Source organism: Salmo salar, chromosome ssa10, assembly GCF_905237065.1.
Source record: "Salmo salar chromosome ssa10, Ssal_v3.1, whole genome shotgun sequence".
Lineage (NCBI taxonomy): Eukaryota > Metazoa > Chordata > Actinopteri > Salmoniformes > Salmonidae > Salmo > Salmo salar.
Genome location: NC_059451.1, coordinates 84,700,583 through 84,844,761, shown reverse-complemented (window position 1 = coordinate 84,844,761; position 144,179 = coordinate 84,700,583). Strand labels below are relative to the sequence as shown.

At 43.1% G+C, this 144,179-nt stretch overlaps 1 protein-coding gene across 3 annotated transcripts; it reads right to left on the bottom strand.

The window, feature by feature from the left end:
* Positions 1-50,415: 50,415 nt before the first annotated feature.
* zfpm1 (zinc finger protein, FOG family member 1) lies at positions 50,416-133,060 on the bottom strand. Of its 3 annotated transcripts, XM_045688165.1 has the most exons (10): positions 132,608-133,060; positions 108,565-108,635; positions 93,905-94,042; positions 88,901-89,035; positions 69,851-69,984; positions 58,724-58,826; positions 58,233-58,457; positions 56,529-56,759; positions 55,104-55,346; positions 50,416-54,047 (listed from the first exon to the last, which is right to left on the bottom strand). In XM_045688165.1, the coding sequence occupies exons 4-10, from the start codon at positions 88,938-88,940 to the stop codon at positions 51,667-51,669; spliced, it is 3,357 nt and encodes a 1,118-aa protein (XP_045544121.1). In that variant the 5' UTR covers positions 88,941-89,035; positions 93,905-94,042; positions 108,565-108,635; positions 132,608-133,060; the 3' UTR covers positions 50,416-51,666. The 3 variants fall into 3 exon arrangements, with proteins under 3 accessions (XP_045544121.1, XP_013979750.2, XP_045544120.1); XM_014124275.2 differs by lacking the exon at positions 108,565-108,635; XM_045688164.1 differs by lacking the exons at positions 88,901-89,035; positions 93,905-94,042; positions 108,565-108,635; positions 132,608-133,060 and adding an exon at positions 85,899-86,034.
* Between the last annotated feature and the right edge of the window lie 11,119 nt (positions 133,061-144,179).

The window sequence follows — 144,179 nt, the reverse complement described above, 5'->3', positions numbered from 1 at the left end:
TTAGAATATTGCAAAATGTGCTTTCACCAAAAAGCTATTTTAAAATCGGACATATCGAGTGCATAGAGGAGTTCTGTATCTATAATTCTTAAAATAATTGTTATGCTTTTTGTGAACGTTTATCGTGAGTAATTTAGTAAATTGTTAGTAAATTCCCCGGAAGTTTGCGGGGGATATGCTAGTTCTGAACGTCACATGCTAATGTAAAAAGCTGTTTTTTGATATAAATATGAACTTGATTGAACAAAACATGCATGTATTGTATAACATAATGTCCTAGGTGTGTCATCTGATGAAGATCATCAAAGGTTAGTGCTGCATTTAGCTGTCTTCTGGGTTTTTGTGACATTATATGCTAGCTTGAAAAATGGGTGTCTGATTATTTCTGGCTGGGTACTCTGCTGACATAATCGAATGTTTTGCTTTCGTTGTAAAGCCTTTTTGAAATCGGACAGTGTGGTTAGATTAACGAGAGTCTTGTCTTTAAAATGCTGTAAAATAGTCATATGTTTGAGAAATTGAAGTAATAGCATTTCTAAGGTATTTGAAAATCGCGCCACAGGATTCAACTGGCTGTTACGTAGGTGGGACGATTTGGTGCCACCTAGCCCAGAGAGGTTAACTGTTTTAAAGTCACCAAAGTCACCATTTGCCTCATGGTGAAATCCTTGAACTGTTTCCTTCCTCTCCGGCAACTAAGTTAGGAAGGCTACCTGTATCTTTGTAGTGACTGGTTGTATTGATACACTATCCAAAGTGTAATTAATAACTTCACCAAGCTCAAACGAATATTGAATGCCTGCTTTATTTTTTACCCATCTACCAGTAGGTGCCCTTCATTGCGAAGCATTGGAAAACCTCCATGGTCTTTGTGGTTGAATCTGTGTTTGAAATTCACTGCTCGACTGAGAGACCTTACAGATAATTGTATGTGTGGGTTACAGAGATGAGTTAGTAATTCAAAATGTATGTTAAACACTTTTATTGAACACAAGAGTGAGTCCATGCAACTTATTATGTGACTTGCCAATGGGGTTGAATATTTATTGACTCAAGACATTTCAGCTTTTCATTTTTTATTCATTTGTAAAAAAAAATCTACAAACATAATTCCACTTTGACACTATGTTGTATTGTGTGTAGGCCAGTTAAAACTAAATCGAAATGTAATATATTTCAAATTCAAGCTTTAACACAACAAAATGTGTAAAAAATCAAGTGGTGTGAATACTTTCTGAAGGCACTGTACGTCCTATAATTCACATGATATTGTACGACCTCTATTCCATTCATAACCGGAATATATCATACTAAATGTATTGTCACAGATTTACTTACAGAATAATATAAATTGCCTTGAGACCACATTTGTATCTTTTAAGGGATGATGATGCGTTCCTATGCTGATGTGAGTGTTCAGAAAAGGAAACATCAGTCTCCTCTTTTCCTCTCGCATCAATATTTCAGAGAGGCTGAAACCATGTTGACTAGGCGAGAAAAGGTGTCTGTTTCTCTAAAACCAGGCCACTCTGCATTTCTAAAGAGGAAAGTGTATAAACGTAATTACTAATGTGCAAAATTCAGCACACTGTTAAATTAACATCAGTTTACATTCTATTTGCAGAGGGATATTCTGAAACCCTTTGATTAATAACGTACAGTAATCCTAATCCAAACGGTGCTCTGAGATGTAATAATTATAATTCCTCTCTCAGAAGAGTGGGACTAAAGGAGCTAGAGGAGCTAGCCTACTGTTTTTTTTTCATGATTAATTCATTAGATTGTTTTCAGCAGTTTAGTCGCTGCTGGCTGCTGCCCACCACAAATCACAGCACTGAAGCAATGGATAGAGACAGAGACAGCAGCTGTCTAAGCAGAGGAGATGTATTTACAGACATGCTGACTGACGTTGCCGCTTGTGTCATGGAAACCACAGTCACCTCCACGTCAGCCACTGACCTGGCTGGTTTTAATGGCCAGTGGACAATAAATAATCTAAAATGTTCAGTGCACAACTCAACGCTGGACAAATGACTTAATCACATTCTGGTTAGGGTTGAGATAATGAGGGAAAGGTGGGTTCATAAGCCACACTGTGTTTAATATCTGGGTTTTTGAAATGTCCTTTTTCAGGTTTCCTTTACTTCCTCCGACATCCTTCTCCTCCTTCTCTTCTTAACCAAAAGTCCAGCTGTCTACAGTCTAATTAGCAGACTACAGCCTACAGGAGTGATCATATATAACAAACAGTGAAGAGCCCATTGCACCACTAATATGTAACATTGACATGTAGCAGACTTGTGTTTCTTGAGAACATGCAAGGTGCTATTTGTGGCACAGCTCAACATGTACTCAACACAAACAAGGGCAAAGAATCAAACACTTTTGCCATACAACACTGTCAGCCTTGATGGTAATAACCATGGAAACAGTTCATCATCTTGCATACATCCACCTCTTATATCACAATTTGAATCAACATACCATATCTGGATTGCCATATGAGATTGGATCTGAACTGAATAACTGGAATTACATGAATAAATGGACTGGGCACCAGAATGTAAATAAACTCAGCAAAAAAAGAAACGTCCCCTTTTCAGGACCCTGTCTTTCAAAGATCATTCGTAAAAATCAAATTAACTTAACAGATCATCATTGTAAAGGGTTTAAACACTGTTTCCCATGTTTGTTTAATGAACCATAAACAATTAATGAACATGCACCTGTGGAACGAACGTTAAGACACTAACAGCTTACAGACGGTAGGCAATTAAGGTCACAGTTATGAAAACTTAGGACACTAAAGAGGCCTTTTTACTGACTCTGAAAAACACCAAAAGAAAGATGTTTAGGGTTCCTGCTCATCTGCGTGAACGTGCCTTAGGCATGCTGCAAGGAGGCATGAGGACTGCAGATGTGGCCAGGGCAATAAATTGCAATGTTCATACTGTGAGACGCCTAAGACAGCGCTACAGGGAGACAGCTGATCGTCCTCGCAGTGGCAGACCACGTGTAACAACACCTGCACAGGATCAGTACATCCGAACATCACACCTGTGGGACAGGTACAGGATGGCAACAACAATTGCCCGAGTTACACCAGGAATACACAATCCCTCCATCAGTGCTCAGACTGTCCGCAATAGGTTGAGAGAGGCTGGACTGAGGGCTTGTAGGCCTGTTGTAAGGCAGGTCCTTACCAGACATCACCGGCAACATCGTCGCCTATGGGCACAAACCCACCGTTGCTGGACCAGACAGGACTGGCAAAAAGTGCTCTTCACTGACGAGTCATGGTTTTGTCTCACCAGGGGTGATGGTCAGATTTGCGTTTATCGTCGAAGGAATGAGCGTTACACCGAGGGCTGTGCTCTGGAGCGGGATCGATTTGGAGGTGGAGGGTCCGTCATGGTCTGGGGCGGTGTGTCACAGTATCATCGGATTGAGCTTGTTGTCATTGCAGGCAATCTCAACGCTCTGCATTACAGGGAAGACATCCTCCTCCCTCATGTGGTACCCTTCCTGCAGGCTCATCCTGACATGACCCTCTAGCATGACAATGCCACCAGCCATACTGCTCGTTCTGTGCGTGGTTTCCTGCAAGACAGGAATGTCAGTGTTCTGCCATGGCCAGCGAAGAACCCGGATCTCAATCCCATTGAGTACGTCTGGGACCTGTTGGATCGGAGGGTGAGGGCTAGGGCCATTCCCCCCAGAAATGTCTGGGAACTTGCAGGTGCCTTGGTGGAAGAGTGGGGTAACATCTCACAGCAAGAAGGGGTAAATCTGGTGCAGTCCATGAGGAGGAGTACTTAATGCAGCTGGTGGCCACACCAGATACTGACTGTTACTTTTGATTTTGACCCCCCTTTGTTCAAGGACACATTATTCAATTTCTGTTAGTCACATGTCTGTGGAACTTGTTCAGTTTATGTCTCAGTTTTTGAGTCTTGTTATGTTCATACAAATATTTACACATGTTAAGTTTGCTGAAAATAAACGCAGTTGACAGTGAGAGGACGTTTCTTTTTTTGCTGAGTTTACAATCGAAGTAAACACTGTGTTTTGACAGTGACATTGAATAGAGTGTAGTCCTCCAGAGCTCTGGGCATATAAAGTAGGCCACTGTTGCGTGCAACAATGGTAATGGGCAGGCATACCATGGCACCTCCATGAATTATATACAGGTGCCGTATCTGCACAAAGAGAGCTTCACACCCGCTGTGAGGAGATAGATAACCGCCCTACTGCCTGGGGTAGAGGGAGACCCTGTGACTCTACCTTTATGGCCACACTGGAGACACAGAGCCATCTATCAATCTGTCCTCTGGAAACACAATAGGGCAGCCCACCCCAGAAACGTACGGCACATCAAGGCAAATCCCGGCCCCACACACAATTGCATAGCTCCAATAGCCAAAGGCCTGTCATCAAACAAGAGTCAAAGATACACAGAGACATGACTAAGGTAATCATAGGGTAAAACCACAGCCTATTCACCAGTCTGAACCATGACTGTCTGAGTGTGCTTAAGATTAATGGCTTGACCAATTCTACTTTCAAGTTCTTGGATTCGGTTGCATTAAATTGAATGTAGCTATTCAGGTTTATTTTGAGAGGCGAGTAGTGGGAGCAATGGGATCATTCTCCTTAAGTGTTATTAGGCTGTAACTTGAAATCACAAGAACAGGGGCTTTTGTGCTGTTTGGACAAACTAAGGTGAATTGTTCCAAATCTGAAGTGGTGTTGAATTTGTGGAATTAATGGCTACACAAGGGGGGTAGGGATCTGCCTGTCACCCATTTCCATTTTGATTGAGTGGGTAATGCTTTTCTGGCTCCGAAAATGCTGCTTTAAAATATGAGACTGACTGAAAGTGTGCCTTTAGGCCAAAGAGATGACCAAAGTAACTCATTGCTAATCATGGAACAATGATCACCTGTCATTTTCTTTCATTATATTCAGTAGGCTTAGTGTGTGTGTGTGTGTGTGTGTGTGTGTGTGTGTGTGTGTGTGTGTGTGTGTGTGTGTGTGTGTGTGTGTGTGTGTCTGTGTGTGAGTCCTTCAGTCTACCAGAGAACTGCTTCCTGGTGAGCATTTTTCTATTCCGTGGGACAATGATAAGTGATTGAACTCAAAGGGTAACTTGGTACTGTACCACTTTCTCAAAAAAAACACAACTCAGTGTAATGATAAGGTTGGCACACCACCAACCAGGCACATGCCAGGCAGCAGCCAGATTGCAGGGGGAGGTCGTCTGCGCTGCGGAGGGTCAAAACTCGCGCTGACTCACAGATTAATGTTTAATTGGCCTGTAATTGCATTACTCCCTAAAAAACTCTGTGTGAATTATCTGGGCCAGACACCGTTTTCGCTCTTCCCTTTTCATTGCATATGGCGTGACACTGAACGCATTGAAGGATGGATAAATATGATAACTGCTCACTTCACGCAAATGCGGCGGTTCACATTCTTGCCTCTTTCTAATGGAGTCGTCATGCTCTGAGCAGGTTCAAATGAGGCGTGAAAGAGACTTCGTGAAAGGCCTAGTAGCACAGAGAAGAGGGAGAGAGAGAGTGAGGTAAAGATACCCTTCAGGTATTACAGGCAGTCTGGGGGACGGATGAACTTGACAGGAGTCTGTCTGTCTGCATGTCTGTCTGTCTACCTCAATCAAACTTTCAATCAAATGTATTTATTAAGCCCTTTTTATCCTGACCAGCCCTGTTGAACTGTAATGTACAAATAGGGCTGTGCTGTGTAGAGCAGTTACGACAAAGAAAGATTGAATTCTTAATTATAGTGTCACCTGACCTCTTGAGCACGTCTCTCCAGAGGTGGCACCACTGGTCCCAGAGTGGCGGGCCGATTATTTTCCTTCTGATGATAGACCTAACCAGGTAAAACTCCGGAACCTAGTTATAGCAGTTGTAAGGATTGTCCTTTTGTCTCAGAATAGTTGAGCGTGCCCCAAAGTTGCCCCATTTTGTCTTTTACTGAAAACAACAAAACTGTAAAGAAATTCCAGTAGGCCTAGCCTAAAACAATTTTTTTTCTTCATCCCCATCGTTTTTTAAAGTAAAAGACGGGCAATGTATGGCATTTATGGCAGCCGGGCAAGTTGGGGCTGCTCTGTGGTTGTACCTTGGATAGCGGAGAGCGTGCTTTGCATTTTTTTGCACAACCTGTGATATCCATGAGTCTGATTGGTCAAAACACACACACACACACACACACACACACACACACACACACACACACACACACACACACACACACACACACACACACACACACACACACACACACACACACACACACACACACACACACACTCACACGAGGATATGAAAATGTCGACAAATCATAAGGCATGGCAAGTCAGTCTAAAATAACTATGCTTTGTCCTTCTTTTCAACACTTTTGCATCACCATTTTTTATTAAAGCCAATCAAGTGGTGCATCTCTCTGTCCTTAAACAAGCTCATAACAAAGCAACATGACACAGGACTGTTTCAATTGACCTTTGACCCCAGAGCCCTCTTTTCTAAAACAGCAAACATACTTGAGACACGGTTGTTCTCCACGCCCTCCACATCATACATCGACCCAAAACCCATTAGTTAACACTGTAGCTCGAGGGGGATGTTCCTATATTATTGATTATGGACTGAAAAGACAAGAGACAAAGACTACAATGTATCAGAGGTTACTTTACTTTCAGCTCTGTCGATGCCTATTGGAAAATCCCAGGGTTGTCAGAACACTCAGGCATTATAGAACAATGTCTCTGTTCTCTATCTGTTCTCTGTCGGCACAACTACGCCACAGCATATAGCGCTGTCTCTCTGAACCTGCCTCTGAGTGGGCTTGAACCAGGGTCCTCTACATCGCCAACACACAAGACCGACCGCTTGACAACATGCGAACCGTTTGAGCAATACAAAACTTACCAATTGGATAGCTCCATCGGCAACATTTCAAGCTAGCTGTGGAGTGAGGTTATGGTATGTTCTTAACTCCGTTACACTCACCCTCTTTAAACTTCCTCCAATAGTAAAACTGCAACCATGGCATCCGTGACAGAGAGGGAGAAGCGTCCATCCATGTATACGGGTAAGAGAGTCTAGCTAGCTATATTTCAGATATTACACATTTCTAATTTTGTTAGAAAGTCGTTTTCAATTCAAGTTAAGTGTACTGTTAGCTAGCTAGCTAAAGTTAGCTGGCTGGCTAGCTAGCTAACGTTACGTGTATGATCTGTGTAGTAATATTATTTGTATCTCAGAGCTATTTGCATTGCTAGTTATAGACTAATGTTAGCTAGCTAACATTGAACCTGGTTGGTTAGCTACATGCAGATTCATGCAGGGTAGTAACGTTATGAGTTGGGATTATGGTTCATTGTTTAGCTAGCTAGCTACATGTCTAAACAAAAGAGAATAGTTTATGATGTCACTGCAACAAATGTCGAGAGACGTAGCTGGTAAATTTGCTTTGGCTATCTAATCCGATTTCATAGCACTCTTGTCTGAGTGTGGCAGAGTGCAGAATAACTGACAAATTTACAAACGCTCAACACCTATTGAATATGGCAGATGTCAGTAAACGTTGGCAAAAAAAACGTAATTAAATTGTTGCCAGCAGCACAGTTGCCGTCACAGACGCTCTGGATCACATAGAAACAGCCTAACCAGCTCTGCTAGGGCAAGTAAAATTGTTAGAGTGAGCCGTTCTCTCATTTTGTGTCTGGAAGTAACTAGCAAGCTAGCCATTTATGCCGGAGGACCTGTTTTCCTGTTCCCTCGTGTCGTAGCTCCTGTGGTCTTGGATGTAGATGTGGACATTCGCCAGGCTCTGGAGAGGGAACCTGCTCCTACTACCTGTTTCCTTAGCGCATCTATGTTCCCACGAGGATAAAGGAGCAACTGTTGACCTGGGCACACACGGCTGTCATCGCTGGACATCCTGGGATCACCCGTACTATACAATCACTCTCCAAAAAGTATTGGTGGCCCACCTTAGCGCAGGAAGTTACACGCTAGGTCAACTCCTGTTCTGTGTGTGCCCAAACTAAGTCTCCTCGGCACGCTCCAATAGGGAAACTCCTCCCCCTTCCCGTGCCTCAGCGTCCCTGGTCTCATCTGATCCAATGGAACAAGCTCCCTCACGACGCCAGGACAGCGGAGTCAATCACCACCTTCCGGAGACACCTGAAACCCCACCTCTTTAAGGAATACCTGGGATAGGATAAAGTAATCCTTCTAACCCCCCCCCCCAAAAAAAGATATAGATGTACTATTGTAAAGTGGTTGTTCCACTGGATATCATAAGGTGAATGCACCAATTTGTAAGTCGCTCTGGATAAGAGCGTCTGCTAAATGACGTAAATGTAAAATGTAAATGTAAATCTGTCCATTGACTTTGTTACTGATCTCCCCTCCTCTGACAGTTTCATCACCACTCTAGTGGTTGTGGACAGATTTTCTAAATCATGCCGGTTTATTCCTCTCTCTGGTCTCCCTACCTCTCTCCAGATCACTGAGGCACTGTCCCGGCAGGTCTTCCGGCACTATGGACTCCTGGAGAACATCGTCTCCGACTGTGGCCCCCAATTCACTTCATGGGTAAAGAGGGCTTTCATGGAGAAACTGGGGATCACAGTCAGCCTCACTTCCGGGTATGGGCCTCAGTCCAACGGGCAGGTGGATTCTTCATTTGGGCTGATCTGTGACCCCCCCAACGGGCAGGTTCCTGAGGAGTTACTGCCAGGACCGGCAGGGGAGTGGGCACGATTGCTTCCATGGGCGGAATTCACCTAGAATTTATTATGTCACTCCTCCACTGGGCTTACTTCCTTCCAGTGTGTCCTGGGTTATCAGCCGGCCCTGGCTCCGTGGACTCCGAGCCGAGGCCCCTGCGGTGGACGAATGATTCCGACTCGCAGAGGAGGTTTGAAGTGAGGCTACAGTGTGCCGTCTGTCGCCAGAAGTTAACATAGATAACATAGAGCAAAAAGCTGAGCCCCGGGTTTGTGGGGCCATTCAAGGTTCTCTGGAGGGTCAACAACGGTAACGTATAGGTTACAGCTTCCCAGTGACTACCGTATCTCACCTTCGTTTCATGTCTCCCTTCTCAGGACAGTGGTTTTTGGTCCCGTAGCTGATGCTGCCCCCCACCGACACCCCTCCACCCCCCCTTGGATGTTGAGGGAGGTCCCGCATATGCTGTCAGATCCCTACTGGACTCCCGATGTCGTGGGGGTTGGCTCCAGTACCTGGTGGACTGGGAGGGGTACGGCCCAGAGGAGCAGTTTTGGGTTCCGGGGGAGGACATTCTGGACCCCAACATCATCCGTGATTTCCATCTTTGCCGACCAGCCCGCTCCTAGTCCTCGGGGCCATACCTCTGGCCGGCGTCGTACTGCGGCTGCTTCCCAACTCCCAGTGACCACGTTACATTCCCATTGTTCCTCAACTGTAGTGTATGATATACCATTTCCAAGCTCTGAGTCTATTTTGATCCAATGTAAAAAACACAATTTAAAAATGTTGCTGCATAAGACCAAATCGAGCCAGTCGATCACAAATATGCATATGTTTTCATGGCTATCTTTCCATTTTCTGAATGCATTCTCCATAGTCTACATTCTAGTCTTGAACTAATCAAATTTAAGGTACACAGTATTTAAAGGGATTGCTTGTAACGCCCTGGCCATAGAGAGGGGTTTTTGTTCTTTATTTTGATTAGGCCAGGGTGTTACATTGGGTGGGCGTTCTATGTTCTTTTTCTAGGTTTTTTGTATTTCTTTGTTTTGGGCCGTGTGTGACTCCCAGTCAGGCACAGCTGAAGTTCGTTGTTGTTGATTGGGAGTCACACATAAGGAGCAGGTTTTTCCTTTGGGTTTTGTGGGGGATTGTTTTCTGTCTCGTTCGTTTTGACCAGACAGGACTGTTAGCTTTCGTTGCTGTTTGATGTTTTGTTATTAGTGGTTCATTTTATTAAATATTTATAATGAATCCACAACCTCCGCTGCATCTTGGTTTTCTTGCGACGACAGCCGTTACAGAATCCCCCACCAAGAAACGGACCAAGCAGCGGAGGAAGGAGAAGAGCTATCGGGACTCATGGACATTGAAAGAAGTGGAGAGAAGCTATCTGGAGTCGTGGACTTGGGAGGAAATCCTGGACGGTAAAGGACCATGGGCTCAGGCTGGGGATTATCGCCGCCCGCAGTGGGAGATCGAGGCGGCGAGAGCTGAGAGGCGCTGGTACGAAGAGAGGGAGCGCAACGGACACGGGAGGCAGCTCCCAACATTTTTTTTGGGGGGGGCACACGGGGAGATTGGCGGAGTCAGGCGGTAGACCTGAGCCAACTCCCCGTGCTTACAGGAGGCAGCGCAGTACTGGTCAGGCACCGTGTTATGCAGTAAAGCGCACGGTGTCCCCAGTACGCGTTGATAGCCCGGAGCGCTACATGCCAGCCCCCCGCAAGTGCCATGCGAGAGCAGGCATCGAGCCAGGACGGGTTGTGCCAGCTCAGCGCATCTGATCTCCAGTGTGCCTCCTCGGTCCAGGTTATCCTGCACCGGCGTGGCGCACTGGGTCTCCAGGGCGCTGGGAGGGTACAGTTCGCCCAATGCCTGCTCTCCGCCCGTGCCAGGCCAAAGTGGGCATTCAGCCTGGAGTAAGCATGTTGAGCATCCGTACCAGAACTCCAGTGATCCCCCACAGCCCGGTTTATCCTGTGCCTCCTCCTCGGACCAGGCCTCCAGTGGGTCTTCCCATCCTGGTCCGTCCTGTGCCTCCTCCCAGGACTAGGCCTCCAGAGTGGCCCGCTTGTCAGGAGCTGCCAGAGTGGCCCGCTTGTCAGGAGCTGCCAGAGTGGCCCGCTTGTCAGGAGCTGCCAGAGTGGCCCGCTTGTCAGGAGCTGCCAGAGTGGTCCGCTTGTCAGGAACTGCCAGAGTGGCCCGCCTGTCCGGATCTGCCATCGCCACCCGCCAGCCGGGCGCAGCCATTGCCGCCCGCCAGCCGGGCGCAGCAAGGGACACCCGCCAGCCGGGCGCAGCCATCGCCGCCTGCCAGCCGGGCGCAGCCAGGGTCGTCCGCCAGCCGGGCACAACAAGGGTCGCCCGCCAGCCGGGCGAGGTCAGGGTCGCCCACCAGACCTCCGGCGCGGCCAGGTGCGCCACCTAAGAGGGCGATGCCAAGGGTGGGGCAGAGGCCACGTCCCGCACCTGAGCCGCCGCCGTAAGAAGGCCCACCCGGACCCTCCCCTTCAGTGTCAGGTTTTGCGGCCGGAGTCCGCACCTTGGGGGGGGGTACTGTAACGCCCTGGCCATAGAGAGGGGTTTTTGTTCTTTATTTTGGTTAGGCCAGGGTGTTACATTGGGTGGGCGTTCTATGTTCTTTTTCTAGGTTTTTTTGTATTTCTTTGTTTTGGGCCGTGTGTGACTCCCAGTCAGGCACAGCTGAAGTGCGTTGTTGTTGATTGGGAGTCACACATAAGGAGCAGGTTTTTCCTTTGGGTTTTGTGGGGGATTGTTTTCTGTCTCGTTCGTTTTGACCAGACAGGACTGTTAGCTTTCGTTGCTGTTTGATGTTTTGTTATTAGTGGTTCATTTTATTAAATATTTATAATGAATCCACAACCTCCGCTGCATCTTGGTTTTCTTGCGACGACAGCCGTTACATTGCTTTAGATAAATGAACAGAAAAACAAATTGAATAAAAACTCCCTGATCAAATTGGTAGGCGAGGTTTGTTTTCTGGGATTTAATTAAATATATTCACTGCATGCAAGGGAGCCACACTCGCAAACCTTGTTATGCACCGCCATAAGGTAAGTCTGAATACCAACTACTTAGAAGTGCATAGAAAAAGCAGGTATAGGAAAGGTGTAACTTTATTAAGTCTGAATCGGCCCCAAAGAGTATAGAAAAACTAAAATGTGTGCCTCATTAAACTCCCAAACCCAACTGAAACAGAGAAATCCTTCCTCCTACTCAATCCTTTTGTGTGTGGGGAAACAAAGTAATACCTACCATAGGAGCTGAACAATACATACAGACTCAGATACATTAATGAAACTACAACACTTCCTCACCTCCTGGCTTGTTCATTTACATGAGACAACCTCTTCCATATCATTCTCAATAAACATGTGTAGCAGCCAGGGCTAATGTGGCTAATCATGAATTCCAGTGAATCAGAAAATATGCAACATTGTTTCCAAAACACCTATCATTTTCATCCCATTTCATTCTTATATTTAGTCATTCAATTACACTTCTCATCGATCATGTCCCTGCCAAGATTGTTTCAGCTAGAGACATTACAATGTGGTCGAAATACATCACATCCTGAACTTACACGCAACAGAGGATCTCTGGATCAATAAGTCTGCCACCCTAAGCCTGCTATATATACACAGTACTCAACTCACTTGTAAACCATTGTTTGTCCAATATCCCCAGATCATTTGACATACAGTATTCATGCTCTATACAGTATTAGGAATACGAGACACTTGATGGCCAGAAATGGAACGGATTGTTAAAAAGTCTCCCCTAAGCACCTCAGATGACACCCCTTGAAAGAGAGGGATTCTTCATTTGGGCTGATCTGCGACCCCCTAGCACCTCCCCCAGTTAGAGTAGAATAAGGCAACCTCAGAGTTACACACAAGGAAACTTTATTGATACACACAGGAATGAAATGGACATGGAAAGGTAATGGAATGGTAGTGTTTTTTTTAACACACACACTGTTTCACTAGTCCATAGATATGTCCAGATATTTCTGTGCAGGACAGAGGTGAGCTTGCTGATTGCTCTGTCACTGCTTGGAGAAGTCTGTGAAAATGTGTGACCTGCAGAGTCAGGAGGATGGGCAGATGTTCGGCGCCCTAACAACCAGCCCAGTAAGTGCCCTGGCAACCGCCATAGCAACCAACCAGTGGTCAGGGCCCTAGGTCTGACGTGCCAGTTTATGGTCCCTGGCTTGCCTGCAAGGCTTCAGTGGGTGAAGGAAGCCTACTGCAAGAGTTGGAAAGTTACGTAGTTTGTGTCCCTGAGAGAGGCCTGTGAGAATGATAAAACATTACTTTAGATTAGGGGTGGGCAATAATGTTGGCTCGAGGGCCACGTAAGTTTTTTTTTTCACACCGATTTGTTTATGGAAAGCAATTTGCAGGCCGGAAAAATGTCATTTATTTTAATATATACTGTATACAGTCAAGACCAAAATGATTGGCACCTTTCCTGCAATTCTACACATTTTCATATGGCAAGACAAACATGTTATAGCTATTCCACATATTTTGCAGTGAGGGTGAGATCATTTAGAATTTTTAAAGCCAATCTGCTGCTATTCCATACATTTTTGTTTTACATAAGAGAAAACGTTCCAGTTTTACAGCGAATTTCCTAGAATAAAATGTTTTTTATGACGTGTTCATATGCTATCAAATCAAATGTTATTTGTCACATGCTTTATAGACAGCAGGTGTAGACTAACAGTGAAATGCTTACTCACGGGTCCATTTCCAGCAATGCAGAGTTAAATATAAGAAAAACATTTATAAATAGAAATAGTGACATGAGGAATAAATACACAGTGGATAATGAATAATAATAACAAGTAAAAATAACATGGCTATATATAGGGAGTAGAAAATAACATGGCTATATACAAGGAGTACCAGTACCAAGTTGATGTGCAGGGGTACAATGTAATTGAGGTAGCTACTGTATGTCTGTATATATAGGTAGGTGTAAAGTGACTAAACAACAGGATAGATAATAGACAGTAGCAGCAGAGTAAGTGGTGAGTGTGTGGCTTCAGTATGCATGTGTGTGCATGTTATGTGTGTGTGGGCGTATGCAGTGTGTGTGTGTGTTGGGGTGTTGGAGTGTCAGTGCAAATATGTGTGCGTGTGTGGGTATTGTTTTTATATAACCTTTATTTAACTAGGCAAGTTAAGAACAATTCTTATTTACAATGACGGCCTACCCCGGCCAAACCCGAACGATGCTGGGCCAATTGTGCGCCACCCTATGGGACTCCCAATCACGGTCGGTTGTGATACAGCCTGGAATCGAACCAGGGTGTCTGTAGTGACGCCTCTAGCACTGAGATGCAGTGCCTTAGACTGCTGCGCCACTCAGGAGACCCGAGTGTACATGGAGTCAGTGCAAGAGAGTTAGTGCAAAAAAGCGTCAATGCGGGTAGTCCAGGTAGCCATTTGATTAGCTATTTAGCAGTCTTGTTTAGAGGTCAAATGGCTTGGTGGTAGAAGCTCTTCAGGGTCCGGTTGGTTCCAGACCTGGTGCATTGGTACCACTTGCAGTGCGGTAGCAGAAATAACAGTCTGTGGCTTGGGTGGCTGGAGTCTTTGACAATGTTTTGCACCTTCCTCTGACACTGCCTGGTATAGAGGTCTTGGATGGCAGGGAGCTCGGCCCCAGTGTTGTACTGGGCCGTACGCACTACCTTCTGTAGCGCCTTGTTGTGGGTGAACAGGGAGTCCAAGAGGGAACTAAGCAACATCCCTAAGGGTCCCCCGTTTTGAGAATGGTGGATGTGTTGTTTGTGGTCAATTAACCATTTCTGTGAACTTGGGGTCATTGTCTAGCTGAATGATCCACTTGGAGCCAAGTTTCAGCCTCTTAGCAGAGGCAACCAGATTTTTGGCTAAAATGTCCTAAGACTTGGTAGAGTTCATGATACCATTGACATCTTTTGAGGCCAAACCTACCATTGGTGTGCATGGCCAGAGAGCTCTATTTTAATCTAATCTGCCTATAGCACCCAGTTCCAATCAAGTGCCAATGCCGTTTAGCAAACTACTGGGTCATCATTTATCAACCATGCGTAAATGTCTTATTTAATTCTGCCATATGTTGAGATTCTAGGAGTTTGGTGTGCAACAAATTATTTGGATTTATCAAACTGTTGCACGCACCATTTGCAAGTTTTCATTGATAAATCAAAGCCATACCATATTTCTGTGCTCGTGAACAACAGTAGCAGCAGCATATGAAGTCGATAACCCTGATGTACCAACTTTGTCTTTAGAGTCCGAACCGTTTGGGCTACAAATTAATTTGACCCAGTGGCAACGTGTCATTCAGGGCAAGTGTTTCAGCCTAGCTCAGTGCTTTCTGTGGTGGTGGGGCAGCCAGCGGAAAATATTAGAATATAGGGGTTGGTAATGTTCTCTAGTTACACAGTGATTGGCTCAGTGTTACGTCACCACAAAAACAACGGGTAGAGCTCGAAAATTCAATCCCCTTGGATGCTGCCATATACTTACATTAGAAGTGTCCATCCAAGAAGGCTCAAGGTCATAGGCCACAGATAAAATGACATCAAATCACTTTATATCTACAGTAGCTTTGATTGGACTGATCATGTCAACATCATACTTTCAAAATCTTAGTTAGCAAGCTAAACAAGCAGTCATCGTCATGCATCAAGTCGGCAGATCTACTGGCAAATCCTTTTCAATCCTTGTCATATGAAGAGAAATTATAGATTTGCTCATCGGCCATTGGACAAACATTACACAGCAAGTTGGAAATCGCAAATTCAACAATGAGGGCTAAGGAACCACAGCAGCCCCAGTTTCGATCCCAGGTGTTACAGCCGGCCGTGACCGGGAGACCCACGAGATGGTGCACCATTGGCCCAGCGTCGTCCGGTTTAGGGGTGGGTTTGGCCGGCTGGAATGTCCTTATCTTATCGTGGCTCTCAACCTTCTACGAGTCCATTAGGGAGATGCAGCGATGAGACAAGATTGCAACTACCAATTGGATTTCACAAAAAAGGGGGTAACGCCATGGGCCAGAAAAGTTTGAATACATTGGCCATGCTGTCAATCCAGCATGACTTCTGCCGTGTTCAAAACAACTGGGAAATCTCAGACTTCAGTGAGTTCGGATAAAACTATCTCCGACTAGGGAAATTACGGAAAATTATTTTGAACGGTCATCCAACTCGGATTTACAAGTCGGGATTTCGGGCCTCTTTCTAGAGACCACAAGAAGGACCGCCGTGCCACCTTCCTGTTCAAGTGAGCACAGCACAACAAGGTGAGTCCAAAATTGTCTTGTATGCTGACACATATATGATGTAATATGCCAGGGACATACAGTCAGAAGTTTACATACACTTAGGTTGAAGTCTGTAAAACTCGTTTTTCAACCACGCCACAAATTTCTTGCTAACAAACTATAGTTCTGGCAAGTCGGTTAGGACATCTACTTTGTGCATGACACAAGTAATGTTTACAACAATTGTTAACAGATAGATGATTTCACTTATAATTCACTGTATCACAATTCCAGTGGGTCAGACGTTTACATACACTCAATTGACTGTGCCTTTAAACAGCTTGGGAAATGATGTCATGGCTTTAGAAGCTTCTGATAGGCTTATTGACATGATTTGAGTCAATTGGAGGTGTACCTGGATGTATTTCAAGGCCTACCTTCAAACTCAGTGCCTCTTTGTTTGACATCATGGGATAATCCAAAGAAATCAGCCAAGACCTCAGAAAAAAATGGTAGACCTCCACAAGTCTGGTTCATCCTTGGGAGCAATTTCCAAACACCTGAAGGTACCACGTTCATCTGTACAAACAATAGTACGCAAGTATAAACACCAAGGAACCACACAGCCGTCATAGCGCTCAGGAAGGAGACGCATCTCCTATAGATGAACATACTTTGGTACGAAAATTGCAAATCAATCCCAGAACAACAGCAGGGACCTTCAGTGAAGATGCTGGAGGAAACAGGTGCAAAAGTTTCTATATCCATAGTAAAACGAGTCCTATATTGACATAACCTGAAAGGCTGCTCAGCAAGGAAGAAGCCACTGCTCCAAAACCGCCATAAAAAAGTCAGACTACGGTTTGCAACTGCACTTGGGGACAAAGATCGTACTTTTTGGAGAAATGTCCTCTGGTTTGATGAAACAAAAATAGAACTGTTTGGCAATAATGACCATCGTTATGCTTGGAGGAAAAAGGGGGAGGCTTGCAAGCCGAAGAACACCATCCCAACCGTGAAGCACGGGGGTGGCAGCATCATGTTGTGGGGGTGCTTTGCTGCAGGAAGGACTGGTGCACTTCACAAAATAGATGGCTTCATGAGGGAGGAAAATTCTGTGAATATATTGAAGCAACATCTCAAGACATCATTCAGGAAGTTAAAGCTTGTTCGCAAATGGGTCTTCCAAATGGACAATGACCCCAAGCATACTTCCAAAGTTGTGGCAAAACGGCTCAAGGACAACAAAGTCAAGGTATTGGGGTGGCCATCACAAAGCCCTGACCTCAATCCCATAGAAAATGTGTGGGCAGAACTGAAAAAGCATGTGTGAGCAAGGAGGCCTACAAACCTGACTCAGTTACAGCAGCTCTGTCAGAAGGAATGGGCCAGAATTCACCCAACTTATTCTGGGAAGCTTGTGGAAGGCTACCCAAAACGTTTGACCCAAGTTAAACAATTTAAAGGCAGTGCTACCAAATACTAATTGAGTGTATGTAAACTTCTGACCACTGGGAATGTGATGAAAGATATAACAGCTGAAATAAATCCCTCTCTCTACTATTATTCTGACATTTCACATTCTTAAAATAAAGTGGTGATCATAACTGACCTAAGACAGGGAATTTTTACTAGGATTAAATGTCAGGAATTGTGAAAAACTGAGTTTAAATGTATTTGGCTAAGGTGTATGTTAACTTCCGACTTCAACTGTATGTATACTGTAGCTATGAAAGTAATACTAAGTGTGTTGTGTAGTAAGTTGTTAGTAGCCCATGTGCCTCACCCTAATAATTTGCTCCCTTTCCCCCCATAACTTAGCCTACTGTTCTGACATGGTGGTGCACATTTAGCCTATAGCCTGTTTTAGAGAAATGTCATCATCAAATATAGTAAGAGCTTTCATTATCTGCTTATATGCCCCCATTATTTATCAAAGGTTCTGACTTGGGGTACTGGGAGAATACTGTCAGAACGGCCCATGTTCTGAATTCTGTCGCTGTACATTTCAAAAGTGCTGAACAAATAGTTATATTGTCTACGTCCGTCCTAGCTCACTCTTAATCAAAATACAGATTGCCTCTTATCTGCTCGTCGTCCCCTTATGTCTTAGTTTGTACATATCAATTGTTACTAGATTCAACATTTGTTTAAGTAAGTCAGCCATATAAGCAATGTTTTTTAAAGGCAGAAAATGAGGCTGAATGAACTGTTTCGCTGCCAGACAAGGCTCCGCTGAGGTATATCAGTGATAAGGTGTTGGGACTGCTGTTGGGACTCTGCTGTTGAGACAGCTTTATGTAGGCCCTAACAGTTTGTGGGCACCATGTATCACCATTATAGTGCAGTTCATGTATTGTTTAGTGTTGTGTTGTGTATTGGCTTTGCTGGCATGAATCTATAACATTTTTCAGGGGCTTTGCCCCACAAAGATTTACATGTTAAAATCACCACTGATATGACCCCACTGTAGAAAGGGGAGACTCTCACGAACATGATGTTCTCCGTTTTGCTCTACAACCCCCAGAAGTGTCATGGGACTTGTCTAAAGGTAACCCATACAAATTAATAGAAGTATGGCGGTAGTTTTGTGCCAACAAAAATAAAGGGTTAAATATGTGTAAAAAAAACTAAAACATTTCCTGAGCTTTCTTATACAGTGGGGCAAAAAAGTATTTAGTCAGCCACCAATTGTGCAAGTTCTCCCACTTAAAAAGATGAGAGAGGCCTGTAATTTTCATCATAGGTACACGTCAACTATGACAGACAAAATTAGAAAAAAAATCCAGAAAATCACATTGTAGGATTTTTAATGAATTTATTTGCAAATTATGGTGGAAAATAAGTATTTGGTCACCTACAAACAAGCAAGATTTCTGGCTCTTACAGACCTGTAATTTCTTCTTTAAGAGGCTCCTCTGTCCTCCACTCATTACCTGTATTAATGGCACCTGTTTGAACTTGTTATCAGTATAAAAGACACCTGTCCACAACCTCAAACAGTCACACTCCAAACTTCACTATGGCCAAGACCAAAGAGCTGTCAAAGGACACCAGAAACAAAATTGTAGACCTGCACCAGGCTGGGAAGACTGAATCTGCAATAGGTAAGCAGCTTGGTTTGAAGAAATCAACTGTGGGAGCAATTATTAGGAAATGGAAGACATACAAGACCACTGATAATCTCCCTCGATCTGGGGCTCCACAAAAGATCTCACCCCGTGGGGTCAAAATGATCACAAGAACGGTGAGCAAAAATCCCAGAACCACACGGGGGGACCTAGTGAATGACCTGCAGAGACCTGGGACCAAAGTAACAAAGCCTACCATCAGTAACACACTACGCCGCCAGGGACTCTAATCCTGCAGTGCCAGACGTGTCCCCCTGCTTAAGCCAGTACATGTCCAGGCCTGTCTGAAGTTTGCTAGAGAGCATTTGGATGATCCAGAAGAGGATTGGGAGAATGTCATATGGTCAGATGAAACCAAAATAGAACTTTTTGGTAAAAACTCAACTCGTCGTGTTTGGAGGACAAAGAATGCTGAGTTGCATCCAAAGAACACCATACCTACTGTGAAGCATGGGGGTGGAAACATCATTCTTTGGGGCTGTTTTTCTGCAAAGGGCCCAGGACGACTGATCCGTGTAAAGGAAAGAATGAATGGGGCCATGTATCGTGAGATTTTGAGTGAAAACCTCCTTCCAACAGCAAGGGCATTGAAGATGAAACATGGCTGGGTCTTTCAGCATGACAATGATCCCAAACACACCGCCCGGGCAACGAATGAGTGGCTTCGTAAGAAGCATTTCAAGGTCCTGGAGTGGCCTAGCCAGTCTCCAGATCTCAACCCCATAGAAAATCTTTGGAGGGAGTTGAAAGTCCGTGTTGCCCAGCGACAGCCCCAAAACATCACTGCTCTAGAGGAAATCTGCATGGAGGAATGGGCCAAAAAACCAGCAACAGTGTGTGAAACCCTTGTGAAGACTTACAGAAAATGTTTGACCTGTGTCATTGCCAACAAAGGGTATATAACAAAGTATTGAGATAAACTTTTGTTATTGACCAAATACTTATTTTCCACCATAATTTGCAAATAAATTCATAAAAAATCCTACAATGTGATTTTCTGGATTTTTTTTCTAATTTTGTCTCTCATAGTTGAAGTGTACCTATGATGAAAATTACAGGCCTCTCTCATCTTTTTAAGTGGGAGAACTTGCACAATTGGTGGCTGACTAAATACTTTTTTGCCCCACTGTATCTCCTAGATATAGGACAAATACTTCAAAACCGTATTCCTTATGATTATTTTTTTGACTGTCTTGTTTTGACATTTATGAATATGTTATTCGTTTCTATAGACTATATTAGTAAAGGGAAAACCCATTATTTTGTCAAATAATTTTTGTATATATATATTTTTAAACCTTAAGGGGTCCTAAAATTCCAAATCAAATAACTAAATTATCCATTGTGTGACCTTCATAAAACAATTCCATATGTCAGCTTCCTCCACCCTCCAACGGGTTAGACTTTTAAGAATTAATTGACATGGAGGTGGCAAGAAAAAGATCAGACATTCTGAACATTTATTTAAGCGTTTTACCATTGTTGTTCTACTATAGTTTAACCACAGTTCCAAAAAATGCTGGTATGCGATAGAGAAAAACTGTAACTTAAAAAAGTAGAATGTCAATGCAGATTGAATTTTGCTTTATTTTATTTATAAGAATCGTTAGTAGTGCCAATCATTTTGACACGTATCTTTTTTAGATTTTTTAAATTATTGTTAAACTAAATATTCTTTCTCTGAGAAATTGTATTAGTATAAAATAATATTGCTTTCCTATTTTTTTTGGCATACAATATAGGTCATTATTTGTATTATTTATTTGAATGTCTTTTTTACTCATCTTTATCAAGGGTGCCAATAATTTGGGTTGTGACTGTATGTCCATTATAATTTCTACATACATTTTATCTAGTTTAAGATGTTCAAGAGTGGTCTGAGTTTTTTTTTGTCCGAATAATAATTAACCCAAAAAATGTCAAACCTCCAGCGGGCTGGATTGAAGGGCCTTAGTTTGCCCACCCCTGCTGTAGATGAAGACTGAATACTGATATCAGCAAACCTGGCTGGCTGTGCAATTAAACTGACAGTCATATCACAATTAGACGTTATAATGTGCTGGTCTCATTAGCCTTTTATTAAGGCTCAGTGCAGTCAAAAATGTGATTTCCAGTGTTATGTACATATTTCCACATGATGAAGTTGGAATAATACTGTGAAAATTATCATAATGCCCTTTTAGTGTAAGAGTTGTTTTAAAAGACAGCTTGAAATTTCTGCCTGTTTTTGTGGGATGGAGTTTTGGCTTTCCGTGGTGACATCACCATGCGGTAAATTAGACCAATAAGAAAGAGAGTTTAAAACCTCTCTGCCAATAAGAGTAACATTTTCAGTTTTCCCTTCCCAACTCAGACCATTCCTAGACAGTCTTAGCAAAATTCTTGCTTGAGAAATTGCCCTTTGCTAAAAAGCTATTCTTGTTTATTTTTGACTATTTTAATTGAAAACAATCACAATAATGTACTTCATTCTTACTCAGAAATGATTTGATATTGAGATAAAATGGCTGCATTGGACCCTTAAAAAAAAAAACTAAACTAGAGGGAAAAAAACATCCAAATTAAAATGTGTCCCCATGACAGTGCACAAGTGCTATAAGAATTCAATATTAAATTAAAGAAACATTTGATTTGTTTAGAAGCCTCGACCTCAAATGACATATTTCTATATCGAATTCCGTTAACTGAAAAGTGGTCCTTGTAAAAATATATTAATGTCTTGTCTAATGATGTTAACTGAGAGCTGTATGAATTTATCCAATAAACAAGCCACATAACAGACAAGACTAATGCTCTCTATCCCAGGGGACATTCAAAGTATCTCTGGCCTGTGCGAGCTTGTCTTGCTTTAGGCAGAGAAACTATTGTAAGACAGGAAAACTTTGAGGCTGGTGGGGGTGAACCACCGAAAACTTGGCCTCCTCTGACACACTCACCCTTCTGTAGACAGAGCAAGACAAGAGCCCAGGGACTGAATTCTCTCTAGGCAACAATATGTAAGAGAACAGACAGAGGCTCACAAGAGGAACAGAATACTCACTCACACACACTCTTACACAAAAACACAAATGCATTCACACGTGAATGCACGCACACACAAGGTTCCCTGCCAATGGCGCTGCCTAAAGAGGCTATGAGGCATAACAGGCTTGAATGCTTGAAGCCGAGGAAAAAACGAATTCCATGCTACAAAAAACAGCAGTTATCCACAGAGGAGTCTTGAGTTGACAGATTGGACCTTTCAGATTAGTTTTGGACATTTTAGGAACATTGTGACAGGCAGCTGTTGTCTGACCTAAAAGCAGGTTAGATAGTTTTCCACCTCAAACATTTGATAAGTATTGCATCGCATAAAACAAGTGGTGGAGAGGGATGGGGAGATATACCTGCATTAGTACCATATTCCTGTGGATTAAAGCTATTCAGTGACTGGATAAATGAGAGAAAAAGAAGCACATGGGTGTCATCCTGTAATTATGAGCAACATCATAATCCCTTATATTTCACAGGGATCAGGCATTTTACTTACAAATCTCTGGGGAACGGCAGTTGGTTTGAATTTGAGAAAGGAATGGCTAGAAGAGTTGAGGTAAACGTCTGTATTTCGCTCCTGCATTCCCTCAATAGCCCTCACATACCAGTTAATGAAAAAGGGTTTTATCTGCTATGTGGCTCTCTTCATTCTTCTTTTTCCCCCTCTACAACCTTAATTAGACATTCCGAAGACAGGCTGCTGCCGCAATGTCTTTCCTAATTTTCTGTGTAAAATGCGGGTGAGATATTACCCATGATTGTGGCCTAATTAATACAACCTCACTAAAAGTTTGTGGAATGGAATGAAAAGGAGAGCGAGATAATCTCCGTCACTGTCTGATATGGCCTTGTAATGAGAAATATATTCAATAAGAATCTCAGCAATGTTCCAAAGTGCTTTTCACATTATCTGGTTTCAGGGAGAAAAAGTGGGCTTGATTCTTGGAAAGATGTCCTTGCCCCTTTTGCACTGAATGAAAAGGCTTTAGTCTCATCATGACGAAATAAGGAACAAAGAATAAAGTATGAGTAATGCAAGTTTTTCACCTCGGAAAAAGTCAATTGAAAGTTGTGTGACTGTATTGCGAGGACTTGGCAGACCTAAGTCAATAACTGATATCCAACTCAAAGGGACACTCCCTGTGAATGGATCGCTCCACTGACCACAATAGACTGCTGCGCACACATCCTAAGAGCATGATCACTGCAGGAGAGATAAAAAACGGGTGATCCTCAGCAATTTCTGCTGCCATACAATTGCTGATGCTCAGCCTTCCAATTTAACAGCCACACGATTTTTTAGCATCACTCCAATACACACATTTCACTTGTGAGTTAGATAGATTATTATATATATTTTCGAGGAAGTGTGGATCATCATTATTTGTACAGTATAGATTACAGTGCCTTGCAAAAGTATTCATCCCCCTTGGCATTTTTTCTATTTTGTTGCTTAACAGCCTGTAATTGAAATAGATTTTTATTTGGATTTCATGTAATGGACATACACAAAATAGTCCAAATTGGTGAAGTGAAATTAAAAAAGTAACTTTAAAAACATTCTAAAAAATAAAAAACTGAAAAGTGGTGCGTCCATATGTATTCACCCCCTTTACTATGAAGCCCCTAAATAAGATCTGGTGCAACCAATTACCTCCAGAAGTCACATAATTAGTTAAATAAAGTCCACCTGTGTGCAATCTAAGTGTCACATGATCTGTCACATGATCTCAGTATATATACACCTGTTCTGAAAGGCCCCAGAGTCTGCAACACCACTAAGCAAGGGGCACCACCAAGCAAGACCAAGGAGCTCTCCAAACAGGTCAGGGGAATGGTTGTGGAGAAGTACAGATCAGGGTTGGGCTATAAAAAAAGATCCGTAACTTTGAATATCCCACGGAGCACCATTAAATCCATGATTAAAACATTTAAAGAATATGGCACCACAACAAACCTGCCAAGAGAGGGCCGCCCACCAAAACTCACAAACACATGAAATATGATTTTCATGTCTTTGTATTACTAGCCTGTTCAACCTCTCTTTTGTATTGTTTGAGATCCCCAAAGATTGGAAAGCTGCCGCGGTCATCCCCCTCTTCAAAGGGGGAGACACTCTAGACTCAAACTGCTACAGACCTATATCTATCCTACCCTGCCTTTCTAAGGTCTTCAAAAGCCAAGTTAACAAACAGATCACTGACCATTTCGAATCCCACCGTACCTTCTCCGCTATGCAATCTGGCTTCCGAGCTGGTCATGGGTGCACCTCAGCCACGCTCAAGGTCCTAAACAATATCATAACTGCCATTGATAAGAGGCAATACTGTGCAGCCGTATTCATCAACCTGGCCAAGGCTTGACTCTGTCAATCACCACATTCTTATCGGCAGACTCAACAGCCTTGGTTTCTCAAATGACTGCCTCGCCTGGTTCACCAACTACTTCTCTGATAGAGTTCAGTGTGTCAAATCGGAGGGCCTGTTGTCTGGACCTCTGGCAGTCTCTATGGGGGTGCCACAGGGTTCAATAGTCGGGCCAACTCTCTTCCCTGTATACATCAATGATGTCGCTCTTGCTGCTGGTGATTCTCTTATCCACCTCTACGCAGACGACACTTCTGCCCCTTCTTTGGACACTGTGCTAACTAACCTCCAGACGAGCTTCAATGCCATACAACTCTCCTCCTGTGGCCTCCAACTGCTCTTAAATGCAAGTAAAACTAAATGCATGCTCTTCAACCAATCGCTGCCCGCACCTGCCCGCCCGTCCAGCATCACTACTCTGGACGGTTCGGACCTAGAATATGTGGACAACTACAAGTACCTAGGTGTCTCGTTACACTGTAAACTCTCATTCCAGACTCACATTAAACATCTCCAATCCAAATTTAAATCTAGAATTGGCTTCCTTTTTCGCAACAAAGCATCCTTCACTCATGCTGCCAAACATACCCTCGTAAAACTGACTATCCTACCGATCCTCGACTTCGTCGATGTCATTTACAATATAGCCTCCAACACTCTACTCAACAAATTGGATGCAGTCTATCACAGTACCATCCGTTTCGTCACCAAAGCCCCATATACTACCCACCACTGCGACCTGTACGCTCTCGTTGGCTGGCCCTTGCTTCATATTTGTCGCCAAACCCACTGGCTCCAGGTCATCTACAAGTCTTTGCTAGGTAAAGCCCTGCCTTATCTCAGCTCACTGGTCACCATAGCAACACTCACCCGTAGCACGCGCTCCAGCAGGTATATTGCACTGGTCATTCCCAAAGCCAACACTTCCTTTGGCCGCCTTTCCTTCCAGTTCTCTGCTGCCATTGACTGGAACGAATTGCAAAAATCTCTGAAGCTGGAGTCTTATATCTCCCTCTCTAACTTTAACAGCTGTCAGCTGTAAATAGCACACCCGACTACCTCATCCCCATATTATTACTTGCCCTCTTGCTCTTTTTTGCACCCCGGGAATCTCTACTTGCACATCATCCGCACATATCACTCCAGTATTAATGCTACATTTTAATTATTTTTGCCTCTATGGCCTATTTATTGCCTACATCCATACTCTTCTACATTTGCACAAACTGTACATAGATCTTTCTATTTTTATTTTCTTTGGTGTTATTGACTGTATGTTTGTTCATGTGTAACTCTGTGTTGTTGTTTTTGTCGCACTGCTATGCTTTATCTTGGCCAGGTCGCAGTTGTAAATGAGAACTTGTTCTCAACTGGCCTACCTGGTTATATAAAGGTGACATAAATAAATACAAATAAATTAAACTTGGCTGCTTAAAAGCTGCTTGTTGAACGGTTAAACTGTCCCATTTTCCTTCCACCACTTAAGAAATACCACCACGGCCACACCTGTGTCCCCCCTCCCCATGCGCCAACTGTAGCGGGCATAACACGTCTCTGTATCAGAACAGTGGCCTTTATGGCAACTATACCACCATATGGTCAAGCAAACCACCAAACAACCATTTTTTACAGCAGTGTTAGTCAGTGCTGAGTTAGACAGAAGCTGGTAATTTGACTTTTAGATTACCTCTTCTCTTACAAACTGTCCAGCCTCAGCACCACTTGTCAGTTTCCAAGAAATTGGCAGCACTTCTTTAACTGCTGGGGTAAATTGAATGGGAGAGTGCATTCAGCTGCCAATACGACAGTGATTCAGAACAACGAGCTAGCTTGGTTCTCATATGTAACCAATCTTCTGGGATGTGCTTTTTACTGCACATCTTGTCTCGAAATGACTCCTCTCATTGACTCACAGATTCAACATGAAGGCCACCCACTTCATTTTCTTAACTGTTTCATTCGATTTATATATCATTTTCTGAACAAACACAGGAGACATTTATTGCAGATACATAAGAAATCTATAGTTAATACAGAAATGAGAAAAAATATCAAGGATATGAGGTGTTACGAGACGTCACCAAGCCAATAGACGGCGCTGCTGTTATGTGTATCTGAGTGCGATACTATATAGTACTAGCGAGCCAATTTAAGCATTACTTACTATGCACTGAATGGAGCTGTATGCATGCTACCGAGTGATGCTTAAGTAATGACTTTCTAATCAACATGACCTTGGTCTTGTATAGAACAAACAGCACACAAAACATGGGGGAACATCTCTCCATCTCCACTTAGAGAAGGCTACAGTAGGCTACAGATTGATGTCGGTTGATGATGGCGAAGGCTGGAGAGCACACTGGGAATTGTGTTCCAGCCAGACCTCTCAGAGCCCAGAGAGAGAGCCTAGCAGTATGGTTAATAGCGATAATTTTCCAATCAAAGGGTTCATAGTAGGGGAGACCGGGTTGGTTGTCTCACGGGTAGTTTGTTACAGTGCTAATTACTACCAATCTAAACAGTGCTGTGTAATAATTTTAAAGTTAAAATGTGTGAATTCTTTGAAATAATGATTTATTTCAGGTTTTATTTCTTTCATCACATTCCCAGCGGGTCAGAAGTTTACATACACTCAATTAGTATTTGGTAGCATTGCCTTTAAATTGTTTAACTTGGGTCTAACGTTTTGGTTAGCCTTCCACAAGCTTCCCACAATAAGTTGGGTGAATTTTGGCCCATTCCTCCTGACAGAGCTGGTGTAACCGAGTCAGGTTTGTAGGCCTCCTTGCTCACACACGCTTTTTCAGTTCTGCCCACACATTTTCTATAGGATTGAGGTCAGGGCTTTGTGATGGCCACTCCAATACCTTGACTTTGTTGTCATTTTGCCACAACTTTGAAAGTATGCTTGTGGTCATTGTCCATTTGGAAGACCCATTTGCAACCAAGCTTTAACTCCCTGACTGATGTCTTGAGATGTTGCTTCTCTCTATCCACATAATATTCCTTCCTTATGATACCATCTATTTTGTGAAGTGCACCAGTCCCTCCTGCAGCAAAGCACCCCCACAACATGATGCTGCCACCCCCGTGGTTCACGGTTGGGATGGTGTTCTTCGGCTTGCAAGCCTCCCCCTTTTTCCTCCAAACAGTTTTTTTTCATCAGACCAGAGGACATTTCTCCAAAATGTACAATCTTTGCCCCCATGTGCAGTTGCAAACCGTAGTCTGGCTTTTTTATGGCGGTTTTGGAGCAGTGGCTTCTTCCTTGCTGAGCGGCCTTTCAGGTTGTGTCGATATAGGACTCGTTTTACTGTGGATATAGATACTTTTGTACCTGTTTCCTCCAGCATCTTCACAAGGTCCTTTGCTGTTGTTCTGGGATTGATTTGCACTTTTCGCACCAAAGTACGTTCATCTCTTGGAGACAGAACGCGTCTTCTTCCTGAGCGGTATGATGGCTGCGTGGTCCCATGGTGTTTATACTATTGTTTGTACAGATGAACGTGGTACCTTCAGGCGTTTGGAAATTGCTCCCAAGGATGAACCAGACTTGTGGAGGTCTACAATTGTTTTTCTGAGGTCTTGGCTGACTTCTTTCGATTTTCCCATGATGTCAATCAAAGAGGCACTGAGTTTGAAGGTAGGCCTTGAAATACATTCACAAGTACACCTCCAATTGACTCACATTATGTCAATTAGCCTATCAGAAGCTTCTAAAGCCATGACATAATTTTCTGGAATTTTCCAAGCTGTTTAAAGGCACAGTCAACTTAGTGTATGTAAACTTCTGACCCACTGGAATTGTGATACAGTGAATTATAAGTGAAATAATCTGCCTGTAAACAATTGTTGGAAAAATTACTTGTGTTATGCACAAAGTGATGTCCTAACCGGCTTGCCAAAACTTTAGTTTATTATTAACAAGAAATTTGTGGAGTGGTTGAAAAACCAGTTTTAATGACTCCAACCTAAGTGGATGTAAACTTCTGACTTCTGACCCACTGGGAATGTGATGTGAAATAAATGCTGAAATAAATCACTCTACTATTATTGTGACATTTCACATTGTTAAAATAAAGTGGTGATCCTAACTGACTTAAGACAGGGAATTTTTACTAGGATTAAATGTCAGGAATAGTGAAAAACTGACTTTAAACGTATTTGGCTAAGGTGTATGTAAACTTCCGACTTCAACTGTACATATGAGATGAGTAATGACAGATATGTAAACATTATTAAAGTGACTAGTGTTCCATTCCTTAAAGTGGCCAGTGATTTTTAGTGTATGTCTATAGGCAGCAGCCTGTAATATGCCAGTGATGGTCTTGATATAGAAGATGTTTTTCAGTCTCTAGGTCCCAGCTTTGATGCACCTGTACCGACCTCGCCTTCTGGATGATAGCAGGGTGAACAGGCAGTGGCTCGGGTGGTTGATGTCCTTGATGATCTTTTTGGCGTTCCTGTGATATCGGGTGCTGTAGGTGTCCTGGAGGGCGGGTAGTTTGACCCCGGTAATGCGTTGGGCAGACTGCACCACCCTCTGGTGAGCCTTGCTGTTCCGGGCAACTTGGTTGCGGGCGGTACAGTTTCCGTACCAGGCGATGATACAGCCCGACAGGATGCACCACCCTCTGGAGAGCCTTGCGGTTGTGGGCAACTTTGTTGCAGTCGGTACAGTTGCCGTACCAGGCGATGATACAGCCCGACAGGATGCTTTCAATTGTGCTTCTGTAAAAGTTTGTGAGGGTTATAGGTGACAAGCCAAATTTCTTTGGCCTCCTGAGGTTGAAGAGGCTCTGCTGAGGTTGAAGAGGCTCTGTTGAGCCTTCTTCAACACACTGTCTGTGTGGGTGGTTCATTTCAGTTTGTCAGTGATGTGTACACCAAGTAACTAGAAGCTTTCCACCCTCTCCACTGTGGTCCTGTCGATGTAGATAGGGTGGTGGACCCTCTGCTGTTTCCTGAAGTCCACGATCAGTTAGCCATTCTCTGGCGACGACCCATTTTTAATTACTCCATCATTTGTGAGGCTCATCCATGGAGCATAATGAGGTCTTGCTTAACGAGGCCTTGCCAAATGAGCCGTTCACTTTATTCCCCTGCCCTGTGATCATTGTCTGATCTCTGGGTGGGTAGGGTACACTGTTGCACTGATCCCCTGAGCTCACCTCCCTTCTCTGCTCCAGTCTCAGCAATCCACAGGATTCACTGCTATTACTCTGCTTACTTCACAACTGTACTCTGCTGTGAATGCCAATTTCTAACACAAACCCACGATAAGAATAAGCCTTGTTTTCATGTTTCAATGTGCCACACAAATATGTATGCTCACTTCCTCTCACACACACAGATGAAAAGACAGACTCCTATTCCCTAGTTGGGTGTATTTTATTCTAAGGAGCTACATACTCCCTAAAGAGCTTTCACAATACACACACACTCCACTACCAACACATTTTACCTTCATAAAAGCACACAAGACACAATGTGAGTCCTCAGTCATCCCCTCCCCTGTTGGTCTGGGCTAGAGCTATATCAGTCTGCAATTATGTTTCATTATGCATGCATGTTCCCTTTGCATTCCACCAGCACTCTTTCATTACATGTGTGGAGAACCTTTCGGATACCATGCTATCATTCATTAGGGGTGTGTCACATGTCACATGGGCCAAGAGGGCCATAGCATGTCCAGACATGCCCTTCCTCTCTGTCTGCCTGGAAGGGGGGTCAAAGATCAGTGAACACAGGTAGAAGAGCTCATAATTTTTTCAGGAGACACTCTTTATTCCTCTGCCCTGTGATCTTGCTGATTTCTCTCACTCCTCATCGCTCAAATCTCTCTCTCATTCGCTAGCTCTAATGACTTTCTGTTCAGGGCCAAAAGTACAGTATGACGATGCACAAGGCTACACAAACAAGGAAGACTATGAATCACAGCTGCCTGGAGGGGAAGTCAAAGGTCAGTGAACACAGGTAGAAGAGCACATTTATTTGGCAGAAAACCCTCTCGCTCCTCATCACTCTCTCTCTCTCTTGTGCTGATTTCTCTCTCTCCTCATCTCTCGAATCTCTCTCTCACTCACGCTCTAATGACTTTCTGTTCAGGGCCAAAACGACTATGACACAAACAAGGAAGACTATGAATCACAGCTGTACACACATGCAAATGGACTAACTTCACCTGCACAAAGTAAAATGTTTTTACAATATATAGAAATGTCTCTTCTTCTTGTCCTTGGAGACTAATGAAGATGTCTAGCACTGTCGAGACAGAGAAAATGATTCAAACCATAAATGCGTCACAGTGGGTTACTCACACAGGGGGGCGATGAGTTCTGTGAAGGTTACAGATATATGTGAATGTGTTCTCAGTGCATTTCATTCTGTTACCCCACTCTTACTGTTTCAGGGCCATCTACTGAATCAACCTAAACTCAGCAAAAAAAGAAACATCCCTTTTTCAGGACACTGTCTTTCAAATATAATTCGTAAAAATCCAAATAACTTCACAGATCTTCATTGTAAAGGGTTTTAACACCGTTTCCCATGCTCGTTCAATGAACCATAAACAATTAATGAACATGCACCTGTGGAACAGTCATTAAGACAGGAACAGCTTACAGACGGTAGGCAATTACGGTCACAGTTATGAAAACTTAGGACACTAAAGAGGCCTTTCTACTGACTCTGAAAAACATCAAAATAAATATGCCCAGGGTTCCTGCTCATAAATTGCGATGTCAGTACTGTGAGACACCTAAGACAGCACTATAGGGAGACAGGACGGACAGCTGATCATCCTCGCAGTGGCAGACCACGTGTAACAACACCTGCACAGTATCAGTACATCTGAACATCACACCAGGGGGACAGGTACAGGATGGCAACAACTGCCCGAGTTACACCAGGAATGCACAATCCCTCTATCAGTGCTCAGACTGTCCGCAATAGGCTGAGAGAGGCTGGACTGAGGGCTTGTAGGCCTGTTGTAAGGCAGGTCCTCACCAGATATCACCGGCAACAACGTCGCCTATGGGCACAAACCCACCGTTGCTGGACCAGACAGGACTGGCAAAAAGTGCTCTTCACTGACGAGTCGCGGTTTTGTCTCACCTCGGGTGATGGTCGGATTCACGTTTATCGTCGAAGGAATGAGCGTTACACCGAGGCCTGTAGTCTGGAGTGGGATCGATTTGGAGGTGGAGGGTCCGTCATGGTCTGGGGCGGTGTGTCACAGAATCATCGGACTGAGCTTGTTGTCATTGCAGGCAATCTCAACGCTGTGCGTTACAGGGAAGACATCCTCCTCCCTCATGTGGTACCCTTACTGCAGGCTCACCCTGACATGACCCTTCAGCATGACAATGCCACCAGCCATACTGCTCATTCTGTGTGTGATTTCCTGCAAGACAGGAATGTTAGTGTTCTGCCATGGCCAGCGAAGAGCCCGGATCTCAATCCCATTGAGTACGTCTGGGACCTGTTGGATCGGAGGGTGAGGGCTAGGGCCATTCCCCCCAGAAATGTCTGGGAACTTGCAGGTGCCTTGGTGGAAGAATGGGGTAACATCTCACAGCAAGAACTTGCAAATCCAGTGCAGTCCATGAGGAGGAGATGCACTGCAGTACTTAACCTGTTGGGGTAGGGGGCAGTATTTACACGGCCGGATAAAAAACTTACCCGATTTAATCTGGTTATTACTACTGCCCAGAAACTAGAATATGCATATAATTATTGGCTTTGGATAGAAAACACCCTAAAGTTTCTAAAAATGTTTGAATGGTGTCTGTGAGTATAACAGAACTCATATGGCAGGCAAAAACCTGAGAAGATTCCTTACAGGAAGTGCCCTCTCTGACCATTCCTTGAGCTTCTTGTCTCTGTTTATTGAAGACTGAGGATCTTTGCTGTAACGTGACACTTCCTACGGCTCCCATAGGCTCTCAGAACCCGGGAAAAAGCTGAATGATATCGAGGCAGCCCCTGGCTGAAACACATTATCGCCTTTGGCAAGTGGCCGATCAGAGGACAATGGGCTTAGGCGCGTGCACGAGTCGACCCCATGCTTTATTTTCTTTCGTCTTTTTATTAAACGCAGATTCCCGGTCGGAATATTATCGCTTTTTTATGAGAAAAATGGCATAAAAATTGATTTTAAACAGCGGTTGACATGCTTCGAAGTACGGTAATGGAATATTTAGAATTTTTTTGTCACGAAATGCGTCGTGCTCGTCACCCTTCTTTACCATTCGGATAGTGTCTTGAACGCACGAACAAAACGCTGCTATTTGGATATAACTATGGATTATTTTGAACCAAACCAACATTTGTTATTGAAGTAGAAGTCCTGGGAGTGCATTCTGACGAAGAACACCAAAGGTAATACAATTTTTCTTATAGTAAATCGGACTTTGGTGAGTGCTAAACTTGCTGGGTGTCTAAATAGCTAGCCCTGTGATGCCGGGCTATCTACTGAGAATATTGCAAAATGTGCTTTCACCGAAAAGCTATTTTAAAATCGGACATATCGAGTGCATAGAGGAGTTCTGTATCTATAATTCTTAAAATAATTGTTATGCTTTTTGTGAACGTTTATCGTGAGTAATTTAGTAAATTTTTTGTAAATTCACCGGAAGTTTGCGGGGGGTATGCTAGTTCTGAATGTCACATGCTAATGTAAAAAGCTGTTTTTTGATATAAATATGAACTTGATTGAACAAAACATGCATGTATTGTATAACATAATGTCCTAGGGTTGTCATCTGATGAAGATCATCAAAGGTTAGTGCTGCATTTAGCTGTCTTCTGGGTTTATGTGACATTATATGCTAGCTTGAAAAATGGGTGTCTGATTGTTTCTGGCTGGGTACTCTGCTGACATAATCGAATGTTTTGCTTTCGTTGTAAAGCCTTTTTGAAATCGGACAGTGTGGTTAGATTAACGAGAGTCTTGTCTTTAAAATGGTGTAAAATAGTCATATGTTTGAGAAATTGAAGTAATAGCATTTCTAAGGTATTTGAATAACGCGCCACAGGATTCCACTGGCTGTTACGTAGGTGGGACGATTTCGTCCCGCCGACCCTAGAGAGGTTAATGCAGCTGGTGGCCACACCAGATACTGACTGTTACTTTTGATTTTGACCCCATCCCCCTTTGTTCAGGGACACAATCAATTTCTGTTAGTTACATGTCTGTGGAACTTGTTCAGTTTATGTCTCAGTTGTTGAATGTTGTTATGTTCATACAAATATTTACACATGTTAAGTTTGCTGAAAATAAACGCAGTTGACAGTGAGAGGACGTTTCTTTTTTTCTGAGTATAGTTACTATTCACTTCAGTTCTAAAAAGGGCTCTACCCATCAACTTTGCTAAGCCACACAGGAGGAGCACTTACTGGAGTGCAAAGCATCATCATTATAAATAACATCGGTCCGATTCTGACGCAAGCTTGTGTAAATTAATTGTAATTCCCTTTTACTGCGCTTTTCTTTCTATGCATATTCTGACCTTGAACTTAGGCATGAGAATAGCATGCTATTCACCCACTATTCGTTTGAGGTGGTGCTCGAAAAAAATGAAGGTGTGTCTACAGATACGCCGTATTATGACCTTGACTTAATTTTCTCACAATTCCACCACCTTTACCAGCGAGGAAACCATGTATAAGGTCAAGCAAACCTTCCCGTTCAAATGGAAAAAGGATCTACTTAATTTTTTCCTGATACACAGCAGCATTCACATTGCACTGTAATTTTATAAATTGATAAGATCAATTGAGCTAGGTAAATGAGTAATCCGTTTGGAGAAGGGGATTGTAAATACACATAGCAATTGTTTAAAATTATTTTTCCTTTTGACCCCTGGAGAGGAACGTGAAACCAACCATATGGATGCAAACTGAAATCATATCAACATTACATATATTGTGGCCCCTTTTCCACAGTGAAATAGGATATAAATAGCTGTGCCATTATTCAGAATGCCAATTGTGTGCCATCATAATTTGCATGAACGAAATTTGGAGACCCAAGCTATAGGCTTCTGTCGGGCTAAACCTGCCGAGTTGATGTATACGTTTTAAAATGTTTTGATTATATGCCCAGGCTTTTTTCTGTTTTATTTTACAATTTGTATAGTATTAAATATTAACAACTATCAGGAGTAGTGGAGGCTCCTCAGAGGAGGAAGGGGAGGACCATCCTCCTCAGTGAAAAAAAATAAATAATAATAATTGCGAAACATTAAAAAAGTTATAATTTTTAGATAGAACTATACTAAATATATTGTCACACAAAAATGTATTAAAACACACTGTTTTGCAATAAAGGTCTACAGTAGCCTCAATAGCACTCTTTAGGGTAGAAACATTGTGTAGCCCGAGGACAGCTAGTTTCCCTCCTCCTCTGGGTACATTGACTTCAATCCAAAACCTAGGAGGCTCATAGTAATTATGACAACTTCCGCAGGACATCCTCCAACCTACCAGAACTCTTGCAGCGTGAACTGACATTTTGCCCACCTACGCTACAGCTAGCTAGCACTGCAGCGCATAAAATGTGGTGAGTAGTTGACTCAAATAGAGAGAAACATCAGTTGAACAGTTTGGAACAAATACATTTCTTCAAAAATGAAAGAGGAGAGAGAGAGAGGTAGCTATATTTCATATTTTTTCCACTTTCACTTACTTAGCTCGGGAATGAAGCTAGCTAGTTTAGCCTACTCAAACACCCAGCTCAAATAGAGGGGTACTATGTTACCTAGCTGGCTATTCAACACTGGAACTCTTCCAAGTCAAGGTAAGCTTTTGGTTTTATTAATTTATTACCACCGAGGCCGGCGGGTGTGTCTGCTAAACTGCTTGCTAACTGTACACTGTGCTGCTAAGTTTACTAATGCGTTAGTTCTGGTAGATATGTTGACTTGACATTAGCTAATATGGTGACAACGATATAAGCTGTGTGTAGTGGTTAACGGTTATGATATGAAGGTTTGGCTTGGAAAGGTTATTTCACCTTATCACAGACAGCTAATGTGTTGTGCACTGAAGTCCAGAAGTGAAGGGAAAAGGTGAGAGGAGTGTGTGTAGATGCGAGAAGGAATTATACAGCGGTCAAAGCGATCATGCTGTTTGTTTGTGGCTGCTATGAAAGTGAACTGTGTTTGTTTGTGATTAGGGATGTATGCATTCTGCCGATTCTATTGAAAAGGTTTCTTAAACAGAAGAAAAAAATAACAAAACGGGGATAAACATACCTGAATTTGTCCAATAGAAACAATTTTTTGCAACTGTGGGACTACTGATTAATCCCTAGATCAGCTCGATGCAGATAAGATTGTGCAAGGCAATATTAAATGTGTCAATGTCTGTCACCTTGATTAATCAAATTTCTCTCGACCAATTACCTGTTTACATTGTAAACTTTCAATCACAGGCTAGGTTGTAGCAACCTCATGATGGGTATGGGGGACATTTTTTTATCATGTAGTAGCCTAAACCTATTGATGTTACACTGAGCTGGGTGAATGGAATATGAATGACAGTCATCCAATATGATGTAATAGAAATAAGGCCATGCTCATAAAAAAATGATCGTCCTCCTCCATCTTAAAAGGCATAGAACGCCAATGATCAGGAGCCACCGTCAGTAATACCCACATACATTGATTTTTGCATCATTCCATTCCATTTACCTTTCTTTCCTCTGTCACGTTCATGTAAGTTGTTCCTGAGGGTAGCTAGCATTATTGGATCATATTAGGCAAATTTTGTGCAATATTTTGGGACAAATACCCAATTTGAATCATTATGGAACTCAGACCACGCGTAGCAGCTTAAACCTGGAGCAAGGCGCATGGTTCACGACCACTGGAACGTTGTCATACAGTTCCACGATTAGTGAGAATTAGGGTAGATTTATAGCATTATTGTTCAACCCCTATTGTAATCTTTTTTCCACCTTCTAATATTTTATCGATTGAACTTGAATATGACAACTTTCAGGATGAATCAAAGCACTATTTTCTGCATAAAGGCTGTCCAAACCGTTTTTTTTATCATTCATACATACTTTACAAGAGCATAGTAAATCAAACAGTTGGTGCTGAAACAGAGACGAAGATGAATAAATACTGAAGCATTCTTTAATTGATTCATATAATCTGAACCCATTCTCTTGATGTGTTCTGTTGAGTCTGTCAACACAAATTATAAGTAGACCGTATTTAAAGGGAAGGCTTAAGATAAATGTACTTTAAACTCCATTGCATGAAAACTCCACGAAAAAAATCTATTGGCCAGCAGGTAGAATGGTTTTCAACTGTTGAATGACATTTATTCAGTGCGCGCAAGGTAGCCATACCTGCAGAGTGCGTTGCGCGATTGAAAAAGATATGTCTGAATACCAAATCTTGAGAAGTGCATAGGAAAGGCGTGTCACAATAGCATACATTCCTAAATAGAGATCGGGCCCATAGTGAGAAGGCATATTGAATAATGCAAGTTTCAACCCCTTCAGCCTCCTCCTCTCCTCTGCATCCCCACCTCTTCACCCTAACAGCAGCAGTCATGATTTTAAATTAGAGTTTTCTTCTCAGTGACCCCATATGTGAACCAAATGATCTCTCCATGGCTTTTAATGTAACGTTCCACTGCTCTCATGTCTCCGTCTCTCAGTCTCTCCCCACTGGGCACACACTGGTTGAAACAACGTTGTTTCCATGTAATTTTGATGAAATGACATTGAACCAACGTGGAACAACGTTGAATTGACGTCTGTTACCAGTGGGTCTGCTCTGCCCCCTCCAGCAGCGAGGAAAATGCTGTAATCTAGTCTGGTTATTACTGGGGATGTTCAGAGGTGGCACCAGAGGGTCACTGTGTTTATACTTTCACTCAGATTGGATTGCAAGACGCTCAGTTATATAACGAGTTGTTCAATGGCCATGACCTCAGAAAGGGTTTTCTTTACATCCTGACTTTAGAGATATATACACAGAACATTATGTCCACTGCTTGTCACATGGGAGATAACAGGAGCCAAACATAGCAATGAGAGAAAGGACTTTATAGAGTCAATGTGCAAATCCTCCCATCAGACACAGGTTCATAATTTTCCTCTAGAGCTCAGTCTTTCCACTGGGCTTTCATTCACCCTCCATCCTTTCCTGGGACTGAAAGCGCAGTGGGAACATCCTTGGGAAATGATAAAGTCCAGATACAGCCCATCTCTCTATGTGTTTAATGATGAACTATAGCTACAGGCTGAATGATGAGAAACCTCAGTTACAGCAAGAGCCAAAAGCAGAGGTAGCTAGTAGGTACATTCCTCATGAGTCATGACACCATTTCTCCACATTAACACAACATTCTGTCATGAAATGTAAAACAGATTTAGCATGATTGAGCTTGTGGGTCTATCAAACATGCAAAAGCAGATATTGACCAAATAATTTCACTTGGACTCCACTTTGACGCCTACATAACTTTGTCCCCAGGCTCAATTGCTACCGCATATAGACAGAGAGAGGGGACCGACAGAGAGAAAGCTGGCTAGAGACGAGGTGAACTATCCATCGACAGAAACCTCCACCATGGGTGTCTAATATCTGTCATCTATCCCCAGAAGGGGGCAGTATAGAACTTGTGAGTCACATACCAGACCCAACCAAGCAGTTTTTCTTTTATGTGTCCTAACTTGATGTGGAGCTAGTCAGACAGCGAGGTGAGGATGTAGAACAGGGCTGTGGGGAGGTGACCTGTAAACACTGGTTGAAACACTGGCTGAGGGGCATTGAGGTGTGTACTGTGGGGTGTTCTGGGAAATAGAGGTCAGTAACCCCATCACCAAACCACTCACCCAGGATGATAAAAGCCAACGGGGAGGAGAAGAGGGCAATTGTCCTCCATTGAGTTCCAAAACACAGACACACACACAATCACCTTCCACAAACAACAACACGCATACAGTAATGGACAGGTATTCACAAAAGCACATGCACATGTATAGACACACAAAGCATTTGTTCCTGATAATGAACAATGTCATCTATCATCACCATGCAAACAAACATAGAACAAGTCGTCCAAATGCAGAAATTACCATGGCAATAGTCATGACAGTGTGTTAACAACTTTCAAAGGATTGAGCACAATGTAACCATTCAGTCTAAGTGCTTGATTATAGACCAGGGCCGATTTTATTTGGCTACCCCAAAAACGTTTTTATATATAACACACAGTGCATTCGGGAAGTATTCAGAGCCCTTCACTTTTCCCACATTCTGTTACATTACAGCTTTATTCTAAAATGGATTACATTTAAACATTTCCTCATCAATGTACACACAATACCCTATAATGACAAAGCAGAAACAGGTTTTTAGAAATGCTTGCTAATTTATAAAAAACAGAAATACCTTATGTACTTTAAGTATTCAGACCCGTTGCTATGAGACTTGAAATTGAGCTCAGGTGTATCCTGTTTCCATTGATCATCCTTGAGATGTTTCTACAACTTGATAGAAGTCCACCAGTGGTAAATTCAATTGATTGGACATGATTTGGAAATGCACACACCTGTCTGTATAAAGGTCCCACATTTGACAGTGCATGTCAGAGCAAAAACCAAGTCAAGAGGTTGAAGGAATTGTCCGTAGAGCTACGAGACAGGATTGCGTCGAGGCACAGATCTGGGGAAGGGTAACAAAAAATGTCTACAGCATTAAAGGTCCCCAAGAACATAGTGGCCTCCATCATTCTTAAATGGAGAAGTTTGGAACAACCAAGACTCTTCCTAGAGCTGCCGCCCGGCCAAACTCAGCAATCGGGAGAGAAGTGAATTGGTCAGGGAGGTGACCCAATGGTCACTCTGACAGAGCTCCAGAGTTCCTATGTGGAGATGGGAAAACCTTCCAGAAGGACAACCATCTCCGCAGTGCTCCACCAATCAGGCCTTTATGGTTCAGGGGCCAGATGGAAGCCACTCCAAGCGCACATGACGGTCCGCTTGGAGTTTGCCAAAAGGCACCTAAAGGACTCTCAGACCATGAGAAACAAGATTCTCTGGTTTTATGAAATCAAGATTGAACTCTTTGGCCTGAATGCCAAGCGTCACGTCTGGAGGAAACCTGGCACCATCCCTACGGTGAAGCATGGTGGTGAAGCATCATGCTGTGGGGATGTTTTTCAGCGGCAGGGACTGGGAGACTGGTCAGGATAGAGGGAAAGATGAACGGAGCAAAGTACAGAGAGATCCTTGATGAAAACCTGCTCCAGAGCACTCAGGACCTAAGAATGGGGCGAAGGTTCACCTTCCAACAGGACAACGACCCTAAGCACACAGCCAAGACAACGCAGGAGTGGCTTCGGGACAAGTCTCAATGTCCTTGAGAGGCCCAGCCAGAGACCGGACTTGAACACAATCGAACATCTCTGGAGAGACCTGAAAGTAGCTGTGCAGCGACGCTCCCCATCCAACCTGACAGAGCTCGAGAGGATCTGCAGAGAAAAATGGGAGAAACTCCCCAAATACACGCGTGCCAAGCTTGTTGCGTCATACCCAAGAAGACTCGAGGCTGTAATCGCTGCCAAAGGTGCTTCAACAAAGTAGAGTAAAGGGTCTGAATACTTATGTAAATCTGATATATTTTTTGCAAAAAAATCTAAAGCTGTTTTTCTTTGTCATCATTGCTTTGTCTAAGAGCCTGATTATAGACCAGGGCCGATATTGTGTGTAGATGGATTAAATTATAGTTTTTTTATCAACTTTAGAATAAGGCTGTAACGTAACAACATTTTGAAAAAGTGAAGGGGTCTGAATTACTTTCCGAAGGCACTGTATACACACACACACACACACACACACACACACACACAATATTTTCTACATTGTAGAATAAGACATCAAAACACATATGTTTCCGGTCACAACTTGCAGACTTGTTTACGCTGCTGTGCGTTTTTGTTGCCGATCTTACTTTGATACCTGACGGTTTTTTACTTTTTCATTACCGTATATTTTTACTTTTTCCCTCACTCAACTTTTTTCCTCACTCAACTTTTTTCATTCATCCCCGGAGGTTTTATCTGGACATGGTTCGTCAGGACTTCAAACAGCCGAAGCTAAGTAACATTAACATGATGCCTTCTAATTGCAGTCGTTGTACTTATAATATACAGGAGAACGATCGCCTTACGGCAAGGATAGCTGTGCTGCAAGCCCAGCTTCAGACGCGATCGTTAGGCAAGGGTAATTTCAGTGTAGGAAAGGATGAAACAGCGTCTGTGCCACCAGTAAGTACAGATAGTAACGTTAGTATAAACCCCCTCGCACGGTCCCCGCAGCCGGACATCTTTCTCATGGCTTCTGGAGGGAAACGCTGTAGGAATGCTCAACCGGTGTCGCTTATTCAGCCGACAGAAACTTTCAACCGGTTCTCCCCATTAAGCGAGTCGGAGTCGGAGGCCGAGACTTCTCTGGTCTCTACTCCTCCCGTTGTGGGGTCTGAGACGCCGACGGCTCCCACCATTAGCTCTGACAAATTGAAAACCCTAGTCATTGGCGACTCCATTACCCGCAGTATTAGACTTAAAACTAATCATCCAGCGATCATACACTGTTTACCAGGGGGCAGGGCTACCGACGTTAAGGCTAATCTAAAGACGGTGCTGGCCAAAGCTAAAACTGGCGAGTGTAGAGAGTATAGAGATATTGTTATCCACGTCGGCACCAACGATGTTAGGATGAAACAGTCAGAGGTCACCAAGCGCAACATAGCTTCAGCGTGTAAATCAGCTAGAAAGATGTGTCGGCATCGATTAATTGTCTCTGGCCCCCTCCCAGTTAGGGGGAGTGATGAGCTCTACAGCAGAGTCTCACAACTCAATCGCTGGTTGAAAACTGTTTTCTGCCCCTCCCAAAAGATAGAATTTGTAGATAATTGGCCCTCTTTCTGGGACTCACCCACAAACAGGACCAAGCCTGGCCTGTTGAGGAGTGACGGACTCCATCCTAGCTGGAGGGGTGCTCTCATCTTATCTACGAACATAGACAGGGCTCTAACTCCTCTAGCTCCACAATGAAATAGGGTGCAGGCCAGGCAGCAGGCTGTTAGCCAGCCTGCCAGCTTAGTGGAGTCTGCCACTAGCACAGTCAGTGTAGTCAGCTCAGCTTCCCCCCATTGAGACCGTGTCTGTGCCTCGATCTAGGTTGGGCAAAATTAAAAATGGCGGTGTTCGCTTTAGCAATCTCACTAGTATAAAGACCTCCTCCATTCCTGCCATTATTGAAAGAGATTGTGATACCTCACATCTCAAAATTGGGTTACTTAATGTTAGATCCCTCACTTCCAAGGCAGTTATAGTCAATGAACTAATCACTGATAATAATCTTGATGTGATTGGCCTGACTGAAACATGGCTTAAGCCTGATGAATTTACTGTGTTAAATGAGGCCTCACCCCCAGGTTACATTAGTGACCATACCCCCGTGCATCCGGCAAAGGCGGAGGTGTTGCTAACATTTACGATAGCAAATTTCAATTTACAAAAAAAAAACAACAATGACGTTTTCGTCTTTTGAGCTTCTAGTCATGAAATCTATGCAGCCTACTCACTCACTTTTTATAGCTACTGTTTATAGGCCTCCTGGGCCATATGCAGTGTTCCTCACTGAGTTCCCTGAATTCCTATCGGATCTTGTAGTCATAGCAGATAATATTCTAATTTTTGGTGACTTTAACATTCACATGGAAAAGTCCACAGACCCACTCCAAAAGGCTTTCGGAGCCATCATCGACTCAGTGGGTTTTGTCCAACATGTCTCTGGACCTACTCACTGCCACAGTCATACTCTGGACCTAGTTTTGTCCCATGGAATAAATGTTGTGGATCTAAATGTTTTTCCTCATAATCCTGGACTATCGGACCACCATTTTATTACGTTTGCAATTGCAACAAATAATCTGCTCAGACCCCAACCAAGGAGCATTAAAAGTCGTGCTATAAATTCTCAGACAACCCAAAGATTCCTTGATGCCCTTCCAGACTGCCTCTGCCTACCCAAGGACGTCAGAGGACAAAAATCAGTTAACCACCTAACCGAGGAACTCAATTTAACCTTGCGCAATACCCTAGATGCAGTTGCACCCCTAAAAACTAAAAACATCTGTCATAAGAAACTAGCTCCCTGGTATACAGAAAATACACGAGCTCTGAAGCAAGCTTCCAGAAAATTGGAACGGAAATGGCGCCACACCAAACTGGAAGTCTTCCGACTAGCTTGGAAAGACAGTACCGTGCAGTATCGAAGAGCCCTTACTGCTGCTCGATCATCCTATTTTTCCAACTTAATTGAGGAAAATAAGAACAATCCGAAATTTCTTTTTGATACTGTCGCAAAGCTAACTAAAAAGCAGCCTTCGCAAATGGAGGATGGCTTTCACTTCAGCAGTAATAAATTTATGAACTTCTTTGAGGAAAAGATCATGATCATTAGAAAGCAAATTACAGACTCCTCTTTAAATCTGGGTATTCCTCCAAAGCTCCATTGTCCTGAGTCTGCACAACTCTGCCAGGACCTAGGATCAAGGGAGATACTAAAGTGTTTTAGTACTATATCTCTTGACGCAATGATGAAAATAATCATGGCCTCCAAACCCTCAAGCTGCATACTGGACCCTATTCCAACTAAACTACTGAAAGAGCTGCTTCCTGTGCTTGGCCCTCCTATGTTGAACATAATAAACGGCTCTCTATCCACCGGATGTGTACCAAGCTCACTAAAAGTGGCAGTAATAAAGCCTCTCTTGAAAAAGCCGAATCTTGATCCAGAAATTATAAAAAACTATCGGCCTATATCGAATCTTCCATTCCTCTCCAAAATTTTAGAAAAAGCTGTTGCACAGCAACTGACTGCCTTCCTGAAGACAAACAATGTATACGGAAACGCTTCAGTCTGGTTTTAGACCCCATCATAGCACTGAGACTGCACTTGTGAAGGTGGTAAATGACCTTTTAATGACGTCAGACCGAGGCTCTGCATCTGTCCTCGTGCTCCTAGATCTTAGTGCCGCTTTTGATACCATCGATCACCACATTCTTTTGGAGAGATTGGAAACCCAAATTGGTCTACATGGACAAGTTCTGGCCTGGTTTAGATCTTATCTGTCGGAAAGATATCAGTTTGTCTCTGTGAATGGTTTGTCCTCTGACAAATCAATTGTAAATTTCGGTGTTCCTCAAGGTTCCGTTTTAGGACCACTATTGTTTTCACTATATATTTTACCTCTTGGGGATGTCATTCGAAAACATAATGTTAAATTTCACTGCTATGCAGACGACACACAGCTGTACATTTCAATGAAACATGGTGAAGCCCCAAAATTGCCCTCGCTAGAAGCCTGTGTTTCAGACATAAAGAAGTGGATGGCTGCAAACTTTCTACTTTTAAACTCGGACAAAACAGAGATGCTTGTTCTAGGTCCCAAGAAACAAAGAGATCTTCTGTTGAATCTGACAATTAATCTGGATGGTTGTACAGTCGTCTCAAATAAAACTGTGAAGGACCTCGGCGTTACTCTGGACCCTGATCTCTCTTTTGAAGAACATATCAAGACTGTTTCAAGGATAGCTTTTTTTCCATCTACGTAACATTGCAAAAATCAGAAATTTTCTGTCCAAAAATGACGCAGAAAAATTAATCCATGCTTTTGTTACTTCTAGGCTGGACTACTGCAATGCTCTACTTTCCGGCTACCCGGATAAAGCACTAAATAAACTTCAGTTAGTGCTAAATACGGCTGCTAGAATCCTGACTAGAACCAAAAAATTTGATCATATTACTCCAGTGTTAGCCTCCCTACACTGGCTTCCTGTTAAGGCAAGGGCTGATTTCAAGGTTTTACTGCTAACCTACAAAGCATTACATGGGCTTGCTCCTACCTATCTTTCCGATTTGGTCCTGCCGTACATACCTACACGTGCGCTACGGTCACAAGACGCAGGCCTCCTAATTGTCCCTAGAATTTCTAAGCAAACGGCTGGAGGTAGGGCTTTCTCCTATAGAGCTCCATTTTTATGGAATGGTCTGCCTACCAATGTGAGAGACGCAGACTCAGTCTCAACCTTTAAGTCTTTACTGAAGACTTATCTCTTCAGTAGGTCCTATGATTAAGTATAGTCTGGCCCAGGAGTGTGAAGGTGAACGGAAAGGCTGGAGCAACGAACCGCCCTTGCTGTCTCTGCCTTGCCGGTTCCCCTCTTTCCACTGGGATTCTCTGCCTCTAACCCTTTTACAGAGGCTGAGTCACTGGCCTACTGGTGTTCTTCCATGCCGTCCATGGGAGGGGTGCGTCACTTGAGTGGGTTGAGTCACTGACGTGGTCTTCCTGTCTGGGTTGGCGCCCCCCCCTTGGGTTGTGCCATGGCGGAGATCGTTGTGGGCTATACTCGGCCTTGTCTTAGGACGGTAAGTTGGTGGTTGGAGACATCCCTCTAGTGGTGTGGGGGGCTGTGCTTTGGCAAAGTGGGTGGGGTTATATCCTGCCTGTTTGGCCCTGTCCGGGGTATCATCGGATGGGGCCACAGTGTCTTCTGATCCCTCCTGTCTCAGCCTCCAGTATTTATGCTGCAGTAGTTTATGTGTCGGGGGCTAGGGTCAGTCTGTTACATCTGGAGTATTTCTCTTGTCTTATCCGGTGTCCTGTGTGTATTTAAATATGCTCTCTCTAATTCTCTCTTTCTCTCTTTCTGTCTTTCTCTCGGAGGACCTGAGCCCTAGGACCATGCCTCAGGACTACCTGGTATGATGACTCCTTGCTGTCCCCAGTCCACCTGGCCGTGCTGCTGCTCCAGTTTCAACTGTTCTGCCTGCGGCTATGGAACCCTGACCTGTTCACCGGACGTGCTTGTTGCACCCTCGACAACTACTATGATTATTATTATTTGACCATGCTGGTCATTTATGAACATTTTAACATTTTAACATTTTGACCATGTTCTGTTATAATATCCACCCTGCACAGCCAGAAGAGGACTGGCCACCCCTCATAGCCTGGTTCCTCTCTAGGTTTCTTCCTAGGTTTTTGGCCTTTCTAGGGAGTTTTTCCTAGGGAGTTTTTCCTAGCCACCGTGCTTCTTTCACATGCTTTGCTTGCTGTTTGGGGTTTTAGGCTGGGTTTCTGTACAGCACTTTGAGAATATCAGCTGATGTACGAAGGGCTATATAAAAATAAATTTGATTTGATTTTGATTTGATGTAGTAATCAAATTAACAGGTGTGCCTTGTTAAAAGTTAATTTGTGGAATTTCTTTCCTTCTTAATGCTTTTGAGCCAATCAATTGTGTTGTGACAAGGTAGGGGTGGTATACAGAAGATAGCCCTATTTGGTAAAAGACCAAATCCATATTATGGCAAAAACAGCTCAAATAAGCAAAGAAAATGACAGTCCATCATTACTTTAAGACATGAAGGTCAGTCAATACAGAAAATGTCAAGAACTTCTTCAAGTGCAGTCACAACACCATCAAGCGCTATGATGAAACTGTCTCTCATGAGGACCGCCACAGGAAAGTAAGACCCAGAGTTACCTCTGCTGCAGAGGATAAGTTCATTAGAGTTAACTGCACCTCAGATTGCAGCCCAAATAAATGCTTCAAAGAGTTCAAGTAACAGACACATCTCAACATCAACTTTTCAGAAGAAACTGTATAAATCAGGCCTTCATGGCCAAATTGCTGCAAAGAAACCACTAGTAAAGGACACAAATAATAAGAAGAGACTTGCTTGAGCCAAGAAATACAAGCAATGGACAATAGACCGGTGGAAATCTGTCCTTTGGTCTAATGAGTCCAAACTTGAGATTTTTGGTTCCAATGACCGTGTCTTTGTGAGACGCAGAGTAGGTGAACGGATCATCTCTGCATGTGGTTCCCACCGTGAAGCATAGAGGAGGAGGTGTGATGGTGCTTTGCTGGTGACACTGTCAGTGATTTATTTAGTATTCAAAGCACACTTAACCAGCATGGCTACTACATTGCAGCGATACGCATTCCCATCTGGTTTGCATCTGGTTGGACTATCATGTTTTTCAACAGGACAATGACCCAACACACACCCAGGCTGTGTAAGGGCTATTTGACCAAGAAGGAGAGTGATGGAGTGCTGCATTAGATGACCTGGCCTCCAAAATCACCCGACCTCAACCCAATTGTGATGGTTTGGGATGAGTTGGACTGCAACGTGAAGGAGAAGCAGCCAACAAGTGCTCAGCATATGTGGGAACTACTTCAAGACTGTTGGAAAAGCATTCCAGGTGAAGCTGGTTGAGAGAACGCCAAGAGTGCGCAAAGCTGTCATCAAGGCAAAGGGTGGCTACTTTGAAGAATCTAAAATCTTATTCTACAATGTAGAAAATAGTAAAAATAAAGAAAAACCCTGTAATAAGTAGTTGTGTCCAAACTTTTGACTGGCACTACTGTATATGTTCCGGCCCCCGACCATCCGCTCAAGAACAAAATCAGCCACAAGCTGAATCTAGTTGGGGACCATAGTTATAGACCATTTCAGAGAAATAGAACCACTTGATGCTCTGCTTGATAGCAATACAATTGCTTTGAATCAGTCAACAATATGATGTGCTGTGATAAGTACTTTTTTCTTCACTCCATGCTATTGGGAACTGTCAAACAAGAGTTTCCATGATAACACAGGCTCTGAATGTAGAATTTGGCTTTAAAGTCATTAAGACAGCATTGAATTTATACAAAGAGTACCACTCATCTAATAACAATGGTTTATTCATGCTGCTAACAATTGAATTGCATAATCTATACATCTGATTTGACTATGTTTAGAAAAAAATAGTCCATCTTGATGCTTTGGAGCTTGTTGATTGGCTATAAAATACTGACTAGTACTCCCGAGTCCTGACCATAAGAATCGACAAGCTGGCTCTCTGAAAAATTATATGGATGCCGCTCAGGATGTTAATATATTTTTTTCCCTAATTAGCTATGCTAAGCAGTGGTCAACACAATTCAAACTTGCTGTATTATGGGAAATGATGAGGTAACTGAAATGAAAGAATTCAGTATGTCCACAACATCCATCATATTGGTTATAAAATAAGAAGTGTAGGACTGACTGTACTGTTAGTACTAAATCAGCATAGGCTTGAGACTTTGGGGTTAATGCTTTTCTTTAACAGGAAATATTTTTAAAAAGCATGTTGGCACTGTGGAGATGACTCCTTCAGTTCTCTTACGTATGGAGGCTCATACATTCACTGAAATAAGTTATATGAAATGAGAAATGATGTGTGACCTGAAATCTATTGAGGCAAGCATCATAAAAGCCAAGAGAGATACAATTAGGAGAAGAGGTAAAATAGCAGGTCTAGTGTGTGGGTGGACCAGGTCAATCAAATGTGAAAGAAGATAGACGTTTGACACTCTTTAATGTCTCTCAGGACGTTTATTTCCCATGCATAGTTTGGACAAGTGTGTAGTGGAATTTGAGATTGAAATTAAAAAAAGAAAAGATCTGACATTCATTATTACTTTCCATTAGGAATCATTCACAAAATGTTTTCAATTAATGTGAAAAGGTTGAAATTGATCAGCAACTCTTTCAAGGGATGAGTTTGGACGAGGAAAAGTGCTGTAAAAACATAAATACATTACAAAAAAGCCTCTAAAACTAAAACATTCAGCACATTTGTACAACACAGTGCAATATAAAGGGGAAATTCAAAATGGTTCTTTTAGAAAAGAGAAAGCAATGCAATTGTAAACATTATTGAGTAAGATATGACTGATACAGCACTGTTCAAAACCACGACGGAGCAAAAATCCTCAACTTTTCACTGCCATTTTGTTTTCCAGTTTTTAGAGCAGAGAAACATCTGCCTGTGTAACACAGAGAAGAGAAGAGAACAGCACAAGTAACAAACCAATCCATGTAGATCACCATGAGAGATAAGGATAGTGGAGCACAGGACCAGTTAACTCAACTCTACGGTAAGGCTGTGCCAGTATAGCCAGTTCTGATTGAGGAAAGATTGCATTTCGCAGGTCTATTCAACAACACTCCGTAAACCAGGGATGTACAGTTGAAGTCGGAAGTTTACATACACCTTAGCCAAATACATTTAAACTCCCTGTCGTAGGTCAGTTAGGATCACCACTTTATTTTAAGAATGTGAAATGTCAGAATAATACTAGAGAATTATTTATTTCAGCTTTTATTTCTTTCATCGCATTCCCAGTGGGTCAGAAGTTTACATGCACTCAATTAGTATTTGGTAGCATTGCCTTTAAATTGTTTAACTTGGGTCAAACGTTTTGGGTAGCCTTCCACAAGCTTCCCACAATAAGTTGGGTGAATTCTGGCCCATTTCTCCTGACAGAGCTGGTGTAACTGAGTCAGGTTTGTAGGCCTCCTTGCTCGCACATGCTTTTTCAGTTCTGCCCACAAATGTTCTATAGGATTGAGGTCAGGGCTTTGTGATGGCCACTCCAATACCTTGACTTTGTTGTCTTTTTTGCCACAACTTTGGAAGTATGCTTGGGGTCATTGTCCATTTGGAAGACCCATTTGCGACCAAGCTTTAACTTCCTGACTGATGTCTTGAGATGTTGCTTCAATATATATCTACATGGCATCATGAGGAAGGAAAACTATCTATTTTGTGAAGTCCCTCCTGCAGCAAAGCACCCCCACAACATGATGCTGCCACCCCCGTGCTTCACGGTTGGGATGGTGTTCTTCGGCTTGCAAGCATCCCCCTTTTTCCTCCAAACATTTTTGTTTCATCAGACCAGAGGACATTTCTCCAAAATGTACAATCTTTGCCCCCATGTGCAGTTGCAAACCGTAGTCTGGCTTTTTTATGGCGGTTTTGCAGCGGCTTCTTCCTTGCTGAGCGGCCTTTCAGGTTATGTTGATATAGGACTCGTTTTACTGTGGATATAGATACTTTTGTACCTGTTTCCTCCAGCATCTTCACAAGGTCCTTTGCTGTTGTTCTGGGATTGATTTGCACATTTATTTGCACTAAAGTACGTTCATCTCTACGAGATAGAACGCGTCTCCTTCCTGAGCGGTATGACGGCTGCGTGGTCCCATGGTGTTTATACTTGCGTACTATTGTTTGTACAGATGAACGTGGTACCTTCAGGCATTTGGAAATTGCTCCCAAGGATGAACCAGACTTGTGGAGGTCTACAATTGTTTTTCTGAGGTCTTGGCTGACTTCTTTTGATTTTCCCATGATGTCAATCAAAGAGGCACTGAGTTAGAAGGTAGGCCTTGAAATACATCCACAGGTACACCTCCAATTGACTCAAATGATGTCAATTAGCCTATCAGAAGCTTCTAAAGCCATTATATAATTTTCAGGAATTTTCCAAGCTGTTTAAAGGCACAGTCAACTTAGTGTATGTAAACTTCTGACCCACTGGGATTGTGATACAGTGAATTATACATGAAATAATCTGTCTGTAAACAATTGTTGGAAAAATTACAAGTGTCATGCACAAATTAGATGTCCTAACCGACTTGCCAAAACTATAGTTTGTTAACAAGAAATTTGTGGAGTGGTTGAAAAAACAGTTTTAATGACTCCAACCTAAGTGTATGTGAACTTCCGACTTCAACTGTATGTGTTTTAAACATGACAGTTTTAGGAGCTACAGTATCTACCGTGTGTGTCTCTACAATCTGTGAAATACATCTGCTGTCCTTGCCTGTCTCTTACACCTTCTCACATTTTTTCTTCTTCTTTTACTTCATTACCGGAAAAACACAATAGAACAAGCACACACTAACAGGTGTCAATTAATCAACATCGATTTAAACGGATCCCATGTCTAATTCAAGCATCACATAGCAAGATGGTGGTGTATCAGCAGCTGCAGATTGGCGGATGTAATATGGTGATACAGTAGGTGGTTTGTGGGTTAAAGGTCAGGTTTAATGGGGAGATGGGTGGTGTTGTGAAGGGCATTATAGGAACAGGAAGTGAAGTGTCTTCATCCTGATACTCAAGTCCAGTCATCTTCGTTCTACCCAAATTTAAAGCACCAGCAGTAAAGAAAAATGCTGACAATAATGAAAATAAGATTCAGTGTCATCCCAGTGATTACTGTGAAAGATATTATATATCTACACTTACAAAAATACCTTTACACACCAAGATTGAAACAGTTCCTTCGAACAATATGAAAACAATACAAATAAAAAATACAAATATTTTCAGACGCTAGGTAGTTTTCTGTTGACATGAAATCAGAGATAAATATTTCCCATGCTTTCCCCCTTGCATTAAGAGAAAATACAATTGTGGTTTTGGAAAAACGAATCTATCCATTTGCAAATATTTAATCTGTAATTGATAACCTTGTGACACCCATTCCTGTAATTCAGCTAAAATGCTTTCTAGTTAACAAAAGAGCCAGTGTTCAAACAAACCATATAATTATTTTAAAACATTATACACTATGCACAGGTAGGTAGAAATAAAAAGGTGGAGATGGTCAGCTCCATAAGAGGGCCCTGAGGGACAACAGGTCACTCACTGACAGGTCATGAGCATCAACGGCTCAGGAAAAGCAAGTTGTCATGAGCAAGAAATGCTTCAAACAATCACAATCAAATCAAGATAACTGTAATATAAACAGTTAAATTAAGCTTGCTCAGGAGATTAAATGTTGGATCTAAAAGTCCCATTATCAACATCCTGTGAACCCTGGAGGTGAGAGGGGAGGGAGAGGGCTAGGGGACAGGTATTGAGGTGGTGGGGAAGGGAAGGTGGGCACAACTGTGTGTGCAGGTAGCGTATCTCCGCTCTTAGTGTAATACGAATTTTGACCCATAAGAAGAAATAAGTTACCATAGTAACAATACCGGGAGCGTCAGCGTCCGAGCAGCTAACCAGTGCCTGGCGAGTAACAGTCACATTTACTTCAGACAGTCCAGAAGTGGTGCTATGCCATGGTGGCACTGACACAGGTGAATAGCTGGGGCTGGGCTTTGAGGGGACACTGTGAGGGGACACTGTGCAGAGACAGGCATGCTCACTTGACGTGCTCAGCGCTGTGGGAGGAACAGTAGTACTTTTTGTGGGCTATGAACGTGGACAGGCTGCTGAACTTGATATTGCACAGCCGGCAGAAGCGGATGTTACCGTTTTGCAAAGGGGAGACCAGGAGGGTCTTGGGTGTGGTAGGTGCCGGGACAGCAACATGGAGTGGGAGACCCAGGGTGAGGGCTGCCCTGTCTGGAAGCAGAGCAACAGCAGCCTGGTGGTTCATAACACCAACCTCCCTCAGGACCTCAGGCACAGGGGACACAGTCAGGGGGAGGGACATTGTGGGAGACACAGCAGGAGGGGCTGCTTTGGGGGAGCTGCCACCCCCAGCACCCAGGGGGCTAATGTTCACCAGGGGAGAGGAGGGGGAGACAGTGTCCATTCTGACCCGAATGTTAATGCTGTCCCTGCGGGTCTGGAGGCCCAGTTTGGGCGGGGTGGCGGGGGTCTCGTCCCTGGGGCTCAGGCTGGGGCTGATGACAGCTGGCTGGCCCTCCAGGTTCAAGACCAGGCCATGCATGGATCTGAAGTGCTCCACCAGGTCACAGGTCACCGCCCTATTGGGAGGGCAGTAGGGGCAGACCACAGGAGGAGAGCCTGGGCATTTGGCTGCAGGGCCGCTGTGAAGGGATGTAGCCTCAGAGCCAGGCAAAGCTGAGGGGTGAGGGCTGGGCGAGGCCCCCTGAGGAGCCTTCTCTGTGGGGAGCCCATTGGCCTCGGGGGAAGTGGAGGCTGGTCTCTTCAGCCTGTGGAGCGTCTTCAGGGTGTGGGGCTGCAGGGTGGTGGCTGGGCAGTAGTAGGTCTTGTGGGCCAGGTAGTTTTCAATGCTGTTGAAGCTGATGCTGCAGGCGGTGCACTTGTGGTAGTCAGTGAGGGGCAGAGCAGAGATGCTGCTGCCCCGTGGGGTGTCCCTCAGACGGGGCCTCTTACTCAGGTCGATTGGGCCGTCTCCATCAGGGCTGGTGCTACTGGAAGTGGCGGGACACAGGCCCAAGGCTATGGCTGGAACAGGGGCCTCCAGGACCTTCCCCACTGAGGCAGCAGCCTCCTGCTTCACAGCCAGGCCTAGCCCTGGAGCAGAGGGAAAGGCAATAGCAGCAGCGTTGGCTAGGGCCTCAGTCCGAGCCATGTGGATCTCATACATCTTCTTCCTCTTGCGTGTGCGAATGGGCTGAGGCAGGAAGGTGGCTTTGCCAGCGCTTGATCGCTGGTTGGACGGATCGTGGCGCGAGGCACAATAGAAGCGCTTGTGGACCGTGTAGTTCTCATGGCGACTGAAGTGAATGTTGCAGGCCTGACAGAAGGTCCTGGTGGGGTCTTCTTCCTGGTCCTCTGCTGAGCCGCTGGGGCTCTGGCTGCCCTCACTGGCCAGGCCTCGTCCTCCTCCACCCCCTTCCCCCTCAGAGGAAGAGGAGGACACAGCCTCCTTCACCCCAGGGTTCTCACTTTTCACCTCCACCAGCTTGCCCTCGGTGCCGGTGCTGCCTGGAACAGGGTCTGAGTCACTGTGGGAGGCTGTGGCAGCCTGAGGGGATGAACCGTGCCCGACAGAGGGGACGGTGACCCCCGAGGCCCCCTCCTTCACTGGGCCAGCCGCGTCTCCCTGCTGGTGCCTGCTGGAGCAGTAGAGCTTCTTGTGAACGTAGAAGTTGTTGATGTTGTTGAAGGTGATGTCACACTCTAAGCAGGTGGCCCCCTTGTGGACAGCGGCGGTAGTGCCTGCTGGATAGAAGGCTGGTGCTGCCCCAGGGGACCCCTGGCCCTGCTTCAGCCGGCTGTGGACCATCTCAGACATCTTGGCCAGGATCTCTGAAGCCTGGGGCAGGATGGCTGCCTCTGGGCTGAACATGTACTGTGGCAGGAACACAGCTCCTCCAGGCAGCACTGAGCCAGCTCCTCCCAAGTGGGCAGGGCTGGAGCCAGGGGTGGGGCTTGTTGGCTCTGCCTTCACGGCCACAGCAAAGGGACTCCTGGGGGAGGTGGAGGTCTGAGAGCACCCTACCCCTGTGTGTCCACGGCTCTTCCTCTCCCGGTCCTCCTCCTCCTTCCCCTCATTCTCAGAGTCCGAGCGCAGCTCCTCTTTGATCCTCATGTCTGTGGGGAGGTGGTCAGGTGGGCTGCAGCCTCGCGGGGTGGCTGAGCTCCCATTGGCCCCAGGGCTGGAGGAGTCAGGGTGGGGTACGCAGGCAGGGGGCTCAGGGTGGTCAGCTGAGGAGGGGGTGCTCTGGCGGGGTGAGGGGCTCCTCTCTGCCGGGACCCTCACCTCCAGGTGTGTGCGAACATGCTGCTGGAGCTGGCTGGGTGAGTCTGTGATGTGGCCACATATCTGACATTTCAACACAACACCAGAGTCTCCTGGACTTAGACCTGCCACAGAGAGACAGAGACACACGCTATTAGAAATTGGTTTCTTACTATTAAACATAACATTAGATCACTGTGGTTATGCTTCATAGCCTATAGGACCGAATCATCATCATCATATATACCCATAATCTCTCATGGACAGACCCTCCAAAAAACACACGTTATATTGTCACATACCCTGAATAAGTGCAGTGAAATGTGTTGTTTTACAGTTTCAGCCATAGTAGAACAGCACCCCTGGAGCAAAGTATGGTTAAGTGTCTTGCTCAATGGCACATTGACAGATTTTTCATCTTGTCGGCTCTTGGAACCAGCGAGCTTTCGGTTGCTGGACCAACGCTCCAACCGCAAGGCTACCTGCCCCCCTTACACTATGTAAACATAAAGGGTACTGTAGAATCTGTCTCGAGACAATGGGAAACATCGAATAGCAGCAGCAGTAGTTCCGGGGCTTGAGTTTCTCGTCACTGGTTATTTGGGTGTACCAGGGTGAGAGCGGTGCTTAAACTTGGGGCGGGGACACGCTGCGAGGTTATTCCTCCGATTGCAGACTACGAGAACCTGGCCATGCTTGATAGATCACATTTTTGCCGGAGCCAGATGGCAAGTATGCAAAAACGTCTCTTTTCCCTGTTAGCATTTTTAAGCACAACTGTTGCAGTGGCTTAAAACGAAGGGATGAAATGGACACTGCTAATTCAAAATAGTGTTGAAAACAGCCTCACATATCCATGGTGAGTCTTACACTGCTTTTGTATGTCAACATGGATGCTAAATACGAAAGGAGGGGGGGGGCTTTGGCTGAGCGTTTTAGTTTCAGTTTGCGAGGGTGGAGACTTTACAAATCAAAAGATCACAATTTCTAACACGTCTCCCCCAGAACTTAATCAAGCATCAGACCAAATTTCACAATATTTCAGTTCTGGGTTAACATATATTAATATACCCATAGAAAACATGGTATCTCTGCATAGTTGCTGTTCTGAAGTAGAACCAGTGATGTTATCCTCTCACTGCAATTGTAAACAAAAAATGTCAGTCTGTTCATGTATTTACCTGTGGACAGAGGCAGTTTGGGCAGGCCAGGACCTGGGGAGTACACTTCACTGCGCGAGCCGGGCTGACAAACCATGTGACTGGTAACCAGGTGGCTATAGAGGATGTCCCTCGTGGTGGAGATGAAGCCACAGCCGTGACACACTCCGTTTTGCGTGTCCGTGTGCACCTTCAGGTGACGCTCACAGTTGGCTTTAGTGGTGAAGGCCGACAGGCAGATCAGACACACAAAGGGACGCTCACCTACAGACACACAGGATACAACACAAGAGAGACAGATCAACAAAAGTGTCTGACGCTAACATACACTGAGTGTACAAAACATTAGGAACACCTTCCTAATATGGAGTTGAACCCCCCTTTGCCCTCAGGACAGCCTCAATTCGTCAGGGCATGCTCTGCAAGGTGTCGAAAGCATTCCACAGGGATGCTGGCCCGTGTTGACTCCAATACTTCCCACAGTTGTGTCAAGTCGGCTGGATGTCCTTTGGGTGGTGGACCATTCTTGATACACACGGGAAACTGTTAGGCGTGAAAAACCCAGCAGCACAGTCAAACCTGTGCGGCTGGCACCTACTACCATACCCTGTTCAAAGGCGCTTAAAGAGTTTGTCTTGCCTATTCACCCTCTGAATGCCACACATACACAATCCATGTCTCAATTGTCTCAAGGCTTAAAAATCCTTCTTTAACTTGTCTCCTCCCCTTCATCTACAGTGACTGAAATGGATTTAACAAGTGACATCAATAAATCAAATAACATTTTTCTGTCACGTACAAATGGTTAGCAGATGTTAATGCGAGTGTAGCGAAATGCTTGTGCTTCTAGTTCCGACAGTGCAGTAATGTCTAACAAGTAATCTTACAATTCCCCAACAGCTACCTAATACACACAAATCTAAAGGGGTGAATGAGAATATGTAGATGTAAGTGTATGGATGAGCGATGGCCGAGCGGCATAGACAAGGTGCAATAGATGGTAGAAAATACAGTATATACATGTGATATGAATAATGTAAGATATGCAAACATTCTTAAAGTGGCATTATTTAGAGTGGCATTGTATAAAGTGACGAGTGATCCATTTATTAAAGCGGCCTGTGATTGGGTGTCAATGTAGGCAGCAGCCTCTCTGAGTTAGTGATTCCTGTTTAGCGGTCTGATGGGATCATAGCTTTCACCTGGATTCACCTGATCAGTCTATGCCATGGAAAGAGCATGTTTTGAACATTCAGTGTAGGTCTTTTAACACACAATGACCACCAGTAGACTTGCTTACCCAAATAATACAAAAAGAGAGAAACGGTCCTACTGTTATAACTGGCTATTAAAAGTGCAATACTTACACAAATATTCACACTTATGGAATCTGCTTTGAGAGAGAGCGCTGAAGCAATGTTTTGTAAGAGAGGTGACAGTTCTCACCACTGTGCGTCCGCATGTGGATCTCCAGGGAGCTGGCGCTGGGGCAGCTCTTGTTACATTGTGGGAAGGGGCAGACACGCTCATTGGGGTAGGAGTCCTTGGGCTTGTCCTGGGGAGGGGAGCAGGAGGACTGCTGCTTCTGCCGGCTGGCACAGTAGTACATGAGGTGGGCCTGGAGGTTCCTCTCACTGCGGTACCAGATCCCACAGTCCTTACACGGAAAGATGTCCTCTGGACCAAGCAAACAAACAACTGTTAACTCTATCCCTGTAATAACCAATCACTTATCAAATGAGTAGTACATAAACAATGCACTTGTGCAGTGCATGTTCAATCATAAAAATAAAAATAAACTGATTCCATGTGATCTGCTTACACATTAAAACGTTACATAAACACTTTCATGTATACATCATGTTCATTGATGTGTACACACATCACCACACACGCATTCAGCTGCGTCACATGATCGATTCAATTGCGGAGCGAGAAAACACACTTGATATTGCTCCGGGGTCTCCAAGGCAACAAGAGCACAGAGGTTGTGGGAGCGAGCGCCCGCCCGCCCGCGCGGGGTAATCGTACTGATCTGGTGTCAGGGCTCATGTTAAACAGGCTATTTTTGATAACGTCCGTAATTACCCACAGTCCTCAGCACAGAGCTTCTACAGCAGGAACCGGGGATACGGCTGATCATGTTTTACCCTTTAGCTTGATTTGTGGTGATTAATCATGCACTCATCACAGCATGTCCATTCCTGCTCCCGCTGCTGACTACACTGCCAATAGGGGACTTTATGAAAAAGCGTGAAGGCAATTACAACGCAGTCTACCTCTGAGACCAGGCAGTATAGAGGAGTTACACTGCCACCTTGTGGTGTACTGGGTGAATGAGAAAATATGGCATGGTGAACTGTTGCACTTGCATTTATCTAGGTTCCAACATTGAGTCCCTCAGCATCTGTTGTTCACATTGACAGTATATACACAGTACAGTAACTGCAAATGCTTTGTGCTATGCATGTAATGATTAAATAGCACTGCAGACATTAAAACCAGTAGATGGTGTTGGCGCTGACATTCCTATGGAAAACTCCCGATGGCGCATGAAGTATTTGAATTTTGAGGCGCCATATTGCTGAATGGGGCTGAATAGCACCAGAAAATAACTAAGGATCATAATGAAAGTGGCCGTAACTAGCAAAGGATCATGGTCAATGTAAATAAGAATTTGTTCTTAACTGACTTGCCTAGTTAATTAAAGGTTACAATGTACTTGTTTTCATCCTGCCTGAGAGAGTCAACCTGCCTGAGAGAGTCAACCTTAATGTCAATGGTGTGAGGGCGCGAGCCTCCTTGTAGCATGCCGGCCCGTGATTGGTCTGTGTCGGGAACGTGGTCCTGTGTCAGGACAAATGTAGTAGTCAGAATGGGTCACTATTTCATTAAATGTCTCAATTTGTAGCGAACTTTCAAATAATGTTTGGCCGTTCTGTCGATTGTAATTGACATAGACTTTTTAGGGCAGAACAGGCCTTTTGGCACCACTAGGTTTCTACGCAGTAGCCGACCAGCAGAGCTCGTGACTTCATGCTCCAGACCGGACACTGGGGGCTTGGGTGCTTACACAGACACATGTACGAAAACACACAAGACACACATATAAAAAGAACACATTATTATCCTGAGCAATCTGAAACTCACTGTTGACAACTGCCGTGGCCAAGATGGCTGCCATCCCAGCCTGCTGGGGGAGGAGCTGTATCTCAGAGTGGAGGGATGCTGGGTAGACACCTGTAGGCTCCTCCTTCACCACTACACCCTGGGTCTTAGAGGGGGACCGCTGCTCCATAGAGGGTGTAGACAGCGTAGCCAGCAGACCGTCCCCTGTGGAGATGTCCTGGGTTACCTTACAATACAGCTCCTCACCTAGGGAGAAGAGATAGAGTCATACACACAACAACACATGTCACACCTGGGGCATGTACCGAAACACAGATGGTATTGTACAGTATATTATCTATGGAATGTATAGTAATCTATAGTAGGTCAAAAGATCTCCATTCTGGTCTCACTCTAATAAGAGATCTCTGATTGTAAATTTGGATAAGAGAACCAGAACTAAAAATGTAACGATGCAAATGGTGCATTATCTGCATGAGTGCTGTGTTGATTGTTTGGGCAGTTTGTAGAACCTTGGCTGTAGATGGTACAGTTGGTATCTGTTGCATCAGAGGTTAACAGGACTCTACGGAGCCAGCAGTCTGTGTCCTCACACACCAGACTCAACTTGGAGATCTGTAGACACAAATAAACAAACAAACAGAGACCGTCAGACTTGCTCTGGAAACACAGTGTCACGGTTTTAATAAAGAATGAGGTACGGCAAATAATTATCTTAAGCCATCATCACGTATCCTCTGATTCTCACACACTTTTCCAAGTCTTTTCTGACAAACCTATTTTGATACAGAACATTATACAGACAAAGACCTACTGAAAAGTGAGGTTTAACAATGAATTAATCCTGACAATGTCCTCTGAATAAACTGTTCAATAATTAAAGCACATCGAATATACACTACAGTAAAGGGACTAATCTTTTCCAGCAGTAAGGGGCAGGCCCGTAACATGGGCAATCAGAAGCATAGAGGGAGAGGAAGGGGGCACGGGCTGAACAAAGACTCACAGAAAAGAGCTATAGACAGGGCATGGAGAAAGAGAGGGAAGGAACAGAGAGACCCCAGGAGAGAGGAGAAGAAAAGGTAAGAAAGGAGATCCGATGACGTTGTAGTGCTCCTGTAGTGCTCCTTTTCTCAATACACGATGGGACAAAAGGTGTGTGAGTGGAGGGGAGTCATAATCTAGCTGTGTGTGTTGAAGAATGTGTGTCAGTGTCAGCACATGTGTGAGTGCTGCTGAAGCCAGGGTAGGGCAGACCAGAGAGAAACACACACCTGTGCCGTCCTCAGCACAATCTTGTCTTTGTTCAGTGGAGGCTCACAGAGCATTCCACCTGACAATCACTCCCACAGGCTTATCGTGTGTCTGCATGAGACACACACTCATCTACGTACCTCTGTGTGTTACGGCACAGTTAAGCAGAGTGTGTTCGTAACCAAATATCTTATAGCAGTCCCAGTAAAATGTTGTCTTCTTTGTGAGGTTCAATGATACATTCATGAGAGTGTGTAGTAAAACCATAAACACAGTAGCATTAGGTTGAGCTCCACAACTACCGTATAGTATAGTTGCACAATGCCTATAGCAGCCCTACTCCTGTATGGAGGCCTGAGGACATATAGATTCTAGAACACTGTCTCCACTAGGTGGCAGCAGTCATTCAGCAGCAACAGCCCTGACACACGCCGCTTCAGGAGAACCACAGTCAGTCAGTCAGTCAGTCTGCTTGCTACAGAGGATACCTTGGTACACATATTCCAACATGGCACCACATGGACTGAAACTTTTTGAGAGAATATGAGGTATGAGTTTAAACTGACGTGTGTACAAGGACTGGGGGTATATGGGGTGAGTTGGGAGGCAAGGGAGGACAGTGGAAGGATTTATTTCTGAATCGGTCTGTTCTAGCCTGAAGACGCTGCGTATTGTATTTCATGGGGAACTTGCGCTGATGTAGAGATATGGCTTCTTTTGTTTTAGTTTGTAACCCAATGCTGGAGCCGTCTGAGCTATAAGTGCTGCTAATTTGTTTCAGACTAATTTATCATAAATCTATCACAATGCTTTGGTATTCACTGAAGAAAAGGCCAGTGTGGTCCAACTTGAGGAAATTTCACAGGAACATTTCACACTGTATATAGGACAGAAAAATAAAAGCTTACAACAGAATCAGTTGGGAGTTTTGGACAGTTTGAACAAATGCAAAATGCTCTCTGAGAGACTCTCTGAGACTAGCAGAGAGAAGATGAGGTGGATATGGTGGTTTAGCTGGCTCTGATCTGGCTTCGGGCCCTGACTGCACTGGGGCTTGAATGATGGCTGGAACCAACACACAGTGAGATAATATGAACTAAAAAGACATGGGGCAAGATTGCAGTTTGATAGGATGTGTAATTAACAAAGCCAACAGAGGCTGTGGCCGCCAAAGATGGTTGAGTTAAGAGGAGCAGAGAAGCCTCTAGTATCTCCCTAGCCTGGAGGACATAATCAACAATCACAGTATCAAATTAAACATATAATCAAATGGCAAGTCCCTACCACTGAACACACACACACACACACAACCAGCTAACAAGCACACTCCACCACTAGTGCTGTAAACTATCCCACAATGCAGTGTACAACATCCCTAACTGAAACACTTTCTAAGGAGGAGGGAGAGAACAAGGGAGGGGGAGCCAGAGGAGGACTAAAAGACTAAGAGGAGAAGAGAATGTTGCTCAGCGCTGCCTGCGTTCACCCTGGTGGTCTCCCTAGGATCCAGGCACTTTGAGAGCGCTTCAAGTCCCTCAGTGAGGGAGTCTTTGAGGTGCAGTCTAAGCCCCCTCTTCCGGACCCTCGTCTCTCATGAATATTAATCAGCTCAGCCGGGCTTTAATCTGCCTGATCCCCGCACTGCTGCCGCCGTGACGATAGCAAATCTAATTATTTGGTCTGATATTAACCACCACCAGCCCCCTCCCCACACCATACAGGCTCACCATAGCCACCTTCAACTCCCAAACACGCACACACACAGCCTCAGTCGCACGCACCTCACCGCAGCCCACGACGCCCTCTCCTTATCACTCCCAAAAACGCCCTCTTCTCACACCGATAAAACTTGAATGCAAATGATGCTCGGCTGATTTCATTTCTCTATTCGTTCATTCTGTAGCACTGTAGTTGCGGAGTATAAAAAGGAATATAGAATTCTCCCCAGATGCTCTTGTCTGGGGGTTGGAAATGAAGGGAGAAACCTTTCCCTGAACTAACTCCAAGTCTAACCTCGACTCAGATCAATTCAGCTTAATATACGGTTCAATTAAAGCAGAGGAAATAAGAAAACGCCTCCCCCATCCTCCAGTAGATTAGAAGATTAAGCCTTCATACCACTGTCAACTCTCCACATAGATTTTCATTTGCATACACATCATTGCTACCATAATTTGCTGAATATTCCCTGGTGATTAAAGCAATTATAGAATCCTGTTCTCTGTGGAACCATGAGAAACCCAATGGAATGATTGGTCAATAATGAACTTCTATTTCAATGTGTGCATCCTGGATAATGATATCATCCAAGTGTGTTTGAATGTACTCTATGAAGCGGACACAGCTGGACAGACGGAGAAGAAAAGAACAGGAAGGTAGAATAGTCTCTCCTTTCCTGGCCAGTTCAGCTGACTTCCACTGAATTCCACCATAGACCTCCTGACTATTGGGGCTGGCCTGGTCTTTACTCATACTCGTTATCCCTCTCGCTCTCTCTTTCACCCCCTCCTACCATTTACCTCTTCCCCTTCGCTTAATCTTCCCATCCCTCCCACTCTACAGTACTGTATGGCTAATCACAGCCTCTCTCATCCCTCTCTCTTTCCCATTCCTCGACCTCCCTCTCTCATTCCTACCCCTCTGTCTGCCCCTCTATCTCCCCTTCAGGAAATGGTTTCTTTCCCAAAAGGGGAATGAAGGGGGTACTCACTGTCCCAAACAAAGAGGTCACTGTGTGAATCCTCCAAAAATACAGAGAAGAAAAGGAAGGAAGATAAACATCAGAAACCTACTCAACATCCGCCTCTCACACACACACACACACACACATTCTCTCTCTCAACACACACACACACACACACACACACACACACACACACACACACACACACACACACACACACACACACACACACACACACACACACACATTTCTTTAACACAAATAAACACGCTCATTAATACACTAACACATGTGCTTACTGTACAAACACACTGAATCACATTCCCTTATACTGGTCTGCTCATGCACAACCACACATCTGCATATACACTATATATACAAAAGTATGTAGACACTCCTTCAAAATAGTGGATTTTGCTACTTCAGCCCCGTTGCTGACAGGTGTATACAATCAAGTACACAGCCATGCAATCTCCATAGACAAACATGGCAGTAGAATGGCCTTACTGAAGAGCTCTGTGACTTTCAACGTGGCACCATCATTGGACGCCACCTTTCCAACAACTCAGTTCATCAAATTTCTGCCCTGCTAGAGCTGTCCTGGTCAACTGTAAGTGCTGTTATTGTGAAGTGGAAACGTCTAAGATCAGATGTGAAGTGGTAGGCCACACACGCTCACAGAACGGGACTGCCGAGTACTGAAGCTCGTAAAAATCGCCTGTCTTCGGTTGCAACACTCACTACCTAGTTCCAAACTTCCTCTGGAAGCAACGTCAACACAATAACTGTTTCCATGGCCGAGCAGCCACACACAAGCCTAAGATCACCATGTGCAATGCCAAGCGTTGGCTGGAGTGGTGTAAAGCTCGCCGCCATTGGACTCTGGATCAGTGGAAACGCGTTCTCTGGAGTGATGAATCACTCTTCACCAAATGGCAGTCCAAAGGACAAATCTGGGTTTGTCTGGGATGTCAGGAGAACGCTACCTGCCGAATGCATAGTGCCAACTGCAAAGTTTGGTGGAGGATGAATAATGGTCTGGGACTGTTTTTCATGGTTCGGGCTAGGCCCCTTAGTTCCAGTGAAGGGAAATCTTAATGCTACAGCATACAGCGCATTCGGGAAGTATTAAGACCCCTTGACTTTTTCCACATTTTGTTACGTTACAGCCTTATTCTAAATTTGATTAAATAAAAAAAAATCCTGAATATACACAATACCCCATAACGACAAAGCAAAAGCAGGTTTTTAATTTGTTTTTGCACATTTATTGAAAATAAACAGAAATAACTCATTTAGATAAGTATTCAGACCCTTTGTGATGAGATTTGAAATTGAGCTAAGGCACATCCTGTTTCCATTGATCATCCTTGAGATGTTTCTACAACAGGCCAGATGGAAGCCACTCCTCAGTAAAAGGCACATGACAGTCCGCTTGGAGTTTGCCAAAATTCACCTGAAGACACTCAGACCATGAGAAACATGATTCTCTGGCACCCTCCCTACGGTGAAGCATGGTGGTGGCAGCATCCTGCTGTGGGGATATTTTTCAACGGCAGGGACTGGGAGACGGTCAGGATTGAGGGAAAGATGAACGGAGCAAAGTACAGAGAGATCCTTGATGAAAACCTGCTCCAGAGCACTCAGGACCTCAGACTGGGGCAAAGGTTCACCTTCCAACAAGTCAACAACTCTAAGCACACAGCCAAGACAACGCAGGAGTGGCTTCGGTCAAGTCTCTGAATGTCCTTGAGTGGCCCAGCCAGAGCCCGGACTTGAACTCGATCAAACATATCTGGAGAGACCTGAAAAAGAGCTTGAGAGGATCTGCAGCGAGGAATGTGAAAAACTCCCCAAATACAGCTGTGCCAAGCTTGTAGCGTCATACCCAAGAAGACTTGAGGCTGTAATCTATGCCAAAGGTGCTTCAACAAAGTACTGAGTAAAGGGTCTGAATACTTATGTAAATGTTATAGTTCAGTACATTTTTTATAAATGTGCAAACATTTAGAAAAACTGTTTACTTTTTCATTATGGGGTATTGTGTGTAGATTGATGTGGAAAAAAACAATTGAATCCATTTTAGAATAAGGCTGTAATGTAACAAAATGTGGAAAAAGTAAAAGGGTCTGAATATTTTTAGAATGCACTGTACAAATGACATTCTAAACGATTATGTGCAACAGTTTCGGAAAGGCCCTTTTCTTGTTTCAGCATGACAATGCATCCGTGCACAAACCGAGGTTCAGACAGAAATGGTTTGTCGAGATCAGTGTGGAAGAACTTGACTGGCCTGCACAGAGCCCTGACCTCAACCCCATCGAACACCTTTGGGATTAATTGGAACGCTGACTGTGAGCCAGGCCTAATCGCCCAACATCAGCACCTGACCTCACTAATGCTCGTGGCTGAATGGAAGCAAGTCCACGCAGCAATGTTCCAACATCTAGTGGAAAGCCTTCCTAGAAGAGTAGAGGCTGTTATAGCAGCAAAGGGGGACCAACTCCATATTAATGCCCATGATTTTGAAATGAGATGTTCGACGAGCAGGTGTCCACATACTTTTGGTCATGTAGTGTGCCTCCAAGAAAAAATAATCCAGGTTTGATGAGCTGCATGCAAATGACATGTAAAAATATAAAACTGCGATACTTAAAACAGGCAAGATAAGAGATTTGAAAATGAGGCACTCTTGGAAAGCGGGCTCCAGAACTGCCGGAGATGAGCCTCGGAGATAGGTTTTCCCTCTCTCCTTTACTCTCCGCCCCGCAGAAGCCAGCGCAGATGACAGCGAGCTGCAGATACCAGCCCAGTCACAGGGACTGAGTGATGAGAATAAGCACCCCCTCCCCATCAACTCCATCTCTCCATTCCCACCTCTTTCCATTCCATCTCCCTTCCTCTCTAGCACTGCCTTCATCCTTTTGCTGGCTTTTGCCATTGCTCTTTCCTATAATTTCTCTTTTTCTCCCTTTTGCCTCTCTACTTGCCCCTACCATAGTCCACCTCTTTGGTCCATTCCCTTCGCTACTCAACACCTTCTCAGTGTCTGGCAGGGGCAGGAAGAGGGAGAGATGCCATAGTGGAAGTGTCTGAGGAAGAATTCAGGCCTCTGGTCGTCCTGTGAGCTCTAGCTCTGTAGCACAAACTCAGGTCCTTGTTGCCAATGAACGTATACATGGACGTGCTCTCAACATATCTGCCATCAAGATTAAGCTAGTTCAGTGCACTTTATTATCATAGACATTCAGGAGCGATCAAGAGGGTGACAAGTGCTAAATTACAGATTTGGGGTCTTCTGGAGCGACTGTTTAAATTAAGATCTAATTTGAGAGGGCAGGGTGCAGAAGGCTGCCAAAGACCGTCTCTGTTGATAATTTGAGATCAACTGGAGAGATTTACCAGGAGGTAAACAAACACTGCTAGATAGAGAATGAGAGAGAGTGAAGGTTCTCACCTTCACTCGTCCTTCGTAAGGAACGACAGAGCAGTGAGGGGGAGAGACTCCCCAAAAGTGTGTTCGCAAGCCGTGGGTGGCGGGCCTTATCATTTGAGTTCTCCTGGAGAGATTATTGGGGGATTAGCGCTAACGCTTGTTTCTAAAACATGATGAAAAGACGTTTTGCACGTGATAAGGCTTTGAACTCCACACTCCGCTCCTTCTAGGATCATGCCTCTAGGCTTTGTTTCCGCGAAAGACAGGAGGGTGAAGAGAGGGGAACAAAAGTGATGCGGAAGTTGATTTGCTTTTACAGTGGTGTGTGCTCGGCAGAAGATGGTTTGGAGGAGTATCACTCAAACTAAGGTGAAACTGTAAAGCATGATGTTCTTTTATTTGTTGAAGCATTGTCATTATGAAATTATTCTAATTTGTTTGTTACCACCAAATCATCACTACATATCAGGTGTAACCTACTAATCTTAAGACTCTTGACTGAGAAATATAATCATCATCATTTGATCAATTTGTGATACAATCAAAACGAGGGGAACTATATCAGATGTGTCTGATCCAATCAGAAAATACACACCTCAGTTGCCATGAGACGAGGACATGTTCACTGAATGACAAACTCCCAGAAATCGAAGGAAACCTGATCAGCTCATCAGTAAACATTATTACGCTGTGTACCAAAGTCCAACATCCATATCAGACAGAATCTATTTAAATAGATTTTAATGCCTCTTTCTCAAGAGATGCAAATTACAGGATTTCCATATGACACACACACACACAGCCCAGTGACATTGATAATCTAATGAGTGAGATCTCTTTAAGAGAGACCTGTCATGGATATCAACTCACTATCCACCCCGTTTCCTTAGAACTGACTGTCGCTCATGATCCCCACCCACACAAAGCAACAAACATATGCGCGAGCGAACACACACATTTCTCGTAGAAGAATGGTGTCAATCCCTCCAATAGAGTTCCAGACACTTGTAGGTTCTATGCAAAGGTGCATTGAATCTGTTCTGACCTGTGGTGGCCTAACGCCCTAGTAAAACACTTTATGTTGGTGTTTCCTTTATTTCGGCAGTTACCTGTATATCAGATCAAAAAAGAACAGGTCTTATATTAGCTAGGATCTTTGTTTGTTGTGTGAGAGTGCACTAGTGTGCAGTGTGTGTGGGTGTTCAAAGTGAACGCTTGTCTTGTTGTGTTACAGGGTAGGCCCGTATTAAACTGATAGCTTATCTGGCAAGATCAAATAAGAAGCACATTTGCTCAGAGAAGGCAGAGCACAGCAGGCAGGTTTGGCATGGATCTGCAGGTCTGCCAAGCGAGGCCAGGCGGGTGGTGCCAAGTCACCATGTGATGTGATGAGGGGCAGAACCCCAGGGCTCCAGACGCCACTGCAGGCTGCATGACACCACCAGCGGGACAGGTCTGAGGTGGAAAGGGACAGGGAGGAGGTCACACTAACAGGACAGCTAATGGCATACTGCCATGAAACCAACACATCAACACTGAATGTCTCTTTTCTGTTACAAAAACATAATCTTGTAGCTGAATCAGGTAACCCTTTGTCCAATCCCCTACACATAATATTCCCTACTGAGGCCAATCAAGCAGAAAGGTTGGTAATAAGTGTAACTCAATCACAGCAAAATAAACAAAAGTTAGCTGTGTAAATTGGGCATTTGGAATTGTTTAGGCTGTCAATGTTGAATCTTTACACAGTACACGATGGCAACAATCACGCAAAGCCAAATAAATTGCACATCCATTGTAAGCACCAGTAGTTTATTAATAATAATTGGTCTCTTTATAGTGGGAGAGAACGCAGCAGAAAGCAATCTTGGCTAAGCAGAGATAGAGATGAAGGGCTGAGTAGTGGTGGATCTACTCTATTGAGGGTAACCCTGACCCCTGCTGTCCCCTGGGCTGGCGGCCTGGCGGGCGGGGAACTGTGGGAGGAGGATGCGGAGTGACAGTGGGAGACACAGGAGGAATGTGAGATTAAACCCACTATCTCCTCCTGACTGAGGGTCAGTCTTCACTCTTTCAGCCCGCAGATAGAGAGAGAGAGGGAGCGAGAGACAGAGAGAGAGAGATGGAGAGGGTGAGGTTAGAGAGAAGGTGAGAATTCAAAAGAGATGGTCAACTCCGAAAATCTAATAAAAACTGCATTGAGACGTAGTCTTCTTGAACATGATAGAAAGGGAAGAGTGAGAAAAGGAGATGAGCAGCGGAAGGGAGGAAACGAAAGATGGGTGATGGGTGTGTGGACTCAGAAATTCTGATAATAAACTAAATCTTAGAAATGAGAGCCTATCAACCAGAAATCAATCATTGGGATTTGTTGTCCAGGAGGATGGCGCCACGCAGAGATAAAATACAGGCGGACGTCTGGGGAGCAGAGGGTAGAGGAGAGGGGTGGGCTGGTCTGGGTTTGCTGGGCTGCAGCTGGGAGAGGAAAGGCTGCAGGACCAGTGAGTCAGTCAAGCTCATGGATGCATCAGCATGAGACAAAAAGTAGAGGAGCAGTCTCTCAGAGAAAGATTCATGGTCATTCAAGTATAATGTCTTCATATATTTATTAACCCTTTGGGGAATACATACGGCATATACCGTCATGTAATAACAACATCGCAAAGGGCCGCTACACATTTTGGATTATAAACTGGGTGGTTTGAGCCCTGAATGCTGATTGGCTGAATGCTGATTGGTTGAAAGCTGTGGTAAAGTATATCAGACCGTATACCACAGGTATGACAAAAAAGTACTTTTTACTGTTCTAATTCCGTTGGTAACCAGTTTATAATAGCAATAAGGCACCTCGGGGGTTTGGGTTATATGGCCAATATACCATGGCTGATGGCTGTATCCAGGCACTTCGCGTTGCGTCGTGCAAAGAACAGCCCTTAGCCGTGGTATAGTGCCTTCGGAAAGTATTCAGACCCTTTGACTTTTTCCACATTTTGTAACGTTACAGCCTTACTCTAAATTGTATTACAGATTTTTTCCCCTCAGCAATCTACACACAATATCCCATAATGACGAAGTGAAAACAGGTTTTTAGAAATGTTTGAAAATGTATTAAAAAAAATATTTAAAAAATACCTTATAAGTATTCAGACCCTTTGCTATGAGATGCGAAATTGAGCTCAGGTGCATCCTGTTTCCATTGAACATCCTTGAGATGTTTCTACAACTTGATTGGAGTCCACCTGTGGTAAATTCAATTGATTGGACATGATTTGGAAAAATATACACCTGTCTACATAAGGTCCCACAGTTGACAGTGCATGTCAGAGCAAAAACCAAGCCATGAGGTCGAAGGAATTGTCCATAGAGCTCTGAGACAGTATTAAGCATGGAGTTGAACCGATCGAACATCTCTAGAGAGACCTGAAAATAGCTGTGCAGCGATGCTCCCCATCCAACCTGACAGAGCTTGAGAGGATCTACAAAGAAGAATGGGAGCAACTCCCCAAATATAGATGTGCCAAGCTTGTATGGTGATACACAAGAAGACTCAATGCTGTAATCGCTTCCAAAAGTGCTTCAACAAAGTATTGAGTAAAGGGTCTGAATACTTATGTAAATGTATTATTTCAACAACAAAGAAATTTAATAGAAATTAGCAAAAATTTCTTAAAGCCTGTGTTTTCTTTGTCATCATGGATGTGGTATTGTGTGTGGATTGATGAGGGAAAAACCCAATTTAACCAATTTTAGAATAAGACTGTAACATAACAAAATGTGGAAAAAGTCAAGGGGTCTGAATACTTTCCGAAGGCCATATACCACACCCCCTCAAGCCTTATTGCTTAAATAGAGCATGGATTACAAATCTTTAAAAAGTATTTGATCCAGTCCAGAGAAAGTGTGTGTATGTGTGTGTGTGTGTTTTTGTGTATGAGAGTGTGCAATGTTCTGGTATCTGTATCTGGTCAGTGCCAGGAAAACTCCAGCTCAGAATCACATGATTAGATGGACTTTCAGCACATGATGAATAAGAGACAACTCCAGCGAGAGGAACATCCTGTCTCTAACATTTCCCAAGGAAATGTACATAGCGATTGGCCATGGGGTAATAGGAGCGTGTGCACATGCACACAAAGATATTTCCATTTCCCACCACTGACAGATCAATGGGTGATAAGTAATTGTTTTTATTATCCTGTCCTATTGACAGAACCCAACCCGCTACTTGACCTCTAATATCTCAATCCATGCACTTTGAACCTTCACCTCTGACTCCTGGTCATCTCCTGCATCTTCTGTTTGGACGATCCCAGCGTATGGCCCCCATAGTGTGTCGGTGGTGAGGTCTCTGCAGGCCAGGACCTTGGGGTAAGCAGCATCATCACTCAGCTCCAGATCATCTATAGATAGAAAGGGAGAGAAGAGAAAGGGAAGAGAGAGATTAAGTCACTAAGGTCCCACAAGCAAACAAGATACACAGCCAAACAAAATCAAACTAAATCCAGGTAAAAATACAGTCTCAAACAAAACACAACTACAATGATCTATGTCATGTAATGGCCAGAGCGCTGGAGATAACTGAGGAACAGACATGGGAGTCGAGGATTTTCGTAAACAACCGGTGTAGACTAACAATGAAATGCTTACTTACAGGTCCTTCTCCAACAATGCAGAGTTAAAAAATATAAAACATCTAACAAAAATGTAATTAGTGAAATGAGGAATAAATGCACAGTGAATAACAATAACGAGTAAAAGTAACATGGCTATATACAGGGAGTACCAGTACCGAGTTGATGGGTAATGGAGGTAGCTATGTACATATACTGTAGGTAGGGGTAAAGAGACTATGCAACAGGATAGATAAAACAGTAGCAGCAGCGTATGTGATGAGTGTGAAAGTGTGTGTCGTCAGTATGCATGTGTATGCGTGGGGTGTCCGTGTAAATATGTGTGAGTGTGTGGGTAGAGTCCAGTGTGTGTGCATGGAGTCAGTGCAAGAGAGTTAGTGCAAAAAAAGGCCAATGCAGGTAGTCCAGGTAGCCATTTGATTAGCTATTTAGCAGTCTTGTTTAGAGGTATTATGGCTTGGTGGTAGAAGCTCTTCGGGGTCTTGTTGGTTCTAGACTTACTGCACTTGTACTGCTTGCCGTGCAATAGGAGAAAGAACATTCTATGGCTTGGGTGGCTGGAGTCTGAAAATTGTTTGGGCCTTCCTCTGACACCGCCTGGTATAGAGGTCCTGGATAGCAGGACCCTCTATAGCGACTTACGGTCGGGGGCCTTGCGGTTGCCGAACCAAGTGGTTATGCAGCCAGTCAAGACGCTCTCAATGGTGCAGCTGTATAACTCTGAGAATCTGAGGGCCCATGCCAAATCTATTCAGCCTCCTGAGGGGGAAGAGGCACTGTCGTGCCCTCTTCACAACTGTGTGGGTGTGTGTGGACCATGTTAATTCCTTAGCTATGTGGACAATGAGGAACTTGAAGCTCTCGACCCGCTACACTATTTCTCCTTTGACGTGGATGGGAGTATGCTCGCCCCTCCGTTTCCTGGAGTCCACAATCAGCTCCTTTGTCTTACTGACATTGAGGGAGAAGTTGTTGTCCTGGCACCACACTGCACCTCCTCCCTATAAGCTGCCTCATCGCGTCGATGATCACTGCTAGCATTGGTTTGTGGTGGTAAACAGACAGCTATGAAAATAGTAAATAGTATGGTCTGCAGCTTATCACGAGGTATTCTAACTCAGCAAATACTCGAGACTTCATTAACATTACAGATTGCGCACCAGCTGACACACCCTACCTTTGTCTTACTTGAGTCGGTCTTGACAATGTATAGAAAAAACAGATATGTATATTATCCATATCCTTGTTCAGCCACGACTCTGAGAATAGAACATTCAAGTTTTTCAGGTTCCGTTGATAGGATAGTCTCGAACGGAGCTCGTACAGAGCTCATCCAGTTTGTTCTCCAGGGAGTGCACTCCAATACAACAGAGGGCAATGGTGGTTCACCAACGTAGTCGCGTCAGTATGCGCCCTTGCTTGCATCTCTTTTGCCGCCGCTTCCTCTTTCGAGACCTGGGTGTTTAAGGCCTGGTCCGGAGTAAGCAGAATGTCCAGAGCTGCCAACTTGTTGAAATAGAAATTTCCCTCCAAATCAAGGTTAGTGATCACTGTTAAGATGTCCAGAAGCTGTTTTTCAGTCATAGGAAATTATGGCGGAGACATTATGTACAATAAAAAAAACATGAGCTGCGCACATGCTGACAAACGACGAATATAAACTATAAAAATACATAATACAGAGAGTCGCACACTATTGGGTTAATCACCCAATAAATTACTGGAAGTTGATATATGGAATGTGCGGGGGGGTTACTAGACTACTAGAACAGGAGGAGACAGGCCATTGAGGAGGAGAACGCTTCACTAACAAACTGACACCCCTTACAACAACACAGAGGATCAACCAAGTAGGATCTCAACAAAAATACACATCTCTCACAAAGGGATGATTGAGAAAGACATGTAGAAATTCACTGAGTCCAGTACATACAGTAAGTCGTCATATGACACAGCCCCCGTAGAAATGGTGCTCTACAGTGCAGTCCCATTGGAAACCTGCTGTGTACCAACCAGTGGTGCTCCACACACAGCGTCCGCCTGTCCCTCTCCCTCCATGTTGATTCTGTTGCACTGTGCCCCCCCCCCATGGTTCAGCTTCACTTTCGGGGCTCGGGCTAAAGTGCCGAGGCGATAAGAGTGTTTGTCTAACACTCTCCATGTCAAAACACTCATCTATCTTCTCTGTATCTATCCCCACCAGAGAACAACAGACAGACGCTGATAAAATGTCTTTCCCACAAGCCTAGAGTGGGAGAGAGAGGGATGGAGAAAGAGGGGGTGGCAGGGAGAGAGAGTGAAGGAAAGGAAGAAAAAGATTCAGACGCAGTAGTGAGAAGGAGATGGGAACGAATCAAGCTTGTGAATGTGTTTTTGAGTGTGTTACTGTGTTAATGTGACCACCGTTTAACTCTGGTTGTCATAAATGGAGCTCATACCACAATATGTGAACACACTGTAAGCTACTGTATGAAACTGCACTGGGCTAACAAACTCATGATTAAACAAACTCCATTGTAAATCTCTAAAGCTAAAATGTATTTGATTCTCATGAAATGTTGAAGACTATACAGGCAATATGCCCATGTCTCTATTAGCTATTAGTCCGTGTTAGTCTTCTGTCCACATCAGTGAGGCTGAAGTCCAGTGTCCAGGCTTGGCCTATTACCCATCACCCCTGGTCAGATCACACTGTAACCGCCTAATCTCAACACTCCATCAATGTCCAGTCTGCTGCCCTGTCCCTGGCTGGCCTCGGTCACATGACGCCTTATCAACGTGAGCACCACTATTAACCTAATTGTGAAATTGTCTGCTGAGATTTTACCTTTGTGAGGAAATACAAAGAGAGCACACAGAGTCAGTGTTTAGAATGCCTATTCCCCCTCAGGAGACTGAAGAGATTTGGCATGGGTCGCCAGATATTCAAAAAGTTCTACAGCTGCACCATCGAGAGCATCCAGACTGGTTGCATCACCGCCTGGTATGGCAACTGCTCGGCCTCCGACCGCAAGGCACTACATCACTGGGGCCAAGCTTCCTGCTATCCAGGAACTCTATACCAGGCGGTGTTAGGAGAAGGCCCTAAAATTTGCCAAAGACTCCAGCCACCCTAGTCATAGACTGTTCTCTCTGCTACCGCACGGCAAGCGGTACTGGAGGGCCAAGTCTAGGTCCAAAAGGCTTCTTAACAGCTTCTACCCCCAAGCCATTAGACTCCTGAACAGCTAATCAAATGGCTACCTGGACTATTTGCATTGACTCCCCCCTCCCACACATATTTTTCCGCTGCTGCTACTCTCTGTTTATTATCTATGCATAGACACTTTACCTCTTCCTACATGTACATATTAATTACCTCGACTAACCTGTGCCCCCGCACATTGACTCTGTACCAGTACATCCTGTATAGAACCTCGTTACTGTTATTTTATTGTTGCTCTTAATTATTTGTTATTTCTCAAAAAAAAGATGTTTATGTATTTTTTTTAACTTCAGTTTGAGTAAATACTTAACACTTATTTTTCTTAAAACTGCATTGCTGGTGAAGGGCTTGTAAGTAAGCATTTCACTCTAAGGTCTACACCTGCTGTATTCGGCTCATGTGACAAATAACATTTGATTTGATTTAGAAGGTACAAATATTTGATCCTGCTGCCCAGTTTTCGCCCTCTCTATCATCTGTAGCACAGGAAGGCGGCGTCACCTCCTGGATGGCAGGGTCCAGCTCTGAGGTGCCCACGGCCAGCCGCCCGGGCACACCATCCAACCGGCGGCTTTAAATTAGAGATCAGTTTCATCCTCCCACTGAGGCGGAGGGAGTGATCATGAGGCCCATTTTAATCACTGCACATCTGTAATCTCTGCAGGTTAGCATGTCGCTACTCTACGCAGGGCCTCCTCCAATCCTAATCACTGCTAATTACCACTACCGCCCACCACAAAACCTCATAATGACCTGGGGCTCTTATCAATACTGAGGTACACAGCCCTGTTCAAAGCCCTGCCACTTGCCCACTCCGCCTGATACCCTGGCCCCTCTCCTCGCCTCTACACCATATCTATACCCTCACAGCCCTCAACAATATCCCCGGCCTGGACCACAGACATCATCTACGCTGCTGCGTGACCAGTGGCCACAAAAACACAGGCCTTATCAATAGGGATCTTTTACGACAGTGTCCACGCAGACCGAGTGGCCAGCCTTATCAATATAGCTCCAGTCTGGCAGTGTCCACACAAAGCCTCATCAATACGGCTGCTTCACCAGCCACTGGGGCGCCCTGTCCGTTTACAACAGCAGACAATAAAACAAATAATCACTCTATCATTAATGAAATGACTAATGCAATTACCCGATGAGTAGACAGATGGGGATAGAGGTAGGGTAGGACGGAGAGGAAGGACAGGAGGGTGAATAATGCAACATTGAGGTCATAAATTAGTAACAAAAATAATTTGTGATATACATGTACAGTATTTCAAATGCATCATTGACCTGGATGTAACCAACAATCACATTACCAGTTTTATTTTATAGAGACCTTGTACGTTTGTGACCTGTTGTGGCACGTATCCACAGACAGACTCACGCAAATTCCCTTCCTCTCTGAACCCTTCAAGAGGAACAAAGGAAACATCACATCTAAGCTGAGAAAAAAAACATACTTGGTAACAGACACCTGAAAGTAGTTTGACGAGTCTGTCAAATTGTCATGAGCGCAGTGAACATTGATGTTCTGCCTTTACATGGCCCTATGAGTAACCCAACACCACCAAATGGGTTATAAATTATATCATGTTAACGTACTACCTATGACTGTAGTTTATGGTATAGTACTGTAGGGGGGCCGGAGTTCAGACTAGATTACCCAAACAATGTTTTGAGACAGACATACAGTAGCACTTCCTGGTACAGGTCAAATACATAGCGTACATTTACGTAGTTATTCTCAACAATTCATGGGACTCTTGGACAGCAATTCATGGTCTAATGGACAAGAACTTTGAGTTATTGAGCAATGAATGACAACATCACCAGCATTACTCAACGACAATGACCAACATTACATCAGCCAACCTAACCTAGCGTTCTGTTGGTTGTCCCATATGCAAAACAAAATGCATGACCATCTGCACCGTCCAATGGGAGTCGAGCAGGCTCACAGGGACTCACCTGATTGGATCTCAATGACTAACAAAAAGCAGTTACACAACCCTAAGTAACAGGTGCTCCCCATTCCCCAACGCCATAGTCTCCTCTATCAAGGCTAATTGATTTTAAAAAACAATTGTTGATATCAAATGAGCACATCGCTGCGGAGCCATTGATTTTTTTGACACAGTACAACAGGAAATCTTTAATCGGGGCCGTACTACGACCCCGCGCTAATAGGTGAGGTTTAACCTCTGCTGAATGACAAATCCCTGAGCTTTCTTCCCCACTCACTCAGCATGGGGACTCCATCTCTGCTCTGCCCGGTAAATCAAATCAAATGTTATTTGTCACATGCTTTGCAAACAACAGGTGTAGACTAACAGTGAAATGCTTACTTACGGGCTCTTTTCCAACAATGCAGAGTTAAAGATTAAAATTAAAAGATAAAATAAAAATAGATGGTGACATGAGGAATAAATACACAGTGAATAACAAATAACAATAAGGAGTAAAAAATAACATGGTTATCTATATACAGGGAGTAGCAGTTCTGGGTCGATGTACAGGGGTACGAGGTAATTGTATAGGTAGGTATAAAGTGACTAGGCAACACGATAGATAATAGACTGAGGAACAAAGGAATGCCAAATCATTTCAGCCTCCTGAGGGGGAAGAGGCGCTGTGCCATCTTCATAACTGTGTGGGTGTGTCTGGACCATGTTAATTCCTTAGTGATGTGAACACAGAGGAAGTTGAAGTTCTCGACCCGCTCCAATACAGCCCTCATAGATGTGGATGGGGACATGCTCGCCGCTCCGTTTCCTGTAGTCCACAAACAGTTTCTTGGTCTTGCCGACGTTGAGGGAGAGGCTGTTTTCCTGACACCACATAGCCAGGTCACTGACCTCCTCCTTACAGGCTGGCTCATCGTTGTCGGTGATCAATCCTATCACCGCCTGGCCATCAGCAAACTTAAAGATGGTGTTGGAGTTGTGCGCAGCCATAAAGGGTTAGGGATAGGGTGAAAATGTCAGTGAAGACACTTGCCAGCTGGTCAGCACATGCTCTGAGTACGCCGCATGTCCTAGCCCCGCGGCCTTGTGAATGTTAACTCTTACTCATATCGGCTACGGAGAGCGAGATCACACAGGTGTCCGGAACAGCTGTTGCTCTCATGCACGGTTCTATGTTTCTTATCTGGAAGTGAGCATAGAAGGCATTTATCTCATCTGTTAGGCTCGTGTCGCTGGGCAGCTCGCAGCTGGGTTTCCCTTTGTAATCCGTGGTAGTTTGCAAGTCCTGTATTGACGCTTTGCCTGTTTGATAGCACGAAGGTCGAAGCGGGATTTCTTATAAGCGTCCGGATTAGTGTCCCACTCCTTGAAAGCGGCAGCACTAGCCTTTAGCTCAGCGCAGATGTTGCCTGTAATCCATGACTTCTGGTTGGGGTATAAACATACGGTCATTGTGGGGACGACGTCATTGATGCACTTAGTGAAGCCAGTGACTGATGTGGTAAACTCCTCAATCAGATGTGTCCCGGAACATATTCCAATCTGTGCTAGTCCTGTAGTTTAGCATCCACTTCAATGGATCATTTCCGTATTGAGCGCGTCACTGGTACTTCCTGTTTGAGTTATTGCTTGTAAGCAGGAAGCAGGAGGATAGAGTTATGGTCTGATTTGCCAAATGGAGGGTGAGGAAGAGCATTGTATGTGTTTCTGTGTGTGAAATAAAGGTGATCTAGAGTTGCCACCTCCAGTTGCACAGGTGACACGCAGGTAAAAATGTTTAAAAAAAACAGATTTTAGTTTCCCTGCATTAATAACATCTTGACGGTCTTGACGATGTATATCCATGTCCTTGTTCAGCCACGACTCTGAAAAACATAATATATTACAGTTTTTCAGTTGATAGGATAGTCTCGAACGGAGCTCATCCAGTTTGTTCTCCAGTGATTGCACTTTCGCCAGCTGCTATCCACTGCAGTGCCACAGGAGGCCTACGTTGCAGGCTTGGAGAGACCACTAGAATTAATAGTATCAATACCTGCCTGTGTGTATGAGACAGACAGACACAGAGAGACAGAGAGAGACGGGAGAGAGGGGGGGGAGAGAGAGAGAGAGAGACGGGAGAGAGAGAGATGAGAGAGAGATGGGGGGAGAGAGAGAGAGACAAGAGACGGGAGACACAGGAGAGAGAGACGAGAGAGAGAAAGCCCACTCCTCCAGTCTGGGTAGAGAAAAGGCGTGGTTTTCCACCTACACTCTCTAACAAGAAACATTTCCATGATCATCCAAGCAGAACCAGAGTCCCTTCGGGTCCAGTAGCGGTTCAGTTGAAAATATACACATTTTTGGGATATGCATCTCATGCTCAGGACGCAATCATTTCCATTTTACCCTCTGTTGCACAGCAAAGATAAGACACCTGCATCGCCACGCTAATCAGATGAGCTTCAACAGAACTTTATCATTGACATTTACGACTGTTTACCCAACTAATTTCTTTTAACTGCACTGCTGAACTTTTATCAGCAAAATACATACCCTAGGAAAGAGCAGATGCCAAACATGCAAATTCCAAATATGTGAAATAAGATAAAATAACTTAAAACAAAATGGGGAACATTACTGTAAGCCAGGGTGGCAAGACAGTGTTGACAAAATGTACTCCTGGGAATACAGACAGAAATGAAGAATGCTGACATTCACATGCAAAACTTCATTTTGAGTTCAAAGCCCAGTGGTTGAATGTGTTTACCTGCAATAAGAGCCTGTGATTGAGATACATGACTAGTAACACCCTTGTCTGAGTTTATGCTTCAAGTATACTTTATCACTCTAAAAACACAGCCAGCTGGGAGTCCAAGGTTATGTAAAAAAGAAACATACAAAAAGGACAAGCACTGAATGTCATCATTAATAGTGGCTATGTGCAATGTACTCCCTGTGTCTCCAGGAAGCTGTACCAACAGAGGGCACTGTAAAACAGAGAGCAGCTTTATTAGGGTCAAGGGCAGCAGCAGTAGGACTGGAGGGTCACAGACAGGGGAGAATGGTTAGATCTGATCAAGACACCAATACTACCCCTGATCTCCCCCCCCACACACACACACACACACACACACACACACAGAGAGAGAGACAGAGTGTGTGTGCGTGCGTTTGTGTGTATATATGTGCGCGTGAGCTCAATCTCTATTCATTCTTTGCCTCAATCTCTTACAGCCTCCCCTTCCTCCACTGCTACCCTTTTAGAAATTGAAAGTAGAGACCTTCCAGAAACTCTCCCTGATAATCACACATAAATTAATTAGAAAATGTTTCTTGACATTCTCTCCGCATAGAGAGGGAAAAAAAAAAGACTCGGGCAAAGCCACAAAATTAATTGTACGGTATGTGACTTCGATAATTAATTCAATCATTAATTCATGTCTTCTTTAACAACTCCTTCTGGCTTCATGAAGGACATTTCAATCATAGCTGTATCAGGATGTAGAGTGTTCTAGAATGAAGCTACTGTAAACGGTCAGGGCCATGCACAGATTCACTAGCTAGAAGTTAGAAGAAGGCCTAAGGCGCTATAATAATAGCGCACAAGGATGTGAAACAACATGCCATAAAATACGAGTCCTTTCCTTACACTCTGGTTTGTGTCTGTACTTTAAAAGAGCAAACAATTTTTAAACATAATGCTGCTTCCTGTAATAAATCTAGACAGAAATCACAGGCAGTGGTGTAGTGGAGGGTAAATGCAAGTAAACGCCGTTTACCCACCTTTTGCAGAAAAATGCATTAAAACAATAGGAAGCGTTCTTTTTGTCACTGCGACCGGTGAGCAGAGTTACCCACCTATTTGTTGACCACTACATTACTGATCACGGGTAAGAAAAGGGAAGTATTAATGGGCTAACGGAGGAGAGACAATTGAGTCTGCTCTTGTTCCACTTCCAAAAATGGCTACTTTGTTCCTACAGTATTAACGGCAGCTTTTGTTAGAGGAGTGTGTCAGAAAAAGTGTCAGAAATTCCCATTTCCTGGTGTTAATTCATTGAATCAGGCTGGAGGAGGTAACTACTGTATTGACATCCAATCATTCCAGAGATATTTCCATTTGGGCACACCAAGCCAATGATGCGTTTCATAAAATGCATCACCCTCTCCAAGTTCACCACAGTACAGTACATGTGACAATGCTCTTTCCCCTGCATGAAATCTCATCACACACATCAGATCTAAACCATATAAAAACATTCAGTATAGTGGAGCAGTGAGCTGGAGTGGGAAGTTGGTGTGAGTCTGGCAGTGGAGAGATAGAGGACAGGAGGGGGAAAGAACGAACTGAAACGCAGGGTAGGAAGGACAGGATGTGGGCTAGCACTGCTGAGAAGCCAGGCATCTGATAGGGTTGTAATCACCATGGCTCTGTCCCGGCAGCAGGCGCTAACACATCGGCGATGGGAGCAGCTGGGCTGATAGGGCCTGGACAGCACTGAGAAATGTTCCTTTAGATTATACCCCTCGCCTATCAATCATCACGAGGGGAGCAGAGTGACACAGAGACAGGGCCAGTTGAGAGAGAGCGAGAGTGAGAGAACAGGGGTGGGGTTCAAGAGGAACGGAGATAGAGGGGGTAGTTAAGGATGAACTACAGTTGCTCCTTCATTCTAGATAAATACACCAAGCAGGTCCATCATTAAATAGTGAGCCTATTATTTTACCACAGTGAAACAGACATGTAATGGCTACCATATTTATTCACAGGAACAGATTTGCTTATGATGGCAGAGTGACAGTCAGCCACACACAAACAGTAGAATTGTTCATGTGACACACATTGGGTTGCTGTTGCAGTTTCTTCTCAACCACAGCGGTCCCACAGCCCATCGCACCACCCTGAGGTTACAGTAGAGCGAGAGCAGGTGTGGAACCGCTACTGTATGTACTGAACACAGGCCTCTAGAAGGCCCACTAACCAATCAAAGTTACTATAGGGCAATTCCACAGTAACAGAATGATGCTTTGACACCGTTTTTTTTTCAACTTTCAAATGTATGCCAAACAAAAACCATTGCTTTCAAAGGTAAACAAAACCTTACAACTCTATACATATGAACTACTTTTGACCTGTTCTACTGAAAATTTTACAAAACATTTTTTTGTGGAAGAACTGTGTAGTCACCCTTAGATTTTTATGCGACCACTTTCTCTAAAAAAGATTCAAACATGTCTGCAGAAAGAACGGGGTGTCAGCTATGACATGGCACCTTGAGTTTACAAAATATATATTTTGGTTATTGAACTAAAGTAAGTGAAGTTGATTTAAACAGAATTACAGCAACGGAATTACAACATGGGTCCCTGATATGTACTACACAAGAAACGCATAATTATGGATATGAATGTCAATCTCCTCATGTTTCACAAGTAGTTTGGACATCCCAATGCAGCATAGTAGAGTACAGTAGAGTGCAGTACAATATAGCACAGCGGAGTAGGGTAGAGTAGAGTTCAGTACAGTAGAGTTCAGCACACTACTTTTATTTACTGTACTATACTCAGTACTTTACTGTGCTATGCAAACTTGTGAAACATACATCTACAATAGGTTCAGATTTGGTCCAGTCCAGTCCAGTCAGGCCAAGGTGGACTGACCAAATTACAAATACATTTCAATGTCCATGGACGTCCGGTGCTCAATGTGTGAGGATGCTGGTTACAGTAAATGGAAAGAGAGGAGGCTAATGGGTAGGTGTCAGTAAGAGCTGGGAGTGGTCACATTAACTGGAGTGAGTGAGAGAGAGAGTGAGAGAGAGAGTGAGAGAGAGAGTGAGAGAGAAAGAGGAGTTGTCCACTCAGACTGTTCTATAACTCTTGGTTTGACCACCTGACGACAGAAAGAAAACAGTTATGAGCTGAACATAACATTATGTCAATTCAGTTGGCAACGAATTACAAGTTTTAATCACTTAATAAATCATTTTAAAAAATGATATTAGTAAAATCACTATAACTAATTGGTAGGTCTACCTGTTACTTTTGTGAACTTTCATTATCCTGCTTCCTCATGAGGGAGATAAATTTCAAAATATCTTAAAGACATGTGGGTTTTTGGTAACAGAATTACAAGGCACAATGCAATATTTCTTAAACTTACAGAAGGTAAACAATTTCTCCAAAATGAAATATACGTATTGATATTAGTTGGCAGGGGTCTTTACGTCAACATTATTATGTTCTGATGTATTTCTGATACCTTTTCTGGCAGATGTTTTCTAAGACCCCTTTTCCATCTGTTCATACAGAAATCAAAGCCTTTACTTATGGCAAATTTTTTAATTGGAAAATGGTTGAAAATTGAATCTATGCCTTAATTTCCCAAAAATATAGGCTCTTAGCTTTCATTTGACACCCAATTTGATATTCTCCTATGACCTTCACATGTAGGCAGTGGCGTGTATTCATGGATGCCAAGGGAAGCCAGGCTTCAACAAATATTTGACCAATAAATAAAATAATTTATATTTCGTCTCTCTGTGTTTTCATAATTTTCTGTCAATTTGCAAGTGGCTGAATCTCACTGGAGAAATCATCCGAGCGAGGGAAACAATACCCCTCTGTCTCCGCATGTCTAGTGCATGTATCTGATTCTCTCTGGACCAAAAGAGTATAACATGTTGCCGACGTAGCATTTAATTGATTGACTGATGCCAGCAAGAATTTGGCCTCCCTTGATACATTTTTTTTTGCCAATCAGCATTGAGCTGAGCTCATCTGTGGGATGTTCCGGTGCAGCAAAACACCCCCCAAGGGAGGCCAGTTTGGATTTGGCTTCAGACCAATCAAATCACGTATCTGTTTCTGGTCTGCTTGTGTTGATGTCCTGTAGTAGCTAGCTTCTAAATCGGCCCTTTCCTAAGCCATGGATGGAGATGGGGATTTGGACTTGTGGTTTTGACGTAATTCTCTGTACAGGCCAATGATTATGACAGCGATTCTGATCTAACCATAAATTAATATGTTGTGCCACTGGCCTGAGACAAGTTCAATATGCAGCCTAGATGTAGCTTAGTAGGCTCACATTAACTAGATAACTAGCTAGCTTAGCTGGTTAATTGTTGCCCATACGAGAAAGTCAGGCTAGCAAGCATTTTAACCTGTTGGGGCTAGGGGGCAGTATTTTCACGGCTGGATAAAAAAACTTACCCGATTTAATCTGGTTACTAATCCTACCCAGTAACTAGAATATGCATATACTTATTATATATGGATAGAAAACACCCTAAAGTTTCTAAAACTGTTTGAATGGTGTCTGTGAGTATAACAGAACTCATTTGGCAGGCAAAACCCTGAGACATTTTCTGACAGGAAGTGGATACCTGATGTGTTGAATGACCTTTAAGCCTATGCCATTGAAACACACAGGGGTTGATTAATGTTTTGGCACTTCCTATTGCTTCCACTAGATGTCACCAGCGTTTACAAAGTGTTTTGAGTCTTTTACTGTGAGATCTGACCGAACAAGAGCCATGGAACGGTGATGGCCGATTAGACTCTGGCGCGCGAGTTCATGTTGGGTACCCTCGTTCCAATACGTTATAAAAGAGAATGCATTCGTCCACCTTGAATATTATTCATGTTCTGGTTAAAAAAGGCACTAATGATTTATGCTATACAACGTTTGACATGTTTGAACGAACGTAAATATATTTTTTCCCCTCGTTCATGACGAGAAGTCCGGCTGGCTTAGATCATGTGCTAACAACACGGAGCTTTTTGGATATAAATGATGAGCTTTTTTTGAACAAAACTACATTCGTTATGGACCTGGGATTCCTGGAAGTGACATCTGATGAAGAGAATCAAAGGTAATGGATTATTTACATAGTATTTTCGATTTTAGATCTCTCCAACATGGCCGTTTGTCTGTATAGCAAAGCATATTTTTCTGGGCGCAGTGCTCAGATTATTGCAAACGTGTGATTTCCCAGTAAGGTTATTTTTAAATCTGGCAAGTTGATTGCGTTCAAGAGATGTAAATCTATAATTCTTTAAATGACAATATAATATTTTACCAATGTTTTCTAATTTTAATTATTTAATTTGTGGTGCTGACTTGACTGCCGGTTATTGGAGGGAAACGATTTCCTCAACATCAATGCCATAGTAAAACGCTGTTTTTGGATATAAATATGAACTTGATAGAACTAAAAATGCATGCATTGTCTAACATAATGTCCTAGGAGTGTCATCTGATGGAGATTGTAAAAGGTTAGTGCATCATTTTAGCTGGTTTTATGGTTTTGGTGACCCTGTCTTTGAATTGACAAAACATTACACACAGCTATTGTCAATGTACTCTCCTAACATAATCTAACTTTATGCTTTCGCCGTAAAACCTTTTTGAAATCGGACAACGTGGTTAGATTAAGGAGATGTTTATCTTTCAAAGGGTGTAAGATAGTTGTATGTTTGAAAAATTTGAATTTTGACATTTATTTGGTTTCAAATTTGCCGCTCTTGAAATGCACCTGCTGTTGATAGGGTGCACCACGGGTGGCACGCTAGCGTCCCACATAGCCCCAAGAAGTTAACTAGGCAGCCTATGACAACAAAAAACTAAAAGTGTACTGTATGACAGAGCCATAGACCGGTTTGCCAACATGAAAAAAAGGAGGATGCCATTGGCATTCAACTAGTCTACAAGTAGGGTGAGTCAACATTTTTGTTTAAGCGCGCACACACACACACACACAGAAATCAGTACCATGGACAGCCACATGATATTTAGCAACATTGATTGGACTAAATCGTTTTTGGTATATTTAAGTTTGTTTTCAGTGTATTACACTATGCATATACAGCCTTGTTGATTTGATGTTGAAATGTTTAAGTTGAAATGGCGCTGGAATAGCAGAGGCAGTGCTCTTGTTGTCTTTATGCTGACGTGCAGTAACTCTGTGGTTCTAAATCACTAGTTGTTTAGTAAACTGTCGAAAACATTAACTTGCTTGACCATGCTGCAGGTGATAACTGTTTGTATGAAACATTTGCTTTGTGGACTTCACCGGACAGATGTTGCTTTCCTTTTTTTTAATGAAACAAACGTATGTGTAGTTGAATTTATTCTGCCACTGTGCGACTGTTGTCTTTCTGTTGTCGTGGCCTTATTGTATATCACAGTGGGGTATGAACGAATGCGTTATCGAGCAAACAACGCAATTATCACAACATAGGTGGCTTTTTTTTACTGGCTTGGCATGCTCAGTGATTTTACCCATGCACCGCTACTGCATGTAGGTGCTCATGGGTCCTTTTCGATGGAAATGCCCCGAATCAACATGTCCAATGGGCATAGAGTATCAAAAAGGCAAACAAACCTCCAGGAATGAGTAAGAAATAGCTTCTGAATGATAAATATAATCTGTGGTAATAGACAGGTTACGGAGAAGCCATGAGTAAAAGGTCTAGTAATGAGTGGTTGGCTTTCTATACACCAGTCTGCTGTGTGCTCAATATAAGAACATATCAAGAGACCAATATTTCCCTTAGACACACATTCTCGGCCTCACCCCAGAGGGCGAAACACACTCACTCATCCTATCCCCGCACTCCTACTCCTCAATCCCAATCCCTCAAAATTGATGTCATAAATGTCAATAGACCAACCGTAAACCAGCCTTAACGCTGGACACCGCACCCCCCCAGATAACAGGCTGTCTTCACACAACCACAGTCGCTGCCAACCGGATCACAAATGAGCTGCTTTACCTTAGCATTGCCATTATAGAAAAATGTCTCTTCTTTCGCCAAGACATGCTGTAGATATACACCCACACCTTTGCAGAGATTCATAGAAATGCAAACTGTACCACAACAATCAGTACACTTCATCCATGAAAGAATCACTAATTGGTGGTCACAGCAAACAAGTGTTCTTGTCCTTAGAATCATCGTCTAGGTCAGTACAAACTGATACTTTCGGTAACAAAGTATTGTCCTAAAAAAATAACAGATTTTGTGATGGGTATTTTTGTTGATTTCTAATACTAATAGAGAAAATAGCTACAAAACATTATGCAAATGTCTTATTACTGCACTTGATACCTCCACTGCCTTCTGCCTTTCGTGACACAAGGAATAAGCTGAAATAAAACCTCAAAAGTAAAAACTGCTATATCGCAACCTGATACACACAACTAAACTTGAATAATTTCTAATTTGATGGATATCTTTACAGAGAAATAAAGCAACTTGCAAAATAATAAAAAAGCAAAGCACACAAAGAACATTTTCCAGATAACATTACTGCCTTTAATATTATGTCACAGGAGATTACGGTCTCCAAAACTGCTAAATATAAGGCATGTTCAAAACCTTGCTGTTAGGTACATGAATTTGCTTTATAAATTCACATAAAACCATGTATCATATGCAGATTTAGAAACAGACTTCATAATAATCATAATTTTTAATAGTCATGATTAAAACTACTTGTATTTAATACTTTAATCTTGGTATACCTGTAAGGAGCCATGTCAGTTCTACCTCTGCCTTTTCCACTTTAGTTCTGCTCATCCCTCATCCCCCTGCTCCCTTCTCGCCCTCTAATTCCCTCTACGGAGCTCTCCTATAGAGGGACATGCAGATTCAGTCATTCTCTGCTGACAGAGAGACAACCTAACCCACTATACACACCTTCATATCAGGACCACTCCCTCCCTGCCTCTCACCCACCACCACCGCTGCCCAAAATAAATTATCATAATTTATATGCCATTGATAATATGCATATTACTATGTCACTCCATGGTCCTTCATAATTAAATATTATAAAAAATCCACCACAACTGGTAAATAATAATTATTATTATTATTACGTTGCCATAATAATTTATTATTGCGGGTCATTTGAATAACTCAGGAGGATAAGGATAGAGGAAAATGCTAGCAAGGCAGGTCTGCTGGGTTTCTCCAGGTCCGATTGCACAGCTCAGTGACACTCAGTCTGTTCTGTTCTGTATGTGGAGGAGAGAGAGCCAGGAGCGACAGTCCGTGAGCCACGAGGGATTACTATGACGGCTATTTGCATATCAAGAATTTTAAGCAGAGAGGAAAATATCAAACCCTCCAGCCAGCAAGGTCATTCAAGAGACACATTTTTTTCTCTTCATAATTTATTTTGCATATCATGCAGCAGGACACATCCTAGATTAAAAAGCCGCTTTACCGTATCATACTATCCCTGCCAGACACTTGGTCCCAGCCACCGCCTTCCATTCTACAACACCACACCCTCATCAAACTCTATATTACACACACCAACTCCATTACAGAGACATACAACCCCAGACACACACCTCCTCTTCCAGGTTGCCTGAAAAATATAGCAAGAATATCATTTGTTAAATAATTATTTGAGCTAGAGTAAGCCTTTTCCTACAGCATCCAACTTCTTTAAATATTGCTTATAATCAAAGCACATGTTTAATGTTCATGGTTTTCACTATCAATTAATATCACAAAGGCAATGTATTGATAGTTATTGACAGTAAACAGGATCATTTTATTTTTTATACTGCTTGATAACTATCGTCTATAGTCATATCACTCAGTTGGATGAAAGTGTAGGCTACAACCATATGATAACCAATTATCATATGGTCCTACCAGGGAAAATAACACACTAATCACACTTAACAGGAAGATAATATAATGGCTTTCTGATGGGAAGTGTCACATTTTATTTTCTAATAACAGGAAACGAATGTGGTCGACAAATATAGGCATGGGAAGAATTAAAATCCTTATTTTCAGCAATTACAATATGAGTCTTCCTTCTGTTCGTGTGAAATGTAATGTCTGAGCAGTGGTAATGACACAGACACAACGCAATATAATTTACATGAATGAAATAGATTAAAAAAATATTTAAATCCTTTCTATAAAGAATTGCTAACGTAATGATCATTACCATTATATTGTAAAAATTGGATTTTTGGACAGAATTGGAAATTACATGAAAAATATTTCTACACTGTAAATGAACAACAAATATTCATGATTGTGTTCATCATTGACTCATTATGGCATAGAGAGAGAGCGAGAAGACTGCGAGGGCCTGAAGACATCAGTCATGGAGACAGAATATATCAAATTTCTCACATGAAGCGTGGCTGCCATGACATGAACATCTAGAAAGCACAGAAATTGAGGGCAAGCACCAATCTCTGGCAGACAGGAGCATGACAGTCTGCATTTGTGAGGAGGAAAATAGTTAAGTTGGACAGCTTGTGAGAGCGACAGAGAGAGACGGAGAGAGGGAGGGGGAAAGAGAGAGTAAGAAGGAGAGGGAGAGGTCTGTGGTGAGGACCCGACCAGACCCTGCTCTCTAGTGTAAACCACCCCAAATCCCTGTACCCAGACAGACAGCCAGATGGCCAGCCAGGAGGTAGAGACAAAAACAGATATGCTGCTAGAAAGTTCTGTATCTTCAGTCTGATCCGAAAACAGGGGTAAACTAAGTGACAGTGAGAAATGAGCAGAACGCTAACACAAAGAAGAATGAGATTAAAGCCTTTTCCATATGAGAAAATGTTCTTCTCCCAGAGACTTGTGAGAAATCGCTGATGGAGACTAAACGAATGTATGAACAAGACTACGTTCACCATGTCTCCATTCCTGACATTCAGAAGAAGAAAAAACAAGAGGGAAGTGCATGTCTGGGTTTGGGGGGTTGTTAGTGGTGATGGGGGATTGTGGGGGGGGGGCTTGACGATAAGGGAAAAATTCAGACCGGTCAAAGTTTCCCTTTTGCCAATCGTGCTCCTGATAAAGACAGCGCCTGCTCCAGTACTGATAGAAGGGCTATCTCTCGCTCGTTCCCCCTCTCTCTTGCTCTCCCGGCAGTTAGTTTGTGAGGAAAAAAGCCTATCACACTAACATCACTGTGCTGCCATCAACCAGCAACCACACAGCAATTAATATCGCTCCAATTACTGTTAAAGGGACAGGCTGGGACATGACGATAATGAAAACATCCTCAACTAAAATAATTAAAAAAACACTGACATACTCACTGATGGGCACACACACACTCACGCACACAGTTTGAAAATAAATATGAAAGATAGATCCTATAGTAATCTCCTTACATTATTTAACTGAACAGAAGAAAAATAAAACAGCTATGACAAGAGGGAGGGAAAAAAATATGATGGCAATCGCTTGTTAAATCCTCTGTGCCATGTTTGTGCTCTCAGACGGGTTTTTGTTACAAGTTGAATAAATTCCCATTGGTCACATTAATGGTCGCCTCTCCCAAACAACAGCCTGGGAACGTCACACCATCTACACAAAGGACAGCAACTTAAACACACTCACACTTACTTTACAAAACAAATACACAGCCCTCAGTCAAGACTGCTATGACACAAAAACAAACACATTACACACGCACCACACAATAAACAAGACATGGATTCACAGTCTCTGACTAATCGGACAGACAGACAAACTGACTCACCTGGTCCCCTCCAATGTAGACAGTCTTCCTCCTCTTCCATCTCCTCCTTAGTGTGTGTTGGACCTTTCCCCTCCTCCTCCTCATCATCATCATCATCATCATCAGGTGCACAAAGGGATTCATGTGTCCTTGGCTCTGTTGAAAGAAGAGGGCATCAGAACAATGAGACATCTATATCAGGGTTGGTGCATTATACATTATATATTTACATTTAAGTCATTTAGCAGACGCTCTTATCCAGAGCGACTTACAAATTGGTGCATTCACCTTATGATATCCAGTGGAACAACCACTTTACAATAGTGCATCTAAATCTTTTGGGGGGGGGGGGGGATTAGAAGGATTACTTTATCCTATCCCAGGTATTCCTTAAAGAGGTGGGGTTTCAGGTGTCTACGGAAGGTGGTGATTGACTCCGCTGTCCTGGCGTCGTGAGGGAGCTTGTTCCACCATAGGGGTGCCAGAGCAGCGAACAGTTTTGACTGGGCTGAGCGGGAGCTGTGCTTCCTCAGAGGTAGGGGGGCCAGCAGGCCAGCGGTGGATGAGCGCACCTGTGGTGTGTGTGTGTACCTGTACCTGTGGTGTGTGTGTGTGTGTGTGTATCTGTGGTGTGTGTGTACCTGTGGTGTGTGTGTTCCTGTGGTGTGTGTGTGCGTACCTGTGGTGTGTGTGTGTGTGTACCTGTACTGTGTGTGTGTGTGTGTGTGTGTGTGTGTGTGTGTGTGTGTGTGTGTGTGTGTGTGTGTGTGTGTGTGTGTGTGTGTGTGTGTGTGTGTGTGTGTGTGTGTGGGGCGCTCGCAATTCGTCACACTTGAGTGTGTATGTGTGTGTACAATGAGTCTACTCCACACATACTTTCCTCATCATTGGCGGTTCCTGTCTGTTGATCAAAGCCCTCAGAATAAAGCCTCCATAGCTGTGTAACACAACACCTCAGCACGGAGATGGACCCTTTGATTCTCCAAGCGACACCACAGACAGAAAACCTCATTAGAGACGATGTCTAGTGATCTCTCCCTCTCTGCCTCTGTCGCATAAAGGCAAACCACCTCCAACAAAGACACAGACGGAGTATACACTCTAATCACTGTCATCAATATCCCTGTCTGTCTTTGATGAAGGTGATTACTGAATCTCTCTCTCTGATCAGTGTTCACTGTGTAGGGAGAACTCTGAACCTCCTTTTTGACTTTGGTATCATACACTTTACCTCAACTGTGTTCCTACCTAGCAGAATGGGCTGATTATTAGCCATTAGCTTAATCAGAGGGACTCTCCCGCCCCTGCCCCCCTCACCTTCTCCCCTTCCCCAAATCCCTCCCCATCAACCCACCCCGATAACACCTCGGCCTTGTGCACAAAGGGCATGTTTACCATTGCATTCTTGCTCAGATAAACAGCGATAGCTCTCGATCGATACCCAGCCATAAACGTCTGCCCACGTGACGCCCTCAGAGAGGTGCTGTTATTAATGTAACAGTTGAAGATTAGATCTGTATCGTTAAAAAAAAAAAAAAAAAACATTGCCCGCCCCCTCCTCCCTAAAACCCACCCACCCCGTCCAACTCTCAATCCCACCCCACACACACACTCAGCCTGTCCCAGCACATCAGCCCGACACTACTAACCCTCCCTCCCTGCCTAAACAGTCCCATTATTTTCAGCTATAAATCACATTGAATGGCATATTGATTTTATCATGCAGCGCTCAGCTGGGGGAGTGGAGCTGGAACCACAGTTATTGCGTTTAATATTATCAATATTATCTCCCATATCATCTGAGCCGAGGAGGCAGGTATCAGGAGTCGACGACAGAGACTTTTCTGCCGCCCCCTCCTCCCCCCTCTCTACCTCCTCCCCTCCTTCTCTGCCCCCCCCCAAACCGAGACAGCCTCTATCAATCTGATAAGCAGAGCTTCCCCTGTCACACCTGCAGGGCAAAGTCACCCAACAACCAGAACTTCTAAACCCTCTTTCTCATCCCCAACTCACTGTGTGTCCTCCCCCCTACTGCATTGTTGACCTCTGCTCTTAACTCATGTTAAGTCACTGGTGAACTCCACTGGTTCCCACAGAAACAAAAATAGGGATGCTACTTGAGCACAAACGCCCTGTGAAGAGAAAGAGTTATTTGGACCAGCAGTGGGCTCTCTTACTCACTACCATATTTTTTATTATCCTAATAAGGTCTCAGACAAGGGTCCTTGTTTCAGTAAGAGTTCCTGTATCACCTGTAGACCATAGATCTCATCAAACACTGAGAATAAAGGAACATTGAAAGGAAGCAGTCATACCACGACAGAGACAGATGGATTGAGCAGATGAGTAGCGTATGTGTGTGTGCATGTGCAAAGGTGCCTTCTTTGTTCATTGCAAATTAATATATTTGTTTTTCTGTCTAGAAGATGAACACAGAGCGGGTCCTGTTACTGGTAGAATGTGTTTTTCTCTCTAAGTTATCAGGAGCTTATCGCCTGTGTCTCTCTCTCCCAGATGGTGGATAAGGGACCTTGCCTTTATTAGCCAGCGCTGGCCCGATAAAGACCTGGTATTGATCCCAGGTTGAAAGAGCAGGTCCGTCAAACACGGCTGATTTACAGAGAGCTGATAATGGCAGGACCGGGCAACCGAGGAACCAGAGAGAGAGCTAAATCAACAAGGTGACGTGTCGCTTTTCTCCATTCAGTTTGGGGGGGGGGGGGGACAAAGACACAAGAGAAAACACAAAAATACAAGCTTTATTTGTCTCTGAAATGTAATCGACGTTCTATTCTTCTCCATCACACGCACGCACGCACGCACACACACACACTTCATTCTCTCATCCTCACCTGCAGCACACAAGCTGAAACCAACAAACAACCCTGGGTAATCTTTAATCTAGTCTCGATTAACACCTGACAGAATTTCCATGGGTTTATCAAACCAAGCCAACCAGCAGACGCTTATCACTCCAGCCTAAAATTTCACAAGAGCAGGAATTTGTCTTTTTAAAAAAGAAATACAGAACTCTGTAATAACTCAAAAGAATATGATTCGAAGATAGCCCTATTTGGTAAAAGACAAAGTCCATATTATGGCAAGAACAGCTCAAATAAGCAAAGAGAAACAACAGTCCATCATTTAAGACATGAAGCTCAGTCAATTCGGAACATTTCAAAAACTTTGAAAGTTTCTTCAAGTGCAGTTGCAAAAACCATGATGAAACTGGCTCTCATGAGGACCGCCACAGGAAAGGAAGACCCAGAGATACCTCTGCTGCAGAGTTTATTCAAGTTTATTAAAAGTTACCAACCTCAGAAATTACAGCCCAAAAAAATGCTTCACAGAGTTCAAGTAACAGACACATCTCAACATCAACTGTTCAGAGGAGACGGTGTAAATCAGGCCTTCATGGTCAAATTGCTGCAAAGAAACCACTATTAAAGGACACCAATAATAAGAAGAGACTGGCTTGGGCCAAGAAACATGAGCAATGGACATTAGACTGGTGGAAATCTGTCCTTTGGTCTGTCTGATGTGTTCAGATTTTAGATTTTTGGTTCCAACCGCTGTGTCTTTGTGAGAAGGCAAATAAGTTGAACAAATGATCTCCGCATGTGTGGTCCCACCGTGAAGTATGGCGGAGGTGGTTTGATGGTGCTTTGCTGGTGACAATGTCTGTGATTTATTTTGAATTCAAGGCACACTTAACCAGCATGGCTACAGCATTCTGTGCGATATGCGATCCCATCTGGTTTGCGCTTAGTGCGACTGTCCTGTTGAAAAACAAATGATAATGACCCAACACACCTCCAGGCTGTATAAGGGCTATTTGACCAAGAAGGAGAGTGATGGAGTGCTGCATCAGATGACCTGGCCTCCACAATCACCTGACCTCAACCCAATTGAGATGGTTTTGGATGAGTTGGACCGCAGAGTGAAGGAAAAGTAGCCAACAAGTGCTAGGCATATCTGGGAACTCCTTCAAGACTGTTGGAAAAGCATTTCAAGGGAAGCTGCTTGAGAGTGTGCAAAGCTGTCATCAAAGCAAAGGGTGGATACTTTGAAGAATCTAAAATATATTTTGATTTGTTTAACACTTCATTGGTTATTACATGATTCCATATGTGTTATTTCATAGTTTGTCTCCACTATTATTCTACAATGCAGAAAATAGTAGAAGAAAGAAAAACCCTTGAATGAGTAGGTGTCCAAACTTTTGGCTGGTACTGTATGTACATGTAAAAGTATCTTTTCAACATTCATTGATGGTGTGCCCCTATTCTGTATAGTTTTGGTTAAGAATTAACAAGTAGTGGGATATTGGGATATGATGAGTTTATGGGTATTAGTGGTTACATAGCACTGGCAGTAGATTTGAGAGAGTATAGAACTTATTACCCAGGAACCACATAACGTATATTTTAACGTACAACTAATAAAGAAATCAGAATGAGTAGGGGGAATCAATCAAATCATCAATGCAAATACTACATAAGAGTGTCAACATAACAGCCGCAGTCATACCTACAGTAGTGAAGACAGCCGAATAGATAAATAATTACTACAAAAAATATGACTGAGACCGAGACAGAAGACTGAGGACTGAGACGATGCTATCAATATATCTCCAAGATCCTGGTGCCATCACAGAAGACAACTGTTGTATAAATCAACTGAAATGATGAGCTCACCACAGATAGTTCCACAGAATGAAACAGGGCACTTGCCAAGAAGTGGTCATACCCTGGGGCAGAATCAAAAGCAATGGTTCAGTGAGAAAATCCAGGGGACTGCCGCTGGCAGTAGTATTTGAGTGGCATATGAGCCGTTTGGCAATAGTGGCAGAGAGCCAGGTCATTCACAGCATCTCAGCAAGCTACAGTACCAGCCATGAGCTAAGACATTGTGAGAAGCAGTGGATCTGCTCAGATGCCACCAGGTATTCACTGAGTTGTGTTGCATGGTTATAAGAGGATAGCTGTATGTTTCTCAGTGCTGCCCCGGGCTGAGAGAGCTCACCTTCATTGCACAGGGGGGTATATGGTGGTGTACTGGTGCTGTCACATTCTGCTGAGTCTGAGGCTCCGCCCTCATCGTCCGATAGGCTGACGTCGTCAGGTGTGTTGTCCTCACCACCCTCCAGGTCACCAATAGAACCTTACAGAAGAAACAAGAGGGAACATTTAATTGAATTGAAAATCTTTACTCATTTATATGAAGGCATTAACCACTAACCCACAGCACAATAACATCAGGTGAAGGAATCCATACCCCAATTCATGACTATATATTTAGCCATTTGAATTGAATACAGTGAAACTAGAATATTGTGCTGTCACAACCTCAGTAGAGATTACTGAACAGAAAGCTCTGAAGTGATTACATTTTTCATTTCATGTCCCTTGTAAAATTGATCTCATGGAATTAGGAGTGCCCCAAAAAATTAAGGATATCAAATTCTGCACAACAGATTCAGTAATGTGTGAAAAAAATAAGTGCTATTCCCTGAATGCAACATTTTTAATACATTTTATATTTGGTACACTAAAGCGGTTTTACTAATGTCATAAGATAATTAACTCACACCTGATATTGTATTTCTATAATCCCTGCTGACTACCTGCCGATTATGTTGCTGAGCTCTTTTAGACCAGTGAGGATAGCCTAAATTAAAGCATAATAATATCATGCTTTAATAATAATGCTAATAATGCTTTAAAATAATAAAATGAATTGATATGCATTCTTCTAATAATTATAATCCAGACTAAGTAAAACCAAGGATGAGAACACAAAACCTCTCCTTGTTTTCATCAGACCCAATCCCCATCATCACTGTGCTGCTCTTCATAGTCTCATTCTATTGGTGCAGGTCGGGAACAGCTCTCTCCTCACATGCTTTCACTCTACTGTCACACACAGAAAAGGTTCTACATGAGACCACTCTAATTATGAAAGCCCACCAGTATTTCAAATCGGATTGGATGCCACAACTCTCTGTAGACATAACGTTACAGCCTATTCCCAGGAGAGCACAGAGATTATTAATTCATCTCCGGCCCTATTCCATAAAGACGATTAGGAACCGTCAAATCGGTGTAAATGGTTATTCTACTGATTACCATGGGAGAAAATAAACAACAAATGCAAACAAAGGCATTGCAATTAAGTCTTGGGGCACAACACAATTTTTAACAAGTACATTTTTGTCAAATTAATACTGGATATTAAAATGGGATTTTACCCCATAGTTTGTCAATTAATTCCCATGAGGTTGTGATGAGCGAAGTGGGATTGTTCCAAGCTAAAGCCATGACTGGGGGCGTATATATTTACACTCCTAGAACAAAAAGGCCTATAATCTAGACAAAGCACACAACAATACCCGTGAATAAAGAGTCTTGTAGAAAAAGAGAAAGGCAATTTTTCTAATTCTGTTAATTTCACTTCCAAGCAATTAAAACGAGGCAGAGATAATGCTTGGAAACAATCGCTGCCTGACAAAGTGTTTCTGTCTTTGTAAATGAAACATCTTTAGGCTAATTTTGACTTCCACGCCTGCATGGTTCACTGTTTCAGATAAATTGAACAGTTAGATTTGGACCTTAATACTAAATAAAAAAAAGATGAAAGAAAAAAGATCGATCCCGAACACAATATTTTAGAATTATGTGGCTTGAGCTTTGGTAGATCAAATTTTCAGTATCTGTGAGGACATTTTCATACAATTAATTTTCCTTTAATAATAATTGTACAAAGGGACTTCTCTGTATAAAATTCCAATTATATTTCTTGTTAAAGATGTAAGTTTGAATTATGATTTCTTTCCTCATTACTGTTCTGGTTTAATGAACCAATCGCCGCATCACATTGTGGGGAATAAGTTTAAACTTTTGCCTCATTTATCAACAAAAAAATATAATATTTATCCCTCTTCAAGATAGTTGGAAGAAAGGACAGTACAGGTTACTTGATAAGCATTGTACCATCCTACATCATCTGAACTTCTCAAAAGTTATAACCACAAATTGTTTAAAACTCACAGAATAAATGGACTGTTAAACAATTCAGAATTAGACTTAACAAATAAAAAATTAATGAATTTGTTAACCAATCATATTAGGTATATTAAGTAACTGAAAACAACACAGAAATATGTCACACAATGGAGAGATGTAGCCTAGTATAATTTCAGGAGCAAATGTCTGGACTGTCAATCAAGTATTGAAACATGTAGTATATAACCTGAACTGATACCATTAGCCAAATTCTGAGATAAGTCTCAAGTCATTCATGTGCGTGCACTCACACGCACACTAACCTGCATGCATCTGTGACACAGAATTTTCATCATAAAGACAGTGAAAAAGAAAGAGAGAGCGGGGAGGGGTGGGGGGGGGGAACTCAGAGCAGCCAGCAAACTCCATCTGCCACTCTAATACAGCACAGAACAAAGTGTTGAGCTGATGAAGGCAGAGGAGATACTGCTTTATTAACTTGCCGTCCACATCAAACCTGTGTGCTCAGCAGCGGTGATTAAACACAGAGACAACACATCAAACCTGTGTGCTCAGCAGCGGTGATTAAACACAGAGACAACACATCAAACCTGCATGCTCAACAAGCCTGATTAAACAGTCGCCGCGCCAGCTCTTACACTAATAATCATCTTACAAAACAGCAGAACAAGAAGAGAAGCGCTACTTGTATCAGACAATCAGACACTTGTGAGAAAGAAGAAAACCTTAAAGGAGGATATTTAGAGTGAGTGAGAGAGCCCCCTTAGTATGTACTCTTGAAGTGGGAACTAGGCTACCTGACATAGAGTCACATGCTGAAGAGGAGCCTCTTATTGATTAGAGTAAAGGGAATGGCAAAGGGTTGAGTAAATATTATTTTAACTTCAGTTCTATCAGGTCTTTCAAGCTTGAACCCCCAAGAGGGTTTAAAGCCCACTTCAATTATCAGAATTCAGCTTTTGTTATACTTTGCAAAAAATGTAGTCATTGCGATCGGATTGATTTCTCTAATTTGATATCTAAGTGAAATAAAAAATAGATTTCCTTTGATCCGAGGCAAGTAATGATGAATGACTTCATTGATTACACCGTAAATGTAAAAAATCTAGCAAAATGTATAGAAATTGACGGTGATACCAAGTAACAGCGCCTGTACCGTATTTAAAGGACCAAGATGGTGCCGGAGAAGAACGCTGATGTTTTACGTGTTCCTAACCAATTGTGTTTTTTTCTTTGTAACAATTTTTTTTAAACTTATTTTGTACATAATATTGCTGCTACCGTCTCTTATGGCCGGAAATAACCTGTGGACATCAGAACAGCGATTGCTCACCACGAACTGGCAGAATACAATTTCTCTTTTAACGAGTCTGACAAGCCCGACGTGAATGGCATACTGCTTTCCCGGGAACAGGTCAAGATCCCCGTCATTTGCGTGAAGAGAAGGCGGAGAAAAAGGGTCCGGAGTCAGGCTGCCTTCTGAGAATTCGTAGGCGATCGAATAAACCCCCACTGCCTTCCGTTCTGCTTGCAAACGTACAATCTTTGGAAATCGATGACCTACAGGGAAGACTAAACTACCAACGGGACATTAAAAACTGTAATATCTTATGCTTCACGGAGTCGTGGCTGAACGACGACAGCTGGCTGGTTATACGCTGTATCGGTGGGATAGAACAGCGGCGTCTGGTAAGACAAGGGGTGGCGAACTATGTATTTTTGTAAATAACAGCTGGTGCACGATATCTAAGGAAGTCTCAAGGTTTTGCTCGCCTGAGGTAGAGTATCTCATGATAAGCTGTAGACCACACTACACACCTAGAGAGTTTTCACCTGTATTTTTCATAGCAGTCTACATACCACCATAGGCAAATGCTGTCACTCAATGAGCTGTATTCCGCCATAAGCAAACAGGAAAACGCTCAGCCAGAGGCAGCGCTCCTAGTGGCCGGGGACTTTAATACAGGGAAACTTAAATCCGTCTAACCAAATTTCTATCAGCATATTAAATGTGCAACCGGAGAAAAAAAAAAAAAAAAACTCTGGACCACATTTACTCCAAACACAGAGATACATACAAAACTCTCCCTCGCCCCCCATTTGGCAAATCTGACCATAATTCTATCCTGATTCCTGCTTACAAGCAAAAATTAAAGCAGGAAGCACCAGTGAGTCGGTCAATAAAAAAGTGGTCAGATGAAGCAGATGCTAAGCTACAGGACTGTTTTGCTAGCACAGACTGGAATATGTTCCAGGATTCTTCCAATGGCATTGAGGAGTACACCACAGTCATTGGCTTCATCAATAAGTGCATCGATGACGTCATCCCCACAGTGACCGAACGTACATTCCCCAACCAGAAGCCATGGATTACAGACAACATCCTCACTGAGCTAAATGCTAGAGCTGCAGCTTTCAGGGAGCAGGACTCTAACCCGGAAGCTTAAAAGAAATCCTGCTATGCTCTCCGATGAACCATCAAACAGGCAAAGCATCAATACAGGACTAAGATTGAATCTTACTACACCGGCTCTGACGCTAGTCGGATGTGGCAGGGTTTGCAAACCATTACAGACTAAAGGGAAGCACAGCCACAAGCTGCCCATTGACACAAGCCTACCAGATGAGCTAAACTACTTCTATGCTAGCTTCGAGGCAATAACACTGAAACATGCATGAGAGCACCAGCTGTTCCGGAAGACTGTGTTATCACGCTTTCCGCAGCCCGTGTGAGTAAGACCTTAAACAGGTCAAAATTCACAAGGCCGCAGGGCCAGACGGATTACCAGGACGTGTACTGCGGGCATGTGCTGACCAACTGGCAAGTGTCTTCATTGACATTTTCAACCTCTCCCTGTCCGAGTCTGTAATACCAGCATGTTTTAAACAGACCACCATAGTGCCTGTGCCCAAGAACACTAAGGTAACCTGCCTAAATGACTACCGACCCGTAGCACTCATGTCTATAACCATGAAGTACTTTGAAATGCTGGTCATGGCTCACATCAACACCATTATCCCAGAAACCCTAGATCAACCCCAATTTGCATACCGCCCTGACAGATCCACAGATGATGCAATCTCTATTGCAGTCCACACTACCCTTTCCCACCTGGACAAAAGGAACACCTATGTGAGAATGCTATTCATTGACTACAGCTCAGCGTTCAACACCATAGTTCCCTCAAAGCTCATCACTAAGCTAAGGACCCTGGGACTAAACACCTCCCTCTGCAACTGGAACCTGGACTTCCTGACGGGCCGCCCCCAGGTGGTAAGGGTAGGTAACAACACATCCGCCACGCTGATCCTCAACACAGGGGCCCCTCAGGGATGCATGCTCAGTCCCCTCCTGTACTCCCTGTTCACTCATGACTGCACGGTCAGGCACGACTACAATACAATCATTACGTTTGCCGATGACAACAGTGGTAGGCCTGATTACCGACAACAGCCTAGAGGGAGGAGTTCAGAGGCCTGGCCGTGTGGTGCCAGGACAACAACCTCCCTCAACGTGATCAAGACAAAGGAGATGATTGTGGTCTACAGGAAAAAAAGGACCGAGCACGCCCCCATTCTCATCGACAGGGCTGTAGTGGAGCAAGTTGTGAGTTTCAAGTTCCTTGCTGTCCACATGACCAACAAACTAACATGGTCCAAGCACACCAAGACAGTCATGAAGAGGGCACGACAAAACCTATTCCCCCTCAGGAGACTGAAAAGATTTGGCATGGGTCCTCAGATCCTCAAAAGGTTCTACAGCTGCACCATCGAGAGTATCCTGACTGGTTGCATCACTTCCTGGTATGGCAACTGCTCGGCCTCCGACCACAAGGCACTACAGAGGGTAGTGCGTACGGCCCAGTACATCACTGGGGCCAAGCTTCCTGCCATCCAGGACCTCTATACCAGGCGGTGTCAGAGGAAGGCCCTAAAAATTGTCAAAGACTCCAGCCATCCTAGTCATAGATTGTTCTCTCTGCTACCGCACGGCAAGCAGTACCGGAGCGCCAAGTCTAGGTCCAAGAGGCTTCTAAACAGCTTCTACCCCCAAGCCGTAAGACTCCTGAACATGTAATGGCTACCCAGACTATTTGCATTGCCCCGACCCACCCTTCTTTTACACTGCTGCTACTCTCTGTTGTTATCATCTATGCAAAGTCACTTTAATAACTCTACCTACACAACTGTTCAAACGTTTGGGGTCACATAGAAATGTACTTGTTTTTGAAAGAAAAGCAAATTTTTGGGCCACTAAAATAACATTAAATTGATCAGAAAAACAGTGTAGAAATTGTTAATGTTGTAAATGACTATTGTAGCTGGAAACGTCTGACTTTTAATGGAATATCTACATAGGCGTACAGAGGCCCATTATCAGCAACCATCACTCATGTGTTCCAATGGCACTTTGTGTTAGCTAATCCAAGTTTATCATTTTAAAAGGCTAATTGATCATTAGAAAACCCTTTTGCAATGATGATAGCACAGTTGAAAACTGTTGTTCTGATTAAAGAAGCAATAAAACTGGCCTTCTTTTGACTAGTTGAGTATCTGGAGCATCAGCATTTGTGGGTTCGATTACAGGCTCAAAATATCCAGAAACAAAGAACTTCCTTCTGAAACTCATCAGTCTATTCTTGTTCTGAGAAATGAAGGCTATTCCATGCGATAAATATCAAGAAAGTGAAGATCTGGTACAACACTCTGTACTACTCCCTTCACAGAACAGCGCAAACTGGCTCGAACCAGAATAGAAAGAGGAGTGGGAGGCCCCGGTGCACAACTGAGCAAGAGGACAAGTACATTAGAGTGTCTAGTTTGAGAAACAGATGCCTCACAAGTTCTCAACTGGCAGCTTCATTAAATAGTACCCGCAAAACACCAGTCTCAACGTTAACAGTGAAGAAGCGACTCCGGGATGCTGGCCTTCTAGGCAGAGTTCCTCTGTCCAGTGACTGTGTTCTTTTGCCCATCTTAATCTTTTCTTTTTATTGGCCAGTCTGAGATATGGCTTTTTCTGCCTAGAAGGCCAGCATCCCGAAGTCGCCTCTTCACTGTTGACGTTGAGACTGGTGTTTTGCTGATAATGGGCCTCTGTACGCCTATGTAGATATTCCATAAAACATGTTTTTTTATTTAAAACAGACGTTTCTAGCTACAATAGTAATTTACAACATTAACAATGTCTACACTGTATTTCTGATAAATTTGATGTTATTTTAATGGACAAAATAAATGTGCTTTTCTTTCAAAAACAAGGAAATGTCTAAGTGACCCCAAACTTTTGAACGGTAGTGTACATGTACATATTACCTCAATTACTGACTAACCAGTGCCCCCGCACATTGACTCTATACCAGTAACCCCCTGTATAGTCTCGCTATTGTTATTTTACTGCAGCTTTTTAATTACTTGTTACTTTTTATTTATTATTTATTTTTTAAACTGCATTGTTGGTTAAGGGCTCATAAGTAAGCATTTCACTGTAAGGTCTACACCTGTTGTATTCGGCGCATGTGACTAAAAACATTTGATTTGATATGAAATCCTGGTGACATTGATCGTTCTGAAGATCTCCAAATCTCCTGCGATGATGATTGAGTACTCTGCAGACAGATGAAGGACCAGAGTGCAGTAGGGTGATGGGCGCCACAGGTGACCACAATCCCTGACGTCGCAGATAAGCCCGAGGGCCTCTGGGCTACACTGCTCTGCGCTCTCACTGCCCTGACAGCAGACGAGTGGCAGGGACTCACTCTGGACCGACTGCAGACAGACAGGTGTAGAGAGTCAGGGAGATGGAGGCTCTGAAACAGGCTGGGGCCCGGCACACCCCTCTATCTGGGTTTAGAATTACCATACCACTCCCTAGCTGTCTCACCAGCCCTCAGTGAAGACCCAGACCCACATAGAGGCTATAGAGAGGATCCACAGCCCAGTGGGCAGTCACACACTCTATAATGCCTGTATATGGGGATGAATGGGAAATGAGTATGGTTGGTACACTACTTACTTTTCTTCCCATAAAACACAGGTTGTATGAAGAATGTTGGGGTTGTGGAAGAGAAAATAAGTCTTCCATATTTTATTGGCTGCATCTCATGTCATTCCATCACTTTATAAATAAGTAGCATTCCTGTGAGCTGAACTGTCTGTCAAACCACAGCCAGACTAAACACAGTCAGAAAAGATATGAGAGCTATAGCCTGCAACTAAATAGAAAAATATATCTGCATAAAATGTCTGTCAACGCCATCAGTGAATTCATATGAATGACTGATTATAATACTTATGATAATGAGTGTGATTATAATATGATGATAATGCGTGGCAATGATATTCATGTGCACAGGGCATTGGAGCACTTCAAACAGGGCCCGCCTGATCCCAAACGTGGACCACGTGACAGCAGGACGTCAAACATCAAACAGTTAAATCCCCGGACAGAGCACTGAGGTACAGAAGCTTTGACAAACACCCCCCCCCCCCTTTCCTTTACATCTCCCCAAATGAAATCTCTTTTCCCTTTACTACATCCCTCACTCCATCCTACAGTATATAATCATCCCCCCCATTTCTTCCCTTTCCACCCTGCCATCTCTCTTTTATATTCTTGCTCTCCCGCTTTCTTCCTCTCCCTCCCTCTCTCTACCCCCCCACCACCCCTCCCTCGCTCTCAGAAAAAAACACTGTGACTGGGAGCGTCACTCTGTGCGGATAGCTGGGAGCCGTTCTCGGTTATCGGCTCCTGCAGACTCTCTCTGCTGGTCTGATCTGTCTCCTCTTCATTAAGCAAATACGCCGACGTGGAAATGAAAACATAATAGCTATTTGATTTCCAGCGAGATATTTTGCATATTGGTTCGGAGCTGATAGTGGAATTTCATCAAGTCGTTCTATTTTTTTTTTCTTCATTGCTTTAAAAACTGAATTACTGAGCTGGGCGGCTTCAGCAGGATTTCTTTACATTGCTGGGAAGAGAGAAAAAAAAAGCATAGTTCCCCAGGAAGACTACTTAAACGATTAAATATCCCCCATTTCCCCTTTTTCTCCTTTTGATAACATGAAATACATTTAAAGAATTCACAGTGCTTTAGGTTCACTATACAAATCAGAGATAGGAAGGAGAAAATTAACTCCTTAATGAGCAGGAGCTCTCTCCCTGATAATGGTCCAGGGGAGACAACGGGGTGAATGAATCCACAGAAAGAGAACGGGACTAGAGAAGGAAAACAGGAAGGAGTCAGTAACATGGAGGGAAACCAGCTTCCTTCTGCCTGGATATCACTCTGTGGGCCCTGAGAGGGCAGGTGTGATGGTAGATAGCACCAAGGTTACCTACTGCCCAGCATCGCCAGTGATGGATTGTCCAGTACAGGGGTATACTTCATGCCCCCATGAGAGAAAAACTACCCCTGCAAGGGGAGATCAACAAACCTCTTCACACCAATCTATCAGATAGCGCCACCTCTCAAGAGGACATTTCTGCTGGGCTAAAATAAATCGTCCTCTTGTTTTCCATGTTGGAACATGGTGTTTTTAGCCCTGATAGGGTCCAAGCGTCTTTGAGCCTCATACACACTAACAGCATTACATTCACAAAAGGCATTCTCACTTTTCATCAAGCTCCACTAGCTACAGTACCTACTAACACAGAATTTTCAGATGAGTCCAGATTGTGTGACACTTCATGGGCAGCGGGGTGGGAAAGGAGGTTGTTTAAGACACTCGTTATACCAACCACGCCTTACACCTTGAGATACAGTATATTCCCCACATCAATGGCATCAAAACAGCATTGTGTGCACCAAGGTACATGGTGAGGTATAAAACAATATCTGTAATTGCAAGGACATTTTACAAGATTTCATCACCTTTGTTTGGGTGCAGAATACAGATTATTATCATTGAATTTGCATGTCAATACATTTCACACGGCTTAAAATTCAACAGGTTTCTGGTATGGAACATTCAAGAGCACAGCAACATCTAACTGTGTGACCTAGCTATGCCCTGGCGACCTCTCAACCATTTTAGTTATTTGACTGTAAACCTCACTGTCCTTGTTCATCTACTTGTAATTACAGTAACTGTTAAAGCATTAACAGTTAGCAAAATAGTAACATCTAACAGTAATGTGCAACAGGTTTAAAAGGGGAGATCTATATATGACACCTATATATGACACTTCATAATCATAATGAGGTTCTTATATGACCAGTGTATGTTCCCTCTCTAGGATACAGTATGTGGAATGATGTCCCCTCCCTCCCTAGACACACATCACAACAGTTCCTACTTGGCACCTCATCAAACACTCTCCCGGTGAAAGATGGTCATTATTATCAAGGCCATGATACTATCCCATAGAGGTTATATAGGAGGGCAGGTCCTATGATCCACTCATTATAGGATGTACTGTATGTAAGAATGTGTGTTGTGTTGTCTAAAGGGAAAATTGTGTACTGTATGTGCACCTGTTTTCTTGTGTTTAAAATGTCATTTCATTTTAAGAGAAGGTTTTGCGTCACGCTGCCTGTACGAAGGAGGGTTATTATGAATACATTTCTCACTCACACACAGACATAACCTCCAAAAACAAGACGCACACAGACACAAAAACAACCATCATGAAAAACATTGACAACAATTTTCCCTAAATAAGAAAAAAGGACACTGTCCTGCTCGATCCCCTCTCCATGGTCATATTTGCTCTTGGGCAGAGAGTACAGCCAGAGCAGAGCACGAGGGGAGAACCAGGGGGAGTTGAGTTGCCAGGCGGCTTGAGCCGAGACCCTGGACTATTGAAGCCAGGCATGCAGACAAGAGCCAGGCGATAAGCGCCCTGATAAAAGATTGAAAATAGCAGCAGATTTTCACTTTCCCACCGTTCCCAAGATCCATGGGGAGAGGGGGGGGGGGGAAATCAACTACTTATTGCACTGCTCCCTATCTATCCTGAACAACCAGCAAGGCCACTGAGTGGGTATACTGACGCACTCAGACACACACACCCCTCCAATTCAAATTTTTGACTAGTGTGTGTGTGTGTGTGTGTGTGTGTGTGTGTGTGTGTGTGTGTGTGTGTGTGTATGGAAACTGGATAGAGGGACCTTTTGCAATAACATCTTCCTCCATCTTTTGATCCTAATTACATACCCTATTTCACATAAATCTAATGCTCTGGACTTCCAACATACACAAATAAGGTACAAGAGGTTTGAAAATAGGAGCCATAAATAGGTAGTGATTCTGGGGACTATAGCGTCCAGCTGTGGGTCTGTACGTTGAAACCAAGCGAATAGCTTGCTGAGCCAATTGAAAAGAGATGCACCTATTAGAATCAAAATGGGCATTATTATAGGCGTCACTAGGGGGTCGTAAAGGGGTCACTATAGCCTCCCTCGCTCACACACACAAGGTCAATAGATCTTAAGTGTGACTGTTATTTTCCAAAACAGAAACCACGGTAGAACAATCTCTCTACACTCTAGTCTGGAAGGCTAAATATCAGTGATATTGTTGCATATTCTTTATCAGACTCTCACATGCTATATAGGAAGTGTCCTTGAGCACCGATGAGAATTTCCACACTCATTCTCATAGAATTTAGGTAATTTTGTGTCAACTGTCCGTAAGACCTTAGGGCCAAACTCATAACTTGGCTTGGATCCTAACATGGCCTTTTACGCCAATTACACGCACGCTTAAGTAAATCTACACAGGTCTGAGTAGTTCATATCCGAACTTTTAGTTTGGTGCCAGTTTTTCTCTGTGCCATCCAATTTCTGAGCAACACCACTACAAGAATGGAACTGAACGTCCAAACAAAGAAAGACATCTGAGTGAGTCAAGTTAGAATCATCCCCTTAGTAATTACTTATGTGGGAGGGAATATGTGAGAGATCTCATAAGAGGAGGATGATTGCAATCCCTCCACCGCTCTCCTCCTTGATCTTAACCCTGAATGAAGATGGGAGGGGGAATGATTATGATGGTATGCAGAGGAGAGGAGAAGAGGAGAGAAGCCTCAACCCACTGCCATTTGTCCTCCACTAACGCTCTCGAAGCTCTGACAGAAACCAGCAGAAGATCTAAGCACCTCCTCCTCCTGAGCCTCGTTCTATCTCCTCCTCTCTTTTTGTCTGAAGTGCCGCGGCCTTCGGTTGGCCGTCTTATCCGAGTGTTGACCCTGATGCCTTAGCTTAACTCTCCAACCAGAGGGGCCTACAACCGTTGCCACTGCTCCAACAGACAAACACTTACACAGATGTTTCTGCTAGCGCGAGAGACTAAACACATCCCGAGCCAGAGAAGAAGAAAAAAACTGCCCAGATTTGGATCACCAAAACAGTGCTCAAAGTGCAGAGGCTGCTGGGAAGCTGGAGCGAAAGTGACCCCCAGTGAACGTGTTGGGGGTTAGGGTTTAGACTAGACTGATATAGCCCTGATAGGAGACGATTAGAGGCCTCGACTCATGGCCTAGCTGCTTTTATCCACTTAACGCTGCTTTACGCAAGCTATTGGATCACTGTGATCTATCTATGCTTTGATATCCAAATTGTTCTGGCTTGTATCTACAGTGTTTGAGTACCTTTAAAATGGTGTTAACTACACAATGTATTTGCTTACTAAGAACGGCAGTATCATAGCCTACTGTTCTCTGAGCATTGCTTAGTGAGTACGCACCTGCTCTTTAACCCACTCAGTATACCGGCTGCCCTGTGGAAGTCACAACTGTGTATTTCTAAGATGTGTAATATCTACACATAACCTGTTAAACCACAATTCTCTTTTATGGCTCTCCAGTAATTGTTATGACTTAATTATACATCCTAAAAGAACATAAAAACACTCAACACAGTGGTTACTGCTACTACCCCTGAAGAGAAACCCTGGAAATAGAGGAGCTGCATAGAGACAGGATGTACAATAACACTAGTCTTCCACATCACTACATCAAACTGTAACTTACCGAGGCATTGCATGATCATATGACCCATAGGACCATGTCAGTTTATATCGGTCTAACAACAAATTTCAGATTTAGAGATCAACAAAAATAAATTGAAAGGCCCAAAAAAAGAAGGGCAGAGAGCGGAAAAAAAGGGACACGGAAAGTTAAAAAAAGGGGCAGAGGAGCGGATGGCAGTTGAAATGTTATCTATCCCTCCTGTCACATGGCTTAAAAAAATAAAAATAAAGATCCTGGGAGTGTGAGTGTGATAACTCTGTGGAGCATGTAGAGGGGATGTAGAGGAGATAGCATGGGGTTAGCTTGTTAAATATAACCCACTGCATGGCTGGCAGCAGCTAAGAAAGGGGGTATTTTCAAGAGGCAGGGCATCACTGTAGCCCTCACTGCTCTGATAACATCCAGAAGGGGGAGAGGGAACACAGCCCAGAAAAGATGCACTCACATCTATGCATCTTCCCTGGTTGCAAAAGGAAGTATCAGCACCCCTCGAACGCAAAAAGTCACAACGGGATTTCTGATGGGAAAAATGTGTTCTTCTCAGATGATGGGAAGATACGGGGGAGTACAGCCAAATGTCAAAGATGATAACTAAGAGTGTAGAGAAACAAGTGAACACACACACACACACACACACACACACACACACACACACACACACACACACACACACACACACACACACACACACACACACACAATTGAATGCATATACATAAACACATACCATTTGAATATATGGTATATGATTTACTAAAATAACCACAATGGATAACTAGCTGTAAAACGTAGCTGTATAATTAGGTTCACACCTTGCAGTTCCCACACACATTCATTAAAACAAAAACATCTTGATTACAAACATAGTTATTACTGGTACAAAATGCAATAAAGCTAAATGCTGGGTATTTCTATTGAAAAATAAAATAAAATGAGCACCAACATGTGAGCATATCAAATTGGGTGTCAAATGAAAGCTAAGAGCCTATATTTTGGGGAAATTAAGGCCTAGATACATTTTTCAACCATATTCCATCTTAAAAATTGGGCATAAGTAATGGCTTTGATTTCTGGATAAACAGTGTCTTCGAAAAACATCTACCAGAAAAATTCTTAAAAGGTATCAGAAATACATCAGAACACAATAAATGTTAACGTACATTTCATTTTGGTGAAATTGATTACCTTCTGTAAGTTTAAGAAATATTGCCTTGTAATTCCGTTACCAAAAATTCATGTATTTTGTAATCTCTCCCTCTAAGTAACAAGTATGGTAGACCTACCAATTAGCTATAGTGATTTCACTGATATCAATTTAGTTTATGAATTATTAAGTGATTAAAACTCGTAACTGGTAACGACATTACCAATAAAATAAATGACTACAAATGAATGGGCTACCTTGAGAACTCATAATAATCACAAACCACAGTTGGGTAACCTGTACTGTCCTCCCTTCCACTGACATACTATTATGTTCAGCTCATAACTGTTCTCTTTCCCTTTCTGTCATCTGGTGGTCAAACCAACCAAAAAAGTCAATCTGGACAACCCCTCCCTCGCTCTATCCCCGCTCTATCCCTCTCTGCCTTTCTCTCCCGCTCTCCAGTTAATGTCAATCTCTTACTGACACCTACCCATGAGCCCCTTCTCTTTCCATTTACTTTAACCAGAATCCTCACCCACTGAGCACCGACCGACACCGGATGTTCATGCACTGTGCTCTACTGCGCTGCGCTGTGATGTCCAAAACCTGTGAAACATGAGGAAAATGATATATATCCATAATTATGCATTTCTGTGTAGTACAGATCAGGGACCCATGATGTAATTCCGTTACCGTAATTTCGTTTGCGGGTGTAAATCCACTTAATTTACTGAAGTTCAATAACCAAGAGATGTTTATAATCTCAAGGTGCCATAGCTGACTCCATTCTTTATGCAGACATATTCCAACCTTCATTCGGAACAGATATTTTTTGGGAAAACAAGGTTGCAAACGACGTTACCACAGTTTGCATCTGGACAGTTCTTCAACAAAAAAATGTTTTGGTTAAATTTTCAGCAGAAATTGTTAAAAGTAGTTGTTGTGCATAGAGTTGTATTGTGTGTTAAACTTTGAAATCAATGTTTTTGTTTGGCATACATTGTGAAATGCTTAAGTCAAAGCGTAATTCCGTTAACGTGGAATTGCCCTACATATTTAAAAATAATACGACAGGTTATTATTAGTTTATAGCTGTAACAAAAAATATTATTAGTGTTCTGTTGTCTATATAAATCACTTCCTAATAAAGCCATATGATTGGTGATCTTTCACGAAAGCTAGGTCTCATCATTAACTATGAGCACTATGGCGGCACTATGGTTCCTCTATAGTTGCAATTAGTCATAAATATACTTATACATTTTAGTAGGATATACATCACCCTTAGCTGAGGGAATAACCTAGATAAAAGGCACAATTCATCAGTCACTAGCTGAGCGGAGTACATACCAGAGCTCTCATTAAAACAGGGTTGTTTCATTAGTTTGGAGTATTAGTTAGCTCTGATAAAGTCTGGTCCTGTCTTGTCTGGTCTGCCGTGGTGTGCAGTGCCAGGGCGAGGTGTGTCTGTGTGGATGACTGTAGATAATTTTAATATCAGGCCGGTGTGGATTGCTGATAGTGTTTTAAGGCAGGGCCCAGTGGACTGAAAGCTGGTAGTACCTATCTGTAATTAGTAACCATTCTCTATCACTGATAAGATAAACTCACCCTGACCTTTTCAATTTTGGTCGCCATGGCAACAGGCACTCTACCCCCTATATTATTTTAGTGATTAAACAGCAAATAGCAGGGAGATGTGAGAAACTGATAGGGATGATTAATAACAGTGTTGGTTGAAGTGTGTGTGTGAGTGTGTAGGAGGGCCATCAGTGTTACAGAGCCATATGAATAGGCTAGGCTTGGCTTTTTGTGGTGAATAATGGAAATTTAAGATGAGCTGAAAGGGAAATAAAAGCAGGGGGATGAGAGCGATAGATGTCTTCTTTTTGAGAGGCACTCTCAGAGGAAAGGGAATATGAACGTTACCTCCCCCTCCTCCTAGCCCATTGCCCACCACTCTTGGAGGTTCAGCACTGGAAGTGTTATCTTTAGATTAATAATAAATGCTGGATTCCAGTATTACACTCACTTAAACAGTGTGGTTTTAGAGTGCGGGAAAATACCTTACTCAGAGAAGCTGCTGGAAATTCAGATGGTGAAGCTTGCTTATAAAATGTATACATTCATACTGCCATTACACTGTTTTAACCAGGATACAGCACCAAGAGTATAGTCATGGAGAGTCTTCTCATACATGAACCTTCCTGCACGTGCCATATAGCCGAGAAGAATTTAATCTAAACGGGACTGAAGGTTAAAAGTAACCCAAAGATGTAATATAATGATCCCTCCACAGCCAGCCCATTACATTTGAACTATTAACCAGTCCCATCCTCTAATATCACTAACCAGACCAAACTCCCATAATCTTCACCTGGGCCCCAAAATCTCCCTTTATTAATACCAGTGAGGCCCAAAATCCAACTCCCTGGAACCGATCAGTCTGCATTTGCATAAAAAGGAAATAGCAGAAATACATGCAAAGTCTGACCAGTTGACTGAAAGGTCACAGTGGCTTTGTACAGCATGAGGACAAACAAGCCTGTGCCATGACAGTGTTAATCGGTTAGATCGCTGCACTGATACAAGGAGAGACTCTTTCCCTAACTAAGGGGAGATCTCCATGCATCTCTACTGGGGTTTTATATTGCGCCCTTATTACTCAGAACGTAGGTAAGGCACAACTCAAGAGCAGTAAGCTTGGTGCTGTAACCTTGGTCCACACCACAGTGTACTTTGACATACAGTAGTGTTTGAGAATATGCACATTTCGTGTAGTCTCCATTTTGCAGCTATTGGGAAATTGAGAAGGAGGGTCAGTGGAATGTGGTGCCATGAAGGATTTAGCCAATCAGATAAACGTCAGCCATTCTGAGATATTTCTGAGATAAACCATTCCACAATATCTCTAGAAACATTCCAGGCCTTTCAGTGGAAGAGATAATGAATCCCATAGTGCTGAGTGATGTGCTCACAGAGGGGATCAGACACACACCTACTGAACAGTCTACACACACCATTTTCAAAACCATTTTTCGGATAACACAGTGCTGGGATAAGCACTTACAGTAGCACTTACAAGGCCAAGGGGCTGTTGGACACACACACACACACACACACACACACACACACACACACACACACACACACACACACACACACACACACACACACACACACACACACACACACACACACACACACACACACACACACGATTGCTTGAGTAAGCGAATTAACCACAGTGATGGCTGAGGAGACCCTCACAAATGATTTCTTATAGTCTGTATCACTTCCCTGACAGTTGATGTTCCACTTTCTTTTTCATTATTTATTTATCTATTTTTGCTTTGTGTGAATTCAGCAAAAATACTTCTAAAGCACTTAATGGTGCTATCGAGAGCCCAGATCTGCTGCCACACGCTGCCTGGCGGTTTCATTTGAGATATTCACAGGCCGGCCCCAAAGAACCGCAGCATTATCAAACGTCTAACGAGACTGACACGGCCAATTATTGACAAATGATTCCTTTAGAGCGCACCCGGCTCCCTTGATGAGCACAGAGTTCCTTGATGAGCACATAGTCCCCCCTTCGTCCTCTGGGCCCGAGGACTCGTGTCTATCAGATTCTATTAAACGCTCAACACTTTGGCGAACAAAGCAGCCTGCGCCTTGCGTTGCATTAACTGCTATTATACGCTCATGAACTTTGTCACAATCATAATGGTTCCCTCTTTTATGCTCTTAACAACTCCAACCATTTCTCTTTTTGTGCCACTTGTTACAGGCAGATGAAGGTAAAAAGATGTCTTCGAACCATCAGAGAACAATATGTCAGAAGACTGAGGGGACACCAATTGTGCTGGTTCCACACATATCCTTATCAAATATCACAGCTCTTGGAATTCAAAGTTAAAGAATAGGAACCATTTGAATACCCAGAAGCTAATATCTATAAAGGAACTAATGCTTTATCGGAAATTTGTACTGTGCACTTTTGAGTCTCCAGCCTCCTTATCAATTGCATCGTAATCGGGGGACTTTGATGCATGACGTGATGGCTCAGGTGATAGATAGAAGCTGCTGATGAGCTCAGGTGGACGGAGAGGACAAAGGGATCAGGGGATAGAGGGTAAAAACATGTCTGAGACTCATGAGATGAGAACTTTGATACAGATACAACCGAATAAGAAAACTAGGCAATAGGCCCAAAGGTCAAAGGAGAGATTTAAGGAGGGAGTGAGGGAGGGGAAAGTGAACCCTGTGTAAAAAAAACAGAGTAAATGAGGAGAGGGTCAGGACAGAGAGTGTGTCTGTAAAAACAAGGGCTTGACCCACGACCCGTGGCTGGTGCCGAGGCTTTTTGTTTTTCAGCCCAGGCCCCTTACTCCCTCTGCCAAGTCCACATCCTCTCTAACGAGGGCGTAGTTTCTTAACATTCATCATCACTGAACTCTGAAACTTTATCAGCTCCAGAGCTCGGCGCCACGGACACGGCCCCGGCTTTCTCGGCTCTCAGATAGGCCTGATAACACACTGATAGATTACAGCTGATTGTTTTACTTCAGGGGACACTGCTGCTGCTAATACTAATAATTTGACAAGACTCACTGGTGAGGGGAGGAGGGGCAAGAGCACAAAGATGAAAGGGAAAAGAAATTAAATGAGTTGGAGAAAGGGAAAGTGTGTGTCTGTCCGTCCGTGTGATGTTCTTTGTATTGATGATGCAGAAAGAAATAAAAAGGCAAGGAATAAGGAAGTATATCTTACCCAGAAATATCTCATTCCATGAAAGAATAGGTACAAGAGGTAATAGACGAGAAAGGATGAGGAGAAAGTAGAGAGCGGATGGTTGACTAGAGGACATTAGCTAGATCTCATTGCTGGGATGGCGACAACCATCCATCCACTGTTACCTTGTTCTCCTGGTCCATTGCAGCTAATCTCTAGCATGCATCAGGAGCCAGGGACAGAGGGCACCTCCACCCCACCTCCTGCCTCCCCGACTAGGCCTGAAACAGAGCCCGTCTACCCCAGGACTCACACTGATGCACAGACACACACACACAGGGACCAGAGGCACAAAGAGCAGCGGAAACCTGACCCTGCCGTGGGGGCAGGGGATGGCCAACCAGGTGACCTACGGTTTAAAACAGGGTCAAGTGTGATGCACAAGGACACCACACAAAGACTCGCTACTGTAGCAATCTATAACAAACCAGAGAACAGCGAGAGATAAACCAAGATAGAGACAGCGCTCTTCCATTTCGTAATCTGTTGAAATTCATTTCAAATTAATCTACACTGAACAAAAATCTAAAATGCAACGTGCAATAATACTGAGTTAGAGTTCATGTAAGGAAATCAGTCAATTGAAATAAATTCATTTGGCCCTAATCTATGGATTTCACATGACAGGTAAGCATTGGTCGGTCACAGATACCTTAAAAAAAAAAAAAAAAAAAAAGTACAGGCGTGGATCAGAAAACCAGTCAGTATCTGGTGTGACCACCATTTGCCTCATGCAGCGCGACACATCTGCTTCGCATAGAGTTGATCAGGCTGCTGATTGTGGCCTGTGGAATGTTGTCCCACTCCTCTTCAATGGCTGTGAGAAGTGGCTGGATAAGGGTGGGAACTGGAACACACCGTCATACACGTTGATCCAGAGCATCCCAAACGTGCTCAATTGATGGCATGTCTAGTCAGTATGCAGCCCATGGAAGAACTGGGACATTTTCAGCTTCCAGGAGTTGTGTAGAGATCCTTGTGACATGGGGCCGTGCATTATCATGCTGAAACATGAGGTGATGACAACAGATGAATGGTAAGACAATGAGCCTCAGGATCTCGTCATGGTATCTCTGTGCATTCAAATTGCCATCGATAAAATGCAATTGTGTTCGTTGTCCGTAGCTTATGCCTGCCCATACCATAACCTCGCTGTCACCATGGGGGATTCTGTTCTCAACATTGACTTCAGCAAATCGCTTGCCCACACAAGACATGCTGTCTGCCATCCACCCCGTACAGTTGAAACTGGGAATCCGTGAAGAGCAAACTTCTCCAGCGTGCCAGTGCTCATCGAAGGTGAGCATTTGCCCACTGAAATCAGTTACGACGCCAAACTGCAGTTAGGTCAAGACCCTGGTGAGGACGACAAGCAAGCAGATGAGTTTCCTTGGGACAGTTTCTGACATTTTGCGCAGAAATTCGTCGGTTGTGCAAACCCACAGTTTCATCATCTGTCCGGGAGGCTGGTCTCAGACGAGCCGCAGGTGAAGAAGCTGGATGTGGAGGTCACGGGCTGCCGTCATTACACGTGGTCTGCGGTTGTGAGGCCGGTTGGACATACTACCAAATTCTCCAAAACGACGTTGGTAGAGAAATTAACATTCAATTCTTTGGCAACAGCTCTGGTGGACATTCCTGCAGTCAGCATGTCAATTGCACGGTTCCTCAAAATTGTGTTGTGTGACAAAACAGCACATTTCAGAGAGGCCTCTTATTGTCCCCAGCACAAGGTGCACCTGTGTAATGATCATGCTGTTTAATCAGCTTCTTGATGTCCCACACCTGTCAGGTGGATGGATTATCTTGGCAAAGGAAAAATGCTCACTAACAGGGATGTAAACAAATTTGTGCACAACATTTGAGAGAAATAAGCTTTTTGTGCCTATCGAAGATTTCTGGGAACTTTTTTGCAGCTCATGAAACATGGAACCAACACTTTACATGTTGTGTTTATATTTTTGTGCAGTATATTTATTTAATCCCCTTCTGGATGCATCTTACTCAAATTTTCAGGTTTGCATCAGTACCAGAGGGGAGCATTACATGGTGGCCATTTTGAGACCAGAAGGGAAACCAGAGTAGACGAATTAAATACCAGAAAATCAGTACTGAGATTTAAAGCTATTGTATTAGAACAGGTGCAATTAATGATTAGGATGTAAAGCAGGGTCAGAGGGACGGCCTACCCCTCTTCGTTGTGAGGGGAGAGCTCCTCAGCAGAAACCTAACAATAACCAGACCTGCTGTCATCTACGACAACACAGGCCTGTCCACTGTGTTCCTGCCTCTCTATTAGTGTCAGATTGAGGTCTGCCTTATCTAAGCCAAGCAGCGCTCTATGTGTCTGTGTGGATCATGAGGACGGGGGCTTTGGTCTGAGCAGAAATACATAGCGGGGGAAAAGGGTTAAACAAGGTCCAATCTCCTAACACAAAAACGATCACACCAACTAAGCTATCACACAACACTAACCCTTTATTTTAAAACATTTTAAAAACCAAAATTACTGAGAGGAAGAAAAACATATATTCTTAATTTTTGCGTCAACATTTTATCAGCCTCCCCATGAATAATCCATGCGGTAATTTCTTTCTTTCTCCTTTTTTGTTCCTGGCATTTTGGTGGAGCGAGATAAGGGGTAAAAAAACAACAGAAGGGCTAGGAGAGTGAAAAAGAGAGATAGATAACATTGATATCAACTCCTACACAACACAGTCATTCCCTTATCTAGGCTTTTTATCGCAGTATATTTTTTTCCCCCGCTTCCACCCTCTATTCTTTATGGCCTAAAAAAAGGACTATTACCCTTAAAAATGAAGTCAGGTTTTGGTATCAAATTGACCTTATGTACACATTTTAACAGGCCTGTTAATGTGTATAATTCAGCAGCAGGGTTAGCTATGGTGAAATGGTCACAGGGGAGTATGGGGAAAAAGTCAAAGACAGTTCATTTGAAGCAGTGGGAGAGAAGCAGACACAGACTCAACCTATCCTAAAGTCATGTTTCAAAGAAGAGTGAAAATATATTCCAGACAGATTTATCATTTATCTCACTCACAGAAAAAAAACATCTGTCGTCTATCAAGGTCAGTTACTGTGCCCCGAACAAACAGCACGTTGTTATAGGCCGCTGTTCTCCCAATGGCTACAGGTCTGTCTCTCTGTCAGGAGGGGGCCTTTTGGGGAGGTGTTCCTCTGCACCTCTAAAGGGGACAATCACTCACTTCCTGTTCCGAGGCTCTAACAGGGCCCAAGCTTGTGGGGACAGATTCCACTGTGACAGAGAGAGGGGTGGGACATTTTACTACTGGGATAGGCCAGTGAGTTGTTGCCATGTGCAATCAGCTCTTGTCTAGCTCGTGTCTATGTGTGCTACGGGCTACGTGAACAGCTCATCTGACTCAAAACTATGACACATACAACAAAGAGACAGTAGACAGGAAGAGTGACTTCATATTACAATATGGGATGAGGAGGCATGGAGGAATTTCACTCCTAATGGAACACTATTAATGAGAGGGAAGGAGAGCAGAGGAGAGGAGAGAGGGGTGAGTGGAGGAGAGACAACAGGAGTAACGATGGAAAGAGAGTAAGGGGAGAGAAAAATAAGAGGAAAGATAGGGAATGTGGATAAAAAGCAAATGGGTTACAGGATTTGGATGCTGGAGTCTATCCATCACTGATCACCCTGGTATCTCACTGGTGCAATCAGTGATAAAAACTCAACCTGGAAAAGCCTGTAACTCCGATGGGAGTTCATTGGGCTGTAGATATGGCTGCTGCCCACGCTCTGTACCGTTTCCTCTGGCCTCGCTGCTAATAGATGGCTCGGACAACCAAAACAGCACGACCCTATTATGTATACATATGCAACCTAGATGTATAATAGACCTCCACACTACACTACCCTCAAACTTTCCCAATTATACTACCATCATACACTCTATCCCTATCCCTCCCCTCTCCCTCCGACCCTGCTCCCTCTCAAAAAGGCCTACAAAGAAAGAGAAATTAAAAAGGGAAGTTTTTCACCCTGACGCACCCCATCCTTTCTGGATAGAGGGAGAAAGAGAGAGAGTGATAGGGAGGAAGAGAAAGAGAAAAAAATCATAATTTATCTGTGTATTATCAAGAAAGGCAGACACTTTAATCAGTCAGCTATGAAGTCAGTATTTCCATTCTTATCTGTCGCAGGAGTGGAAATGGAGAGCAGATAGCGCTCTGGGAGCCCATCGGTGGGCAGGAATGATAATGGGGGAGAGAGCGCTGGCTATTGGACCGCTGTGTCAGCCCTATCTGCACCCATTATCAACAGCCTTATCGGCACTGCCATCAGCCAAGCTGTAATGGGGCCAGTTCAACTTTCCACATTATCATACCGCCAAGACCTGGTTCAGTGAGGCTAGAGGTCTGACTAGAGAGAGAGAAAGAGAGAGAGAGAGAGAGACTGCTGCAAGAGAATGAAGGATAAAGATAGAGTGAATAAAAAAAGTGGGACTGGTAGATAGAGAAGAAAAAGAGAGCAATGAGGAGAATAAAGGGTTTTGGAAAACAGATAGATCATTTTTATTTAACCTTTATTTAATTAACTAGGCAAGTCATTTAAGAACACATTATTATTTACAATGACGGCCTACCCCCGGCCAAACCCTAACCCAGACAACACTTGGCCAATTTTGTGCCGCCCTATGAAACTCCCAATCATGGCATGTTGTGATACAGCCTGGAATCGAACCAGGGTCTGTAGTGACACCTCTAGCGCTGCGATGCAATGACTTAGACCGCTGCGCCACTCGGGAGCCCAAGGTCACACTAACTACAGGAATTATAATAATTATCATAAATTTACAGTAGCAACCAGGTATTTACTTAGTATTTTACATGGTAATTCCACAACAATAATCTATTAATTGTGTTTGTTAATTTGGGTTTCAATAAAACAAAGAAGCACTTGGCACCTTTTTCAATTGCTTTAAATTATTTTAGAAAGTACCCATTGACATTACAAAATGTCCTTGTAAATACCAGGAAAAACAAGTAGAAACATAACCATGAGATAAAGTGCACATTCCTAATCCCCTAGTTTATCAATATAGTCTACACAGGTTGCACTGGCTACGAACAGACACTGTAGGTGGGTTCACGTACTAAAAGGATGAAAATTATGTTCGAAATCTGATTGCCAACGGAAGTCGTTAAACCACCCGATTGCCCTCCCCGCTCTTCCTCTTCCCCATTTTTACTCTCTTGTTGTTCATTGATTGTCAAGAAGGCAACTTCTTCATTTACACACTATATAAAGCAAATGCGTTTCAGCTGTGGTCATACTGTCTGACTCAATCTGCCATGTTATTCCGTCATCCATTTGTCTGAGCACAATAAGCTATTTCTTTACGTGCACGTATCAATAAGATACTAAGACAGGGAAAATATAAGCTATAGTTTGGCATGGCATTGGAAGAAAACAAAGGGAGTGGTTAGTAACATGATGTCTGGACTACATCAGCTCTCTCCTCACAACAGACAGACTACTAAATGTGAAGGGGTGAAGAGACACTGGACTTGGAGAGGGCTAGTAGTAAGTGGGATGGACAAAGACACCACCTAACCCATATATGGGTCTGATTGGATCCCTATTCCCCTATGGTTTTACTGAGTACTCCAGAGCATATCTTAGCTCACTTAACCATCCTCATTTCATAACGTGTGATATACTACCTATGGCCCCGCAACTATCTAAATCCCTCCCCTCCGCCGAGAGAACTGTCTTTGACTGACAGGTTACTTATCAGCCACAGAGGAAGAACACACATGGTTTACACAAGAGCAAAGCAAACCAGACTAAGACCACTCACAAATAACAGGGCTGGCCTGAATGAGTCATACTGTACACATGAGAGAGAGAGGGGTTAGTGATCCCTGGTTTCTGCCTCAGTTCAACTGGACAGGGAGAGTTACTGGCCAGGGAGTGTAGTGTATCTCTGCGTCCCAAACAGCATCCATTTCCCTACATAATGCACTACTTTTGACCGCTAGAGCACTACACAGGGAAAGGGTGCCATATGGGATACATCCTATCTGGCCAGAGTCTAGTGTATGAGAGGAGACAGTGAGAGGAGCCACTGGTCTAGACCACCTCTGTTAAGGTGGGTCCCTGGGGCAGTCTAGCATCTCCTCTTTCTGGGCCTTTGTCCCTGAAGCCCTGCAGTTCTTATCGTCTATTTTCCTCCTCATACACACACACTGTGTGTGTGTGTGTGTGTGTAATATAGATCGTTATGGGTGATCTGAGTGGGGGTGCAGAGTCATAAGTCCATGTGACATACTGTAGATATATCATATTCTACAGGTCAAGAAGACACTTCTGTGTACATCCTGTTTCACAGTAACGGTTGGGGGCAGAACCGCAGTGTTCCCGTGTACTCCGCTCCCTCCACCTGCCTGCCAGCTATAAAAAGCAGGTCAGGCTGGATTGTTTGCCCAAGCATTTTTATACCCCGGAACCGAACAGAGCGCTGAACACAGTAGGAGTAAATGGCCTCTCTTATCGTCTTCGCTAGGGGGAACTTGTCATAACAGCGTCACACACTACCCCCCAAGCCAGCGGCCTGCCTGCCTGCCGACTCAGCCTGAGCATGGCCATGTGGCCAACGGCTACCCAGGACACACAGAAACACCATCTCTATCCAGACCTCTGCATCAAGACTATATATCAATGTAAAGATCTAACATACAACCTTACTCATTCAATCATATCCTGAATAAAAAGTATCATCGCATCAAACCATACCCTACATAAATATCACTCATCAACTGGATAACGGACACAAAACTAAAGAATTGTTGGTCTATGTATTCATTTGGTTGTTACATTGGCAGGTACAGTGTAATTACAGTTTAGGTACACATTATTAAAAAGTCCTTACAACAGACAGCAGCACCAGCAGTGTTTAGAATGGAAGGTGGGACAAAGCTGTTATGTACTTGAGGAAAGGGCTCTTTGCTTTAATGCTGTGGAGGTAAAAGTCCACCTGTACTACAGGAAGGCACACCGAAGACAAAACATTGCAGCAGTTACTGCAAAAGTAAATAGTTTGACAAAGATTAGGCTACTGCAAGTACAGGTAACTGCCAAAATAATGGAAACACTTTACTAAATGAGGGATACAAAGTATATTGAAAGCAGGTGCTTCCACACAGGTGTGGTTCCTGAGTTAATTAAGCAATTTACATGATATTATGATTAGGGTCATGTATAAAAATTCTGTGCAGGCCTTTATTTTGGCTACCTTGGCTATTCCTCCTTAGGATGGCAATGCCCCCATCCACAGGGCACGAGTGGTCACTGAATGCTTTGATGAGCGTGAAAATGATAAACCATATTCCATAGCAGTCTCAGTCACCAGATCTCAACTCAATTGAACACTTTTGGGAGCGGTGTCTGAGACAGCGTTTCCCACCACCTTCAACAAAACACCAAATGATGGAATTTCTCTTAGAAGAATGGTGTTGCATCCCTCCGATAGAGTTCCAGACCCTTGTAGAATCTATGCCAAGATGCATTGAAGCTGTCCTGGCTCATGGTGGCCCAACACCCTATTAAGACACTATGTTTTAGCAGAGAAGTTTGGAACTCTTTCTTATTGGTCTATTAACTAATTTACCGCTTAGTAATGTCACCAGGCAGGCCAAAACTCCATCCCAATGAAAAAGAATAACATTTCAGCTGGTATTTTCAAACCGCATTATCATAATTTTCACAATTTCACAGTATTATTCCAACCTCATAGTGTGGTAATCAGTGGTGGTCGGTGCCGTTTAGGGCATGGCTTTATTTCCATTACAGCATATTGGATGACTGTCATTCATATTCAATTCACTCAGCTCAATGTAACATAAATAGGTTTAGGCTACTACATGATACACATATTTGCTTTATACCCATCATGAGGTTGCTAATTGGTGTAATCAAGGTGACAGACAGTAGCTAGGTTTCCATCCAATTTGCAACAGATTTTCATGTGAATATTCTAAAATCTGCATAAAACATTATGACTTTTTCCCACCAGAAATGTGTCTACATCAAACTGACTTTTTGCAGATAAAACGCTGTGCGTGATGACGTAGTGCACATAAAAATATATTTTGCCATTGAATTCCCATGTACAGAATGAAAAATACAGGTTAAATGGGTTTCCATTGCATTTTCAACCCTACTGATGGTTTTGTCACAAAAACTGTTGCGGTATACATCAAATGTTCCCACTCTGGCCTAGGCATTGGCAATCTAGCCAACAGCTCACAGATACAGTGCGGGTAGGCTACCTACATGAGACTATTATGGATATAATTGGAAATAGTGGCGCCGGAGGGGATGGCCGCCGTTTTACGGCCTCCTGACCAATTGTGCTATATTGTGTGTTTTTTTTGTGCTCTGATCCAAAACCAATGCTGTACATAATGTTTTGGCCATCGTTTCATATGACCGAAAAGAGCTACTGGACATCAAAACAGCAATTACTGACCTTGATTTGGATGAGGACTTCTACTTCAACAAATTGAAGGCTAAGGACATAATGCTCATCCCAGACCAGGCCCAAATCCCTGTCATTCGGACTAGGCGGAGCTATAGGGGTCGGCGTGAGAGATATGTAACGAGACTGCGACGGCGAGTGCATAAGTTGCCATTACCCTCCGTTGTATTGACAAACATGCAAGCACTGGAAAATAAACTGGATGAGCTCCGTTCAAGACTATCCTATCAACGTGATCTGAAGAACTGCAATATACTATGTTTCACTGAGTTGTGGCTGAACAATGATATGGAAAATACAATATAAATCTAGCTGTTTTTTCTATAAATCGGCAGGACAGAACAGCTGCGTCCGGTAAGCTCAGGAGAGAGGGGGTGTGTCACTTTGTCGACAACAATTGGTGCACAATCTCTAATATTAAGGAAGCCTCAAGGATCTGCTCACCGGAGTTAGAATGGCCTGGTGTAGACCACACTATCTACCAAGAGAGTTTCCATCAACTTTTTTTGTAGCCGTCTATTTACCACCACAAACCGATGCTGGCACTAACACCACACTCAACGAGCTGTAAAAGGCCATAAGCAAACAAGAAAATGCTCACCCAGATGCGGCGCTCCTAATGGCTGAGGATTTTAATGCAGGGAAACCTAATTTCTACCAGCATGTCTCCTGTGCAACGAGGCAAAAAAACAACAACAAAAAACTCTAGATCACCTCTACACACAGAGACACATACAAAGCTCTCCCTCGACCTCTATTTAGCAAATCTGACCATAACTCCATCCTCTTAATTCCTGCTTACAAGAAAAACTCCAACAGGACGTACGGGTGATGCACGCAATACGGATGTGGTGCGATGAAGTGGATGCTAAGCAGACCTTAGACTGGGGCGAAAGTTCACTTTCCAACAGAACAAATGACCCTAAACACACAGCCAAGACAACGCAGGAGTGTCTTTGGAAAAAGTCTCTGAATATCCTTGAGTGGCCCAGCCAGAGCCTGGACTTGAACCCAATCGAACATCTCTGGAGGCCTGAAAATAGCTGTGCAGCGACGCTCCCCATCCAACCTGACAGAGCTTCAGAGGTTCTGCAGAGAATGGGAGAAACTCCCCAAATACAAGTGTGCCAAGCTTGTAGCGTCATACCCATGCAGACTAGAGTCTGTAACCACTGCCAATGATGCTTCAACAAAGTACTGAGTACATGGTCTGAATACTTAAGTAAATGTGATTTCATTTTATTAATTATAAATTAGCAAAAAGGTCTAAAACCTGCTTCTTGCTTTGTCATTATGGGGAATTGTGTGTAGATTGATGAGAGATATATTTTTTATCAATTTTAGAATAAGGCTGTAACAAAATGTGAAAAAAGTCAAGGGGCCCGAATACACTGTATGTTCTGGTATTCATCCGATGGCATTTTTGGAGTTTACCACTTCAGTCAATGGCTTCATTAATAAGAGCATTGATGACGTAGTCCCCACCGTGACCGTACGTACAGTTGAAGTCGGAAGTTTACATACACATTAGCCAAATACATTTAAAGTCAGTTTTTCACAATTCACGAATGCTGTCATCAATCCACGGTTTCTGGTTAGGGAAGGTTTTAATAGTCATAGTGGGTAAAACATCATCCTATACACTTCCTTATAAACTCGCTCCCCGAGAAAGCATATACAGTTGAAGTCGGAAGTTTACATACACATAAGCCAAATACATTTAAAAACTCAGTTTTTCACAATTCCTGACATTTAATCCTAGTAAAAATTCCCCGTCTTAGGTCAGTTAGGATCACCACTATTTTAAGAATGTGAAATGTCAGAATAATAGTAGAGAATTATTTATTTATGTTATCACATTCACAGTGGGTCAGAAGTTGACAAGCATCCCACAATAAGTTGGGTGAATTTTGGCCCATTCCTCCTGACAGGGCTGGTGTAACTGAGTCAGGTTTCTAGGCCTCCTTGCTCACACACGCTTTTTCAGTTCTGCCCACAAATTGTCTATAGGATGAGGTCAGGGTTTTGTGACGGCCACTCCAATACCTTGACTTTGTTGTCCTTAAGCCATTTTCCACAACTTTGTATGTATGCTTGGGGTCATTGTCAATTTGGAAGACCCATTTGCGACCAAGCTTTAACTTCCTGACTGATGTCTTGAGATGTTGCTTCAATATATCCTGAAAGATGCCACCCTACAAAGGGCAATGTCCCCAATCACTGCCCTGAAGCATTGGGATATATTTTTTTAGACTAGAGGAAAGGGTGCCTCCTACTGGCCCTCCAACACCACTTCCAGCAGCATCTGGCCTCCCATCCAGGGACTGACCAGGACCAACCATGCTTAGCTTCAGAAACAAGCCAGCAGTGGGATGCAGGGTGGTATGCTGCTGGCTTGCACACTCTTGCTGCATCAAGGTGATCTCGGGTGTAGTTATTAGTCCAAACAGTTGCAAAAAAGGAACACCAACTACAGTTTCTATAGGACAAATTCAGGTAGGTCCATCCCGTTTAAAAAAAAGTTTTGCAACAGAATCAGCGGAATTAATACACCCCTGATAACCTCTCCAAGACAAACCTTCATACCATAACTGCTAACATTAACCACTACACAGCCTACATCTTTGACACCCTATTAGCCAATGTCATAGTCAAGATAGCTACTAGAATTAAAGGGCGTAAGTAAGCCGACAATCCATGTGTATAATCACACAGTAATGTACAGCAACAAGTTTAGCAGTTACACCGGTGAGCACCGGCGGCAATAATTTAATAAAACCGGAAGCTTACTTTGACTTGGAAGAGCTGCAGTGTAACATAAATAGCATTCCTCTCTGAGTAAAGTTGTCTCTCAAATTTGTAAGAAATGTAATTGTTCAAAACTTTAAACACACACACACACACACACACACACATATAACACAGTACCAGTTAGTCGTTCGGACACATCTTTATTTTTACCATTTACTACATTGTAGGATAATACTGAAGACATCAAAACTGACACATACGGAATCATGTAGTAACCAAAAAAAAGTGTTAAACAAATCAAAATATGTTTGAGATTCTTCAAAGTAGCCACCCTTTGTATTAACGACAGCTTTGCACACTCTTGGCATTCTCTCAACCAGCTTTGTGAGATAAAAAAGTAAATTTGTGGAATTTCTTTCCTTCTTAATGCATTTGAGCCAATCGATTGTGTTGTGACAAGGTAGGGGTGGTAAACAAAAAATAAATGGTAAAAGACCAAGACCATATTATGGCAAGAACAGCTCAAATAAGCAAACCGAAACAACAGTCCATCATTACTTTAACACATGAAGGTCAGTCAATCAGGAACATTTCAAGAACTTTCAAAGTTTCTTAAAGTGCAGTTGCAAAAACCATCAAGCGCTATGACGAAACTGGCTCTCATGAGGACCGCCACAGGAAAGGAAGACAGAGTTAACTCTGCTGCAGAAGATAAGTTCATTAGTGTTACCAGCCTCAGAAAATGCAGCCCAAATAAATGCTTCACAGAGTTCATGTAACAGACAGGGGCGGAAATCCCGGGGGGGACACGACTCCCCCATCCTGGGAAAAATATGATTTGTCCCCCCCAATATATCACTGTAAACATAACTATGTAATTTAAATAATATTAATAATACGCAATGAAAGCAATTGTGCTGATTATAGACACTTAATAGCGTGTTTTTAAGTTTCAAAAGATTGCGACCTCCCCACCCTTTGCCTCACAATGGTTTGATCCACTGCCAGTTCCTTAGTTGGCAAGGTAACAGAGGGGTCATGTCTACTGTCTGAAAGGCACTCAATGCACGTAACTGACGTGAGGTTCATCCAGTCAATCGTGCCAATGCAATGTTTTGTTTTATGTTGGCAGGGTTCACACACACACTAGCTGAATATGCAGAGCTAGCGCGCAAATATTAACTATTAAGCTAGCTAGTACCTATTCCATTTATGTGGCGTCGTCAAAGATGGAATCTTTGCTATCGTCAATTTATTCCAAGATCAGCATGCAGATGATGTAAGTTAGTGCTTCAAAGTCCCTGTGATAAGGTTAGCGATAAACTGAAGTCCAAACTGAACAGAATAACACTGTCTTCTACCATTGTCTTAAATATATTTAATGGTCTCGTTGCAAAAGCTAAATTGTCGCAAGGGAACTTTTATTTATTTATTTTATTTCACCTTTATTTAACCCGGGTAGCAAAGATTATAGCAAACACCACTGAAACGGAATTGGTGCTCGCTAGCTTTGCAAATTCAGCTATTGTTGGAAGCCAGCCAATATGAAACAAACTATTAAAATTACAAAAGGTTGCAGCATATGTTGTGTAAATGGTGAACTCATACAGCTGTCAACTCTTGTCACTGCAATCCGTTTCACATTTGCTAGCTACCTTTTAGATCGAAGCCCAAATTGAATGATAGAAGATAAGATGATAGAAGCCCATCTCCTACTGTAAATAACCTACACACTGTGTGTGTGTAGCCAGCCAGCCAGCCAGCCAGCCAGGTAGAAAAATGGCAGAAAAATAAAAAAGACGGACATCAGAGTATTTTTCAGTACACCAAAACGCAAAGTAAGAACCCTAGTAGCCTAATATCTCAAAGACTAGTTGATAAAATGTTCATAAGAAAGAAATGAAATTCTAATGGTCATGTTTCACAATGATGTCATTAGGCAGACCACGCAACAGATGGCACACAGACAGCAGAGTTGGAGACAGATATGCAGGGACAAACTGGCAGAGACAGGGAGTCTCAGGTAAGTTTGTTGAGTCTTTGTTTGGCAACATTATGAAAGGTTCTCCATTTTTTGGACTTGTAAAATAGGAACATAATTGGAAAATGCCATGGATACCCCCACTCTCAACTTAAACTGGTGATTGAACTAAGATTTGTTAAAGGCAATAGTATTGCTGTTGTGATTAGTTGTGTAGTTTTGGGTACCGGTAGTTAGGAGTATGGCAAACACCTTATTTCTTTGGTTCCTCAATATACATTTACCATGTTACAATGTAGGCTGTGTTTTACAGCACTACTTTTGGTGTCCCCCTCAGGAATTGCTCGAGAAAATGTAATGTAATTGTCCCCTCCAAAGTTGATATCAGATTTTCGCCCCTGGTAACAGACACATCTCGACATCACAACTAGTGATGCACCGATATGACATTTTTGCCCGATATCCGATATTTTCCTTGCCAAAAAAAACCTGATACCGATAACCGATGTTTATACTTTTATTTTGAAGGCAAACTGCAAATTCCACTACTGTGCCTAATCCTTATTGTGGCTAGCTTCACAACACATAACCCGGTCTGGCCGAGCCTCACTAGCCAGATGACGCTAGCTGGCTGCTTATAACGTTAACTTTGGGAAACAGGGTTAAGTAGCTGGCTAGCTATTTATTTTCATGAACTGAAGTTTAATTTCAATAGGCGAACAACCAGTGGCAACCTAGCTAATACTTACTCATAAGGATTCCTAAATCATTGCTAAGATTAATGAAAATGACTGCAGTTTCTACTGTTTTCAGGCTGGTTGTATTGGTGCTAGCTAGGTACGAAGCTAAAGCTAGCTACCCCAGAAGTTGCGGTCGAACAAATTATGCTTTATTACCAACATGGTATTGTAAACACATCGTTCATGGCCGGTGTTTGCAGACTTTTTTGTACAGCTTTGACAGTGCTACTGTATATTAATTGAAACGCAAAGACCCAAACGGCGTTCCATAGTATGTATGTCGTGAAGCTAATAGCAGTAACTCAGGTAGGGCAACATCTGAAAAATAGCTCACTTGGTAGTCTGTACCGGTGCTCAACCAGTCGGCGAAAGCCAACATCACCCACGACAGAGAACAGTTGTTTGTCAAGGGCAATGAATTCTATTATCTTGGCGTTAATGGATTTAGCCTTTGAGTTGTCTCACTGAAATGTTCTTACTCTTTAAAATGACTGCTCGACTTGTTGACTGCTCGATCCACACAGAAGACATTGTGGGCTAGGTTAGGAATGCTGTGTTGCACGTGTAGCGCAAAATTTTATGTGGCGTCATTACGTCATGTACCTACGTTATATAGGTATGCACGTCAGCTTTGACATCGGTTTTGCACATCGGCGTTAAACTAGACATCAGGCCGATACTGATGTTGGCATTTTTAGCTAATAATCGTCCGATTCCCATATGTTCACCGATATATCGTGCATCCCTAATCACAACCACAGCATTCTGCAGCGATACGCCATCCCATTTGGTTTGCGCTTAGCGGGAGTATCATTTGTTTTTCAACAGGACAATGACACAACACACCTCCAGGCTGTGTAAGGGCAATTTGACCAAGAAGGAGAGTGATGGAGTGCTGCATCAGATGACCTGGCCGAGCTCAACCCAATTGAGATGGTTTGGGATGAGTTTTCCTGATTGACTGATCTTCATGTCTTAAAGTAATGAAGGACTGTCATTTCTCTTTGCTTTTTTGAGCTGTTCTAGCCATAATATGGACTTGGTCTTTTACCAGATAAGGCTATCTTCTGTATACCACCTCTACCTTGTCAGAACACAATTGATTGGCTCAATCGCATTAAGGAGGAAAGAAATTCCCCAAATTAACTTTTCAAGAAAGCACGCACCTGTTAATTAAAATGTATTCCAGATGACTACCTCATGAAGCTGGTTGAAAGAATGCCAAGAGTGTGCAAAGCTGTCATCAAGGCAAAGGGTGGGTACCTTGAAGAATCTAAAATATATTTTGATTCATTTAACACTTTTTTGGTTACTACATCATTGCATATGTGTTATTTCATAGGTTTGATGTCTTTACTATTATTTTACAATGTAGAAAATAGTAAAAATAAAGAAAAACCCTTGAATGAGTAGGTGTGTCCAAACTTTTGACTGGTACTGTATGTAATATATATAAATAGATTTTGCTGTGTTTTTTATATATATTATAAAAAACACAGAAAAATCTAGTTTTTGACTGCACTGGGCCTTCATGTAAGTATTCTCTCTTTAGAGGCGGTTCTTGCCTCAGAGGTCAGAGGTGAAACCGTTTACAATGGCTCCAGGAGGGCCAAAGAGCAGAGCGTCACAATTCACGCTACACTGTCCCCAGAGTAAATAGCAGGAAGGTGTAATAACTCATCCACACACCAAACAGGCAACATTTCCTCTGTAACCCTGCCAACTTCCCTCCACTAACAGGCCACTCACCGATTCCATTAACACTGTTCACAGTCATCAGCTCTATAGACCATAACGTAAGAGCAAAAGAAACTGATACACACAACACTCCACCAACAAAATGAGCAAACAGACTATTTAAAACCCTCTCAATTCCAACTTAATCTGTCATCCTCTAATAGGTAGAAAAATCAACCACTTTTAGCATTATGCTGATGCTGTACTTTTCTCTCCTTTTTTCCCCCCTTTTAGCAGTATCAAGTTATGCTCTTCATTTTTAGCCAAAAAAAGCACATTCAAGATAATCATCAATGAACACAAATTTCCCTGCATCTCAAATGGTATCTTACATGGAATCTACACTGAGTAATATGTGGTATTAGTTTTAATTAAATTAGTCAACTACAATGCTTGCTAGGGGAAAAAAATGGGGCGGGGAAAAAGACGAGGTTGAAAAAGAGAGGAGGGAGAGAAATGCATTCACACCTATCATCTAATCATACAACAACATTAATCACATTAACGGTGGAACTGATTGCCAGGGTCCAGGCCTTGCTGCTCCTACGTGTCGCTTTGCTATTGCAGTGGAGTCTTAGCTCCTGCCTGCTCTGTGCTGATAACAACTTTAATCATACTTGGCAATCTCTATCTGCACCGGAGATCGGCCCCCAGGGCTTATCAAAAGTTCACATCGAGCTAAAAGCAGAACAAATACGGAAAAACACACAAGAGAAAGCCACCAAGGCGCTGTGTGTATATATGGGCATATGGGTTTATGAGTGTGTGTGTTTGTCTAACACGGTGGGGTTTTTTTTGGTACTGGCTTGGGAAGATTGGATCAATGTTTCAATTGTATAACTATGAAACTGTCATGTGACCCATAAAGATAAAAGTATATGTCAGATAATATAGAAAAGGGTTACAATCATCCATACAAATGTTACAAATATAAAATCTCAATTAAAAAGTTGATGCATAAATAAACTTCCATGGTCTGAAGAGATAAGGTCATTGGGTAATTCAGAGGTGGCTGAACCTATAGACATGACATCATGGTTTCTATAAGAGGCCATGCATTATTCACGGTGACCTCTGAGCTTTACCCATGAAGTCATGAGGGCAGAGCTGCAGAGAGAGCTACAGCTGTATCTGTGGATCTGCCTGAGCTTATCTACCAGTGATCAGCAGGCGGCCTTATCAGCCCTGCACATCTCAGAGGGGAAGCTGCCTGCTTTAAACCTACAATACATCCATCTACCATGTCTGTATTCCTGGCTCTTTTTGTTGTTGCCTTATCAGACCTGCCATCCCTGTTTCTGGTCTTATCCTCTTCTCCCACTTTTTAAAGTATCTAGAGATACACCCAGCTAGTCCCAAACAACAACACAAACACGACAAAGATGAGAATGCAGCAGCCGAATGTAATTATAATGCAAGCTCCATCCCAATCGCCTCCATCTGTCTCATGCTCATAATATCGGAGAGCGATCGCCGCCCTGCTTATCCTGTCTCCCATCTCAACCGCCAAAATAAAAGCCCTGGGATCCGGATGCAGTGGGCTGCATGCATATCTTTCCATCAAGGAGGGATGGATAATCAGTTTGAGAGATCTTCACCGTTGGGAAAATGACGCACAAAAGAAGCAGACAAATATCTACCCTGAATTTAGGCTTTCAGCTTCTGTAATGCTGGACACAACATTTGTTGTTGGACCATCATTCCAAATGCTGCCACCATCATTCCAGCAAGTGTGCTATAACCATAACATAAAATACAGGCTGGTACGAAGAAGCAAGCTTGTGATGCTTATGGAACAATATTGTGGACGTAATCCAACCCCAAGTCTTTATCACCACTCCTCCTCCATTAAAATGTCTGCCAAGGCACAAGAGAATCATGAGACTTGTTTCTCTGTGCACCGTCAAGAGGCCGGGGAAGCATGATGGTGTAAGAACTGATAAAGACAAAGGCTATGACAACCCTGAGACGCATACATCCTTTCCAGGGTCTGGACTATATCCACATTCCACGCTAGACTGATGTGTGATCAGTTGATAGACCACTATTGATAGACCACTATGAAAAGGAAATAACAAATAGTTTTTTTGTATTATTTAAATTACAACTAGCTAGCCTACAGAACATCAACAACATAACATGAAAGGATTTGACTTATAGTCAAAGACTTTAAAACCTCTCACTCTCATGTAGCCTTTTCCAGTGGCTGCTTTGATGATGGCATGTTGCAGATCCTATTTGGAGTAGATTTGGGCCATTGGCATGAACGCCCAATGGTGTGCCTTTTACTAGAAGCTTTGTTATGTGCACTTTACACACAGTGCTTAATGTATACTACTGTTACCTTATGTGATTTCTCTATCCTTTTCAAGAGTTGCTTTCTGCTTTATTTTTGAGCAGCCCTTTTAAACTCAACCTCCAAGATATTGCTACTGTGTTTATCAGACGAAGGCATCTCTTCTGGATGAAGAACTGAAACAGCGCCTGGCACCAGAGCAAAACAACTTCTCAGCAGTAGTCAGTAAGTGAGGGTGTGTGTGAGAGAGAGAGTAAATATTATTTATATTTTCATTAACTGCATAATCATGCAAACCTTCACACATTTTGTAAACAGGAAGAACTTGTCAAGCAAGGAGACCAAGCACCAGACCAAAATAAAAACAATTTTAAATGGAAGCCTATGCATTATGGAGTTAAAAGGATAGATGAAAAAATATCCTATTGTAACCCACTATCAGCAGGCAAGATCAGCTAGGCGCGCTATCTGACGCCCCATCTCTGGAAAAAGAACAGTAAAGCCGGGGGAAAATGCAACGTCAGCCTCAGTGCAGCCTCAGACAGAAAACAAATAAAAAAAGATCACATTTTAATCTTTATCTCGGCTGAGATCGGATCGCTGTATATCTGCGTTCACATCACCTTTTTCAGAGAACAGTGACGTTTCCACAACAGAATTAAACAGGAAGCCACTGTTTCAGTTCAGTTGCCAATGGACAAAACGTTTTTAAAAGAGCAAATTCAACTTTTTATTAAGCCTACAGCAACTGTAAATAAAGTAAAGATAAACTGCAAGTTAGGCTAAATGGCCCTAACTAATTAGGTAACAAAATGTTTAAATCTACTGCGATAGACCGCATTAAGCATTTTTCAAATGTAACCTAGCCTAGATCTAAAAGAATAATAGCTTTCACTCTATGATGTTTCACACATTTAATCATTTATTGCACACTCTCACTGTGGAGAGTTGAGCTGGAGAGCCTGCAGATGTTGCTTGCCACTGAGTGAGATGTGCTTTATCACATTTAAAATAAAACATGACATTATTTTGAAATTAATTTTGAATATATATGCTATAGTAGGGCCTATTTAACATTTATAATAGAAGGCTAGCCTACGTGCTCAATATTATGCTAGCTGACTATATTTTAAATTGGTTTGTGTCAGTAACCTAGGCTATCATTAAAAATGTTGGCTACCCTACACAAAATGAAGAAACAATGCACATTTTCACAACATTCTTAAAAAATATATTGTTACATAATAACATTTTTTAATTAGGTTTGAGGGAAATGCTGGAAATATTATGTTGGTCACTGCTGAATTTCACAAACCTGTCAAAGTATATATTTCACACTCCCAACTGCACAATGACACTTAAAGGGGAAATCTGCAGTAGATACATACATTTTGTTGAGTTATAAATTAATATTTACCCATTGATTCTTTAAGAATATAACTTATACATGCCTCATGAGATTAGTTCAACTCCTGTACCCCATCAGAACCCAAAATATAAGCTTGTTTTGGGCTATTCCAATGTTTGTAAACAAAGTACTTGTAAACAAATGCTATATAGACTCAAAACATGGTTACAACTATAATGATCCCTCCTTGCATCCATAGCTCTTTGAGAGTGGTTACATTTACCCAGCCCAATCCCTCAGTTTTTTAGCGAAACAGTAGCGGGGATCTCGCTTTGTTATTGTTTTAACAGCTGATTGCCGCTTTAAAGATAAATGTGAACTTATTTGTTCTTACGTTTGATCTGCCGGGGTTTGCTCTGCTTTCTTCGGGACATGGCTTTCCCCTGTTCTTGTTCAGCTGAAAAGAAGTGATCTTCTTCCCAAGAAGAACTCTACTAGCAATGAAACACAGCTCGATCTCCACCCGGAGATATCCGCATGACCTGCACTTTGATATTCTTTGACGCGCGATAACTACCTGTGGTCAAGTAAGCTTCAGCTACTTTTAAATCTTTTAAGTCTTCCCAGATGTGCGGTCTTCTCCTAGCTCTTCCTCCTCTTCCTTGTGATGTCTTGACTGTCACCGAAGGGATGCCAGTGCCTGCAGTTGTGTCGCTATCATTATTGTATTAAATGTTGCCGCTTGATTGTTTTCGTTTTTCCTTTATGTTTTTCCCTAGTCCGCTCCACGCTCTAGAACTAGCAGCCAGTATCAATGGAGCGCGAGCATGACACTAAACAGTACAGCTGATATGGAGACATGACACGCCCCTCTAACGCCACCTGCGTCTGACGTAGTTATAGCGTCTCGATGATGGGCGTATATTTTTTTATGTCAATAGTAGGCCCCCAGATCCTTGATTGTATACCTACTTTGATTTTATCCATTTATTACGTTTATTTTGACTGTTTATCTTAACTTGTCTAGGTTTATCTGGAAGGTTTATCAAAAACGGAAAAGATTATGGCATTTATAATTACATAATCTGGTAATAGTAGCCTATAATTCACTGCAAATCTGTATCTTTATAATGTACAAACTATAAGCCTAATAGTCCATCCCTTGTAATTTGCCTACAAGACGACAGACAGTTATGATAAAATTGAAGTTGATGAGAAATGAAGACATTGGAAAGTATTTTAGGATAATACAGTGCCACCGACACGGCCCGCTACCAAGGACTGCGGCCCCCCCTCTCCTTCTCCGTGGCCGACCTGAGTAAGACATCTGAACGTGTTAACCCTCGCAAGGCTGCTGGCCTAGACGGCGTCCCTAACCACGTACTCAGAGCATGCGCAGACCAGCTGGCTGGTGTGTTTACGAGCATATTCAATCGCTACCTATCCCAGTCTGCTGTCCCCACGTGCTTCAAGATGGCCACCATTGTTCCTGTACCCAAGAAGGCAAAGATAACTGAACTAAATGACTATCACCCCGTAACGCTCACTTCTGTCATCATAAAGTGCTTTGAGAGACGAGTCAAGGATCATATCACCTCCACCTTACCTGCCACCCTAGATCTACTTCAGTTTGCATACCACCCCAACATGTACACAGACGATGCAATCGCCATCACACTGCACACTGCCCTATCCCATCTGGACAAGAGGAATACCTATGTAAGAATGCTGTTCATTGACTACAGCTCAGCATTCTACACCATAGTACCCTCCAAGCTCATCGTTAAGCTTGAGGCCCTGGGTCTCAACCCCACCCTGTGCAATTGGGTCCTGGACTTTCTGATCGGGCCACCTCCAGGTGGTGGAGATAGGAAACAACATCTCCACGTCGCTGATCCTCAACACTGGGGCCCCACAAGGGTGTGTGCTCAGCCCCCTCCTGTACTCCCTGTTCATCCATGACTGCGTGGCCATGCATGCCTCCAACTCAATCATCAAGTTTGCAGGTGACACATCAGTAGTGGGCTTGATTACCAACAACGACAAGATAGCCTACAGGGAGGAGGTGAGGGCACTCGGAGTGTGGTCAGGAAAACAACATCTCACTCAATGTCAGCAAAACAAAGGAGATGATCGTGGACTTCAGGAAACAGCAGAGGGAGCACCCCCCTATCCACATCGACGGGACAGTAGTGGAGAAGGTGGAACGTTTTAAGTTCCTCTGCGTACACATCACGAATGTACACACCTCTTCAACCTCAGGAGGCTGAGGAATTTTAGCTTGTCACCTGAAACACTCACAAACTTTTACAGATGCACAATTGAGAGCATCCTGTCGGGCTGTATCACCGCCTGGTATGGCAACTGCACCGCCCTCAACTGCAAGGCTCACCAGAGGGTGGTGCGGTCTGCACAACGCATAACTGGGGGAAAACTACCTGCCCTCCAGGACACCTACAGCACCCGATTTCACAGGAAGGCCAAAAAGATCATCAAGGACAACAACCACCCGAGCCACTGCCTGTTCACCCCATTACCATCCAGAAGGCGAGGTCAGTACAGGTGCATCAAAGCTGGGACAGAGAGACTGAAAAACATCTATCTCAAGGCCATCAGACTGTTAAACAGCCTTCACTAACACAGAGAGGCTGCTGCCTACATACAGACTCGAATCATTGGCCACTTTAATGAATGGACCACTCGTCACTTTAAATAATGACACTTTAATAATGTTTACATATCTTACATTACTCATCTCATATGTATATACTGTATTTTATACCATCTATTGCGTCTTGCCTATGCCGCTCGTTCATCACTCATCCATATATTTATATGTACATATTTATTTCACCCCTCAAGATTTGTGTGTATTAGGTAGTTGTTGTGGAATTGTTAGATTACTTGCTAGATATTACTGCACTGTCGGAACTAGAAGCACAAGCATTTCGCTACACTCGCATTAACATCTGCTAACCATGTGTATGTGACCAATAACATTTGATTTGATTTGTATTTATGTGACCCTCTTTGGTGCAATGTAAATGCAATGTCATAGGTGATGTGCAACACTGCATTTTTACTACAAACTTAAGCAATTCAAGACAAATTAATTGATTAGTCTTTAGGTAACTGATGGGTGCCAAGCATGCTGTAGTTTTCATGTAATTCTTAGAGGAAAAAAAAAAATGTTTTTTACATGGAAATATCTGAATAAAGCCACTGTATAATTTCAAATAATGAATTATATCCTTTGATTTTGACACGTCTTACCTTATCAGTAACCACAAACAAAGGACCTAGAACTCCATTGATCATTTGTTGTTGTCATTGGAAAATGTAGCTACAAATAATGTATGTTGCTCTATCCTGAAAAGTCATTCACTGAGAACTACAGACGTATCAAGTACTATTTGTATGTGAAAAGGTCATGGGATGCATTTTCTCCATTGTTTACATTTTTGTTGCATACTCTTTGAGGGTATGCACAAATTAAGGAGTGTGGCTTTAGTAGTCCCATCGCTGCTTATGCTACCAAAGTAAAACCAAGTGATAGATTGTTAGCAACATAAAGTCTCAAGTGTGCAATAAGTATTCTCAATACTTAAAAAAGCAGTTTGTATGGATTTTATCTGTTTATCTGTTTTTGTACAGTTTTACATTTTACAAACCATTCAGGAATATGTAACAAAATACATCTCCAGAAGGCATCAATTGAGGGTACAAATCAACAACCAAAACAATAGCTTACGAGACAAGTTTTTAAGCCATATTCACTGCTGCCATCTAGTGACAATGTGAAAATCTTGTCAAGTAGAAAAAGGCTGGTGTCTAACAGCATGATAGCTGTTATGTTGTATCAACATATGAGTTTGTCTTGATGATGTACAGAAATTGAGACTAGTGTTACATCACATACTCTGATACTCACTAATCATGCTAATCTTTAAAGATCTTACAATTTTTTTCACAGATACAGAACACATAAGATCAAACATTACCTTTTGGATTTAACACAGTCATGAGAATCTGTTGATTCCTTATGATACTGGCAAGACCGGTCGGTAATATTTCACATTACGTTGCTCTTCTACTTGTGTAGTAATGCTGTTATTGAAACAATATTATCTTGTCATATCATATGGTAATTACTGTGTAATAACGTTACTCCTATTTTGTGTGTGTGTATGAGTGTGTGTGAGTATAATAGAAATACACAGGTGGGCGTGGCATCAGCTTTGCTAATGATAGTATGTGTTTAATACTTATAAGGATTAAACACTTTAAAGAGTCTATTGACGCACCCATGCGTAAATCTAACAAATAAAAAATCCCCATCAAAATCCGTCAAATTAAACTAGAGAACTTTTTTTTGCATGGGCCGCATCTCAATCCACCACATTCGCCTACGTCAGCCTTCCACATCTGCACCAGGAGGCATCTCGAAAGAAAACCGTTCTCACGAAAACGTCTGTACCGTCCGAACGGTGTGGCCTAAAAACGATATGACTACTTTATGGAAAGGGGGGACTCTCACGAACACAATGGTCTTCTCCGTTTGATGGTGGACTCATGTGAAATTGGTAACGCTGATGTGCAAACTTTTGTCTGTAGCGTCCAACCAATTGGGTTACATGGTATGACCATGGTATGCCGCAAACACTGGCACCCTCATAGATATCATCCTAACCAACGTGCCCTCTAAATACACCTCTGCTGTTTTCAACCAAGATCTCAGCGATCACTGCCTCATTGCCTGCACCCGTAATGGGTCAGCGGTCAAACGACCTCCACTCATCACTGTCAAACGCTCCCTGAAACATTTCAACGAGCAAGCCTTTCTAATCGACCTGGCCCTGGTATCCTGGAAGGATATTGACCTCATCCCGTCAGTAGAGGATGCCTGGTTATTTTTTTTAAATGCCTTCCTCTCCATCTTAAATAAGCATGCCCCTTTCAAGAAATTTTGAACCAGGAACAGATATAGCCCTTGGTTCTCCCCAGACCTGACTGCCCTTAACCAACACAAAAATATCCTGTGGCGTTCTGCATTAGCATCGAACTGCCCCCGCGATATGCAACTTTTTAGGGAAGTTAGAAACCAATACACACAGGCAGTTAGAAACGCCAAGGCTAGCTTTTTCAAACAGAAATTCGCTCGTGCAACTCCAACTCTAAAAAGTTCTGGGACATTGTAAAGTCCATGGAGAATAAGAACACCTCCTCCCAACTGCCCACTGCACTGAGGATAGGAAACTCTGTCACCACCGATAAGCCCACTATAATTGAGAATTTCAACAAGCATTTTTCTACGGCTGGCCATGCTTTCCACCTAACTACCCCTACTGCATTCAACAGCACTGCACCCCCCACAGCTACTCGCCCAAGCCTCCCCCATTTCTCCTTCTCCCAAATCCATTCAGCTGATGTTCTGAAAGAGCTGCAAAATCTGGACCCCTACAAATCAGCTGGGCTTGACAATCTGGACCCTTTCTTTCTAAAATTATCTGCCGAAATTATTGCAACCCCTATTACTAGCCTGTTCAACCTCTCTTTCGTGTCGTCTGAGATTCCCATAGATTGGAAAGCAGCTGCTGTCATCCCCCTCTTCAAAGGAGGTGACACTCTTGACCCAAATTGCTACAGACCCATCTTACCCTGCCTTTCTAAGGTCTTCGAAAGCCAAGTTAACAAACAGATTACCGACCATTTCGATTCCCACCGCACCCTCTCCGCTATGCAATCTGGTTTCAGAGCTGGTCATGGGTGCACCTCAGCCACGCTCAAGGTCCTAAACGACATCGTAACCGCCATCGATAAGAAACAATATTGTGCTGCCGTATTCATTGACCTGGCCAAAGCTTTTGACTCTGTTAATCACCACATCCTCATCGGCAGACTCAGTAGCCTTGGTTTCTCAAACGATTGCGTCGCCTGGTTCACCAACTACTTCTCTGACAGAGTTCAGTGTGTCAAATCGGAGGGCCTACTGTCTGGACCTCTGGCAGTCTCTATGGGGGTACCACAGGGTTCAATTATTGGGCCAACTCTTTTCTCTGTATACATAAATGATGTCGCTCTTGCTGCTGGTGAATCTCTGATCCACCTCTACGCAGACGACACCATTCTGTACACTTCTGGCCCTTCTTTGGACACTGTGTTAACAACCCTCCAGACGAGCTTCAATGCCATTCAACTCTCCTTCCGTGGTCTCCAACTGCTCCTAAACACAAGTAAAACTAAATGCATGCTCTTCAACCGATCGCTGCCTGCACCTGCCCGCCTGTCCAGCATCACTTCTCTGGACGGTTCTAACTTAGAATTTGTGGACAACTACAAATACCTAGGTGTCTGGTTAGACTGTAAACTCTCCTTCCAGACTCACATCAATCATCTCCTATCCAAAGTGAAATCTCGAATTGGCTTCCTATTTCGCAACAAAGCATCCTTCACTCATGCTGCCAAACATACCCTCGTAAAACTGACCATCCTACCAATCCTCGACTTCGGCGATGTCATTTACAAAATAGCTTCCAATACCCTACTCAACAAGCTGGATGCAGTCTATCACAGTGCCATCCGTTTTGTCACCAAAGCCCCATATACTACCCACCACTGCGACCTGTACGCTCTCGTTGGCTGGCCTTCGCTTCATAATCGTCGCCAAACACATTGGCTCCAGGTCATCTACAAGACCCTGCTAGGTAAAGTCCCCCCTTATCTCCGCTCACTGGTCACCATAGCAGCACCCACCTGTAGCACGCGCTCCAGCAGGTATATCTCTCTGGTCACCCCTAAAGCCAACTCCTCCTTTGGTCGTCTCTCCTTCCAGTTCTCTGCTGCCAATGACTGGAACGAACTACAAAAATCTCTGAAACTGGAAACACTTATCTCCCTCACTAGCTTTAAGCACCAGCTGTCAGAGCAGCTCACAGATCACTGCACCTGTACATAATCTATAATTTAGCCCAAACTACTACCTCTTCCCCTACTGTATTTATTTATTTTATTTATTTTGCTCCTTTGCACCATATTATTTATATTTTATCTCTGAACTTTCTTCAAACTACAAATCTACCATTCCAGTGTTTTTCTTGCTATACTTTATTTACTTTGCCACCATGGCATTTTTTTGCCTTTACCTCCCTTATCTCACATCATTTGCTCACATTGTATATAATCTTTTATTTTTTATTTTTTTATTTTTTTTTCTTCTACTGCATCATTGATTGTATGTTGTTTTACTCCATGTGTAACTCTGTGTTTTTGTATGTTGTCGAACTGCTTTGCTTTATCTTGGCCAGGTCGCAATTGTAAATGAGAACTTGTTCTCAACTTGCCTACCTGGTTAAATAAAGGTGAAATAAAAATAAAATAAAATAAATAAATCTTATTTTGGTTTTTACCGATAGTAGCCTATTTCATTTCTCTTTCGCTCTGGAAACCAAGCTGAAAATGCTGTGCTCTAAAGATAGCACCATATTGCCACACAAATATATTAGAAGATAATTGTCAATCTGATCAGAAACACTGTGCTCACAACCTTTATCTCCTAAATGATGTCGCTGGTGTATTTTGTTAGGATTTTGGAATATAGTGTGCAATATGCTTTAAAGTTTTTACCAAGCATGAGTCCATCCAGGCTCGAGTCCCGTGCGTGAAACACAATAACGAGCTCGAGAAATGTAGCCTATACTGAAGCAAAGATTCACCCACATTTTAGATAAGAAAACATCTGCCTACTTTTCTGTCAGGCCAACCATCCATGAGCCATCCAAATCAAATAATTCCATGTGTCTGCCTTCATAACCTTTCACATAGCCTATTGTCATGCTCGTGATAATGGACGGACCAAGGCGCAGCGTGATTTGAGTTCCACATCCTTTTATTAAGTGAAAACAAAACAATAAACAAGCAATGAACCGTGACTTACGTGGTGCAACAAGCACAAACACAAACAATATCCCACAAATGCAGGTGGGTACAGGGAGACCTTAAGTATGATCCCCAATTAGAGACAACGATAATCAGCTGCCTCTAGTTGGGAACCATACTAAAACCTAAACATAGAAATAATTGACTAGAACACCCCCTAGTCACCTGACCTACAACACCATAGAGAACCAAGGGCTCTCTATGGTCAGGGCGTGACACCTATTCTATGGTATGGGGTAATCCAATCAGCAACACTGCAGCTGTTGATTGAAATGATCAGCATTCATCATGCTATATATAATCAATACACAAATTTCAATGAGTAGGGTATTTGATACAAACACACGTTATAAGAATACTTTCCCATTTTATAGCCAACAACAGAGTTAGCACAATCACTTCAAACTGAAGCTGGAAAGACTGCAAACTAGCTGCACTTTGTTTCATTTGATCTGTTTCTATTGATATTGCTTTGTATATCCATAACAATTATGCTGATTCATGATTTTGACTTGATGAGAAAAGCTGCCTGCCTGTTTGTCTCATCCCGACTCCCAATACATTATAGCTGGAGATCGAATTTGAATATTGAAACAATGTTGGAAATGTCGGAAAGACAGACAGCAAGGTTTATTACAAATCTCCGCTGTTGAGATAATGTCTAGATGTTTTTTATAGTGGAAATCAAATGTATAAATTGCCTGGCTGGGCTGATGAGACAGTGGATTGCCAGTCAGATGGAACAAGGTAAATAGGCTTTTTAACATCTTAGATTCAGCCGGTGGTAACTTGTGAAATAGACACCGGCTGGAATGAGGCCAGTAAGCACTCAGGATTAGACCCACCCATTGTATACATTTTGATAGCCTGGTTACCGATACATGGATCTATCTATTATATCTACAACAGCAATTCATTTACAAGGATATGCTTGCCGTCAGCTGACTACAGTAGAAAAGTTACAATCTAATGAAAAATTTGTTACATAAAATTGCCTTTTAGCCCATATGTGTTATCCTATGAAATGGATGTTATGTTGTACACTCACTTTTCCCTCTCATTTTAGTAGATATATGTTGCCATAATGATCTGATCAAACCATGCAATGAGCCTACACAGTCAGTGAGGGAAGATTGACAATGTTGAATGGCAAATAAAATTATTTTCAATGGGGTTGCAAGTTAAAAGTGGGAGGCGGGATTAGGTCGGCTCCTTTCTTCGCTGTTTGGCAGAGATCTCAGAAAAAGTTCAATTGTGAACCCGTGACACATTTATCACATAAAATGTGTATATGCTCTAACTTTCCAACCTGAAGATCACTGATATCATGATTTGACCTAATTTTTTCCCTGAGTTCCCAGTTGACTTGAAAGAACCAAGAGTGAGAGAGAGGTACACTTTCACAGACAGTTCAACAATGAGTCACAGGGGTTTAGGAACATCGCATTTTTTCTACATTTGCCTTTATTCCCCTTAAAGAGGTGTTCATCATCTTTAGCAGGGGGTGCCAGGTCCCTGTGAATGACAGCAGAGTAGTGACAGCGATTGTGACTATGGGCATGGAAAGCTTGAAGAGGGCAGAGCTAGGTGGGTAACTGGCTGCAATCCCTAAATGGCTCAGACACAGTTGTGGCTGAACACGGTTAATCTACATCTAGCTCATGGAGGGCCTTTTCCAATTTTTTATATATTTTTTATAAATATATACAGTACCAGTCAAAGGTTTCGACACACCTACTCATTCAAGGGTTTTTCTTTATTTTTACTATTTTCTACATTGTAGAATATTATTGAAGACATCAAAACTATAACACTTTTTTTTGGTTACAACATGATTCTTCTATATGTGTTATTTCATAGTTTTGATGTCTTAACTATTATTCTACCATGTAGAAAATAGTAAAAAAAAAAAAAACAACTGAAATGAGTAGGTGTGTCCAAACTATTACTGGTTCGGTACATATTACCTAAATTACCTTGACTAACCTATGGCCCTGCGCATTGACGCTATACCAGTACCCCCTGTATCAAATAAAATAAAATAAAATGTTATTGGTCACATACTCATGGTTAGTAGATGTTGTTGCAAGTCTAGAGAAATGTGTATGCTTCTAGATCCGACTGTCACGTCCTGACCATAGAGAGCTCGTATTTTTCTATGGTAGAGTAGGCCAGGGCGTGACTGGGGGGTTTTGTCTAGTTTATTTCTATGTTTGGTTCTAGTTTCTTTTTTCTATGTTGGGTTTTTGTCTAGTTTAAATTTTCTATGTTGTGTTATAGGTTTTTTGTCACGGGTGTCATAGGGTGTAGACCAAAACGCAGCGGGAAAATGTATACTCATCTTCTTTTTATTTGTGAAGAAGGAAAAACACAAACAACATATACAAAAAACAAACAAACTAGACAGTCTCGTCAGGCATACACCAAAACAAGAAACAATCTCCCACAATACCCAAAACAAACACACTCCTAAATATAGGACCTTCAATCAGAGGTAACGATAGACAGCTGCCTCCAATTGAAGGCCCCAATCCCCATACCTAAACATAGAAATACAATACCCTAGCACAGACATAGAACTAACAACATAGAACTAACCAAAAAATACCCCTCTACATGAACACATACTCAAACACACCCTGAACCACATAAAACAAATACCCCCTGCCACGTCCTGACCAAACTAATAAGAACAAATAACCCCTTTACTGGTCAGGATGTGACATTTTTTCTATGTTGGGTTTTTTGTCTAGTTTACATTTTCTATGTTGTGTTCTAGGTTCTTTTTTCTAGGTTGGTGTTTTTGTATGATTCCAATTAGAGGCAGCTGGTCATCGTTGTCTCTAATTGGGGATCATATTTAAGTTGTTGTTTTTCCCACTAGTGTTTGTGGGAGATTATTTTGAGTTAGTTAATGTTGCACCGCTTCGTCACGGTTTGTTGTTTTTAGTTTATTGTATGTCTTGCATAGTTTCACAGATAAATAAAGATGTGGAACGATACACACACTGCGCCTTGGTCTCATTCATACGACGACCGTGACACCGACAGTGCAGCAGTATCTAATAGGTAATATCTAACAAATCCACAACCTAATATCTAACAATTCCACAATAAAACCTAATACACACAATCTAGTAAGGAATGGGATGAGAATATATAAGTATAAAATATATGGATGCGCAGTGAAAGAGCAGCTAAGATGCAACAGATAAAGAATAAATAGTGAAGGATACAGTATATACGTACATATGAGATGAGTAATGCGAGATATGTAAAATTTCTTAAAGTGATTCGTTATCCATTTATTAAAGTTGCCAATGATATCAAGTCTTTAGGTAGGCAGCTGCCTCTCTGTGCTAGTGGTGGCTGTTTAACAATCTGATGGCCTTGAGATTGAAAAACAGCTTCTATCTCTCTGTCCCAACTCCATTACACTTGTACTGACCTCGCCTTCTAGATGGAAGCGGGGTGAACAGGTAGTGGCTCGGGTGGTTATTGTCCTTGATGATCTTTTTGCCTTCCTGTGACATCTGGTATTGTAGGTGTCCTAGAGGGCAGGTAGTTTGCCCCCGATTATGCGTTGTGCAGACCACACCACCCTCTGGAGAGCCCTGCAATTGTGGGCGGTGCAGTTGCCGTACCAGGCGGTGATACAGCCTGACAGGATGCTCTCAATTGTACACCTGTAAAAGTTAGAGGGTTTTCGTTGACAAGCCACATTTTTTTCAGCCTCCTGAGGTTGAAGAGGCGCTGTTGCACCTTCTTCACCACACCGTCTGTGCGTGGACCATTTCAGTTTGTCGGTGATATGTGAGGAAATTAAAACTTTCCACCATCTCCACTGCTGTGCCGTCGATGTGGATAGGGGTTGCTCCCTCTGCTGTTTCCTGAAGTCCAAGATCATCTCTTTTGTTTTGCTGACATTGAGTGAGAGGTTATTTTCCTGACGCCACAATCCGAGGGCCCTCACCTCCTCCCTGTAGGCTATCTCGTCGTTGTTGATAATCAAGCCTACCACTGTAGTGTCG

Bases quoted from the DNA above. Each gene is read 5' to 3' on its own strand.
- zfpm1 (XM_014124275.2), bottom strand. From the start codon at position 132,647: ATGTCCCGAAGAAAGCAGAGCAAACCCCGGCAGATCAAAC. The intron at 58,827-69,850 runs GTGAAGGTTCAA...TTGTGTCTACAG, and splicing joins GAGATGACCAGGAGTCAGAG to ATCTCCAAGTTGAGTCTGGT. The intron at 58,458-58,723 runs GTTCTACAAACT...TCTTCTCCCTAG, and splicing joins CTGTACCATCTACAGCCAAG to GTGAGGAGCTGTATTGTAAG.